This window comes from Coffea eugenioides, chromosome 2 (assembly GCF_003713205.1).
Source record: "Coffea eugenioides isolate CCC68of chromosome 2, Ceug_1.0, whole genome shotgun sequence".
NCBI classification, from domain to species: Eukaryota; Viridiplantae; Streptophyta; class Magnoliopsida; order Gentianales; family Rubiaceae; genus Coffea; species Coffea eugenioides.
In genome coordinates this window covers 22355173-22494383 of record NC_040036.1, presented here as the reverse complement: position 1 = coordinate 22494383, position 139211 = coordinate 22355173, and the positions used below count along the sequence as shown (strand labels likewise).

The window sequence follows — 139211 nt, the reverse complement described above, 5'->3', positions numbered from 1 at the left end:
TGATGAAATACAATTCTTTTTTTGTGGACAAGTATGTGAAAAATGCAGACTGAAGGTAGAAAACTGAACATGCAAAGCAGCAGACTAGCTGAGTTCCCTGAGAGTATGGTGCTTCAGCACCAAGCTTACCTTTTCTTTCAGATCTGATAATAACTCAGTAGTGTCAACAGCAGGTGACTCCTCTGATGCTTTGACTTGGAGCAGAGTTGACCTCGATTCTGTTTTTGTCCATCATGAGGAACATCAATAACAGTTGAGAATTTATAGTACAACATTCATGAGGGAAAGCAATAATAGCCATCAGCTCGTCCAGTTTCTAACTGAAATAGCGAGTATATGAGTTGTTTCTACCTATATGTAAGTTTGATAGGAAGTCTTCATCTTGAGGAAACAAATATGGTTCATAAATTTTCCTTTCACAATTGAGAGTCCAAATAATCCTCGTCTCGACATTGCATTTTTGACAGTCAAGTTTTAATATCCTGCTGACTGATAGACAAAGAATCATCGGCAATCTCCAACAGTCAGCATACCAGGACTGAATGTAAGTGTGTTTGTCTTCTTGTTGAAGAGACATTTTTCCTTGTTAACTAGTTTAATGGTAAAAATAGTCATATCAACCTCTAGCTTTCTAATTCTCCCTATAATTTTTTTTAATATTCCCATAAATTTGTACAAAGTGAGGAACCAAGGAAGTCATAACTTAGTATGATGACCATTAATGCAAACAAGTATATTAGATCATAGCTCAGGATTGACATATTAAAATGACTTTAATTTGCTCTTGGATAAAGTCATCATAAAAGGCTTCTCTAGGTATAGTCCCAGCACTTTGGAATTCAATTACCAGCAACTCGTTAGCTTATATCTGCATGTTACCGCTCCAAAGAAGATCATCCAAGTATGGATACATACTCGAAATCACACAATCACGCCTTCCTCAAACTAAAAAGCCTTCTTTATGTATCATCCAAGCATGTTAAGACACATTACCAATAGATTTCCAGTTACCAAGCAATTGTTATTGGAGCTAATGCATCAAGAAATGATTGGAACCTCGAATAGCTGAAAATCACGAAATTTCATCATGACCAGAACCATTGGACACTGACTGTGCTAAATGCGGTTAAAAGACAGTTGATTCTTGAGAGGTTTAAGACCAAGTATGTACAGAAGTGCACAAGGTGTAAATATTTGAGATAAGAATGGCTTTCACGAAGGGCAACTCCTAGATCTACATCAGATTCAAACAAATATACTAGTTGGTAGAGGATCATAATCTCAGAAGATCACATTTTTAGCCAAAGGCAAACCAATAAGGCTTCCTGTTATCAAGTCACATTTTAAGCTTGAAGCTAGCAATGAAGCTACCTCAATTAAGTCATTTTACACATATAGGGTCACCCCTGCATATTTAGAGACTACTTGTGCATTTTGAACCACAGCAATACCAGCTGAGGAGGATTCAGTAGTTGGGAATTCCAGCAAGTATTGCTCCTGTAAGGCTGCGGCTGCGAATGGAGTCTTTGTCCTAGAATGAATTTCAAGACTTGATTATCTAGACAGCCATCTACGAGTTTTTGCCGTTGGCGATGCTTCGTTTAATCCAATTTTGATATCCAAGTACAACATAAAAGGGTAAGGAGTAAGGAGAATCAAAATCAAAAGCTGGGAATCAATTCACAACTGATCTTTTTTTTCTTTTTTTTTTTTTTACCAGTCCGTTATTTGGATCTAAGCTACAGAAAACACCAGATACAAGTCTCCAATTATTCAAACTAGCAGCATCCCATCTCACAAACATAATAGCCAAGAAAGTTAATCAACAAGAGAGTTCAACCAATTCCACAGCATCTGATCAAATACATAAGAAGTGATTTTGATAAAAGCCCTTTTCAATAACAGAAGAATAATACGCACCTGAAAGTTTCTTGAATGAGGTGGAAAAAGCTGTGGAAGTGGACAAGCGTGGGGGTAAATACGGGAAAGCAGAGCAGCTAGTGGTCCAGCGGACCGGGAATCTTGAAGTTAAGACGGCTGTGGCCGCCATGGAAGTGGAGGCTGCTGCTGCTGCTGCCATTTGGCTGCCCAGAAAATAACCAGCCCCTCTTTCTTTTATCTCTCTGGTCTGTACTTCTAGCAGGAAGAATCCTCCTCAATTGAGAGAGAGTCTTTTTTCTTTCTTTCTTTCTTTCTTTCTAGCAAAAAGGTCGTATTTTGTTTTCGTGTTGCTCAAAAGTCTCTCTATCCACAATATTTTCCCTTCCTCTCAAGTCAAGAGAGTCTGATATCATTGGGCGCCACGTGGTGCAATTGAGATTCCCGATTGGTTCATTCCCTATCTTCATAATCCCAGCATTTGGTCTTCTTATTTTCGTACGTTTTCTATTTTCTTTGTTATTGGTTGGAGGAAAAGAGATGTCTTAGTAAATCAGACCGGATTCATGGGTCGGCTTGGTTAGACCGGCCTGTCACAAGAAACGATCAGCAGCCTGCGTTGAGTAATGTCCGGTTTAAATCGGTTTGTGCAATTTTTAAAATTTATCTTGTGCCATAAACACATACAATATGGGTATAAAGTCAAAATTGTCAACTCATATAACTAATTACTAAAATTGTATTAATTTACACTAAATATATTAAGATACAAATTACAACTTATAATGCCCCTAACCCTAAAAGAAAGTACTCAGATACCTCTCTTTTTTGGGGTAGAACACGAAATCTTCCTTATAGGCAAAAGGTCTATGCAAAATTCTAAACAATCAAAGCAAGTAAGTATACACAATCTCCGAGAAATTCAAGATAAAGGATTTACATCTATTATGAAGAAAAGAACAACTATATCTCATCTATATTCTTTTTAATTTAAGTCATTTAATCTGCATCATTATTCTTGCTCTGACAAATGTATAAACAAGTCCAAATCAACTTATTTGCAAAATCAAATCGAGCTCAGCTTATTTAATAAAATAGCATAATTTTGTATTTAAACTCAACCCGTTTAGTTAAACAATGAGTTGAACTCAAACGTATATGAGTTGAATTTGCAAACAATTCAATTTGTTTAGTGGCCCTATGCCCTGTGGTAGACAAAGCACTTGTGATGACGAGCTTATGAAAAATGAAGGGCTTTCTCTGTTTCAGGACCTTTGTGATCTCAATACTTTTTATTGAGTTCTCAATACTTTTGGTTAAGGTTGGACAAAAATGGCCTCTGATTCCGACTAAACAGTTTAAAATGGCTAGAAAATTTTAAACTATACACTTTTAATTGTTCAAGAGCCAGTCGGGAACAGAAAATAAATCAGGGGTCAAAGTTTGGACAACAATGATAGTTTATGAGCCTTTACTCTTTCAAATTGGTTTAGTCGGATTATGCACTTTTTTCATAGCAATCCCTAGGAGTTAACCGTTTATTTATTTCACATCTAACCCTCTACAAGAAAAGCAATTTGGATTTTTAGACCATAGCTTGGAAAATTGTACAAGGCCGAAATACATATAGTGCTGGTTTTTATAGTCTACAGTACATTTGTTATCACCTAATAACATTGCACCATGCCATGCCCATCTCCAACCGGGTATTTTATTACTCTTGTCGTCATCGCTCCATTTAACAATTGGCACATGTAAAGGCGAATTGTACAGATTTAAAATTCATAGGAGGGTGCAACAAGTTTTAGGAAATTTGTAGATAGGACATGGATTATTTCTAGCAAAGTAAAATAACTAATAAATTTATTGCCAAATAACTAAAATACCCTAGTATAATATATATGTACCTTAATAAATAAAACATATGCACTTTTACGAAAATACGTATAGATTCGAATAAAAAAAATAAAAATAAGTAGAGATTCAAATGTAAACTTGTCAGTTGATATGTGCACATATTCAAATAGGAATACGCACATATATATGATGAGCATAGGCATATGCACACCAATGAATGTAATGAATATAGATGTAAATTTTGGTGGATTAGATGTACATACCAATGTGCAGATTTGAACTAATATACGTGCCCCCCATGCATATGTTCAAGCCACTGGCCATTTGGTCTGGTGGTCATCCCCTTCTTTGGGGATGCTGGAGGTCAGGGATTCAACCCCTGCCTCCCACAACTTGCCATTCTACGTGGCTGGTCTTTGTTCCCGTGGGGTAGCTCGAACGGTCCGCTCCCCCTCCTTAGGGTATAGCGACCTTCCTAGTTAGTCCCGCTGTTAATGTGTTCGATGTGGAGTGGGGCCTCCTCTCCCGAGCCGCAAAAAAATGCAGATGTTCACATATACGCATACAAATGTGTGAACATTAACCTATGCCTCAAATAATGAATAATGAATCTTCCTACTGTCATTTCACAAATTTTCCCTATAATTTTACAAGCATGAAGAAACAAAAATATTCAACCTCAGAAATGTAGAAGTAAGTATATTGATGTGTAAAAGAATCAATTTTAATCAACTATATGTGAGCTCGACTAGAGTACGTCGGGATAGGTGACTAAACTATTTATAACTCGTAGTATTAAGTAAAACTAGTAGATTTATTTATTGAACTACGTACAAAGAAACAAAATCTGCAGGCAGGCACGTACAATACGTTGAAAACCAAATTGCTGTACATCTCTTGTCCATCCACTGTTGCTCCGGCAAAAAATGAATCGAAGAAACAAATAAAGGGAATTCAGCCTTGGGCGTTCATGCATGCAGAGGAAAAACTTGATTGGAAGGAAGAATCTTGATCCTCCTTTTGGTTTTGTCCGAAATGAGTTGACTCAGCTCAGTGGATTTTGGTTTTCAACCAAGTGACGAAACCTTCCAGGTGTATGTACATTTTAGATTAGATGGTGGGTCTCAATCGAGACGGCTGGCAAAATATATATATATGTATATGTATATGTATATATTAGATGAGAAAATTTACACCAAAGAGAAGGGAGTAAAAAAGCAGCTGCAGACAGACACTAATTTAAAGTCCATATGGAAGATCTCATCTAGAGTATATATGGGGTGTATATATAGCTGTCATCACTAAATAGCTATTAGAAATTACTCCTTTTGATGATCATCATTTTTTATTCCCGCAAAGATACAAACATGTAGAATTGCATATATGTGGTTCATCATGTGATTCTTTCTTTCTTTTTTTCCTTCTCGAGGAATACTGGTCAATTGCTATGCTAGAACAGTAGTATATATTATGCTTGTCCAAACCAAACAGGATCCACACAGTAAAAGAGCTTATACATCACTATATATTTCTGGTATATAGTATTTGTAAAGGAGTAGTTCTTGAAGTATCCTAGTAGAGAGTGGAAATTAAAAGACGTGTGTATATATTATGGAAAACATAACCATTTAAATTGGTAGTTGTTACCATAAAAACTAGTAGTACCAATTAAATACATACTGATTTATGCCCCGCGCGGCTAGTTCGAGTCCGAGTGGTTCCGTAGTCTGGTAGTTATCAGCAAATCTCGTAATTGACCCCGTGTGCTATCTCGCTATGTATTCTTGAGACAAGACTCTACATAGTTTTAAGAGATTAGTCTTGAACGAAAGGCCGGAAAACCCTTAAAGTGAAAAGAAAAATTAAATACATGCTGATTTATCAAAGCGTATATACGCCTGTTACTCTGAGCACAAAAGGTAAAAGCCAAAGTGAATAACTGCGGAATATGCAGATTGCACAATACCTACTACTTATCTTCTTCTTACTTGTGAGGTACAAGTACAACTGCATCCCACAAGGCTTTTCTGTGAGTTTGGCGGCTGACCGCCTCGATAAAGATCGCTCTTAAGTGTGCTAAAAAAATAAGTAAATAAATAAAGAAAAAAAAGGTCTCATATCTTTAAATTAAAAGAGACATGGTGACTTATGACCTTTTTTCTTTTTTTTTAAAAAAAAAAAAATTTATTTTGGTTCCCTCCTGTCCTGTAGGTAAAGAGACGTGACTTGCAAATATTATTAATTCCCTGCTGTTGTGGCGAGAATGAAGTGGGCTAATTAATTTAGTGTAAACTATAAACAAACCGACCCACACCCATAAAAAAACCCAAAATCCCATTCCCATGCAACGCATTATGCCGAAAAGAAAAACGCCAAAAAGGAACTCTTCAATCCACCAGCCAGCCACCAGCTGCCCCTAAACTGAGCAATTTATGCGCATTTTGGAGCGCACGGCTCGGTCATCCCCCGGCCAGTTCATGTTTATCCCCCAACCTTAAAAAGTTAGCACCTCGTTGGCACCGTCTGTCCTCTTACCTAATTTTTCCTATTACATCTGTGTTACACAAACGTACATATGAGTGAGTGTGTATATACGCACAGCTTCTAATAGTCCAACTAATCCAACCAACAGCATTTTGATTAAACAATTTAGTTAACGCCATCAAACAACTCAAAAGGGTCCCCTTTTTTTCCTCTTTTGAGGTGCTGCCACATTTGAGTTTTCATCAGATTGCACCCCACCCCAACTCTTCCTACACTAAGAAGAAGAAGAATGCAACCACCACCACCACCCAATAGTCCCTCTAATCATCAAAGATTTCATTCATCAGTATTTCTATAGCCAGCTTCCACTTTCAATCATACATCTCATATCCATCTTCGTTTCATGCAATGCCAAGGGGATCGAGATGGACACTTTCTTAACCACCAGTGTTTGAAACATTCCCAGCTGTTAATGTTGATCCCTTTCTCATCTTTTGTTATCTCGTATACTAGTGTGTTACTAAATTTTCCGACCATCCTCTTTAACACCTGCTTCAGGCGCGTAACGCCTTGCCCTGACCAGCCTTTGGCATTGCGAATATATCAAGAAAGGAATTCTGATGAGATCATGAGAAGGCTACAGCGTTAATCATATTGATGTTTGTGAGTTTTTCCACTCTTTTCAGCCTGTTTTTCAGTGATTTCTTGGAAGACTTCACGTGAATTCTAGATGATCTATGGCATGAAGCGGCCATCCCGCGGGTGATGTTTGATGGGGTCTAAGAAAATTTGGCACCTCATCTGGGTGATGTGTTACATGTTATTGCTGCCCTATGTTCAAGGGCAGAGTAGCCTCAACCGTGATTCTTTAGATTCTTTTGTTCATGATTATGCATTGAAGGCGATGAGAAGGATGCGTACAGGTATTCTGTATAATATTTCTCTACCTGCAAATTACTCTGGTATACAAGTTTCTGTTGTTCGTCTCAGAACCGCGAGGTTATGGCTAAGAGGAGCCAATTTCAGTTTCTTTGACATCCCACCTAGGACATTGCCGCACCCCTTTTCCAGGAGACTACTAATTGTCTATCAAAACCTTGGGAATTTGTCAGGTTTCTATTATAGTGTCCCAAATCATACATTTGTCACTCCTGTCATTGGCTTATTAGCTTATGATACAAATACCAGCAGAATGGTTAAGTTTAACATCACCAGGGATCCTATTTTGGTCCATTTTCCTCTGGTCTCAGGGGTAGGTGATACGAATATAACCGCAATGAAATGTGTCAGATTTGGCACCAATGGGGAAGTGGAGTTTAGCAATTTGACCATGGCAAATAAGTGTATTGCAATGGGTCAAGGCCATTTCTCCATTGTCATTCCATCTCAGCCACTGCAGCCACCAGTGCCGTCACCATCAAACAAGAGCAAAGAAAGGGACTGGAAATGGTGGGTTATAGGATTTGGAGTAGGAATTGGTGGATTGATTTTGTTGGTTATGTCTGTGATTCTTTTGTACAAATTGATTAGGAAGAAGAGAATCGCAAAGATGGAAAGACAGTCGGAAAAAAGTGAGGTTTTAGGTACAATTTGGGTTGGACCAAGTAGAATGCCTTCAGCTACGGGTATCAGAACCCAACCAGTCATTGAGAATAGCTATGTACCATGAAAGATTTTCTTGTATCATTTTGTCCCTTTTTTTTTTGGTCAATTTTCTCACTGGTTTCATCATGTCATTTTTTAGAAGTGGATGTTCATTTGTTGATAGAATTCATCAGGGGTGGATATATGTTCTTGCTCAAATTCTAGTTCAGAAGTTTGTTTCAGCATCATTGTTAAGCATGACTTCGCCCTTAGTCGGGATCATAATATAATAGACATTGCGGCCGTTGTCAAGGATTGGGGTTAGAGTCCACCTTTACATACTTTGTTTAAGAGAAATAAAGCATGATTGTCTTGTTAAATCAATGATGATACCTAATTGACTAGAAAACTTAAGCAGCCAATGGGGCGTCACAGCTTATTGGCTTGTACTGATAATTGTCTCATCAATTTTCATGTCTTCATCCATCGGCCAATATGGTAGTTACGCCATTGCTTTCTCTAAGAAAAGATACAAAGACAACATGAATAAATATGAGAAGATTCCCAGCTCAAACTATCAACTGAAGTATGATCATTGATCATAGCTTATTTCACCACATAAACAAGCTGCAGTCCTTTTCATTGATGTAAAAGAATGTAGATAATATCATATATGTGCATTGAAGCTTTTGATAGAAAGTAACTCATCTAAGTAATCTCCATAAGAGACAATCTAATCACCCAGGCTGGAAATGATTGCTTCAATCATGAACATTAAAGTCATCTCGTCAAAACGTTTGCCTTATGCAGTTGTGCATTTTCATGGGGTGTGGACGGCATTGGCCTCTTGTAAGCAAATAATTAGTTGTATGCTAATGGCTAATGGGAAATATCTTCTAACATATGCTGCTTCCTTCATTAGGAAATTGAACTGCTCAAGGCCAAATAGATCAACTTTTCATGCCTAATGTACTGATTAGAAGACATGCAAGTCTTTTATGTCATAAGCAAACATATCGGCTCATAGACCTAATTACACTTTCAAGATTCAAGTTATTTTACAGGTGTCATTTCTGTAGATGCTATGTGGCTGGGATTTTCCAGCATAGCTCTCTCTCTATCAAGATCTTGAGAGAGAAAAACCTTTAAGAGAATCTAGTTGATGCACATTATTGTCCTCCTGTATTAACCTTTCACTATTTACACTTTACAGTATGTTGTTCTACTTGTGCAACTAGAAAACTGACCTGGCCCCCTCCAGATCAGGGCCATCATGCAATCTTAGACAATGCGAATGAGTCAGTGTTCTTTAAGTCCTTTTGACACGAGTTGAGCACTCAATCTGATGTGCTTTACATTTACGAGGACAAGGGTTAACAAAAGTCTATCATGGCAATGATCTCAAGTCAATTAAATATCTTTTTAATAAAGGTTGCAATTGGGGGTGAGGTAGTGGAAGTGATGAAGAAATCTGCTTAATAATGCAGTTGTATCAACCACAGAATTTCAAATCATAAAGCTTGATCAGTATTCTGTTCTCAGAATAAGGATTGGATTGTTTATTCTTCGTTGCGTTTGAGTACAAGAGGCACTGATCAACCTATAGGCTGAATATCGCAGAACTTGTGGAGTGGAAAAGGAGGATCAGAGTAAGAACCATTTAAAATTGCATGAGCAGTGAGCTTGTTTGCAGCTTCTGTTGCATGGATTCCATCCCAGCTGACATAATTTTGTGGATCGCTACATGCAGTAGCAGTAACGTTGTGTCCATTGATCAGTTTGTTGTTTCCACAGTAAACTTGTTGGTTAAAGTTTTGAGCACCTCCCCCATATCCACAACATGCTTTCGTGCCATACTTTAGTCCTGAAAGTAAATGAACCATAAAGGAAATTAAGCAGAACCTTGGATCATTTGCATTTGATGCATGACCACAATGCTTAAATTCGATCAAGTTTATATACCGTGAGATTTGGGGTGCTGAAAGAGCTCTAGCAGTACTGCATGAGTATCCACATACACGACAGATGCTTTTGGAAGATCTTTCCTAATATTTGTCAGTGCTTCCTTTAGCATATTGTTGTAGTCCACAACAGCATTGTTGTAAGAAATCAAGCATCCAAATTCATCAACATCAGTACTGTTGTGAGGAAGCTCCACTAGAAGTGCTGGATAGCACCCTACAGGAGCAAGGTTCAGAACTAAAAATGTTCGCCCCCCTAAGGAATAAAGATCCTGGAAGTTCGATAAAGCAAGGGGGTTAAATATCAACCCAACTAGTGTGAATAATGACTAAATAACCTGCCTAAACATCCATGGGAGGAAAAATGTACCGACTACCTTTTCCTTGATGAAATTCTTAAGGTAACCCCACAACAGCAATGGTACTTTTTATGCAAATTCCACGGACTTAAAACGTTGCTACTTATGAGATGCTTAAAATGCATGCAATTACCTTGATTGTATAAGCAATCTGGGAAACCACCTGAGGCAGAAATTGTTTTACTCCGCTTATACCAAGAGATACCAAATTAGAGGTGAAGTCGTTCTGGCCAATATAGAACGTATAAAGAGATTTTCCAAATATGCTAGGTGCAGGAAGTTTGGCTCCTGTAACAAGCCAGATTCAAGTGAGGAGAAACTAGAAAATCAGTAGTGTTGATAATTTTACAGTACTTAACAACGTTAACTAACGTTGATATCATCTCCTCCAATTCAGCTGAGGCAGTTCAACAAGGACATTGCAATAAACACCCGTATAATACTCCAAAGAACAATACATAAGAACTCTATCCCATTACTCCCTGGCATTTACCTTTGGCGTGAGTCCTGTGATGTTTTTCAACTTCAACCTTAAATTGCTTCATTTGATTGAGCTGAATGGCCAGAGAAAAGGGGCTGATTCCTGTAACAAACAAGGAAGTATTTGGCAGGAGCACTGTGGATGCCAATGTCGCAAAGTTGGCACCATGTCTGAAATCAGATCCTATTGATTGCAGATATGGGCTCAGAAATGGCTGGCCTAATGCTTGTGCTGTATGTCAATTGTCCAAGCAATAAGAATACAGCATTGGTTAATTATGATTAAATCTCCTAGCTATTGATACAAGAGGTTAAACATAATTTTTTGGAAAGAACGAAAATATGCATACTTAAAATCTCACATTACTTCTTAGGATATTATCTAGAAATTAACATCTATGGACAATGTTGACTGAAATTTTTGAAATCTCTTACAGCCATGATTTCCAAAAACAGCTCATTGGCTGCAGAAATCAGTTCAATATCTCCTTTAGTCCAAAGAAGTTTAAGGCAACAGTAATGAAACCCCAGAAGTCAGCGGGTATGATGACAAGATAGCACAAAAGTGGGGCGACCCAAGATTTTTGTGGGGGGTGAGAACTGAGAACTGAGCCTTTACAGTTTGAGTAATTCAAGTCATGCCAAAATCCGAAAGAAAAATGCGCTGCATGAGATTCAGGATAAGAAATTAGATACGTCGTTATAGACTCTCAGAATAGTACACTAATGATTAAACCCCATCTCTTTCCAGCTACAGCTTTGGCCTTTTTGTCCGACTCTGTAATAGATCGACCGACACCACTAAATTATGAACAAAGAGCTTACAAGTACTGTTCTTTTCTGTTCTATACATCTGAAACTAAATAATTTCACACGTCCTCTGAAGATAAAAATTCCTTCCAGAATTCTGTTATCAGCTTGCTGAATATTTTGGAGCCATATACTTGCATCTTTCTCCAGACAACTACTTTACTAACATGAATGGTCGGTGGCACTAGGAAGAAGAGGAAAGAGTGAGTAAATCACAAAGGAGGAGGAGGAGGAAGAAGAAGAACTTCAGGAAAGCTTAAACTGTACGGATATATCACGGAGATGCAGCAGTACATTATTACCAAGAACCAATTACAACCATCAAGCACTATTAAAGCTCAAGTATTAAGCTTATCCCACAACCTGCATGCTTGCATTGCGAAATTATGGTGAATTCCAGAGCAGGGAGAGAATCAAAAGCAGTTGAAAAGTAAGTAAATTACCCAGGAAATCAATAATGAGCCTGCCATCAGTAGCCCGACCAACTGGTCTCTTGAAGTAAGTCATTCCGAAAGGGGGACTCTGAGCTGGAAAGGCAGCCCAAAAACCTCCAGTGTCAGAGTTTGAATCTCCAAAATTGAAGATAGCCTTAAAAGCACATTTTGCCTCTGCACTTCTTGCTGATATTGCCATCAAAATTAGCCAAACCAGCAAGATTTGCCTGAGAATGGAACCAACTCTGGATGGCTGGAGACTCATTTTTGTCTTCTTTAATGTTGTTTCCTCAGAATCTATTGTGCGACTCAAGACAGGAGTATGGAGCAAACATACTTTACCTTTTTATAAACTACTAGTAGTACTTGCGTTACTGAGAAAATCCCTGGAGTAAAATAACGGATGACGTTTGAAAATTCCCTTTTGTGGTTCAAGTGGAACAGGACATACGTCAATATCATTGGTTCTGTTGTACTCTCCGTTCAGCAATGCTGATTGTATATTCGGTAATGAGAGATAAGTTTCCTATTTGTTATCCCAATGCACTGTATGGCGACAAATATGAAGAATGTTCTTCTTGAAGTAAGTTAGTTAACATAAATATTGTGGGACCCTTTAAAGTTTAATCTTCCATGAATTATTGTTATGCCGGAGAGCAGAAAAGTTCTGGTGTTTGAAACTTTATAGAAATTCAGAATAGAAGTCTGGGAAAGACTTTGTATGTAATTAAAATGAATCGAGAAAATGACTTTAAAGAGTTTTAAGGTTCCCCTGATGCTGATGTAAGGTATTCTTTTACCAACAGCTGGGAGCTTCGTTTTTTGTTTGTATCAGCCAAAATGAGCGAACACACTCCCCAGACATGTTAATGGTAAATAGAATGAACTCCAAAGGTTATGCCATTTCATGCAATGGAAAGATATCTACTGCTGAACTTCATTCACGAGCCAAAAATAGTACACAGTGCAGTTATCTCTCCTCTTTTTTCCCCAGTGCTGTTAAATTTTACCACGTACGTTACTTTAGAGTGACAGAGCGTCTCCTAGAGCCAAAAAGCTTGATTAGGCAGTTGAAATGGAACAGTAATGAACAAAGGATGCACCATCTCCTTTGTTTTTCACTAGATCAAGATTAAAGTTCTTCGTGTTTATTTGTTTCCCAAGTAGTGCAGACCCAATGGTTGAGCGTCTTGCCGTGAAAAATTTCTCCGGTGAGACTTTCCATGACTACAAATGCTCTTGAACTTTCTCATCAAAATTGAAGCCCACAAGATGCGTTTTACAGATTCAGAGGTGGATAAGCTTGCATATTATGGAACGAAACCATTTGAGTGGGTCCTAAGTTCTTGCTTTCATGTTGGTACTTCTTTAGTCATGAAATGGTGCTGCAATAGCAAGCCAGCTATAGCAACTCCAAGCTGAGAGTTACTTTATTGAATGCTGATGAGCGTAGAGCTGGTTGAGCACACGATCTCCTGAACCGCTTGAGACACAAGTTGATTTTTCTAAGTTGGAGGTAATGTCACTGTTGTCAAACTAGGCAACTAAATTGTAGATTTTGTTTAGCACAACAATCAGGTTCAGGGGAATTATAATATATCGTTGCAAAAACTTGAAATGACTATATCTGTTCCGAAATTACAACTGCTTCAACTTCTGTTTATTAAAAGTTAATAATAGTCTGAAAACAGTGTATCAAAATTTTCTCAATACTCAACCAATAGGGTGGATATCGCAGAATTGATGAAGAGAAAAAGGAGGATCAAAATGAGATCCATTCAGAATTGAATGTACAAGGAGCTTATTTGCAGCTTCCGTGTTATGTATTCCGTCCCAGCTTACATAGTTTTGGGGATCATTGACTTGCTCTCCATTAATTTCCTTGCTGTACCCACATAAAACCTGAGGGCTGGCATTGTAGTCACCTCCGCCAGTTCCACAGCAGGCTTTGGTCCCATACTGCAGACCTGGACCAAGATGAACCAAAGAAAACATCAGAAATTTATTTAATTTCGTGGCGCAGACAATAAGGAGAGCCAAATTTACCATGGGATTTGGGGTGCTGGAAGAGCTCTAGTAGTACTGGATAAGTGTCAACGTACACGACATTGGCATTTTCGAGATCTTGTCTTGTTTGGCGCAGTGCTTCCTTTAGCATGTTATTGTATTCTTGTGCTGCATTGTTATAGGAAATCATGCATCCAAAAGGATCAATATCAGAACCGCCATGAGGGAGCTCCACCAGAAACATTGGGTAACACCCTATTGGTGCAAGATTAAGCACGAAGAAGTAGCGTCCTCGGTCCTCCTAGTGCATAAAGTTCCTGGGAATTCCATGAAGCGAGAGAAAACAAGTTAACATTGCTGAGAAGAGGAGTGAAAATTACGGATTAGATGGTTTTGGGGTTATTTTTCAAAAAATTTAATGCAGTGGGGTATGTTAAAAACAACTACTCTAAGTCATGGATGCTCCATATGATTTGAAGGTTTTACAACCTTAATGCTGCATGAAATTTGGGAAACCACCTATTGTTGGGCATATACTGCATCACTCCTGCTATACCACCAGAAGGTAAGTTGGAGGTGAAATCATTCTGGCCAATGTAGAATGTGTAAAGCGATAGATTTTCCAATTATGTCAGGTTGTGGAAGATTGGTCGATCCTGAAAAAAGAAAAAAAAAATCCGAACTTTCAGGATTATTCCCCATACAATTGCATTCAAGAATGTAGATAGTTAAGCACTTTCTTTTTTCTGTTTTCCCCCCTTGTATGATGTATCAGGGAGATAGTTAAGGACTTGAAAACTAGTAAGTCCTACTTGCAACTATATACTTTACCAGAAGAGTGAGTGAAGTTCATCTACTTTAGACTTCAATTGCTTCATTTGATTTAGCTGAATGTTGAGCGAAAATGGACTAGTCCCACTAACAAACAAGGAAGTAGTTGGCTGCAGTACGGTGGAAGCCGATGTAGCAAAGTTGACACCATGTTTGTAATCGGATCCGATTGACTGAAGATAAGGGCTCAAAAATGGCAAGCTCAAAGCCTGAGCTGCATGACCGAGAAATAAAAGCATAGCCAGTAACTAAGAATTGGAATTCAAAAAGATCAATTAGGAGCTGAAATTAGTAGTGAAGCTTGCCAAGAAAATCTATGTAATGCCTTCCATCAGAAGGCCGACCAACTGGTCTCTTAAAGTAGGTCATGCCACTGGGAGAAGGTTGTGAGGGAAAAGCAGCATAAAAGCCGCCTGTATCCGAGCTAGAATCCCCAAAGTTGAAGATTGCCTCAAAGAAACATTTGCCATCACTTTTTGGGATGAGCAATGCCAATGCCAATGCCATTGACGCCACCCAAATCAACAAAATTTTTCGAGATGTAGCCGAATTCGTGGCCATAGTACTGTGCTTGTGATTGGACTGCTAAAACATAACAGAGCTGGCCATAGGTTTACAAGCTGCATTGGTTTGGGAATAGCAGGATGTTATTTATAGTAGATGGGAAAGCAAGAACCTAGCTAGCTTGCATGAATGAACCGAACCAACTTTGGATAAGCATCAAATATGGGGGAAAAGAAAGCAGCCCTCTAATGTTTGGCGCAATCTGATCATACGTTCATTTCAACGAATGTTTACCCTTTCTGCATCTTTTCCTCTGATTGACTACTGCTACCATTGTATTGGGAGTCAACTGAACGGTAATAAGAATGAAGGAGAAGGAAAAAAAAAACTCTCTTTAACGTGGTACTAGGTCCAATTTCAAACCATTTCCAGATTAACTCAAAGTCATGAACATCCAACGCCGGCACAATCAAGAAAAGAGAGAGGCTAACTGTAACACATATTCAAGCACATAAACACTGACTCAATTCAACACTAGTGATATTATTATCAGGTTTCCAATTTTAATGCCCTTTTCAAGTCAAAACAAATTCCATCAATATTAATTCTTGACAGACATGAAAAGCGGAGCTTGTCATGTTAACAAAATTCACTATAACATAATTTGAGCAGTCACACAATACATCAAGATAGTTCACCAGTAGAGGAGCCTAAAGGCATTAAAATTTTAATTTTAATGGTGCTGAGTTTGAGGGGTCTAGTTTCGTGTTTCAACTAGTTGATTAGTAATGGGGCTGAAATTGATATTTCTACCAGTTAATTAGTGGTCGTTGTAATATGTAAAATGGAGTTTTTATCAAATTATACTTTCTCTCTCCGTACCACTTAACCCATGTCTACTCGTAAGCCTCGAGAATCAGATGGGAACCTCATGAATATGTGACTGGTGTTCTTATCATTTGAGATTATTTTAGATAAATAGAAGGTATTGGGTTCACGACTTTCTACTTACAAAAATATATTTTTTTTTATTTTGGGTTAAAAACAAAAAAACTCCCTGTGATAAACCTAATACACAGAAAAGTCCCCAATGGTTTCAAAATATACAACACGACCCCTCATGCTTTGAACTAAATTGTAAAGATGACGGAATCCGTTAAACTTAACGGAAAGGGTAAAAAACAAAAAAGCCCCCTGTGATAAACCTAATACACAGAAAAGCCCCCCATGGTTTCAAAATATACAACACGACCCCTCATGCTTTGAACTAAATTGTAAAGGTGACGGAATCCGTTAAACTTAACGGAAATGGTCAAAATGACCAAAATACCCTGATATAATTCAACAAAAAAATAGCTCAAAAAATCATTTATTTTATTTTCTAAGTAGAGAGAATTGAGGGTTAAGGGGTAGAATAGGTATATTTGATAAAAATTAGGTATAAAAATTTTTTTTTAGGTTCCAATAAGTCATTTCCGTTAAGTTTAACGGATTCCGTCACCTTTACAATTTAGTTCAAAGTATGAGGGGTCGTGTTGTATATTTTGAAACCATGGGGGGCTTTTCTGTGTATTAGTTTATCACAGGGGGCTTTTTTGTTTTTAACCCTAACGGAAATGACATATTGGAACCTAAAAAAAAAATTTTATACCTAATTTTTATCAAATATACCTATTCTACCCCTTAACTCTCAATTCTCTCTACTTAGAAAATAAAATAAATGATTTTTTGAGCTGTTTTTTTGTTGAATTATATCAGGGTATTTTGGTCATTTTGACCATTTCCGTTAAGTTTAACGGATTCCGTCACCTTTACAATTTAGTTCAAAGCATGAGGGGTCGTGTTGTATATTTTGAAACCATGGGGGGCTTTTCTGTGTATTAGGTTTATCACAGGGAGCTTTTTTGTTTTTTACCCTTTTATTTTAGAGCTGGTAGATAACGGTTTTTTTTAAAATTTGTCTGTTTGAGGCTATAAAGCCAAAATTACAAAGAAATAACACAACATGAGTCAATCCCATACAATTTGAGGATAGTAAAACCCGAATTTCATCAGGAGGATCCGATAATAACTTGAGTCCGGGTGACATGCTCAAACTCATCCTGGCTAATGGCAACAACATCCGCGCAGGTAAATTCGTAGTGGTCTTTCCTCTGCAATCGTTGATGGTCTCTTTTGAGTGGGCTAAGCTACAGTCCATGTACTTTTTTGTCTATTAGACCAAATATCTTTTCGGCATCTTTAATAGGCCTCCGAAATTAATTCGACTACATTTCGAAGGTAACTGGGCTTTCACCCAAATAGGGTGAGAGCATGGCCATGATGCAGGCGGACCAAGAGTTCAAACGTGTTGTACTACACTGATCCATTAATGGGTAATGACGTGAGTCTCCACGTAAGGATTGAACATCCATGACGTAATCCTCATCATCGGCGTGAAACGGTTAGCATTTAGCAGTAACAACAATTTCACTATCAACATGTTCACATAGTGAGTGAGTGAGCTGGCTTGCCGAAAGATATTCCGATTTTGGAGAGATATTTAGTACCAAGCTTGACGTTTGAACTCATCATAAACACGTACCTATCACACTCTCAACTCATCGGATATGATGAAACCGATGTTTTAAGCTCTTAGATGATAATAGTTTTAAAAATTACTCCATCCATCCCGAAATATTTGTCACACTTCCAAGGATGGCAATGGTTAAGATAAAATCGGATACATGCGGGTACTCGATCGGTCCCTCAAATTCTCAAACTCTCCATTTTTATCATTTTAAAATTTAATGTAAGAGTTAATTAATGTGATGTGTTGATTTTATATGATGTATATATTAATTTTAGTTTGATAATAGTTAATACATTTTTATAAAATATTCAAATTAGCCGATAGAGGACATTCAATGAATAATCCAAACTTGAAATTAAGAGGATTTAGTAATGAAAGTTAAAATCCATAAGTTATCCGATAGCGTTTGGTAAAAGACTTAAATATGCGAATTAAGGTTTGGTAAGAGAGATTTTTTAAGGTACCCCAATTTCAATTTTTTAAGAATAATGGATTGATAGTGATGTTAGTGGATTTGTTTTCAAAATCATCCACAAATTTTTAAATTTCAAAATTGAATTTAGTATGAAATATGGATATAAGTGGGGATAATATTGAAAAAAGGAATTAAAAATAAATTTGACTTTAGCAAGATAACAAATATTTTAGAACATTCCAAAATAAAAAGTATGACATTTTCAATGTGATAGAGGGAGTATAATATAAAACACTATTATCATTAAAAAATACAAATTGAAGCAATGATTCATGAAAGGCATATTTCCCCCTTATGTTTTTTAATCAAATGTTAATTCTAAAAATATTTGTAACAATCTTTTGTTTCACTAAAAGTATTATGCTTTTTAATGTGGGGTGTCTTCAATATGTTTGTTATCTTAACAAAATCAAAATTACATTTGATCTCTTGTTTTAAATTGGGTTAAATGCATTAAAACTCCATAAGCTTTTAGGCGAATTGCACTTTACCCCCTAAATTTCTTTATAGCCATTTCACTTCCTGTTTTATATTTTTAGGGCAAAAATGTCCTTCCAATATTGATTATTCTTTTAGTACTTTTTCCCCTTTTTTCTTTCTGGTTAACGTTGTCCCTTTCTCCATTTTTTTATATTTTCTCTTCTATCACGTGACTATTTTTTTTTTTTGCTTTATTATTATTATTTGAATATTATTTTAAATTTATTTGAACTTATTCCTTTTTATGTTTAACTTTTAGTATTAGTAAAAACAAAAATTATATGTTAGTTATGTGAAATCACAATTCAATAGTAAAAGTGACTAATAACAAGATCAAAATAAAACTAAGAAAAATATTAATGGCACTCCCTTATTTGTTAATGGCACTTTTCTTGAATTTTTTTTACTCATACTAGAGAATAAAATGTTTGCATTTTTCTTGAATTTTTTTTACTCATACTAGAGAATAAAATGTTTGCATTTTTATTTTAATTATTATTTTTCAAAAATAATTATGCAAAATTAAATGAAGGATAGAAGTACTTTTGTTTAATTCGTACAATCAAAAATTCTAAATGATTTTTTTTAACAATAAGGGAGTTCCATTAACATTTCCTAACAATTAGTAAAAATAAAGATAAATAAAAAATGTAGTTGTTTTATTTATTAGGTATTCAATTTTGAATATTAAAAATTATGTACTCTAGTTTGTTGATATTTGTTTAGGTAATTAAGTTGCCATATTATATATATTTTTTATATTAAAAAGGGATATAGGATTTTCTAATGTCATATAGTTTGTCAATAAATAGTGGCATGAGAAAGGGTAAAAAATATGTATAAAAAAAGAAAGTAGAAAAGAAAAAAATATTGAGTAAAAAAAATATAGCAAGGGTACTTTTGTTCAAAAAATAAAAAATATATAAAATGCATATTAAAGAAGTTAGGGGGTAAGGTGCAATAGGAGGCATAGTTCACTAGGGTTTAGTGCATTTAACACTTTAAATATCATTCACACTTTTACATATGTTTCATGCTATATTCAAATTTAAAATTTTAATTTTAGAGGGAAAGTCTATCACAAAAAAATTAATATCACAATCAAGCTAATATTATTAAAAAATTTAAAAGCTCAAAATGTAGCAAAAAAATTTGAGACAGAGGGAATAACACAAGCGATGCGTCAAATATGTTGATATACAAGGAAAAGCAAACAATGGAGCTCTTAAAGCCTATTTGGATTCCATATTTTGAGGAGTTTTCGAAGAAAAAATTACTGTAATATTTTTAAGACGTGATACATATAAGATAAAAAATAATTATAAAACATTTAAGAAACAAAACTCTCTTAAAAGTGGCAACTTGAACAAGCCTTAACCATTGCCAAAATTATAGAATTACTGGTATAAATGAGTCGCGAACTCACTCGATCAAGACTCAAGTTGACTGAGTTCAAACTTGAGTTCGAATAATTTGATTTATTCGACGAGTCAAACTCAAGTTTAATATATAAAGTTCAAAAATTTATTGATCTCAATTGAGTTTTACATACACACACATATATAATTTTTTACTTATTAGTATAAAATGCCTATTTATTCTTGGTTCAAAATTATATAAAATATAAATTTATATTTACTAAATTCAATTAGATTCGATTAAATTCAGTTGAATTTAAATTAAGTTCGATTGAGTTCGACAAACACAAGATTAAGTAACGCAAAACAAAGTTGAGTTCTCTTCGATTCGATTGCACCATAATTGGTCAGCGATTGCGGCGGATTGTAACATTTGAAAAAATAAAATATCTAATTGCTTCAAACGAACCTGAAATTTCACGCCATTTGAGAATAATAAATCGGATGAATCGGCAAACGGAAATGAAATTCTAGGCCACTGTCCACTGTCCGCTGTCCACGCTAAACCGTTGTCATTTGTCAAAGATCGGATCCAAACATTTGCTTACGGTCCACGTCAACGTGGGCCCACACCATGCTTTCCTTAAGTAAACCCATGTGCCTTCAAGACACGTCAACCTGTCGGAACGATCCAAAAAAAAAAAGGTACCACGTCAGACCGCTTCGATTTACATGTCGCTTTCTCCATCAACCGCGAAACACGCATCTCCGTCCATCACGAGCCCCTCCTCCGACGGCCACGATTGGCCTGACGTGGTACACCCACCCTGACGTCACGCCTCCTTCGCCACTGAGCTTACCTGTCTCGTGCATTAATCTAATGAATATCGTACGGAAGGCTTAACCAATAATAGACAAGCACGTGGAGGAGCCCACGTGGAGCTAGTGATGACACGTGGGCCACCCCCTTCCTTGCCTCCTCCTCTCTATCCTATCTAGAAGGTCGTGAGTCGTGACCTCGTGAGCTGGCCTGCGCATTACTGGGATGCGGCGAGGGGCCCACCTCATCACAACCGTTGCGCACGGGACACGTCAGTCGTCTGACCACCCTTTAGTCGTCGGACCACCATTTCACCGACATAGCAAAAAGCTTTGTGCGTCCACTATTTTGAGTTTCTTCTTTTTTTAAAAAAAAATTTTGATAAATTTGACTTAGATCACCACCGGTCAAGACAAACTATTCGGAGATATCAATAGGCTTTGTTTAGATTGCATTTTTCTAAATTTTTTATAAAAAAATTACTGTAACAATTTGATATATATGAAGTAAAAATATAATTGAAAAATGCATTCACGAAAAACGTATTAACTTTTTCTTTGAAAAAATTGCTTTCCAAAGAAAGCCATACTTATTTAATAATCCAATTCAACACATATTTAATAATTTAATTCAACAGTAAAATTTAATGGATTTAGATTTTTAATATGTTCATATGCTGGATTCAGATCATAATATGTTCATATGCATTTGATAACAAAAAATAGAACATTTAAATTAATTAAATCGTACTAAATTAATAAGCGATAAGTTATTCACCCATTTTTTAATGTAATATATATTTAAATGTATCAGATTTAATACTTAACAATTTAATAAATTAATAAATTCAAGAATCATAATTTACATTTCAAATTTCAGGTTTATGAAATGTACCCTAAGTTTGATTTCTTCCAACAAATGATTTGCTAACGCAACTTTTACATAGAAGTCCTATACAACATACTTTTTATTAGGAAAGTAAATTAATCTAATCTTATTAATTAAACAAATTATAATAAAAGGTGACTCGAACTTATTATCTAGCTTTCTCTAGAGGAGTTAGTCACCACATAAATTGTGGGGTGAAAGTTCAATGATTCAAACCTTATTTCTCATCAATGTGCTACTATATATGTGGCTTTTTTTAAATCCACACGGGTGCATGATGCATTTGTCTGGTTTGATGGTAATTCAGTCTCCGTCGATTCTTTCGGCTCAGTTGGATCGAGTAGGAGTAGGAATAGGTTAGACTAAATATGCGGTTATAAAAAAAAAACTTATTATCACCTGAGCAAACTAATGTTTGGATTGTAACTTTTTAAAATTTTTGTAAAAAATATACTCCCTTCGTCCCACTTTGATAGTCCTGTATTCCTTTTTCGTCTGTCCCAAATTATAGTCTACTTTTCAATTGAAGTTGTATTTTAATTTTCCTAAAATACCCTTATTCAATGTAATTTGTTGTTATTATAAACTTACCCTATTTAATGAGAGTTTATTCTTTTTTTACCATCAATTCAAGTTCCTATAAAGTTGTACTCTAATTAATGTGAGGATATTTTAGGAAAATAACTACCTAAATTGATTATTCCAACAAAATTAACTATTTTTTCTTAAACTGTGTGAAAAAAGAATCAGAACTATCAATGTGGGACGGAGGGAGTATTATAATGATTTGATATATTTATATTAAAAAAATTAAAAATTATGTTTATCGAAAACGTACAAAAAATAAATTTGTTTGGATGAAAAATGGCTTTGCAAACAAGGCCACATGACCAAAGATGCTTTTCGGACGTGGTTGGCTTGGCAGAGATACATGCCTGGGTGGCGTGGGTGGAGTGTGGCCGTGGGATTGAACCTCCGTCCGCGGTTGGATTCAGAAAGAGGAGATGGTGGGGTGCCTGGTGGATTTGTTGAGTGTGTTAATCTACAGGGTTATGGGATCCCTGCGTTTACACGTGGTCCTCTGCTGACATGAGTGGTAAAGAATTTGGGCAGTGATATACTTACAGAAACACGACAATCAACGGTGGTGATTTAACCTGGCTAGGCTGAGAGTCCTAGTCAAATCGGTATGTGTCTGGCACGGAGTGCTCTCTGCGTTGGAATAAGTGGTATCTTCAAATTACCTTAATTACCCTCCTCGGTCCCAGACTACCAGTCAGACTGGGACTGAGGTATCTCAGCAATCATGGGGTAGATATCTGTTTCAGTTTGTTTTCGAGATTGAATGAGTTAATATATAAAAAAAAAAAAAGAAGAAAGATTGGATGGGTTAATTGTAGAATGCCACTTCTAGTTCTACACAAGATTAACCCAAGATGGATTAATCCTTTCCTAGCGTATCCATTGATCGGTTTGGATAAATATCACTTCATTTGAATTTGAATTTCAACCTGTATCTAGATCGACCGATATATATATTGTTAATACATAAAAGATTTATTTATTAAATATTGTAATATTTTTATATGTCTATTTGAATTGCTATTTTCTAAAATTTTTTTTTTTAAAAAAAATATACTATAATGATTTAATATATGTGAAATAAAAAATAAGTATTAAAAAATATGTTCACACAAAATATAAAATTTTTTGAGAAAAAATCACAATCCAAACAACGCCTTAATATGTATGTTCATGTTGACTTATATACAACCTTAATATTTTTATGCAGTTTCTGCATCTATGGTAATGTTTTGACAATTGTCGTGGTCCAAAGTCCGTTGTCCGCGGAATCATTTGGAACAAGTGTAAGACCAGGTTGTCATAGCCATATGACCAATGACATTTTTTATGAAATCAAAATTCAAGGGACCAACATCGAACGAAGGTTGATATTTTGCTCCAAATGCTCTTCCAGCGCAACATTGACAAGGTTAAGGAAGAGTACGGCTCGGATTGATTTATAATTAGAGATGGTTCAAACTGATAAATGGTTAAGTTCAACTATTCAACTCAAGTGCCTAAATGTTGGATTGTCTTTAACGGGTCCGAGTTGTACACAAACGTAGAGACCACACCTATCCAACAATTAGAAGTTCTAAATTCAGATTCTCAAGCCATCGAAACACCGGTTGATTTTTTCCACAGAAAAAAGAAAGGAAAGAAAAAAGGGACATAAGATCAAGCCCCGGATGTACCGTAGCCCCGCGAAGAGACAAAGAGAAGCCCACCAATTGTCACCTGCAGGACCGATTTCCATTGGCCCGTCAAAAGAATTCTTAACAAGGGCATAATTGACTTTATGTTTGAATCGTTAGAAAAAAGATACTACTGAAATGACGAGGGGGAAAGGTCTTCCTACCAAACAGACCTCAAAAGGGCAAAAACTCGTTGGTGACTCATGACTGACTGGCCCACGCCGGATCTGAAAGGCCCTATCCAATCCAATTAATTTTCATTACTTTATCATTAATTAATTATTCCCTCTCCGGGGCAAAATATAGTGCTCCCAAGAAAAACTGACCACGTCAGCCATATGACTGGTGGCATTAGTTGGCCTGCATGACCTCCTATACTAGGACGCGTAGATCGATTCTTTAGGAGACACGTGTACGGCTAAGGTGACGTTGGAATAAATATACTGGCCTACACGACTATCCATGCGCCAGCTCACCAACCCAGCTTTTGCTCTTTCTCCCTAATCCGTATGTTCAAAACAACCGTAATGTAATGGTTATCGTATAATCATCGTAGATGTATACCAGCCCATGTTAGCATCTAGGGCCAAAAAATTAAAAAATTAAAAAAATTAACTGCCTGCATCACTTTTGACTATTAAATAATTTTTTATCTCAAATTAATCACTCTAACGAAATAATGTCTTGATCTACGAAATAAGCAAAACTCGAGTAATATAAGTGTTAAAACGTACGATTAAATTTGCCCACTGTTTTTTCAACTTGAATTCGCTTATTTCTTCTTTCAAAGATCATCCCAAATTATGAAAAGCTTTCTTTGAATTTTGCTCTTAATCTACGAAATAACTAGAACTTGTGCAATACAAGTGCCAAAATGTAAGGATAAATTCGTTGACTACCTTTTCCATAAGATGATCCCAAACTTTCTTTATGCGAACCTTCTTATTTCATTTCTCAATAATCATCCCAAATGTTAAAACATTTTTGCCAACAAAAAATTAGGACTCAATTTGGAGCCCTAATTAGCGTAGGTAGAGAATTGAGTAAAGATTATGAACTTCTATTAATTATAGTTTAACTTAAGTTTTTTCCCCTTTTTTCCATCTCATGCTTTTCTACTTTCTTTTCACCCACAACTATCAGGTCCAAGAGGGGTATAAGAGTCCTCTACTATCCATTGGGGCACCCCTAGTAGTTAGTTTTACTCGAGTTAAGATATCTTAACTATAACCATGAGTTTTTTTTTTTTAACTCATGAAGCTAGAGTTAGAAAACTAACAAAAAAAATCAACATTTTGTTTAGAAAAATGTTATTTATACTATCATTTTTGTTAATCACATTCTCACTAGCATTTTTATTATATAATTTTCATATATTAAACTATGTAATAAAATAAATGATATGAGTGCGATTAAAAAATATGGAGTGCAAATAATATTTGCTTTTATTTATAGAATATATTTTTTTATACACTGTTAGTATATACTTTTTTTATGCTAACAAGTTTCGATCATGCCATACAATATGAATTTAAATTTAAAAATTAAATAATATACATGTGTCATATATCTATAACTACTACGGTAAAAAATCACTATACGTGCATAAAAAATTAATCCTTGTTTATAATGCATTTAATTAACAGTCGATGACTAACATCAAACAAAATCGAATCAGATTGGGTAACTTTTTTTTTTTTAAATAATGCTCACATCTAATTATACGTATCCGTATACGAGAACAGGTCATTTACGAATTTACACGTGTAGAGTGACGTGGAACGCTGCCTTGGCGCCCCATTCTCCCTGCCTCTCTCTTTCCTCCTTCCTTTGTGATTTTCTCTCCCTTTTATTAACTTTCTCTCTCTGCAGACTCATACTCCTAATTTTGCTTTCATTCCCTTGGCCATGTCATGTCTGCTTTCTTTTGAGAGTGAGAAAATGCGGGAGTTTTAAAGCTAGCGTCAAAATTTCGACGTTGATAAATATATTTTTAAAATTATTCGTCTTCTTCCGACGAGTTGTTTACCGTTTCCTCAGTTTAAGGTGCGTGCAAATTATGAAGTTTTTTTTTTCCCCCTTGTTTGGCTTTTACATTTATGGAGAGTTTTTTGTTCTTCCGGAAGCATGATTGCTAGATTTTCATTTGCCTCTTGATCTTTCCGAATTGTCCAATTTTATGTGCTTTGGATAATAAATTTCATATGTTCCTTCATGTAATCTACGTAAGTTTGAATTCTTTAAAGTTTTTTGTCTGTTTTTCTGTAATGCGATTTATTCTGGTTTTAGTTTAATGGTTGCTAATTTGTGGAGAGTGGTAGAAGAAGTGGGCGAGAGGAAGACCAGGATTGAGTTGAAACTTGGAAGAGCTCGTTCCTTAATGATTCAAAAAAGAAAAAAAAAAAAAGAAAGAGGGCCGGAAGTTGCTGGACTGTATGAATTTTGAAAATTTCGTAGAAAGTTATAAGTTACAGTGAAGTGAAACTTAGATAATTGCAGTTTATTTTTCTTTTCCCTGTTGAAGAAATGAAAAGTTAGAAATGTTTATGGGGTTAATTTTGTAATTATATAGTGGGTTGTACTGGATCAACTACTCAACTTGATCGTTTTGTTTTTTGGCTGGGAGCCGGTAGTTAGTAAATGTCCAACGATCACCCTGGCCTTCTCTTTCCTGAGCTTCACCTTGGTTTCTAGTAGGTGGGTTGTTTTGGCGTAATTATTTACTATACAGTGTTATTATTAGCTTTAGTTGAGCTGTCATCTTTGCTTTATGGGTGGGTTGAAGGTAATGGGTTTCTGTTTAAACATATTTAGATATAAACCCTTTAACTTTTGGATTTTTTCCTCCTTGATTTGATTTTTTTCTTTTTTTGTTTTCAGCTTTGGAAATGTTTGTTCACATATTCCAACCACTAGGGGAAATTGGGGTTGAAAAAGGGTTTTTGGGGGAGGGGGTGTTGGGCTGGTTTTGGGGGGATTATACTGGTGTGTGCTGAACTTTTCATGCGCATGACCTAGAAAGGCTTCATTGACAAGAGGATGATGACATAATTGACGAATTGATAAAAAGTTTGGATTAATCTTTCCTACACTGTATGTGATTCTAATTTTTCTAGGCATTAGGAGGTTTAGATAAATGACACACAATCTTCATTCAAGCTTAAAATTCTCCTCTTGCACATTAGGCAGACATTCAAGGTTGCTCATGTAAAATAGTCTACAAAGATTAATCTCAAAAATTGTTTGATGGTGCTAGTTTGCTTGTTGTTATTGACTGTAGGGTCCTTGATAAAGCCAAACCAATGTAACCTAACTGCAGGAGAAGAGTTGTTCAGAATTTGCTAATGATACTGGATTTACTGTTAGGCTAGGAAAAGAATACGGAACAAATGAATCGAAATAACTTGTTGCCCACTGGCCAATTTTAGAAATCTGGTTTCATTCTTCTATCTTTACAGATGGAATCTTTCGAGTTACAAGTTATAAAACCCCATGAGTTATAATTTCCAACAAATCTCCTATTGGACTCAAGTGTCTCATGACTCATTCATGGCAAATTATTGGAATTTTACTAAAATTGGGTCCTAGTCCCACAATATTGATCCTTGTGGAGTGTTAGTATAAAAGTCGGGAAGCTAATAAGGAATCCTGATATGACATTTTAAGAAAGGATGGGCAGAAATCCAAGTATTGTCGGTGTTGATGGCTAGTGTTTAGCTGATTTCTTAGTCAGGTAACCTGAAGGACTTCATCTGTTGGTTTGAGTGGGATATTGATTAGGATCTTAAAGTAGGATTGATGATGATTAGGTTAATTCTTGTAAGTTTCTAATGGTAGCATACTTGGGTTTGTTGTGGGGACTGTAATTTTTTTGCATTGCCTCGTGGTGAATTCTGTTCTTGGGAAATCAAACTTTTAATACTTGTTCCAGAAGATTATTTCTTGAATTTTCTTCCTACTTTATCTTTGTTTACCACATGGCATGTCAGCTTCGCTTTGTTACTGCAGGTTTTTACTTTGCCAGTCAAGGCCTGGTGTTATGCAGCTAATTCTCTAAGGTGCTGAGTACGTGATTTTGGAACAAACTTCTAGCTTTTTTGTTTGAGTTGTTAAGGAGTTTTGGTGTTTAGCCATGGGAAATAGTGATGAGGCGAAGTCATCCAAACCTGAGAAATCTTCTTCACCAGCACCAGTATGTCTGTTTAATATGATATATTTTTACATTGTGATTTAGAAGTATCTTGCTGGAATAGCTGAGGGTGATATTCAGGGAACAAAAAGATGAATCATTATTTGCTAGTCTTGCCATGACAAGAAACTTTGTTTAATTTGTGCAAGTGTTCACTGGAAGTTAATTTTGATTTCTGTGTTTCAATTTGACAGGACCAGGCAAATGTTCATGTATATCCTGATTGGGCTGCAATGCAGGTTCTTTTTTGGTTATTAATTTTTTTTGGGCATTTACTTTCTATATCTGTCTCTGTAAATAAGTTAACAAAGGTTTGTTGAACTTGTTTTGTTCAAAAAGTTGCTTGTGGTGATTCTGGCTTCTGTTTTCGTTAGGCATACTATGGTCCTCGAGTTGCTGTACCACCATATTTTAATTCAGCTGTTGCATCTGGTCACCCCCCTCATCCTTACATGTGGGGTCCAGCACAGGTATTGTAATTATCCTTTTTGCTTCCGATCATGAATTCCTCTTGAAGTCAGTTTGTCCTCACATAATCTCTGTTTTGGATTAGAATATCACCTTGTATGAATTTTTACTGGATACAAGATCCTTAGACTTCACACTTACGAATACCTATTGATGCAAGCCATCTACTGTTCCAGCCTATGATGTCACCTTATGGGACACCATATGCCGCAATCTACCCTCATGGAGGAGTTTATGCTCATCCTGGAGTTCCTTTAGTAAGTCCTCATTCCTTGTATTATTCATTAAGACTTACGGCTGTGAATGTGTAGATGCGGAATATGCTGCAGTTAGGTCTGACTTACTGTTTCTGAAAGATTATAGTGCCCTTAATCACCTAGGTCTTCTCTTTGGCACTCATTTGGCCTTAGTAGTCATGAGTTGTGTTTAGAATAATATTATACTTCCTTTGTTACTACTGGCCTGCAATGTCACTCTCATGTTCAGAAAATCTCTTAATGAACTGAAATTAGTTAGATGATAGGTGTCGTTTTATGACAAGTTCATCATTTTTGTTCTTTGCATTTTATTTATAGGGTTCACATGCTAATGGTCTTGGGGTTCTGCCATCTCCTACTGTGACTGAAGCAACGGTAATCTAGTTAATTGATCATTATTAATTTTGCAATTTAAGCACCTTAGCCGTTAAGCAAGCTGGATTCGATTTGTTTGTGATGATTTAGGCTGCTGTTCCTTTGAGCTTGGATGCACATGTCAAGTCATCAGCAAATACAGACAAAGGTTTTACGAATAAGTTGAAAGGGTTTGATGGGCTTGCAATGTCAATAGGTAATGGCAGCAGTGACCGGGCTGGAGCAGGATCAGACCATGGGATTTCACAAAGGTTTGTTGACTAACACATCATGATAGTGTGCTAAATTCATCAAACTAGCACTAATGTGAGATTAAGGTGGTATATTTAGCTTCTGATTCTTCCTTTGAATGCTGTAAACTTGTGTCCTGACACAGTGAGGATACTGAAGGGTCAAGTGATGGTAGTAATGGGAACACAACAAAGGTGAGGACTTCCAACAGAATTGTAGTTGGTAATGTATAACTTGGTCATATTATTCTCATTCTGAGGAATAATATATACCGTGCTTTTTCTTATTGTGCTGTAGGTGGGTCAAAATAATAAGAAAAGAAGCCGCGAAGGAACTCCTAGCGACGGTAACCTTTGTCATTTACCTTTCACTGTTTGACCACGTATAGCCTGATCCAAAGTTTCTGAATCATTATTTCTCCGTAAAAAGCCACTGCTTTGCTTCGTGATTTTGTATGTCATGAATTTGAGGCAAAACTCACTTTTTTTTTCCTGTTTCATTGCTTGGTTTTGCATCGTCCGACTTACAGCAGCTGGGGAAGGTAAGAATCTGACCCCAAAGAGTCCGATTCGTACAGGAGAAGTGAATGGGACTTCTGCCAAAGTGATGGGCATGACCGTTGCTACAGCTAATGAAGCTGAAAAGGTCACGGGAAGTGTACTTTCTCCGAATATGACTTCGACTCTTGAACTTAGAAACCCTTCTGGTGGAAATATGAAGACAAGTCCTGTTAGTGAAGCCTGGCTGCAGGTATTGCCTTGTGTTCCATTCTTTATCTTTCCTCTCGTACAGAGCTGTTAAATGGAATGAGCAGCTCGAAAGCTCGATTGAGCTCGACTCGATAAGGCTCGAGCTTGGCTCGTTAATTGTGGTAAACGAGTCGAGCTCGAGCTCGAGATATGCTCGTTTAATTAACAAGCCGAGTAAGCTCGACTCGTTTGTTATCCAACTAGCTCGATTAGGCTCGATAAGGAAGGGGATATATGTCATTTCATAATTCAAAAGTATAAAAATTGAAAGTTATAGATTTTTATTGGGGTTAATTTGCACGAGCTTGAGCTCGAGCTCGTGCAAGCTCGGCTCGTCTGTGATGAACGAGTCGAGCTCGAGCCACATGTCCCATTTGGCGAGCCAAGTCCGAACACATTTCAAAGCTCGTCCGTCTAGTCGAGCAAGCTCGAGCCTGGCTCAAGTTAAGCTTGAGTCGAGCTCGGCAGCCAAATACTCGGTTCGACTCGGATCGATTAACAGCTCTACTCTCGTATGTATGAACTGAATGTTAAAAGTGTATCAACACAGCATCTATGCTTTTGAGATGTTAGTTATTCACAACTAAATGTTTGTCTGCATTTGTCTTATGATGCTACACCTTTTTGGTAAAAAACCTGTAGTGACCCAGTCATTGGTTGCCTTTTTGTGCTTTCATTTGGTTGGGACTCGTCATCACCTTTATTGCTTGCATGTTGTGTTTTCCGTGTTCAGAATGAGCGAGAGCTGAAGAGGGAAAGGAGGAAACAGTCAAATCGAGAATCTGCTAGGAGATCAAGATTGAGGAAACAGGTAAGCATGAGTACTCTGTTCTTGGTTTGATTGACCTTATAGAAGTACTTCCCTGTTAATATCTATCGCTTGCCATTTATCTGATTCATTTTGCCTGGCCTTTTCATATTCAGGCTGAGACTGAAGAACTAGCTAAAAAAGTTCAATCACTGACTGCCGAGAACCTAAGTTTGAAGTCTGAAATGCACAAATTAACTGAAAGCTCTGAACGGCTGAAGCTTGAAAATGCTACTATGATGGTATGACCTTCTTCCCTGTAATTTGATGTCTTATTTATTATTGGTGATTTCTTGACGGATTGTCTTGCTGAAGCAAAACATTGAATTAAATTTGTCAGGAGAAACTGAAAAACACACAACTGGGGCAGACTGGAAATTTGAGTTTAAGCAAGTTTGATGAAATGCGAGTACAGCCAGTTGGCACGGCAAATCTACTCGCCAGGGTAAACAACTCTGGTTCTGTTGACAGAAATGACGAGGAGGGTGAGGTGTTCGAGAATACAAAATCCGGGGCAAAGCTTCGCCAGCTGCTTGATGCAAACCCCCGCACAGATGCCGTGGCAGCTGGCTGAGTAGACTGTGTTCGTGGCTGTTGCCTGGATTTTATAACAAAGTAGATGGTGTGATTTTGGCATAATTACAAGTCCAAGATTACGACTGACATTAGAAAGAAGAAAAATAGTTGCACAGGATATTAAGAAATATTCTAGTCTAAATTTTTAATCGAGCTATTGACAGCATTGAGATGTATTTTTGAGTTCAGAATGCTGGGATGGCCGCCGTGACTGGTACTGGTAGTTGATTGTAAATTGAAGAATCTCAGAAAAAGCTTGGTTGGGCATGTAATATTAGATTTAGCTTTAACTTAATTCTGTAGCTTAAGCATTATTAAAAAAAAAAGAAGTTAATTATGTGCTCCCGGATATCGATTAATGGATGTGTCTCCCTGCTAACGTGATAATTCTGTCTGCGGCGCAACCGTGCAAATTGCAGCAGGGTAAACGACTTGAATGGGCAAAGAGGAAGCGTCTCGCGAGGTTGAATGAGAGGAACTAGCTGCCAGAGTTTGGCTGCCGTTACAACTTTCTTTGGATTGCAATTTTTCTTCAAAAAATTATTATGGTGGAATCCAAGTTGCATCATTTCGCCGGCAGCTGTCCGGTGAATCTCTAGACCTGGTCATTGCTGGATGTAATCTCGGTCCCATATTTGCAAGATGATCTGCAATGTTGGTCCCTTTGCCTCTAGAGAAGTTGACGACAAAGGAATTGCTGTTCTTCTGTATCTGCTTTCCTCCCCAAGCCAAGAGTGTTAAATTTATGCAACCCTCCCTTCATCAAATCGTAATGTAACAAACTGTCCCCATCTCCACAAATTATGAGTTGGGCGGTTAGTCATCGTGAGATTCTCAGTAATTGATACAGGAATTGGTTATTTTGGGACAACAGTCGGGCGAAGCCCAGTCCTAAGATGTCATGTAGATGTCAAGACTGACGGCCCATCAAGAATATATTATCATTTGCTTTCATTATTGGTGTAATGAAAAAACTGGATTGGATCAAGATGAGAGGCCCAAAAATCATCAACTACGACCGCACGTTCTACAAGTCTATCGTACAATGGAAAAAATTTTGGTTTTCCCCTTAAGAATCGACTGTTAGAACTCTGAACTGGGATTTAGGCACCACTAATTGCCTTCTGTAATTTCCATGGAGTATATATAGTCGATAGAAATTGATGATAAAAAAAAAAAGCACTTCCTTTTTTTTTTTCAGAGGGAAGGGGGGGGTGGTGTGCTTGGACAGAGATAATTTCAATAACCAAAAGGGAAAAGTTTGATAAGAATATGGTTGATCAATATAAAAGAATTGTTTTTTTTTTTGGTTGGTAAAATAAAAGTTTGGTCGGGTTTAATTTCGATCACCGCCATGAGTTGAAACATACCCCTGGAACCATAGATTGTGTACTAGAATTCCTACAAATCGCTTACAACCACAGTTCTTATATCAACAACGCGATTTATATAAAAATTTTATAAGAAAAAAATCTGTCTTTACCAACTGAACCGGCTTATGTTAGCACAAAAGAAATATATGCGGCTAGGTAGCCAATCTTCTTTGCAAGGGAGAGAAACGATTAGGAAGCTTTACTTTAGTCGCCCTCAGTAACAAGTTTTGATTTTTATTAGAAAGAGGCCTTGAGCAACAACTTTTAAGTTATACTAACAAAGCACAATTAGGATGAAAGCTTGTACTGATCGATGCTCCACAAAGCAGTGACACAAAATTCGATTTAGAGAAAATCTTGTGGAGGATTATCTCAGTAAACTGACGCAACTTTCAGGAATAAATATTTCGCATGTTCAACATGAATGGTCACAGTTTTGCAAATATTACAATAAATACAATGACAGGATTACAGGCAGAATTTCACTGTTTTTTTTTTTTTTTTCTAACCTTGTAAGTAGGGACATTAGTCTGGTAATTAGTATGAAGTTTTGACTTCACGCGCGAGCGAGCCCACAAGTACTACGATGACAAAACTGCCTGTCCGGGGTTAGTGAGGTCTCTTTAGGTCTTAGTAGCAGCTGCCCTGCTTAAGGTAGTTATCCCACATCGAGTGTTGGGGGGGGGGTTTGGGTTAGTTTATAAGTCTGTTGAGGAACCTCAAGAGTTGCCGGCTTTTGTGACTCCCTCGAGGTTTAGGTTTGTAAAATGATCAAAAGTCATCCTGGCTTTGGTAAAAAAGAAAGAGGCGGAGTGGTGGGTTTGGAATCGGTCTGAATAATGAATGGTCTTAGGATTCTGGTCAAGTCGGCGAGTCACTAGAAGTTTGTTTATGTTTCATTGTCACGTGATTCCATTCCTATCCACCATTCTTTATTTCTTGGTCGCTTGTCAATTCTCCCACCCATTGCTCGTGTCCCCAACTTTTCTCCACAAACACGATGCATTCTCTCTATTTACCGTCAATTAATACTATGAAACCTCTCTCTCCATATTTTTTAATTCAAGTTTTACGTTTACTTTTTGTACATATAAAATACATCTAAATTTCTGTGTAAAAATTTTTCACACTCTGTGAATATAAAAAGATTAATCCGAATATATATACATGTGTGTGTGCGCGGATCCAACTTATCTTTTAGTATATCACGTTTTGCTGTTTTTGTTAATTGAACTAACGACATACTTTCTTTTATATCTTGTTTAGTTTGCACTTGAAATTGAGTTTTGGATCCAAAGGCTCCATGTGCACATAAAGTTGAGAATACCCAAAATTTATTTCATCTTAACATATGGCCAAAAGACTAGCTCTCCAATTCTATTGCCCTGGTGTAATTTCAAAAATGGAAGAAGAGTGTCGAAAAAAAAAGAAAAAATTGAGCGTTGAAAAAAAAAAAGAAAAAATTTACTATAAGTCCCTAATGAAGATTATTATTATTAGGTCATACATGCATAGGGATGTAATCGAGCCGAGTCAAGCTCGAGTAGTGCTATACTCGAGCTCGACTCGACTCATATATCCCTATGCTCGAACTCGGCTCGAGCTCGATCGAGTCAAAAAAATTGATACTCGAAACTTGACTCGATGTACTCGCTCTAAGCTCGAAACTCGACTCGATAAGGCTCGACCCTTAGTCAAGCCTTATCAAGCCGAGTCTAATCAAGTTTTTTGACTCGACTCGACCAAAAAACTGAGGCATTTTTTTAGACATTTTTTCTTTTTAGGTATTTTATAATTATGTTATTACTTTTTTACCCTTATAAAATTTTATTATAAAAAAGAGTATATTGTAAATTCCGTATAACCTATACCCATAATAGTCATTTTATAATTATAATACATATATATTATTTAAATTATAAATATATTATTTAAATAGCCCGACTCGACAAGCTACTCGACAAGTCTCGAGCCAAAAATTTGAGACTCGAAACTCGACTCGAACGCCAATCGAGCTACTCAAAACTCGACCGAGTTCGAGCCAAGCCGTTGACCAAGCTACTCTCGAGTAGCTCGACTCGCGTACATCCCAGTATGAATATGAATACGAAGATTCATAGAGCCTTGACTAGCGTTAGAGGAATTTTTTATTTATTTATTGTCATTAATATCCATGCATGCATGGAACAGGTCGACAAGTTGGTTAAATGCTTAGTATCATTCACGCTCCTCTGGGTATTATTAATGGCACACTACCTCACAGTCATAGCTGGATATGTCAGAAACAATTCCAATGAATCATCTCAAAAAATAAAAACCAGCAGCAAATTTAATTTATTTTCCTCCCTTCCGAGAAGACGACCTCAAACAAATTGTTTTGGCAATCGAAATTCTTCTTAGCTTTTTGTCTTGTCAAAAAAAAAAAAGAAAAAAGGCTGATGGCTAATTAGCTAATCAGAAAGTGAGACAAACACCAAAACCTGAGATTTAATGTTCACAAATTCAAAATTTGAAACTCACCGAAAAGGAACCCCACGTCCATTGCAATAGTAAAGAAACCAGAAATTTTCGGCCAATTTTTGGTTACTAGTAGTGAGTGAACTTATTGCTGGTATATATTTAAATAGCAAAATAAAAAAGGGTCCATTTTTTATAATACTATGATAATCATTATTGTTTGATTCTTATTATCACACTGTAGTAGATTATTTGGGAAGTTTTTTTTTGAAATACGTACACACTTTTTGTGATGTAATTTATGTGAAATAAAAAATATGGTTAGAAAAATAAAAAGGTGATTGAAAAAATTACTGTTTTATAATTCAATCAAAAACCTTTTTATTTTTTGCTGAACAATGCCCTGTTGATTTTTTGCTCTCCTGCCCACCATCTTACAATTCTTAATTTCTTAAAACTAATTTCATTTTTTTTTCTAAAAAGAGGGAGCCTATTTTTGTTTTTAAGAAACCAAAAAAATGCAGACAGCACACCCATGTCGTAATCAGAAAAAGGATTAAGGATTGCAATCTTTTATTTAAAAATTTTTACTTTTTTTTTATCAACACAATTTTCAATTAATTTTTTTTATCTCACATATATCGATAATTTATTACAGTATATTTCTGTATAAAAAATTTCAAAAAAAAATCAAGAATAATACATTAAGCTATATTTTTCTATAAAATTTTCCAAAAAAATAAATAAATAATCCAAACGGGTACGAAGTTCGAAGTGCCGCATGAATCTGCTGATAAAACTGCCATTTTCCAAATCTTGACCGTTGGTGCGACAAGGTTGTTCATGAACGAACGTATCTCCTCGTTCTTCCCCATCATCTCTCTCTCTCTCTTTCTGACGAGCCAGGATTAATTACACCTAGTCCCATCTACCTAAAGGCTTCTGGTTCTGGACTCTGGAGTAGTAAATTACTACTAGAAAGAACCATAATACGTTGCCGTATTTAATTGATTCCTGAGCGTACACCATCACACGTTCATGTTTCCTGCCTGCTACAAGCCCCATCCCCAGGCAGAGGTGGTGGGTTCAATTCTCTGTTTTATTTGTCTGCATTTCTATTCCTAATAGCTACAGTTAGTTATATCTAATTAAAAATGCATAATGCACTTTCATCTCCCGACACCTTTACGGCCGCCATGGATCGTCTAAAGTCAAGTTTTTCCTCTTCTTAAATTATTATTATCTTGCTTCTTGTATTTAACTGAATCTCATTATTGCTTCCCTTTCTGGGCTTGTTTGAACTATACATTTTCTCCTCTTACAGTCACCCTTGAGCTGGTAGTATTTCTCTCCAAAAGTTAGATCAAGTTACAGTACTATTTTCTCTTGCCGCGTATAATTTACCGCAATATACGGAGTGCTAGTTATTGAATTAGCATTATTGCTTGGGGTTGGTTGAGTCCCTTAATCTTGTGTCGGAGATTCGTTTCCTGAAAAGGGCTTAGAGCTTTTTTTGAGCATTTGACTAATGCTTTAGAGTGTAGTCAAAGGCTTCTTTTACTACTACTACTACTGCTACTAATAGTATTTGTTGTCTTTTTCTTGCTTATAATTGTCACAGTTCTCTCGGGGGATGATGCGTTGGAGTGAATCTGGGGAAAAAAAATGTTGAAGCATTGCTAGGTGGTTGCCACATGTGACATTCTCTGGGATCCTCTTTTGGTGGGTTCAGAGATTGGGATTTACTCTTCACTCATTAACGTCCTAGGGGGTGTCTAGCTCTGCGGTAGGCTTTTGGATCTGAGGGGTGTCTTTGGCAGAGCTATATACTATGAGTTCTGGCCCTTTTGAATTATTTCGCAAGGAAGAAGGTGAATGTAGTTGAAGTTGTCGGCTGGTGCTAGTGACCTGTTGTCTTTGTTATCTGGTTTGCAAAGTTTTCGCGCTTTAGTGGAGTTCAATTTTGGAAAACTGGGACATATAAAAGAGCGTGGGCTGTTTTTTTGAGCATAGGCAAGAAAGACATATTGGGTTTTAGGCTTTGAAATGGGGCATGCGGCAGTTTGGGATCCCAGAGCTGCAATTGAGATCACGAAGGATTGGAATGGGGTTGATCAGATAGTGCTTCGGAACCCTCAAGGCGCCTCTGCTCGGGTTAGATCCCTGTGGTTGCTTGCTTGCTTTGATTGAGTTTGTTAAACTGGTTAACTCTTCTGATGAATTGCCTATGCAACAGTTCAAACTTTTAGGGAGATGTGAGAAGTCTTGTTAATTTTTGTACTGATAATCCAGGTTAGTTTGCATGGAGGACAGGTTACTTCGTGGCGCAATGACCGAGGTGAAGAACTCTTATTTACTAGCAGTAAGGTGGGTAATCATAGATTTATTCTTCAATCCTATGCATAGTTGAGTTTCTTGCACATTATTACCCAATTTTGCTAGTCCTTCCTTGGAAACATCTTCGATGTGCCATTCGATTTATGGAAGTTAGCTTGAAAGAAGCTCGTGGTACTTACTGCTTCTGATGTAATGTAGGCTATTTTTAAGCCTCCAAAAGCAATGCGTGGAGGAATTCCTATTTGTTTCCCCCAGGTATATTCTGTTTTATGCTAACCATTTGATTGATCACTAGCACTTTGTGTTTCCCCTTTATGTGGTTGTTTTCTTATGGTGGCACAGTTTGGAAATTGTGGATCGCTTGAGCAACATGGCTTCGCAAGGAACAAAGTTTGGACCATTGATGATAACCCTCCACCTTTTCATCCAAATGATACATATGGCAAATCATTCGTTGACTTGCTACTGAAATCATCAGAAGATGATCTGAAGTGCTGGCCTCACAGGTTTGATTTTTTCAACTTGAGAGACTTTTAGTCTTTGTCCTGTATATGGTCTAGTTTAGCTCCAGAAGAAAGTTAGTTCGTGGATTTTAAGCAACTCCTTTTGTTGCGTAGTCCGGTTTCCAACATGTTGCCATGTTTTTATTGAATGGTATTCGCTTACACTTTTTTCTTGGGTATACTCTCACAATATGTAAACAATGCACTTCGCTCAGCCAAATTTTATGTTTCTTCTGTAATCATCACTTTTGTGATAGATTGATATGCTTCTGATGATTTGGATGGGCAGCCAAACTTTGACTTTCTCAGTGTCCAAGATCTTTAAATTTGGCACGATACAGAGAGTTTCAATTTGATGAATTTTTCCCAGCAGTTTTTACTGAATGGTACCTCATCATTGTGGCACACATATAACGGGGAAACTTCTGAAATTAAGTCTTTGGGCATTTGGATTTTATACATAAGCAGCAACTGTCTTTGTAAGCTTTATACTTGGTGTTTTAAAATGATTCTTTATCTGACAGCTCATGAAGTCATGAAACATTATTTTTTAACTGGTTTGTGATGAACAAGTTTGTCATAAAAATGTAGGTGGTTGTTGATTAAGGCATTGCCTTAAATATGTAGAAGTTCATATGTGCATTTACTTACATACTATAAAGTGCTTTTAGGAAACAGACTATGAAGTTATGTGGCATGCATCTAAATCTGCTAGTCTATACACTGTCAGTGCATTAAAGATTTAGCCATATCTAAATGCCAAAATAGTCTACAGGTGTTACTTTTTACAACTAGACTTGCAGTGTTTGATTCTTATGGAATACTCTCGATGGAAACATTTGGACTACGACAATAATTTCTTCTCCTGCAGCCGTGCTCTTATGTCCGTCATAGTTCTTTGTTTTCTAAAGACTAGGAATTGTTATCCTTGCAGAGTAACATTTGATGTTGCTAATGCAAGGTTTTCTTTTATCTACAGTTTTGAGTTTCGTCTTCGGGTATCACTTTCATCTGATGGTAATTTGTCCTTGCTATCACGCATTAGAAACGTCAATGGGAAACCATACAGCTTCTCATTTGCGTACCATACATATTTTTCTGTCTCTGACATAAGGTACGCAATTTTATCTCTTTCTTGTGCTAGAATTTATGCTCAATTTTTTAGTTATTTCCTAAATCAAGTACAATTATTTTGCTATATTAAAATTTTATACATTTTAGAACAAGTCACTTGATAAATCCGATTCTTTCTTGCATTTCCTTATAAAAAGTTTCAAATTGATTCTTTTCCACAGTGAAGTAAGGATAGAAGGATTGGAAACACTGGACTATCTAGACAACCTTTGCCAAAGAGAACGCTTTACAGAGCAAGGAGATGCAATAACTTTTGAATCTGAGGTGAAGTTTCTTGAGCATATTGGTTGGATTTCCTGTATATTTGTCAAAAGAAAAAATGAGGGCAGAACTCTGGCATGACTACTGGATGCTATAATTGTTATAGTTTCAGTATTTCACTTGGTCTAGTGTTTTAGTTTTCTTTCATTTTTGTCCTGAGATACTTGCATAAAAGATAGGCTTAGTTTCCTAGTTAGGCTGGTAGTTTTTTTTGGTTGAGCAAAGAAAGAACTTGGATTAAATGTCAAGTGGCTTAAATCAAATTGTGGGAGCAGGTTTTCGCTATTTTTTGTCGACCCCTCTCTTGTACATGTCAATTTGCATGCCTCTTCAGTTATTATGGAAGAACTGTAATAGATCTGAAAAAATGTTGCAATTAAAGGACTTTTTCAAGTCTCCTGTATGCTTATTAGATAAATGATCATGCCCTTGTACTGAGCTGAATCCCAGGCACTTGTGTTGCAGGTGGATCGCATCTATCTTAGTTCACCTAACTGCATCGCGATACTTGATCATGAAAGAAAGCGAACATACGTGATAAGAAAGGAGGGGTTACCAGATATGGGTCAGTTTCTTTCCTGAAAATATGCTTTGATTAAACATGGAAAGATGTGAACCTTGTTTACTGCTTCCTCTTTTATGGAGGATTAGAAAAAGTCTTGTTACTTAGAGATGGTTAATGCTGGTATCGGGTCCTTAAAATTTATTTGTCTTTTCTACTTTTCAGTGGTGTGGAATCCATGGGAAAAGAAATCCAAAGCAATGATGGATTTGGGTGATGAGGAGTACAAACAGATGCTTTGCGTTGATGCGGCAGCTGTAGAGAAACCCATCACTCTGAAGCCAGGAGAGGAATGGACAGGACGTCTAGAACTTGCAGTTGTGCCATCAAGCTTTTGCAGCGATGATTAAATTTCTATGGAAGGTGTTTTTGAAGTTTGGAGAGAGAGTAATCAAAGCATTGGCCTATAAGTTTTTTATTGGGCTAAATGTTTTTTTTTTCTTTTTTGGGGTCCTGATTATTGAGCTAGACTGAAATGTTACTTGGTGTAATGCTGTATATCCCTGTTAGGATCATTAAAACTGCTCCCATGAGCCTAGCATGGCCAATAGTTTTTAAAAATGGCTGCTCTTTACATTATTTGATTTTTGAGAAATCTAGTTAAGAGATATCAGGTTCCTTCTTGATGTCGATGCCTTTCTTTTAACTATTGCCTCAACATGCACCTTCAAGCTTTCGAAGGTCTCTCTTAACAGATTTTGCTTCTGTATATATTTATTTATTTTTTTCATATACACCTTCATACCTTCAAAGTGAGAAGATGGAGATTATTATGCAGAATCCAACGAATAATTGATACTCAGAACAGATTCTTGTCCAAGGAAAAAGAAGTGCTGCTTTTTATCATGTTAGTGGTTATCACTAAGTAAGCTGCCACAAAAATTAATGCAAGGGAACATGGTGGCCGCCTGCGTAATTTATTGAACATTGCTGCAGAGCAAACTTATTTTGATATCTGACATAGAGGAGGGTCTAGTTCTCAAGAAAAGCAGCAATATATTTGAACTTAGAAAAGAAATTCACAACATCAATAAACCCCTAAAAAAAAAAAAAAGAAGAAAAACCTAAAGTAGATAACAAAAGCAAGCCATGAAAAAATGTTTGGACCATAAGGTCATGGCTAACGTACATGCATATCAAACTATTTCTAATGCAGTTAATGCTCGAACACTTTGGACAGTTTCTCTTGGACGCAGAGTAACTGAGAATCCTGCCCACGCCATGCCATGTACAAAAAGATCAAAGAGAAGTCAAGCCAGCGCTAGATTGGGAGCTGATTCCTATATTTTGGAGGAAGAAAAAGCATTGTGAATCCTAAATAGTGACAACTTCCATCCAATAAGCTGTGTCAATAGATTCACAACAATGGGCAGAATCTCATTGTTAGGGGCTGAGCTCCATTGCTATACCTGCACAAGTCCAGTAACAAGTGATGGATCTTCATAGTCCTGCGATTTACACTTTTAAAAGTTTAATTTAGTCTATTCGGGAACTCTAAATAATGAGATCACAGTTGAAGGTCCTTACTAGTGAACTATACACCCCTGCGGAACTCTAATTGCTTAGTGTTTTCAAGTAATATCTGAAAACAAAGGCACTATCAATTCCTGATAAAGCCACTCAACAAAGATGCTCGTAAATATGGCAAGAAAGCAGCAACAACAAATTCATAAAGGTGATTTCTCTTACTTCGCGAATGTAGTTTGCCACTGCTTTGCAGCCTTCTATAGCAAGTTGCATGACAGTTTCAAATGTATCCAGTGGTAATTTAGCATCCATCTATGTCAAAGAAACACTATTTGTGAATGGTCCAGGTTATAGCAGAAGAAGCTATTGCTTGGCTTAACTTTTATTATTTTACACACATGCATTTGTTTCCCTGTGTAGGAATAACTACAATTGATAAAGAAGAATGAAAGCAAAAAAAGTTGGAAAGAACCTGAAGAAGGGTCACTTTGTCCAACTTTGGTAGAATTCCAACTGTGACATCAGGGCCTCCAGCACTATCTTCAACATAGCTGAGATCTGTTGATAGAAAAATCATTTAATAAGCAAACAAAGACTGAGCATGAATAAGTATTCAGACTTCATTAGTGATGTTTACCAAGAAGAGGAGTAGTATTAAGGTATCCGGCAGCGCAGGAAGTAACAAGATCACGCATTGGAATTCCAGCATCAGCAAGTGCCAAAGTTGCAGCATTTATACAAGCCGACCTTGTTCCTGAACAATGCTATGCATCAGCATCTGTATGATACTGTAAGATGGAAAAACTATAACTCTAGAAGGATCTGGGGCTAAGCCCTGGAGCACAGAAGCACAACAGCACCAAAGAGTTTAAATACATGATGTCGCAATGTATGCCCAACTGGATTTACCATACCTCCATCAGCCTGAAGAACTTGGACAAAAATATCAATCTGCAGACCACATACATGGTTTCAGAAAAATATAATAAAATGACACCTTCTCATTTAGAAATACATTTTATGAGTTGTAGAACCTGAGAACGTGGCATTAGATGTGTCAATATGCAAGCTTCCATAGTTTGCCGAATAACCAGTGATATCTCCGTGGATCTCCTGCATGCCACGCAACACAAATTATAAAAACAACAGTTCATTGTCATTCTTGGTTAATTAGAAATAGCAAGTGTCATAATCTATTTTTTCTCATTCCAATGTCTGTAACAATTCTCCATTTGTGAAGAATACAAAACTTTACAGCTTGCTATCCAAAATGCTCTCAGGGTTTCTCAAATTCCAACTTTTAGTACAATACAGAGCTCACTAACGTGTCATCCAAGAACTCACAGATTTGCACAATCAAGTTTTTGGGTGTTGTTCCTTTCTTCAGAAATGAAAGAGTCAATAGAACACATTACATGGTTTGACAAAAGCACATATCTTGATGAAAATATAGAAGGCGGTGCATATATGAGACTAACTCAAATTTTGTACAATAAAACCAAATACAAAAAGTTACAAAACGGATAAAACTGGGGGGTTTGGACAAATTGCAAAAAACTGAAGAACATTACCTATCATGCTTTGGTTTCCTCATGCGATCACCAGTGCTGAAATTAGCCATGCTATACTCACAGCGCACCTAAACAAAAAGACTAGAATATAAAATTTTGAGAAAAACCATGCATGCCTTACCAATTAAGAAGTCATGATGGAAGATAATTTACCACTGCTTGATCATTTATTTGTTGGCTTTTATTTTGGACCTACAAAACGAGAAGCAGAATTTGAATTGTGTAGAAAAATTCTATCTTCCCAAGGGGAAAAAAAAAGAGTAATACTGCTTAACATCACAAACAGCTTTAAGGTTTAAAAAGTGTCTTTGCACATGAATTAGTTTAATGTGTCAAACCAGAACCTCAAAATGGAGATTAGAGATACTCAGACTACACTCAGGAAGTTAAAAAAAAGAAGGCGTATACTCTTAAAACTTGAGGCACGAAGTAGGCAAAGAAACTTCTGCATGAACTACCACAAGGGGTTATCACTGTGAGACTCTTAAGCTCGTTGTTCGCTCAAGTAAAGATCAGGTTGCATGGATTCTAAAAAGACTTTCTGAAATACGTGCCTACATACGAAAAACTAAACTCCGATATTAGGTTGTTATAATCATAGTTTCATACATGTATCAGCAAACTTGAATGTTCAACAAAAACTCATAATTAGTATATGCACTCAAGGTTATATGCCTTGAAGAAGAGAAATCAGATCAGCATACTCATAGTGTCATACATGTATCAGCATACTTGAAGAGGAGAAATCAGATCAGTAATTGCATTGCACATCTTGAATGTTCAAAAAAAACTCTCTATTGTAAAGCTGCAACCACAGTAACTCTAGCAATTTACTTTATCAGAAACCAAAACACAACTCCAACAAAACAAACCTCGGAAATAAGCAATAGTTAGTATATGCAGTCAAGGATATATGCCTCTACAGTAACTTCACATAACTTTTTAGACAACTTCTAAAGCCCATTTGTAGTAAAATAATTACAGACCAGCCACAAACTTAATTAAAAAAAAAAAGCACACATAAAACTAAAATTAGGGGAAAAAAACACGGGGTTGAAGAGGGTAATATATACCTCTCTGGGACCGTATATAGCAGCAATAACTTTAGTATTTCCCATCTCAAAAACAGCAGAGCTGCAAGCACAGCAAGTATTAGACAAAACCAACTTTCTTTTGGGTCCAAAAAAGTCCTAAAAAATGCTTGATTGAGAGGGACTTTAGCCATTGTTCCATATGCAAACTTCAAATAATAGTCTCTACACAAATTCATAGGCTAAGGCACTGATGGTCCGGAAAAAAAGCAGAGCTGCATCGATTTATAGAACTAATCAGATGAAACCCACCAGTTTTCCAGGCCAAAAAAGTTGTAAAAAAACAAGCTTTCTTTAGAACAACCATTGGCGTTTTCCATGTATTACACTCCACGTCTCATCTACACATACTCACACACTCTTTCCCGCTGAGAGCAAAAAACAAAAAGAAATAAACTTTTTGAGTACCCATCAGCTCTGGCAACCACCCCTATTTCCGCACGCAGCTGCCTCATCTGATATTGGAACAAAACGCAATCGAATTAAATAGCAAATTAACAAAGAGAAGCCTTGGAATGAAAATACGAAGGGAAGGGAAGCCAAGAAAAGAAAAGGGAGAATAGAAGTGGGAAGAACCGAAACCTCTAATGGACGGCGACCATCTAAGCGAAGACCTTCGGGGTTCACGTACTCCATCTCCGTTAATTAAACTTCCAAAGAAGTGGAGGGAAGGGAAAGGGATTCACTCTGTAAATTTTACTAAAATACACGTACTGCCTCTTTCTTTTGTGAGATGTATTTTAGGGGTCATGTTACGAGTTAAAAATGGACCTTGAAAATTTGGGTGATAAGACCAGCCCAAAATCTGTTGCTCCAGCCCGGCTCACTACCTCTTTGTAGCAATCCAAATTTCAAAGGGTACAGTATGATCCATCTCAAATCTATCCCCTTCCAGATACTATACCTCTTTAGAGTTTAAATGATGCTTTTTTTTTTAAGTGAAAAGTTTTGACGTTAGGACTTTACTTGCAATCCTTTCTACTTTATTACTTAATCCATTCCAACTCTTCCAAAAAAACGGTGCTTGTATACGGTTTTGAAGGCATAAAAGCTACAATTGTTATTTTTTTTTTCTCTGGGTATTTTTGCCATTGCCAATTGAACTATGCATAGTCAAGTAATCCGAGTATTGCTCCCTTTGTATTGTTTCATGAATATTCTTTCTCTCCTTTTTCCTTGTTTAGCAGCTCATTATCTGGGTTAAAACCTCTTCGTCTTTTGTGGTTGTTTAATTAGTAAGCCCCTTCAATTGTGGTGGCTAACTGATGCCAGTTCCTTTTATAAATCCCGTGAAAAGAGTCTTATTAGTACATAGCGACATTGCCTTGCCTTTCTACTACTAAGAAGGCTTTAAAGCTTGCTACTGTACGTGACTTGTCACTTTAACTGATTTTCTCTAAATTTATATGAATGCACAGTGCATTCAATTGGTTCGATAGTGGTTCAGTCCCTGTCAATTCTCCAATAGACCCAGTTGGCCTCTCTCCTTTAAAATAGATTAGAGTAGAAGTAGGTGTAGAGTAGATAAGTGACAACTGACAAAAAAAAAAAAAAATTACTTAGAAGTTTTCAAATCCAAATGTTTAACCAGCTTAATGGTTTGTGTGGCCGAGTCAAAAGAGTGGTAAAAACTCCTTTCGAAGCAGATCAATAACTCTTTTGAGAAATTTCGGATTACATGAATTACGTCTTGTATCTAGCATTCCCAAATACTAAAGCAACCCGTGCTCCACTTAGAGGTTCGACTGATTCACGGACTGGATGAGATAGAATGACTCATCGTTAGATTATTAATTTTAGGATGAGTCGTCCTAAAATTAATAATCCAGGTTATCTAGTATTTTATTGGTTTTAGGTTGGATAGGTTCTAGGTTAAAGTTCAATTAAATAATGAACCAAATTATGGCCAAGTTAAAGTTATATTGAATAAAATTCAATCTATTTAAGAGTTTTAAAGGAGCTAAACTCAAATACTGAAGCAACCAACCAGTGCTCCACTAAGGACTAAGGAGTAAATCTAAGTTGAAATCCCCTGGCAAATGGTCAGCAAATTAGAACCGCGCGTGAATCCGCAGTTAAATTTCTGCCACTAATCACAACACCCCTTGCTGTCCTCCTCCCCAAGTCTTTTAAACAAACACCCCTCCCAAAATTAACCATTCCCTCCGCCACCACACCACCTTCGCCAATCCCCTCCTCCCCTCCCCTTTCTCCATTTTTCCTCCTCCCCCCTTCCCCAGCTTCCCTTTCCTTCCTAAACCACCACCTTCACCTTCACCATCACCTCATACTAATTTCTTATCCATCTAATTTTTATCATTCATTACCTAAGTATTTACCTCAGAAATCTTTAATTGATCCATCGGGCTCATAATTTGGTAATCAACCAAATTTTGAGACAACCTTAATATATCCTCCAAGGTACATATCCAACATACTCACTAATTATATGCATCATCTTAGCAATGTTAAGATTCCTGTTCATCCAATCTTGCATGCATAACGTCAGGCACCGATCATTCTTGACGAAAATCCGCCTAAAACCTCAATTTCTCCAATCTTAGAAACGTACTACCTTTGGGAAAGAGAGAGAGAGAGAGCCAGGAGGCTGGGGGTTCTTGATTTGAATACCAGCCCTCTTCTTTTTCATTGCTATCCTTCATATGTGTTGCAATTGTTTTCATGGATTGCCATAGTTTGACGTGCCGATGAAACATTTAATAGAAGTTTCCTTTGCATACTGGTATATTTGGCAGGAATGACTCAAACACCACCTCTGGCAAAACCACCTGGATACAGAGAGCCAGGCCTCCCAGTTCAGAAGCCACCAGAACCCTTGGGAAAAGGAAACCTTCCACCTTCATTTTACACAGAGGAGGAGAAGCGCAGGGGTTGTTGTTTCAGATGCTGCTGCTGCCTCTTCATCTTCATTATCCTCCTCACTCTCTTCTTCATCTCATTTGGGGGATTTCTCTACCTTTGGTACGAGCCCAGAGCCCCCCTTTTCTCCCTGAAATCTTTCCAGGTCAACGAATTCAACATCACCAGCACCGCTGATGGCCCAACACTCCATTCAAAAATGTCTGCCAGCTTGGAGTTCAAGAACGCAAATACGAACATCAGGATGGTGTATGACAGGATAGCCCTGTCCTGGTACAGTGATGACATTGCTTCAGGGGAGCTTGGTCAAGACACAGTGCCAGGGTTCGTTCAAGAGCCAAATAATGTGAGGGTTGCCAAGTTTTCCATGAAGGGGAATCTGCCTCTGGATGGTTCAAGTGTGAAGAAGGTTACGGATAGAATCAGGGCCAAGAGCTTAATGACTCATGTGGAGGTCAGAACTGGGATTGGGATGGTTTTAAGCGGACTGAAAATTGGCACCGTTGAGGTCAAACTAGCATGCGAAGCCTCCAGTTTGAAGCACATTCAGGAAGGTGCCATGCCCAAATGCAAGGTTTTTGTATTCCGCCTGTAAGTACAAGCTTCCCAAAGTTCTCACAGTTTTTGCGGTCTTGATCAAGGTAGATTTGTTTCATACTACAAGTACAAGGCATTTAAGAACTGACATAGCATCGTAACAAACCAAACAAAACTCTTGACTTCTGTGGAAAATTTGAGTCCTAATAACACGAATTCAAAGCCCTTTAAAATGTGTAATTGATGGATGTTTGTGAACTTTCGACCACAATTTAGAGCAAAGAAGCCACGGGAGTGTGCACGTCTTGCGTTACTCGGGAGGATGCACCTTTCATGGTCCATTTTCCCTGCCAACGCATGACAATTTGTTTGCATGGCTTCTTTCTTGGAAATATACTGGTTGATGTGATGTCCTTACTATTTAATTTGGGTACTTTAAGAGAATGATTGTCACAGGTTAATAATACCTACAGTCATCCACTAATCATTCTGGTTGAGGCACACACAGCTAGCAAAGTCAAAATAGATGATTTGTAGACTTCTTTTTTCTTTTAAATATTAGTACTAACAAGGATTAGTCCAAATTTGTTTTGCTTCTTGACAGGATTAATATATACTAACTTGAACTTGATCATGGACCTCATCATGTGATCTCAAGATGCCGGAAATTTGTCGAAAGCCAAGTTGACTTACTGATGATGGCCACACCCTTATTGCCAATCTTCACATACAGCCTGGTGTTATGGTTGAAGCACATTGCATTGCATTGATCCTATGCTTCTCACACTTGAACCCATATGTTACTACTACTAGTTATTACAAGTACCTAGTTTTGCTTGGCATGGGCCGGGTATCACCCTTGGAAATTATCCAGTGTTGGCTTCTTAATTAAATAGTGATATTCCATAGGCTTTAGTGTTCACCTCTGCTGTATGGAAAATCATATTAAGTACTTCTTATAACTACTGCAGACTGATCATTTGGCTGTTTGGCATTGGTCTAGTGAAGAAACTACCTACGTATGGTAAATTATTTGTTATTGGGTTCCTTAGATTTTGGACAAGAGACTGCAGATTGTTATCACTTCTTTTCTCCCTCTGAAGGAAGGAAAAGGGAATTAGGTTGAGATATGACGATAAGCAGGGTGAGCTAAACTGAAAAACCAACTTTCCAGCTTATGATAGCTGTTACTATTTCTTCCTCAGCTGACATCCATGGAAAAGGACTCTTTAAGATGAAGAAGGAAATTGCTACCTCGTCAAGCTACGTATGTGCCGGCTTCCTTAATTTTTATGAAATAATAATGATCTGGAGACCTCTGCTGGCGACATTGATCATGCTTTGTACTTGCGGCTTCCACAGAATGCCACAAACCCTTGGATGGATTTGTGTTCTTGAGAATCAACCGACTTCTGCCAAACGCCAAATTAAGACCTACAAGAGATTATTTCTTATGCACTCCAGTCATAGCTTTATTTGCTAGTAGGGGTATTGAGAATTTGAGATCCTCTCTATGGTGCACTTAGCTCTATTGTGCACTGGTTTCTGAAGACGGTGTCGGTGTCGGTGCGGGCTGGATTTTCAATCCCATTCATGCTTCTAAATCGAAATTTTAATAATCTTTGGCATAAAAATGTTAAGAACTTAGAAAATGAAGAATTTCTTAAGAAATTCACTTATAAAAAGCGACTCTAAGAATACGATATAACTAAATAATAGATAAAAATAAAGGAAGTCCTAAAGGAAAAATGCTAGTTTTCATGCTTAAGCTTTGGGCCATAAACACATTTTGTTTTCAAACTTTACTGGCACAACACATGTAATATTTGAACTATCAATTTTTGACTAATTTCATCCTCAAACGGAAAATTAACCAATTCGCACGAAGTTGGGAAGAAAGGTATTAGCGTTGGGAAAGTAAAGATAGCCATTTTTATTTTGTTGATTTTAAATCGTGCAAGCTTTTTATGTAACAAGTTCATGCCCATTACATGCACAATTTTCATTCAAATTGATTAATATTTCATTTGAGAATGAAATTGATAAAAATTTAATAGTTCGTATACTAAATGCATTTCGTCAAAAAGTTTGATAACGAAACTATCCATGGTCCAAAGTTTTGGAATTGATTTTCCCAAGTCCTAACCATCACTACATGCAATGCAAGCAGTGAAGCACCACCGTATTGACTTTAACACTCCATAGCAGTGATTGTAGTGCTAGAAATTTGAACCCCAACAAAAAAAAGATTGGAATACTCGAAAGATGGACTATGCTATTTTAGCTAGTGCTACAAAAAAAAAAAAAAAAAAAAAAAACCACTCGTGGATTGCAATAGTTTTTTATGAGAGCCATACTTTTCTTAAACATTCGTTCACTTTAGTCTTGTTAATGTGACCTTTTGTTCATTTCAGAAACGCCTCAATATATTTCGCCGGTGACAAATGGAAGAATTAGAGGTGAAAATTTGAGTGTTATATGGATGGAGAGATATAAACATCACGGGTGTAATTGCTATTTGGATAAAATGCAAAAAAGTTTCCTGTGATAAATCTAATACACAGAAAAGTTCCCATGTAGTTTCAAAATATACAACACGACACCCCGTACTTTGAACTAAATTGTAAAGGTGACGGAATCCGTTAAACTTAACGGAAATGACTTATTGGAACCTAAAAAAAATTTTTTATACATAATTTTTAACAAATATACCTATTTTACCCCTTAACCCTCAATTCTCTCTATCTAAAGAATAAAACAAATGATTTTTTTGAGCTATCTTTTGCTTAATTATATCATGGCATTTTGGTCATTTCCTTCATTTCCTTTAAGTTTAACGGATTCCGTCACCTTTACAATTTAGTTCAAAGTACGGGGTGTCATGTTGTATATTTTGAAACCATGATGAGTTTTTCTGTATATTAGATTTATTACAGGTGTCTTTTTTGTTTTTTACCCTTGCTATTTGGACATATATACATAGAGTGTCTGACTACCAAAAATTCTTTTCAAGAAGATCGTATAAGGAAGAAAATATTGGGGTCCAAATACAAATAAGAATAGTTCTCATAAATGGCTCTTACACCAGACCATTTGGAAATGTGTTGATAGAAGAAGAAATCAGCGCTCATTTGCAAGGTAACAGAACAGAGAGAGAGGGGAAAAGAAAAAGGAAAGAGAAAAGGGGTTGGGGGGTTGGAATTTGGAAATACACATAACGTGTGTGAATCCGAAATCCCGGGTGGGTCGGGGCCCCACGGCACAAAGGAATCCCATCCCACCAGTCAGAGCTGCCCAGCTGGATCCGAATTCGCTCCCACGTCGTATCAAATAAAGCTCATCCATCAGTTTTTCCTTCATCTGAGAAAACAAAAGAGAATAACAAAATAAAATTCAAAATAAGAAAGTCAGAAGTCTGCTGGCACTAATATTCACAACCTTGAGAGTCAAAATCGGCAGCTTGGACAAGGTACGAGTAATTTATCTCTGCACTCATATCCCATCTCCAAATCACAATCACAATCAGGTTTGTTAAAGCTCAGAGTTGTAAAGAACCCTTATTATAGTAGTATATTTGTTTGTTTGTGGGTGTTTGGATTTGTTATATTTTGCAACTTCTCTGCTTTTGTTTTCCGCCTTTTATGCATCTGTCAGATCTGCAGGACTGGTGGGTGGGGTTGAATCCGTAGGATGGCTTCAAAAAGAATCTTGAAAGAGCTGAAGGATCTCCAGAAAGATCCTCCTACGTCTTGTAGCGCCGGTATCTCTATCACCCCTTTTTGATCTTTCTAGATGTGTTGTGGCAGGATGTGTTGGTACGTTACAAGTTTCCACTTTCATTGCATGTTTTGTATGTCTGATATTTGGGTCGACTTGCTTTTGTTGTTTGACATTGTGGTATGTGAAGGAAATTCTGTGCTTCTTGTCTGTTAGTTTTGTGTAAAAATGGGATCGTTTATGTGTTTCCCTTTTTCTCCCGAAGGAATAGCAATTTGAATTTGACGCTGAATCTAATTGCAGATGAACATACATGAACTACATGTATGGATCAGGTTGTAAACTTTGAGGCTTTTGGATTTCGTGTATGGTTATTAGTCTTTGCATGAAGTTGTTGTTACCGGGGAAGATGGAGGTCAATTATTTGTTGGACATATTGGTTTTACGAATGGAAACTTAAATGGAGTGGTAGAAAATAAAGTCGATGAACAGTAAGTGTTCTAGTTTTTGCTTGTACTGCTAAATCTTTTGCTTTATGGTTTTTCAGATTGTTTTCACGAGAGCACATGTTCATTACCCTATTCATAATTAAAATGCGTAGGATGACCTTTTAAGACCTTTCTTCAAAACTATTCTAGAACAAATTGTCTTTAGATGCCAAAACTATGCCAATAGCGGGGCAAACTTGTGCTATGTGGATGCTCTTGGTATAAGCTGGTTACTTTGTGGTAGCATTGAAATCTTGTTAAAATTTGTTCTCGAAATGTGCAAATGTTGCATGTTGAAATCTTGCTCAAAATTGTTCTTCAATTTTGTACTTCCCTCGATCTTTTCACATTATTAGAACAAAAGGTGTTAAAACCCACAAACCAACAGTAAGGCATACTTACAAGGACTGTACTTGCTTAATCACTATCGATTGAAGTGGTTGTGATGTTTGCAAATTAGCAAGATATACAACCAATATGCACTATCATTTTTCAGAGCCAAAAGAACATCACTGCTGGTGATTGATGTAATTGCTTTGACACCCGATAGATAAACAACTATCCTTTAGGTCTTGATGATGTACCAATATTTTTATATCGTGGATTGTGGCTGGATACTCTAAAACACCTCAGGCAACAGATAAGCACATATAGTTGTTCCTTCTTTCCTTTGCTATGAGCTGCAAGAAGCAAAGTGTTATAACTTTTGTTAAGTAAAAACATAAGTTCTCTCTCTCCCTCCATACCTCCCTTCTTCCTCCTTTCTTGTTGGATGCCCTAGTGTAGAGATTACAAGGTAACATTTGAGGAATACTATGGCTAAGTTGTTTCCATAAATTGATATAACCAGACTTGTTCTTTGTGTGTTTCCATTTGATATTTGGGAACTTACAGGGCCAAGATATGGAACAAGGTCATTGTGTTTGAATATGAGGGTTTGCACTGTTTGTTTGGTTTCTTTTCTCTGTGGTTAATGGGCACTTTAGTGCCATTTTAAGTCACTAAACACATATTAGTTACTGGTTTTCATTGTGGGATGTGAAAGCATCTGGTTCTGTGTACTTTTGATAGTGCAAGGAGCAATATAACTTCAAAATTTTTCATTGAGTAGACGTATTGGTATTTTATGTGATGAGTCGGTAATTTTAGAAATCTGTGTTCAGGTAATCTGAAAGTATATCTGTAAGACATAATCATATAGGATTGGTTCAATTACATCTTACATGGTTAAAATGAATTTTAAAGTTGATTTTGTCAATGTGATTGATATTACTGATATTTGAAAAGTGGTTTAGTTAGTCTTATGTCATTTTAACCGAAGATTGCTAACCTTCTTGCTTAGTCTGTTACTGTATTTTTTTTTTCAAAGAAACTTTTAGGCTGTAAGTTAATTCCATTCTTGGTTGAACTATAAAGTGATATTTTATATCTTGGTGCAGTAAATGGTATATGATTGAGCACTTCAAATTATAGGCATCAGAGATTTTATTTTCTATGCATTCCATGGCCGAATGCTTTCCACATCCTGGTCTTTACATCCTTGTCCTGGAGAACGCGATGGTCTGTTTTTTGCTTGAAAACTCTTTCAAGAGAAGAGGATTAACATGTGTTTTCCGCTTGTGTATTGTAAATTTACAGGTCCTGTTGCTGAGGACATGTTTCACTGGCAAGCTACAATAATGGGCCCTCCTGATAGTCCTTATGCAGGGGGAGTATTTTTGGTCACTATTCACTTTCCTCCTGATTATCCATTCAAGCCTCCCAAGGTATGTCCATGCTTCTGATAGTTTTAGGAGCTGTTGATTGTAACTCATGGATTTTGCCGTTTACTGAACAGCCATATTTCATTTTTAGCTTCTTTATTTTGTTTGTTTTGAGTATTTGTTGTAGTTGCATAAGTATGTGGTGTCATCTTTTGGCAATAATTGCTGCCTACAGCCAAGCACATTTAAATGAATCTTGACTTATTGTACAATTAAATTTGTTCGGAGTTTACTAGCTAAGAAGCCAAGGATGTCTTTGTTTCAGGAAACTGCTTCTGTATGTTTTAATGGATTACATCTTTAATATCACTGGGACTGAGTTTTGGTGTTCAACAAATTCTGAAATTCAGCACATTTATATATTGTCAGTATGCAGTAAGGTGGTTGGGTTTCAGTATGTAGACCAGGATGAGAAAAACTGGTCTGTGGGATTTTCTGCAACTGCCTTTTGTACATGCTATGAGAAAGGATAAGCGTGCAATGCACCTTACTGGTGACATTCTTTTTTGAGATGGAACATCTAAAACATATGCAACTATTTGCTGCATACTGTTCATATATCATAACTCTGCAGCTATCTAGAATTTTGGATATGCAAAAATTTTTTTCAGTGCTGATTCTGTAAATGTTATATGGCAGAAAACATTTTGTATGTGCTCTGTGATGATTAGGAGTACTACAATTTCTATAGGTTTCAACTTGATAAGCAAAATTGAACTTGTTTTCATCAAGTTTTACTTCTATTATTGCAGGTCGCATTCAGGACAAAAGTTTTTCATCCAAACATAAATAGCAATGGTAGTATATGCCTTGATATCCTGAAGGAGCAATGGAGCCCTGCCTTGACTATATCTAAGGTTAAAAATTTCCCCCTCCCAAGTTTCAGGTCTTAATTGGGTTCAAATATATAATGAGTCTCATTTGCTAAGGTTTTCTAAATGCCAATGGATTCTTCATGAGGATGACCGATTCTTGGATGAGACAGGTTAAAATGCCATTTTCTTCCACTCTCGTCAAATATCCTAGATATATGAGTGATATGGACATGTAATATGTTCATTACTAAAAGCCAATGGACTCTTCATGAGGATGACCGATTCTCGGATGAGACAGGTTAAAATGCCATTATCTTCCACTGTCGTCAAATATCCTAGATATACGAGTGATATGGACATCTAATTTTTTTTCATTACTTAGTAATTTGTTCATTACTAAGTTCATTTTGCTGACATCAAATAGGCTCATCTGTGTAGGCGGACTTTGATTTGAGCTGAGTTTCTTAATTTAAGCATTTGATTCTGTTAAATCAACTCTGCCATTGTTCTGTTGGGCAACTATAGCAAGTTGTCTGGCACTAAGTTGTAAAATGGATCTTTCAATATTGTTTACACCGCACTGATAAAACCCCCTTAGCTCCTAGCATTAAGGGTAGACAATGCATTTATCTGGCTGTATTGCTGTTTCCATGATATGTAATTTGTCTGAAGAAGGGAAGGATTCTTGTGTAACTCTGCAGGTGTTGCTCTCAATTTGTTCACTTCTAACGGATCCGAACCCAGATGACCCTCTGGTGCCCGAGATTGCTCACATGTACAAGACAGACAGGGCCAAATATGAGGCAACTGCAAGAAGCTGGACCCAGAAGTATGCCATGGGCTAGTTTGATAAAGGGTGGTGGCACCAACCACCTTTGTATCAATGTAAAAACGCATTCCGTCTGTTTCTCATGTACCTCTCTGATGAACAAATGTAGAATACAACTAAAACATTTCCTCCATCTCGAATTCCTCATAGGAAACTTCAATCGTGTTTGTCAACCTGTTTTGTTGCTGCTCTTGAAATCTGCATCCTAGTAAAGACCTTTGGTCATTTGCAAATCTGCTGAGGGCTCAAAACGACTTCAAGCACTTTATCCCCATCTTGCTTCAAACACTTGATAAGATGAAGGGCCTGTTTGGAACCTGAGTTTTTTGGGAGTTTGTCTAAAACTTTACTGTAGTACACTGTAGAAGTTTTTGAAAAAATTTGTGTAAAATTTTTTGTAAGGTGAAAATTTTTTGTGTAGAAGTTTTTAAGAGGAAAAACTTTTTTTTTTCTTTTTCTCTTTCTCTTTTTCTTTTTCTTTCTTTTCTTTTTCTTTTCTTTCTTCTCTTCTTCTTCTTCTTCCTTCCCTTCCCCCTTCCCCGTTACCAGCCCCCCTCCCCGCAGCAACGCAGCACCCCCTACCCCTCCCCCTCTCCCTCCCTCTGCCGTCACCCTCCCTCTCCCCTTCCCCCTCCCTTCCTTTCCCCTTCCCCTTCTTTCCCCTGCCACTCCTCTTCTCCCTCTCCCGCCACCCCCCTCTGCTCTCCACCCCTTTTCCTCCACTCTCCTTGCCACCCGCCACCCATATTCCTCCCCTCTCCCCCGCCCGTCACCTCTTCTCCTCCCCTCTCCGCCGCAGCCCCTCTTCTCCCTCTGCCCCGCCAACCCCCTCTGCCCGTCACCTCCTTTTTCTCCTCCCCTCATCTATCCCCGTCACCCTCAGCAGCCTCGTCGCCCTCGCGCGAACAGATCGCAGCTCCCCTCCCCTCCATTTTTGCGATCTGGTCATGGGACCAGATCTGGTCGCGGGAGGGGGAGGGTTGCGGGGGACACACAAAAAAAAAAGAGGAAGGCAGTCAAATTGGGTAAAGGAGGAGGATGGCAGGGAGAGGGAGAAAGGCAAAAAAAAAAAAGAAAAGAAAATGGCGCCGGAGATGGTGGTGGTCGGCGACGGAGGTGGTGGACTGGGTTGGGATGGTTGAGGAAGAAGAAAGCCAAAGGGAAGGGAATTTTTTTTATGTGTGTTTTGTGTATTGGGTTGGGATGGTGGAGGAATTTGTGTGTGTTTTGTGTATTTTGAAGTGTGTAGGTAAAAAATTTTGAGAAGTTTTTTGGGTTCCTGTAGCAAAAGTTGTTAAAAAACTTGTAGGTAAAAAACTTGCCCAAAAAACTAGCTTCCAAACAGGGCCGAAGTTTGGTTGAAAAGTGCCTCACGCGAAGATTGGCAATTTTTTGGAGCTCCAAATCTTAGAAAGATTCCCTTAAGAAATGGAAAATGAATTTTTTGGTAAATGGTTGCTTGCGGATAAAATTGTCTATGTTAGGAATGTGTTTGAAAGTGTTGACCTATGGTAAAAATTAATAAAAGGCCTGCCAAAAGATAAGATGAATCTTTTTTATTTTTATTTTTTTGGGGGGTAGATTTTAAAGGCTTCACAAAGGGAAAGACTGAAGAGAAGAGTTTAAAAATCGGACTATGAGATTTCTCATTGAGTTAATAAATATCTCGAATAATTGAGCTGATGTACACTAGTTCGTACAATCTTTTCACAAATTTGCTTTATTAGAATCGGTTTTCTACTCATTATTATGTTGTTCTAGTTACCTACTAATATTCAACTTTTGAACCTGTGTGGATTGCTATTTTATAGAGTTTTTATAGAAAAATATGCTGCACCGATTTGATATATGTAAGATAAAAATGTGTCTGCAACATAAGTTCATGACAAATGTAAAAGCTTTTTTGGAAAAAAATGACAGTTTTAATACAAATAGAAGTAATTTTGTTTTTTGGAACATAATAAATCTCATTTGGATTGCTATTTTAAATTCCATTTAGATTGCTATTTTCTTTTTTTTTTTGTAGAAAAATTACTGTGTTGATTTGATGTATTTGAAATAAAAATATAATTACGAAAAACGTAAAAACTTTTTTTCTGAAAAAAAAAAAAACTTCAATCTAAACGGAGACAAATGGACAAATGGTCCCTCGGTGTTGGGAAGCAATGTACTGAATTAATTTTCCATTGCTTGAAGCCCAAGCTTTTGACTGAACGGATTGTTGGCCTCAGTAAATGCGCACTCCAGCTCCCCCGCCATTTTACATATTAACACATTATTAATTTTTCAGCCAGCCTTCTTCTGATATCTGACTTCACTTCTGAAGCGTGTTGTTGATGGCATGGCTGATCAGTTGACTTGTTTATCTGGTCTGTTTTCTCGAGTCCAGAATCAGTAGTGGATCTGTTTATTCACCTGGATCCAAAAAAAAAAAAAAGGAAAGAAAGAGAGAATTGTATTATGCCATTTGAAAAAAAAAAAAAAAAAAAAAACTTGGTGATTGGGCTACATGGAAAGAAGAGCAGAGACGGCAGAAGAAATCTTTTATGGGAATCGGGTAATTGGAATAGATACATGCTTGGTTGACAAGCAAAAGTAATCGGTACTACATTATTCAATTAATTAAATTGACATTTAAAACTCAACATAACGAATTTGTTTGGATAAGAGTTTATTTAAGATAATTACTGTAATACTTTTTATGATATGATGTATGTGAGATAAAAAGACGATTGAAAAGATAAAAAAATAATTAAAATTTATGAAATAAATTATTTTACTTCAAATCTTCTTAAACCAAACACACCAGCTAACGTATTCTATACACTTGTGAAATTTAGAAGCTATTATATTATATTGTCTTAGACGGTCAAATAACTTTTTTTTGGCCTTAAATGCCCTTGACCAAGTAATTCTACCAACTCCATCCCTAACTAAAACGTACATTTTTCTTTGAATCGATTCAAGTATCTGAAAAAGCATTTCTTGGTATCATCACGACTATTATATGTTTGCTTACAGATAATGAAAGAAGTTAACAAATTTACTATTGGATTCCCTTTCTCAACACATTATTCAATTTTAAGTAGTTCGTACAGAACCTAGGCCTCCAATCATATTGTGTACACGTCATAACTGATATTTTAAGACTAGCTCTCCATTAAACAAACATTATTATGTACTATCATTGTATATATTCCTAGACTTCCACATTATGAAAAAAAAAAAAAAAAAATTTCATAGTGTTCCAAAATTTTCACAGCTTCTAGAGTTTTTGCTACTTGCAATTTGTGAGTTAATTTATTGATTGTATTACTCTCACCATCATTATGATGATGTGTTCCATATGACATATCTAACTTATAATCAGTCGTCACTTTGCTGTCCTATGCCTCCTCGTTCCAACAAGATGGCAGAAAATCAATTATTAGAACCAGCACCCTTAGAAATTACGTAATATTATATATATATATATATATATATTAACTTTTCAAAAATCAGTTTCAACTTTTAATAACTTTGTATCCCTTACAAATTCAAATTAGTAAATTTTGGTACCAACATAAGAGCTCGTTTGGATTGCAAATATTTTGTAGAAAAATATACTGTAGTGATATGATATATGTGAATAAAAAAGTGATTGGGAAATATGTCAAAGAAATTTTTCTACGTAAAATCGCAATCCAAATAAGGCCTAATATTTTGACCACTTTTTAGCTTGAAATCACCATATGATCCATATGCAATCTTTTTTTTTTCTTTTTGTATAAAAAGGCCATATTCAACTTTTTTAGTGGCAAAAATAAATGTGAATTTGGTCTAATTCTAGTTTTTTTATGAGAAAAAATAATATGGTTTGGGTCAATTTCTATTTTTTAATGGTAAAAATAAATATGAATCGAATAATTTGTTTAATTGCAAATGTGATTTAGCCTTTTAACCCTAAAATTGACTACGCGTAAATCACATGATGGATTCACGATAAAAAGTGATTAAAAATCTAAGTTGAAACTAAAGTTATCGACTTAAATTTATAAAAGATGACGTAAATTACTATTTTAAAAATAAATGATGAACAAAATTTATACAGTGAAATGTGAGTGATTCTTCCTTAAAATATTTCACAATAAAGATGATGGTGATGAGCATGCATGCGTCCTGATTGATTACTATCAGTACTAGTAGATGGATGTTATCATGATACATGGCGCAATTCAACACTAGAGGACGGGCCATTTTGGGGGCAGGCAGGAGGATTCACGTGGTGAGAAACAGTAAAAATGTGGCTGTCATTTTTTTTTTTTTTTTGCCTTTTTTTTTTGTTCTCTCCGATGCTCTGACCTATGTTTTCCCTTTGCTTGAAGCCCAAGCATTTTGACGCACACTACAAAAGTACAACCTGGATGATGATGATGATGATGATGATGATGATGATGTCAATCCAGTAGTATATTAATTGGATTCCACCAGTCTTGTTGGAAAATGGATTTTAAAAAAAACCGATTCCACGGCGGCAAATTTCTATTAATGTGATAATTATTACCTTTCACTAATCAAGAGTTTTAGATACACTTTGCAAAGGATAAATTTATCAATTAAAGAAAAAAAAAAAAGGGCTGTGGCATTATCACTATTCACTAGCCATTTTTGTATCATCATGTCTTATATTTAAATTTCTGACCTTTATTTTTTCTTCCGTTTTATGGATAATTAATAAATGTTTTAAAGTGTGGGATTGGCATTTAGGTATTGATGATACGTGGGATTATGATTTTGCGTTCTCCTTTGCGATTCAGTTAAACGTTCAGGCACATTAATTTATTTAGAGCTAATTTTAACCACAATAGAGCTTGGCGTGCAAGAATCAAATCTTCAGCAAACTTCCATGTAAAGTTAATAACAATTATGAATGAATGAATGAATGAATGAATGAAATGGTGGCGCAATCAGAATAATAACCAATCCTTTTTTACTACTATTCGTTTTCCATTTTTTTTTTTTGTGATTTATCCGTTCTCTCAGTTAGTTGAAACCTAATAGACACACGACATAATAAAAAAATTTTCATGGATGCGGTATGCAAGAAATTGAGAAGTTATTATGTCAAGTAGTCAACCGATATAACGTTATCAGAGGCAACAATTAATTGGAGACCGGTTTTAATAGTTGAATTAGTTATCAATAGTAGAAAATAATTACTCCTTTTGTCCCACTTTGTTAGCCTTTTTGTTTAAATTTTTTTTTTAAAAAAATGTAAGTGGAAGGGTTCAAACTAGAATTTTCTTTTACACTTCCTCCTCCCAAACCACATGATATGACCATCCTTTCCCCATCTTAGGCTTGTTTTCCTTTTTGGTCCGTTCCAAATTATAGTTCATTTTTCAATTAAAAAATATAGTTAACTCGTAACTTCTCTAAAATGTGCTTATTTAATGTAGATTATTATTGAGTATAGCCTAATTTATTTAATATAAAGTTAATTAGTCATACTCCATCTAATATAAGCGTAATTTAGGAAGATAGTAAATTAGATTTATTCTTCCAACAAAATTAAACCTTTTTAAAAATTGTGTGAGAAAAAAAAAACTAAACCTATTAAAATGGCATGGAGGGAGTATGTATGGACTAATGCTTTAGACAAATCTCAGACGTACAATTATGATTGACAATTTAATCGAGCATGCATGTTATGGAAGTATCAATTATGAGTTTGAAAATCAAATAGCGTATCACTATATTAAAGCTGAAAAAAAAAAGAATATTTTCCCAACAAGAGATAAGAGGAGTGAAATTTAAAAAATGGAAAAGGGAAAGAAAGATTTGAATTCAAAACCTCTAAATCTAGTAACAGTTCAGTATTTATCTGACGGGGACCATTCAGATTTCATGCCAAACATTCAAATTATTGATTCAAATTTTTTTAAAAAAAGGATATTCAAATTGATCGTCTGTTAAACACTACTATCTAACGATGCTGAAATGGTAAATTTAGAGTTACAAGAAAAGAAATTCCATCAGCAAGTTCACATGAGATGCCTTGCGTTACTTAAGCCTGCTAAACCAACAATTCCTCGAAAAGGTTACGCAGTCATGCTTGAAATGAAATAATCCATGGTGTAAAGCTAAAAAGAAGAGCTCTAAAGATTGAAAAGGACACAAAATAAAACAAACGATTTTCGAAACTCAATTTCGTCAAAATACTAATTGAGAATAGATTAGCTTGACTTAATTTAGAACCGGAGAGTGGGGCCGGCCAATTGGCCGTATTTTTTATCTCTAAATCAAGGCCGTTTACCGGGTCCACTGTGGCCACCTGTAAAAGTATAAGTCGTCGAAATCGGGATGCGGCGAGTCGCTGGGGAGAACCTCTCAACTCCTTCGTTTAGTCGGTGCCTACAATTTCTACAACTACGTTGGCTCATCAACTCCTTCCTTTAGCCTATTACCACGTAAACAAACAAATTATTAGCAAACAAAACACTACTAATCCATCCCATGAAAATAGCAGCAGCAGCAACTGCAAAGAGAATAAAAGTCCCATAATAACTCAAATTAAACAGAAACCTTAATTCACGAAGAAAATCTTAACCCAAAAAGTAAGAAAATCTAAATAAATAAAATAAAATGTTAATTGACCTGAACCCCCCCCCCCCCCCCTCCCCCAACCCCAGGAATCAAGAATAAGAATAGGGATGTTCTATACAAAACCCCCACCTCCTCAGTCCTCAGTCTTCAGTTGAGAGTCTTTATATACGACTCTGATTCTCTGAATCTTTCTCTCTCTTTAAAACTCTCTCTTCTAATCGCCACTCACTTTTGCCACAAACCATTCAATTCCACACTCTTTTGCCATTTTTTTTTCTTCTTTCTCTTTTCTCAATCAATTCTACACTTACTAGTCGTTGAGTTTCTTCTTTTATTTTGTTCTTTTGAATCCTCCTATTGAATTCCTATTGAATTCTTCGATTCCATCATCGGTTACAAATTCTTCAAGAATGGATACTGACAAATTATCTCGACCCTTGAGAAAAACAGTTCACCGAAAAATACTAGATAACACCGCCATAAACATGCCTCGCGTTGTCAGAATACAGTTCACCGATTGCGATGCCACCGACTCCTCCGGCGACGACGACGACGATGGCCGCCTCGTGTCGCCCGTTTTCCGGCCTCCCCGAATCAAGAAGCTGCTTAGCGAGATCGTTATTGAAAAGAAAAAATATTCATGCCCCCGCAAGGCTACTTTCGTCGACGAGGTCAAGAATGCCGTGAAGGACGACCTGATGAAGACCAAAGCGACGCCGAAGAAGAAAAAGAGGCCGCTCTCCAATTTTATTAATCCCAACTGCTGTACTGGTAGTAATAGCACTGCCGGTGAAGCTGTGGGAAATGTTAAAAAGTACCGCGGCGTGCGGCAGCGGCCGTGGGGGAAATGGGCCGCGGAGATTCGGGACCCGGCGAGGAAGGCTAGAATTTGGTTGGGGACATATGATACTGCTGAGGAAGCTGCTATGGTTTACGATAGAGCCGCGATTCAAATACGCGGGCCCGATGCTTTGACGAATTTTATAAAGCCGCCGGAGCCGGAGAGACCGGATTATACTACTACTGAGGAGGAATTAGCGGAGGTGCATGCCACGTCGGTTTCCGGATATGATTCTGGGAAGGAGTCGGAGAACAACAACCTCTGCTCTCCGACCTCTGTTCTGAGGTTTAAGGACAAGCACCAACCGCCGCAACAGAATGATCAGTTCAAAGAAAGCAGCTCTACGACAAGAAGAATTACTGCTGCTAGTGCTAGTGCTAGTGCTACCAAGTGGGCAGGTGACTGGAGACCGGTTGAGCCGGTGGGTGCGGAAAGCGAGGGGATTAGTAACTCTCTGGATGATGATGATTCTTTGTTATTAGATCAGTGTTTACTGAATGAGTTTTTCAACTTGAAGTCTCCGTCACCGTTGATCTACAACGAAATTATCGGGCACGATGACGGTGTTTTGGAATTGGAAGAAGGGAACTTTGATGATATGCCTCTGGATTTTGGTTTCGGGGATGATTTTGGGACTTCTTGCGGTGCATGGGACGTGAATGATTTCTTGGAAGATCATCAATTGTTATTAGTGTGATTTAAAGCTGGAATTGATTTTCCAAGGGAATATTCCCTCCTATATGATCCTCAATCTTGGATAACTTTAGAAATTTGGTAAAATCCCATGCTAATGATCTGGTTGGTCTAGCTAGTGCTACTTTTTAGTAGCAGTGCGTGCGTCTTTTTTAGGTGTGTAAATTAAATTCAAGGTGATGTTGAGTAGCATATATAGCTTAGGATGATGTCTCCAAAGTTTTGGGTAATTTAAATGTGGAGATGGGGTTGGACGAACCATATTTGGTACCTCAATAAATAAATTATTGTCACCGTAGTAGCAACAAGGATTTCTTGATGGTATATTTGTTGATTTTACTCCGCAGTTTTCCTTGAAACAAAGATTCTTCGACGTTTGATTTCCAGCCTAATTGCTGCTTGATGAATGAAATGATTGAAATGAACGGTCTTTTTTGCTTAATTCGCATGTTGATCATCAAGACAAGAACGTTACTACATCAGACTTGCAGTTGGCATTCGCGGATACCACTAGAATGAATGGAAACGGTTGAAGAATCAAGTTGTTTCATTAAATTTGTTAAGAATATTAGCAGTTGGAAGAATCAAGATTCGTTAAATTTGGTCAAAAGTGGATTGCAGTCGAACGTAGATTGAAACAATTCGGGGTCCTAATGCCATCTGCCAGTTGCTAATGGGGTAAAAGGCTGCTGCAGTAGGAGACTCTAAATGGAAATGGGGCAGCATGACCGTCCCTGAACGGATGTCGGATAATGGCCATGATCTGGCCTCAAAAATTTGTGCAGCTGAGATCACAAGTTATAACTCGATTTTTACGCCATGTGTGGGACCCATAAAAATTTGCTCTAAAGTTACGCGATATGCAAAAAAAAATTACGCGATGTACAAAAAAAGTTACGCGTAGTTGAAAATGGGCAAAACCGTCCGTGCCCCTTGTTCACTCTAAATGGACAAACAAATAAGATTGTCGTGTTGATGTGATGTTTGTGAGATAAAGGTGAATTGAGAAATGTATTTATGATGCAAGTGAATTTTTTTTTTGGAAAAATTTGCTGTGTTTTCCTTCCTATTCATTTCATAGATTAGCATTTGTGAAACTTGACGCTCCCTTCTGCTCCTAAAAAATTACTACTAATTTAGTATTTGAAAAATTTTAACCACTGAGTTTTGACTCGGGAGTCGCCAAAAAGGGACTAAATCCCTCTTTGAATTGTAAGTTGAAATTCAAACCCCACCTACAGTGAAAAAATTCAAAGGAGATGTCAGAGCACTCCTTTGATCTAGTTAGATTTACACAGCCTCTTTAGGTTTCACCCCTTTAGATAGGTTATAGAAATGTTATCGTTGCCGTAAAAAAAAAAAAAAAAAATTATCATTTTAAACTTTTTTTTTTTTAATGTTACTAAACTCAGAGTTTGTCTGCCTGGAGGGAAATATCTTCACGAGTTCAGGTTATCAGCTACATTTGAAGATTAAGAAAACAATAGTAGTGGTATTATATTATAGCTAGTTGGGAGTGACTGCATATGAATGCAGAAGTGAAGGATGTTGTTACCTTACTGATGAATTAAGGCACATTCCCCAGCCAAAACTTTTCTGAATTAATTGCAAAGATGGAAGTTCAACTTGATTACAGCAGGGGCAAAGTAGATAATCCTTCCTTTGGACAAGGTTAATCAACTAATTACGAATTCAAGTTGCTGATTGGCTTGACCAAGATGGCAAAAAGGATATGAATCCTTGGGCGGCGGCCTGTTGCATTTTGGACATTTCTTGAAAACACATTGTAGAGCCACTGGCCATTTGGTCCAGTGGTCATCACCATTAAAGGTGATGCTGGAGGTCAGGGGTTCAATCCCTGCCTCCCACAAATTTGCCACAATCTGTGGCGGTCTTAATTGACTTTCATCGATGGAGTCTGTACTCACATCGAACCCCGACAAAAAAAAAATGAAAACACATTGTAGGTCCTACAAATATGATGTTGAAGGACTGATAGTAGCAGTAATTCCAACTGGCTACAGCCAGCCTGTATTCATCAGTTGAATCTTCACCCGCATTCTTGGATCTTCACAGGGCTCTGGACATAGGGAAGAGAGGAGAAGAGAAGCAGAAAAGGACCACCTTGGTAACGTTGCCTTTGTTCATATAGATATAGTAGCGTCTGTCATTAGGATAGGTCCAGCAGAGGAAGTGCTAATGGGAGGGGAATACAGAGTGCTACTGCCTTTAACACGTCTTCCAATTTACTGGTAGTGCTACACTCATCAAGGAGAACAACGTCTGCCACTGCCAGCTGCATTTCAGATTTTGTACATTGGCAGTTGGTTGGCCTGTTTGACTTCCCGGAGACTCTAAAGGTCAAAACAAACAGGGCTGTCGTTGTTTTCCATGTTCGTTCAAATTCATCATCATCCTACAAAGAATCGGTTACTGACTTTAGATTTTGCAGCTTTGATTAATCGTGGGTACCTTTTTTTTTTTTTTTTTTTTTCCTTCAAATTTTTCTGGGAAAGTCACAATCCAAACAAGGATGCAACTAAATACGTTGATCTCAGTTAAAACATCAGTATAATGCTACCCCGCAACAGGCTAACTAATTATGCATCTTCAACCAAACCCTGCAATGGATTCCTATCATGTAAAAATGTTGGGCCGACCTCAAGTTCATTTGGTTGTTACAGCTAGTGACACAGCAATTATCTTGTAGGCATCGTAAAGAAGCAGATCGTGACGGGACGTTTCCAAGAACTTATTTCAACAGTGAGAATGAATACCCGAATGTCCTCGACATTCTTTTCTCTGCTTCAAAAATTTAAGAAAACACACAGAGTGAATTGAAACACAGGTCCCCCTGCAAAATTGCAAGTTTGGAAGCTTCATTGTGTACGGCAAGTACCCCCGTTCTGTTATACTGAACAATGAGAAGTAAAGGGCTTGCAAGAGACACTTTTTTTGTCGGTCTCTGTCGGCTTCATTTTCTTCTCCTGTCTTCTGCTTTCGACCTTTCTTGCAGCTGAAAGCGCAGAAAATCAATGTGGGGCAGAGCCAATTCTTTAAGTCAAGAAAGAATTAATTCTGGATTAAAATATACGTTATATTTTCTTCACGTCATGGTCCAAATTACGACTCAATTTGTTGATGTGCCGCCAGAAAAATTTGGAAAAGCGTTTTGCAACTTGCAAGGCATGGTCCCTTCAGCTGATCCTGGTTAAGAGCTTCTTGACCCAACTTGATATGATAATGGGCACTAATCCAGTAAGTAACGTGGTATGTCAAAAAATTCAACTACAAAATTATTTCTTTGTTGTCTGAATTTCCCTGTAATACTTTCAAATATCCTAATCATTTTGCTAAAAAGTTCGACAGTAATTTAACCATATTTCAAGGTATGGTTCGATTCGTATATGTCCCATAATGAACTTTTTCCTTTGCGGGGTCTATCTAGATAAAGAAACATGACAGGAGAAACTCGTCAACAAGTTTTCTATCATCCATCATGGGAAACTGGTGTTTGATAGAACTGATTCATGCGCCGAGAGAGAAGAAAAGTGAAAAAAAAATGAGAATGAAAGAAAGAAAAAGAATGATGATGCATGAAAGATTTAAAGATGAGATGAAAAAAAAGATCCATACCTCTATTCTATTCTATTATCGAAACTATCCCAGCAAAGATACCAACTTTTTGACCTCCTAATAGGTAGTATTATTATGCTATCTCGGGGGATGCATTACATTAGCGTCATTTTCCTTTTGTGGTCTGATTGAACTAGGAGTGTAAACGAGTTAAGCCGAGTCGAGTTTTGATCTAATTAAATCGAGTTTTAACATAATTTTATGAAACTTGAACTCGAACTCCTGCTCGAAATGTTAAGCTCGAGTTAAAAAAAATAAAACAATAATTATATATTTTTTAAAAAATAAATAAAATAATAATTTTTCTTAATAAATAATAAAATATTAGGGATATATAAATAATTTTACTTTTAAATTAAATATATATATATATAATCGAGTTCGAACCGTCTTGCGAGCTAATGAATTTAGTATTTTTGAACTCGAGTTCAAGTTTAAGTTCGACTTAATCAGCTCGAATTCGATGTTAACCGAACTCGAGTCGAATTCGGATTCGAGCTACTCATAATCGGCTCGCGAGCAGTTCGATTCGTTTGCAACTCCAGATTGAACATCCTGAAGAGGAGGTGTAATGATCTTTTTCTGGATTCTTCATTTTTTAAGCGCATGATGTGGCAAATTAAGGCCACTGTCTCGAAGGGCTTTACTTTAATTTTGTGTGGATTGCTCGTCTTTGCTTCTTCCAGAAACATCAGGAACAGAAACAAGTAGGACCAAAGTGGTCCACTTTCAATTACCAATTAACCAGCTTTTATCTTATGGCACGGTATTCTATAGTGATGGAGCAAATGCTTTCCGATAAATTGTAAGCTGATCAGAGGAGCAGGGTCCAGATGAATGCATGCTTGCTCCATTATGTTCTGATACGTCTCAATTTTTTTTTTTCAAATTATTTAGCCTGATATATAATCACGACTTGCAGAATAGAACATGGTATTTATTTATTAAGGCATTCCACGACCAAAGATCTCTAGTAATGAACTGAGGTATTTCGTGCTCTCTTTGTTTGTGCGCAAGATCACTACATTTAAGTACTTCAGGTATTGTTTTTATTGATTTTTGGCTGGATTGGATGATTATTTGAGGAAAGACTACTAATTACTACTAGCATTTGCTTTTGTACTGGGAGAAAAGCAACAGAAACAGTAATACGTGTGAAAGGAACATTAAAAGTCAAGTGATTGTATAAGTATATAGCCAGAAATTTTGATAAACTTTATAGGACTAGTAGTGCCCGTGAATATATTTTTTCAGGATATAAATTTTTGTGCAAAACTTTGATTATTGGCATAATATAAACTAAGAAACTATATAACGAACAAAATTAAACAATTGGTAACTGTACAAAATGTTTATTGTATACAAAGCAATTAAAAGTTTATTGTGCATTTTACAGTTATAATAATTCTGAAGATGAAATTAAGCAATTGGTAGTTATAGAAAACATTTATTATATTTAAAACAATTAAAAGTTTATTGAACTCTGAAGATGGAAGATTATTATATCTGAATTAAGTTATTACATAGTTTACTTGGATTGTGACGGTAAGAAGAGGAAATTTTCTATGCTATGTCAAACCAGTGTATACAATTAATAAAACCTAAGCGAAATACACACTAAAACATTATGGTTCCGACTTCAAGCATACGGATATGGGGCGGTCTACTGCTTTTGCTCCATACCATATATGATGATGAGTAACTTACGGCCTTAAGTCTCCGAGAGCTAAGCCACTGGAGAAGTGTGTAGATATGGTTCCCATATCATATACGGTGGACGCCATTTTGCTGTTATCTACCATAGATGGTGCGTGTGATGGAAAAGTAGGACCGTGGGGCATTAACAGCTAAGCCTTTTCTAGTTCCAAACAAAACTTCCCTCCAAAGCAAGACCACAGACACAACAAAGAAAAGGGGAGAGAAGTATGAGAATAAATACCAAATCCAGAAAAAGGAGGCTGGGGCAGGCCTACCTTACATTCCTACCGTTATCAATCTTTCTGGTCGACGAAGAAGTAGAAGGTGCTAAAATGTTCTGACAAAGAAGTAGAAGGTGGAGCATTTATAAATGAGTATTTAAAGTGGACGAGTACTATAATGGAGACACACATGAGTAAGAGGAATAGATGATGGGAGAACTGTGCGGCATTGTTTTAGTGTGATTACGGAACTGAATAAAAGCCTGAGAGAACATGGGATTTACACGTCAGAATCCATTATGAATGTGTCAGTTTCTGTAAACATTTGTTTCGAGCATGGTCTTTGTCGTGGGATCGCGGAGGCCACTGTAGAGGAGAGGAGAAGACTGATTGCTGTTAGGGACTCTCTCTCCATAGTACATACGTATATATGTTTTGCAAGGCACTCTCTAACTCTAGAAAGCAAGTATGATACGTCTGATTGGGGGAGCATTTTTGTTTGCTTCTTTGTGATCATTCTATTTCATAACACTTGTGATTGATTTAAGTTTGACGGCCGCTGATACTTAGATCGATTGTTATTGGCGCAGACACTAGAGTCCGGGAAGCAGCAGCAGCAGCGTGAAAATGCAGCTTTTGCCCGCTTAGAGGCAAGCAGATTGCTCCTCGTTGAAAGAGTTAGCCCCAGTACCCTGGACATGGTAGAAAAGTTGATGTGCTTGAAGAGTTGAATTCATGGTTTGCAGATAAAGAAACACCATTCACCTGGAAATATTTCAAAGAGAGAAATGGATAAGGTACAGAAACTGCAGCAAATAATAATGTAACCTCTGGTTCTGTTATTCAGTACTGCATTAGTAATCTATTCGACCCCTGGAATTGGTTTCAAGTTGCACGGATAGCCATAAAACTGGTCGTTCTATCCACTGCAATTTCTTCTTCAAATTGATTTGTACAGGGCTAGGCAGAGTTATTCTAGGGATCTGGAAGAAAAATTCTTTTGCCCAAGGATAGAAAGATTGCAGGTAAGCTGGATTTTTTCTTGAAAGATGATTCTACTAGTAGCCATATTGACATCTTAAATGGAAGGGGTTAATCATGATAGGTGTAATGGTCAATTTGGTAAAGATTCGATGAATATGACCTGCATAGTTATTGGTATAAGGTTGTCCAATGCTGTGAGAATTCAAAATTCCAAAAAAGAAATCAAAACGATGTGAGATGTGAACGGCCGAACGCATGAAAGACCAAAACTTGAACCCGAACACTCATTGGGGGATTATTGACAGCAGTACAGGACGGCAATGTAAAATATCACAAAGCTCATGCAGGATTTGATGGCTTATGAACTTGTTAGAAGTACGTATCATAGAGAAATCAAGTTTAGTACCAGAAAATTGAGCAAACACGTAAATGAAAATAGGTTTTGTAAGCTTAATTTGGGCCTTAGTCCCACAAATTGGGGATGTAGCTCAAATGGTAGAGCGCTCGCTTTGCATGCGAGAGGCACGGGGTTCGATCCCCCGCATCTCCAAATTAGATTTTGCTTTTCCATTTATCCACTATAATGTAGGCAATACTACGAGGCATTTGATTTTGACATGAATCAGCCAACATGTCTTTTCTTAAATAGGAAAAAAGTGCCTTTTTATCATTTTATGCTAAACCAACATGTTTAGCATTTTATGATTCCTCCCTCCCTCTAAAATCTAAATAACAAAAAGATCACTTTGTATTCAAGAGCAAACACGTAAATGAAAATAGGTTTTGTAAGCTTAATTTGGGCCTTAGTCCCACAAATTGGGGATGTAGCTCAAATGGTAGAGCGCTCGCTTTGCATGCGAGAGGCACGGGGTTCGATCCCCCGCATCTCCAAATTAGATTTTGCTTTTCCATTTATCCACTATAATGTAGGCAATACTACGAGGCATTTGATTTTGACATGAATCAGCCAACATGTCTTTTCTTAAATAGGAAAAAAGTGCCTTTTTATCATTTTATGCTAAACCAACATGTTTAGCATTTTATGATTCCTCCCTCCCTCTAAAATCTAAATAACAAAAAGATCACTTTGTATTCAAAATTTTCTCTCTCTCTCTCTCTCTACCATTTGGCCTACATATCATATTGTTTAGTATTTTATGATCCCTCCCTCTACACTCTAAACGGTTTGATGAAAATATTAGATTAACTTTTTTTTTTTTTGGGTCAAATCTAGATGCACAATAATACTTCTACAAGAGAGGGATTCAATTTAATATATATATATATATATATTTATATATATATATATACATATATATTTTGCACTTTGCCTTTGGATTTGCTCATGTAGCAAATTATTTACATTGTTAAATATGCGATATGTGCTCAAAAAGATGATTTCAACTTAAAAGAAGGATTTTGTATGTTACGTCTCAATATACTCTTATGAAATTGTTTACATTATCTAGACGTAACTCTTTGTTTAAATTGACTTTCGAAAAGTCAAAGATCTTAAGTTTTAATCCTCTATTCCCTCCCTGCTTCTTAAATTCCATTACTAGAATTTGAGAAGAAGAAAAAAAGGGGTATGTCAAACTTGAAAGCTTGCATACAAGTATTCCAAAAACCTTTGGACTGGCACAGCAATTTTCCATTTCAAACTTCTATGTTCTATCACAAAAGAAAATCAAGAAAACCAATAGTCTGTTGTACGTACGTGGGCAGTGACATAAACCTCCCGAGCGAGATTACGCCGTACATACCTATTGAACTGACACAGACAGCTGGACACGTGTCCATCTCAGACACCCTCCTGTTGTTTGGCGGCGTTCTTGCCCGCGCCACGAACGAGTCCCGTGTTTCTTCGGTCTTCACCCCTTCTTCCCTTCCCCTTTTCCATGCAAAATTATTTAAACCCCTTCCTCACTCATCTATTTAGACATGCTAACAAAATCAAGAATCCAATCAATTGATACGAAATAAACTGAACCCAGAAGACGGAAACATCCCAAAAACAATTCTTTGTTTAGCTTTTAACAAAGAGCTAAATCTTTTAAGTATCAAAATTGGAGACTAATGGTTGTGGTGGGTTCATCGTCGTCAACCTCATCAAGTGCGTCGAGGCAGGGCTTGCCGTCGTTGTCAAGAGTTGCAGCGACGGCGTCGAAAACGAGGAGCGGTGGTGAATTAGATAATATGTCAAAAGAAGACCAAATTCAACATAGTGCCAAGGCAATTTCGGATTTTGATTTGAGTTTCAAAGAGAGGGCGGTCTCTGCTGCTGGAGCTGCCTTCCTCTCCGCTATCATTGTTAATCCTCTAGATGTTGTCAAGGTAACGGACTCCCTCCTTGCCTCCTCCACCGGGTCTTTGATTTTCCAGTTTAACATTAAATTGTTCCAGTCCCTTGTTCCCTTAGTTGCGAAAAAAAAGGGGGTTCTTGCCTTGTTTTCAGGCTTTAGAAAGGCATATTTTTTCAATCAAATTTTTGAACCTCGGTGACTTTTGGAGACTATCCATTTGCCCTTTTTTTTGTATTTCCTTTGGATTATCACTTTTAAAGGTGCTTATGCTGGTTATTCATCAGTATATGAATGAGCTGCATTGTTTGTCGAATAAAGCTTTGTCCTCCTGTATAGTCATATTTAAATATTCGTTGGATGCAAAAAGAATTCTGCTTTCCTAAGCAATTATTTTTTCTGTTATCTTGTTCTTTCTATCGTTCGCTGTTTTCAGCCTCTTTTCTTTGCTTGTCTTCGTTGAGATTCTTGCCGTTTGCTTCATTGATTGGGTTGTTTTACTCTTCAAATGTCCGACTTCGGTTTTCTAGTATTGCCAATTAACAGATTACTGTTACCTTGTTTTGATCCTAGAAACTCTGACTGGGACCTTTTCTAACTTCCTGTTGACTTCAAAGTCACTCTCTCTTTTTTTTTTTCTACATTTTTTTGACCATATTGCCAATGGATAAGTTTTTGAATGCTCTTTATGACTTCAATTGACAGACTAGGTTGCAAGCTCAGGCTGCTGGTGTACCGTACCATGATAACCTTTGGAATCCATCACGCTTTGAAACTCATGGTGTAAGTATACTTGCAATTTATGTATATTTCTTTTAGTGATGATTGTAGAAAACGTGGAGATCCTTTCATAGCCCGTTGGACATTAGACTTGCAGAAATGTGTTATTTCATCCTTCTCGTTTTCTGCTTCCTTTCCCTTAGTCTGTTTGTCTGCTGCCTAAAAATGTCTTGTTACATAAAATAGTATGTGCTTGACACGGTGGCTTTCTGTCTGATTTAAATATATTGGTGCTAAGACCTTTTGAGGAAACATCAGGATGATCATTACAAGGCCAAGGAGATGAAAAGCTTTAATCTTCCCATTCATGGAAAGACCATCATCTTGCTTTTCCCTTCATGTCTAGAACTGCATTGCTATGTTGACTCTGCTAACAAAATGAGTTTAATTGTTGCCTCTTTCAGCTTTCTCTTCTCTCGTGATCCATTAGTTGTACATAGTTTTGGTGGTTTTATGATTTACAATTGTACTTGCTTCCTGTTATTGGAAATTTTGAGTGATTTTTTGCCCTGAATTGTGGTTAGATGCTGCCAGATATAAAGCACAATCCATCATCTACTGATGCAGTTTTTCATGCTGTACCAACTTGCTCTTCAGAAGGTTCACGGTATAAAGGAACATTAGATGTCCTCTACAGAGTTGTACGTCAGGTAAGTAGATTGTGTTACAATATAGTATAGACTTGTTGCCCTCTTCTGAGGGTGAAAGTTACGAATTTATATGTTGCATGTGTATTTTGTCATGTTGACATGCATGGGAAGTTCTCTGCATTTTAGCTTAGAGAGTATAGGCCGACAAAATGATCATAAGTTGGAAATCTTTTATTTGATTGATAAATGAACAAGAAGTTTTTACATTATGGTTTGATATGGAGGAATGATATTATGAAGTTCTCTATAATAAGTAGCAACTATAGGGTTAGAAGAAATATGGTGCTTTCCACCTCGTTTTGCTGATGGATTTTGATCAACAGTTCTCAGCCTTCTCATAAAGCAATATATGTTTATCTTTTTATGTATTCTGATGGATAAACAGGTAATAGATTCGCTTTAACCTGATGTTTGTAGCAAAGATTGTAGATTTGCTATGTCTTGAAGCTTAGTCTATGATCTTGTACCACCTAAGTGGTTTCCCGAAAAACGAGCTTGGTTCCATAAATTCTATCAAAAAATCCTCTTCCATTTTCTGCTGATCGGATCATTATACTTGATCATTGTGATTTCCTTATCTCGTGTTTGTCTCATTTGTTTGCAGGAAGGATTCACTAGGTTGTGGAGAGGCACAAACGCAAGTTTAGCATTAGCAGTCCCTTCTGTAAGTTCATTAACTGCAGTGATTATTTGCTTGTAATGTAAAAATTTTCTACTGAAGTTATATGGTTCAACAGAATACTATATACTCAGGATCTTAGTTAACTAAGAGCACTCTTCTACAGGTTGGAATATATATGCCCCTTTATGACATTTTCCGTAACTTTATGGAAGAACAAGCTGCAGAGAAAGCTCCAATTGTGATGCCATATGTCCCGTTAGTTGCAGGATCCTTGGCGCGGACAGTAGCTTGCATCACTTGTTACCCTGTTGATCTAGCTAGAACGCGAATGCAGGTGCTTTCGTTCATACCAATACTACATGTGACAATTTGCAGATTCTTGTGTAATATCTTTGCTTTCAACCACTGGGACATCTGAGCTCTCTCTGAGAAAGAGTCCATTTAGTGATTCTAATATGAGACAAAGAACTTAATTGCTGTTTTTTGATGCATGGCATAATTGCCATGAAAGAATGAGGGTTTCGAATAACTGAAATGTAGAGAGGTTGGCTTACTTGAAGAATTATGTCTTTCAAGTTATGCTTTGTCTATTATGATTAGTTTCAAAGTCTTCTGCGTAAAGAATTTTTGCTTGTTTGTGTAATGTTTGTTAAGACCATGTGTCCATTTTATTCCTTCTGGATTTGATTCTTCAGAAATCTTCTCTGGTCGTAGGCATTTAGAGACCATCAGCCTGGTTCGAAGCCACCAGGAGTATTGAAGACATTAGTTGGGGTCATTTCTCCAGTCAAGAGCACAAACAACCATCAGACTTGTATGTATGCTCATAAATCATTGTTGAGTTCTCATGTGGTGAATATTCCATGATGTCGTGTGAGATAATTTTTCATTTTAGTGAATGCAGTTTTCTATTGGTATTAGGTATATGTTTTGAATGTTTATCGAATTAAGTGTGTGCTTATATCACCAGTTATCTTCACAACAAGGGAGATTGCTTCTAATACATTGCATGAACTCTATAAGTAATTGGAGATCATCCGTAGCTTCCTAAGCATGATCACACTGCTCTTTTCTTGACATGGGATATTTTCCATCGACCATGCTAGTTGGTAATGTTCTAACACTGTTGGTCTGCTTTTTGATCTGTCTGCTTTCTGTGACCTAGAACTTATTGAAGTCTATTCTCCTCCATTTGATGATAGAGTTGCTCTGTATAGCCCTAGGGACACAATTCAGTTTGAAAGTGGGCAATCTTGCTGTGTCTATCACAGTCTCGAAAAAGTTCACCACCTAGCAACAGGGATATGAAATGTGATAGCTTTACCTAAGTTTGATAACATGGAGGTTATCCATGTTTTAACTATTTAGAAATGCATGTATTACTATAGTCCCACTAGATGAGATTTTATTTACGTTGGCATGCTTAAGATTATCGAACAAGAGATCTTCCTCGACTTTTAAGGATTGCATTTGAGAAATATTAAGTGTATTTAACTATTTCTAGACTTGACATATGCTTTTCATTTGAAATTGTGGTAAGAGTTTTAGAAATTCAAGTATTTAGGTTTTGGTAATTTTCTACTGTTTTGTCATGCTTCTGCGTATGTTTATAGTTTTATTCAATATCTTGTTATAAAATGGTTAGCTAACATTGTTGAGGGTCTTAGTGCTGTTATTTAATTGTCTCATTAAGAATTTGACTTAGATAGGTACTATCTGTTGTTTTACAGTTCAGTGGAAGGCATGGGTTAATAGTGTCCAAATTTCCCCTATTTTTTTTCCTGACAGTTCCAGAATTTTGCTAGAAGTAGTATGCATGATTTAATTGATTTTTCTCTAGTCTTTACTGATTTTGGTTTGAATTTCAAATTGTACTCCTGATGTTTGCACATTCTGGGGACCTGTGTTTATGCAGTTCAAACTTACCGTATCTTGTGGACTGGACTTGGAGCACAGCTTGTTCGTGATGTTCCTTTCTCTGCAATTTGCTGGTCAACACTTGAGCCAGTAAGCACTTATTCTCTTTGTTATCTGTAGAATATGTTTTAGGTTTAGTTGCAAGTTGATATTATAAGACTTTTGCCTCAAATGGTGCAGGCTAGAAGAAGAATTTTGGGCCTGATGGGTGACAAGACAAGTGTAGGTGGAGTCCTTGGGGCAAACTTCTGTGCTGGGTTTACTGCAGGAAGTCTTGCAGCTGCTTTTACATGTCCTTTAGATGTTGCAAGGACCTGGCGGCAGATAGAGGTTGTTTCTTCTGTCTAAAGTCTTGCAGGATTAGCATTTTGGTTGACTTGAAAATAATCACGAAAGAATTGGTTTAGTGAATTGGATCCGGTGAGTGTGCAGTACATAATGCTAATTGAACAATGGGATGTTCCCGTTGGTAAGGGGTAGTATCCTCTCAAATTGGTTAGGCATTGATTTTGATGCATGAAATCCTGCTGAAGGAAAAAGTTAATAGCTAGCTAACTTGAATTTGGTGTTTTCTTGGATTTTGGGCTAGTCAGTGGTTCCTGGATCTTGTTAATTGTGGCTAAGCTCAATGATATTTATACTACTATGCTTTCCAAATCCTTTTCATATGGTTCAGAAGCCAATATTTGATTGATCTCTTTGTATTGATACTTGATGATATTTTCCATCTTTTGGTTGATTATGAAAGGGTTTATTGTTCATCTCTGCTGTATAACACTCATATCTGTAAAACTTGCTTCGAGGTCACTTGCTGATTAGACAGCTTAATGATACTAGTGCATCCGTTCTTCCTAGTTTACAATTGTTGGTCTAACGTGTTTTTGCACATAATTTCCAGAAAGATCCTGTACGAGCATTGAGGATGACCACAAGACAAACATTGCTTGAGATATGGAGGTATAACTTGCAGGTTCTGTTTCTTCTTAGGCTTGCATATTCGGATGACATGTATAAATGGTTAAACACAGAAATTTGGTAAAATGATTAAAGAGGGTTCAGACTGGGATTTATTCTTTTAGTCTGGATTTCATCATCTTCTCTTTGACTTGCACAGGAAAAGCCAGCAAATTTGGGGTTAGTATTAGTAGCATGACTTTGGAGCGGTGTCTTAAGTAGATTAGTATGCAGTGTGTTCAGGGTTTATAATTCAAATGTTTGCTATAGTCCCTTGGTCTATATCACGAATCTGACCTAGATACCTGTTTGTATTCTTAATATGAAGCCTGTAAAATAGGCTCATTCAATCATTCATTCATTTTAAAAAAGAGGCTCATTCAATGTGAATTGTGAAAATGACAGATCATTACTGAACCGAAATGCATTTCGTGTTTAGGACAAAAATGCTGTCCTCCGATTTCGCTATAAATGAGAGCTCTGAACACTTAGATTGATAGATGATGTTTTTGTTCCCCCCTTCTTCCCGTTTCAAATGGTTTTTGGAATATTTATTGCGCTTTGTAGGAAATGAGTTCTGTTTTTCGATTGTTTTCTGAGTTATACTGGTCCATAATGCCAACTAAATGTCTCCAGGCCTGAATTTGTAAAATCTCATGTCTAAGAATTTGTTTCTACAGGCTCTATTTTTGTTCTCAGCAACCGACTTTAAGAATGAGAAACTAGCATTGTTATCTTATCTAAATTTTTTGGTGTATATGTTTCAGAATTTTTTTTTTTTTTTTTTTATCAATATAATCCTTGGTTCTTGTCCTTTTTGGCCTATTCTAACTCACCCTGACTTTGTAACAGGGATGGAGGGATAAAGGGACTTTTTACAGGAGTTGGTCCTCGAGTGGCCCGGGCAGGCCCTTCAGTGGGGATTGTTGTTTCATTTTATGAAGTTGTCAAATACGCTTTGGAGCAGAGACATTTGACACAGTGAAGGAGAAGTTTCAGCATCTTACTCGATTTCTGACTCTTACCATATCTTTTGAAGATCCTTTTCATCTAATGGGTTGGTGAACAAGATGGCAGCATTGGCTTAATTGGCAAGGATCCAGGGGTGTCCGGGAAGGTGCATCTTTGATGGAAAACAATAAAACTGCATGGTGATTTTCCGCTCTGTTTTGGCATGGGAAGACTGTTGCTCCTAATTGTTTGAGGGACGTAGTGGTTGTACTGCAACACCGGAATTTAGCAAACTGCACTTACATCTCTAGCTTTGAGATGATTTGAACCCAGCGACATGCTGGGAATAAATGATCATTTTCTGGTATACTATTTGACGATTGGCCAGGCTGAACACTTTCACGGTTCACATAGGAAAAAAAAAAAACACTAGAGAGCGAAAGGAATCTCAGGGTTTTCAATCGACTGTACACGGTCTTCAACGGGAATTCTTTGGGGACGCCGAACAGTAGTTTGCTGAACATGTTCGTGCCAGAAGAAAGCGATCGAGTATCTATTCTTGTAGACTTTTACAGCAAAAGACAAACAGGATGGGGACTGTTTATGGTTCCTACAGCTCGTGAGAAAAGTTCTGCAATGTTTTCATGTCTTTTTGCATCAAAATTTAGGTGGAGACCGGGGAGATAGGTGGTTGGTGATCATCCATAGAGCGGGAAACCATCTCCCAGGAATTCTTGCATGATCACTGCCTCTAGTCCAATAGGTGTCACATTAAAATTGATGAGATTGCTATCCTACCTCCTGAGGGTTCATTTTTTCATATTTATACAGAAATGCAATGCTCTGGTCCCAGAATAAAGCCCCCATCTTGACAAAGAACAACGGCAATTAATACAATAGTATGATATGTTTCGGTGTTTTGAGTATCTATAACCATAAAGGAAAATAACAACCTATACTTTGTGTAAAATTATATATTCGTAGAGAGTATGGAGAATGAAACATGAAAATGCGGAAACACATAAAATTATCATCGACAATTCAATTCAATTCAATTCAGCGGAGGAGTTTCTTTACAACAAGCCAACAAATGGTTTTGAATCTTCGCAATAACGAAAGAGAAAAATGAAAGGGAGAACGAAAAAGCAAACTGGAATCGATCAATGCGTTTATGAGTAAGAAGACGTTGTTGCATCCATGGTGTGGATTAGATAGGCAAGTGCTAAAGCCAGAGCCATCAGCAAATACCCAATCCCTTGGTCAATTGACGTCCCTAAAGCCAAAAAATGCCAAAGAAAAATGTAATGAGAAAAAAAGCCAAAGAAAAGGGAAGGATAAGGCGAAAAAAAAATGAAAAAGGAGATGTAGACATACCATCACTGGCAGGAGCAGGAGCAGGAGCAGGAGCTGGAGCTGGAGCTGGAGCTTGTGCTTGACAAGGAGGAAGAAGGCCGATGCTCATCACAATACCAATGAGAGTCACAACTCCCATGAAACCTCTAGACACAGTCATTGCAATACGTGAAAAAAATATATATGATGAATGTGGAGGGGAGGGGGTTTCTAATCTTTTGTGGGGTGTGGAATGTGGCTATGGAACTTTGGATTCTACAAAATGAAGTGGTTTTTTGGAGGAGTGATTGTTACGAGATATGTGAATAAAAAAAGACGTATATGAACTGAGGCTGCCCGAAAAGGCCCAGCGCCCATGTGCCGCCTCTCTTATCATGTTCTCCGGCCAGACTGGACCAAGGCCTTCTCTCCGCTTTCCACTTTGCACTTGTTTAATTCATGTCGTTTTACAATCTCGTAAATTATTTAATTCTTGTCATTTTACAAGCGTGGAAATTACAACAGCTAATGACAACCCATCCAAATGGGGATTTTCTAATATCTTTTAACTTCGCCCACCACATCTAATGATTCTATTTACGTCGTTACATGACATTTTGAAAATTGAAATGAAAAAAATTGAATTGAATAGTCTGTTACACGCGATCATTGACTCGTTTGAATTACTATCTTCTGAAGTTTTTTTTTTTATAGAATAATATACTCTAACGATTTAATATCTGTGAGATAAAGAAGTGATTCGAAAGTATATTTACGGAAAAGTTAATTTTTTTTCTTTTAAAAAATGACAGTCCAAAATCTATTGTAGCTTCCTGATCCCAAAAAAAAAAAAATAATTCACGACCTCTTCATTTATTATATTTAATAAAAGAAAAGAAGTCTCAGGCTCTCATTTATTATATTCACAACCTATGATCTAATTCTATTCCTCCAAAAGGATCCAGTGTGATCCTAGTTTTCAAAACCTTGACTGCAACAAGGGTTGGGCAGAGGAGCCAGCAGGTACAAATCTAAAATGTTTTTGGACTTGCTAATGGGCGATCATGTCCTGTTCATTAAACTTTTGTGCAGTTGCAGAAAGAGATATAATTCAAGTTAAACGAGTATACCTTTACTCTCTTTTGGGTATAAAGCCCGAGAACTTTTTTTTTTTTTTTAGGTAGGAGGTTTTAAATCACGACTTTTTACTTTACAATTCCTCCCACCTTATCACTCAATCCAACCCTTTTCCATAAAACCCGAGAACTTAATAAATAAAATTAAACGTGGTTACAAAATACAAATAAAACTGCCCCTCATAGTCATGTACTCATGTATGGTGTATGTCCCCATCAAATACAGAACACATTTATTACTCAATCAGCAGGGCAACTTCGTACCATAAATTACAATAGGGTCCCAAGTGCCGATGTTGGCCAAATGGTGTGTGCTCATTTTCGGCTTACGGCAGACCCGTTAAAGCAGTCCAGCTCAATTTCCAGAAGGGCTAAACATGTCCGCCAAGTGAGAAGGAAGCAGAACAATCAAAAATTACTCTCAAGGTTTAGGGGCAGCAAAGCTTCCCACTTTTTATAACATTACAAAACCAGAAGAGTAATACTAACACATGATTTCTTGGAAGTGCAAAGTCTTAACTTTCTTGATCGCAAAGATTATCCCAAATTCGCTAAGCAATCTGTTCTTCTTTTTTTTTTTTTTTGTTTCTCTCCAATTCCCGTTTAGGAACTTGACATTCGACCGAGCGTCTACTTAACATAAATAGAAACACAATAAGGAATTTTGTCAGTTTCATCTATTGGGCTAATTGGGGTTTTCTATAGTCATTTGAATATCTCTACTACTTTTCCTTCGGAGTGAGGAGGATGGATCTAATTGTTGGATGGAATCATGGCGCTGGAAATTTGGTTTGATTTCTTGATTATTTCCTGTGCAAATAAAAAGATAAGCAAGGAAAAGGGTAGAGTTCCCCCCCCATTCTCTTGTTTCCTTTTGTTCAATTATGCACATCAATTAGCCATTGATAGCTTATGCTCTTAAAAGCAAATAATTATGCACTCGGAAAAGGTACCTTCAATCTTTAGCCCTTCTATTCTAAACTCCTTCATTTTAGGTGGATATATAAGAGTAAATATTACGGTTTAAATTCAGGTAATCATTCCCCCGCCTGGTTCACTTACAAGTTCTGATCAATTTGGACATGGTATTGATTTCCATAATCGAGGACCTCGCCCCTTTCTCTTGTTTGGCGTGTTTCTAAACTTTGTTGGCTTTTCAAGAAGCCAAAATTTACAAATCCTTCTTCCAATTTGCCAAACCAAAAAATAACGAATACTGCTTAAAAGAAACTCGCAGCTTGCACATATCTCCCATTAGCCACTACTCATTTTCAAATCCTCTCATGCACATGGTCAAAATCCATTCTACTACAAACGGCCCAGAAATAAATAACTTTGAAGCAGTAACTATAAACAAGTCCAGCAATCTCAGTTGAGTTTGTAAGCAGTACATTGAACAGGGTTTCATATCAAAAGTGCAAAGTTCTATTTCTGCCGCCACATTTGACAACCACAATAGATAACAGATCACTATAGATGATAGTGCATAATATTTATAGGGGTAGATTTTGCAGATGAAGAAAGTTCAATCAATGAGCCCACAGGAAAGCTCCCATGGCAAACTTTCTTTTCTGGTTAACATCTCCAGTTGCCGGAAGCCCATATTCTGCAAGAAGGCAATTGAGCTTCCACTCAGGCATGGTCTCATACTCGGCCTTGGTGTACCTGGGATAGTGCAATGGCATTTGAAAGCCGCATCTCTCTATGGTACCATGCTGCCCTCCCACGGTTGATCCTGCACCGGCACCTCCGCCTATATTATTGTTTGGGCCGGTTGCCCTTGAAATTGAGTGCTCCATTTCTTGAAATCAACTACTCAGAAGAGAAGTTAATTTTTTTTTTTTTTTTAATGATTGGGTAGCTTTTTTTTAGTCTATGTAGCAAGTGTTAGACACGAGTGACCCTATTTATAGTTGACTTTAGGGGAGACGTTGATTGACAGAAAATGGACTGTTGTGGAATTAACTAGCCGGCATTGTTGAGATAATTTTCTCTTCCATGACAAGACAACAGCCAAGCCAACAGGTCCGTTCTACTTTCTTCCACGTACTATTTGCCAAACCCCAGACCTTTGTTCTGTTTCTCCTACCCTCAAAGCAGGAGGATGGACAAATCCACATGAGAAAGTTTCTTTTGGAGAGGTCAGGTAGGTGCGAAATGAAGGTCATATGATTCTTGATAACCCTTCAATTATCATCTCAAGTTTGCTGCAAAAAATGTTATACACTTTACATGGATGAAAAATTACATGACCGTAGCCCTCATGTGATTTTTTTTTTCAAGTTCATTACAACTATTTGTACAAATCGATGAGCCAGATACTCTTATATTTCACCATTGCCGTAGTAGATTATTTCTCACCTGAATATATTATACCACAATTCGGCAGACACCCTTCTGAGTTCCTATAAATAACTTGGGCCTTACAACTTCACTACGATAAGAGGAGGTAACCGAGATGCTAACAAAATTCCACTTGTGTCCTTCGCTAACAACAATAAAAGCTTCACTTCTTCTCTTTTATCTATTCATGCTGCATTGCCATTGATGTTTGTCTCTCTTGAATTCAAGAACATATAGAGTTTCTTACATGAACGGCAGAGCATTCCGCCATGCATTATTAATTCATACAGTTTGAAGGTTTATAGCTGAATATGGCAAGGATACAGTAGAAATGAGGGCCACATGCCATTCTTTTTTTTTTTTTTTTTTTTTTTGTCGACGGAGTGGGTGTCCGGGTCAAGTCCTTAAAGGCGGCCCGACTAATCCCACTTCGGCCCGGTCCAGCCACATGCCACTTCGACGGAGGGCCACATGCCATTCAATGCACCAACAAGTAGATGTTCCTTCGCATGCCATCATCCACATATTTGCTTAATGGGGCAGCAAACGCTTGACAATTAATAGATCTCAGCATTGAATGTAAACATAAATATGAACTTGCATTATTGCATCCAAAAATATCTGGTGGTTACAAAAGAATGAAAGATCCTGACAGAAATTGCAGGCCACAAATGGTAAAGCAATTGCTCAGGGACAGGAAGGACTGCAAACCACAGAATGATGTTTCTGACCATGCACAACCAAGTTGATATAACCCATATGTCTTCTTTATGTGATGTTCTTCCCATTGTACTAATTACTGAAAATTAATCAAAACAGCAGTTCAACTTACAGGAACACAAATGGCAATTTATTTCTTGTCCCCCACCTTGCCCTCTTGAGCTGTAGCTCAGGTATTTCATGAAGCAAATGTCGTATAATTTGCTAAACAAAACATACTATAACTTAGCTATGTTGAAACTATGAACCACATGCGAAGCAAACGATATGATTGTTAAAAGACATTCCATAGGGGCTGCAATTCCATTTTCTTTGGCCAGCTTTACTGTTACTTGTATGCCAGACTTACAGGGTGGAAGAATCAGGTGATTGCTTTGAGTTCAGAGGGAAGTAAACTAGACTTATATATCTCACAAGGAAATTTGGAGTCTTGTATCTCGGAGTATATTTTCCACTAATTAAAGAGACCGTTAGATTGTATTCTATTTGCTTTAACCATACCACAGAGAGAGAGAGAGAGAGAGGAAGAACGTCCCAGTTTCTCTTGCATGAATATGGTGGTCATTATCTGGTAATGATGAACTGTAATAAATTTGGAAAAGAAATTAAAACTTTTCTGCCAACAAAATTCCAAATTCCATACAACTAGAAATAGTTTTCTAACCTCATTTCTGATACTTTCCTGTGTTGGTCCTATACTTCACACAGTGTTAGCACATCTACAGCTTGGAACAAGTGAAAACAGCTTTCCAATGCATTTTACTAAAAGCTAAACATACCAAAAAAATGTTGCCTCGAAGCACATAATACATCAGGAATCTGTTCTTCGATCTACAGAGACTTCAACTAAGTTTTCAGGAGTTGCTTTTGCTGTCAAAGGCAAATCCACAAGCATGCTTGCAGGAGCAAAATACATGTGCAGTGACAGCATACAGATGATAATACCTAAAAACAGCTGCATAAAGACAAGAAGGAAAAATCAATATATCAAAAACTTGTAAGCCAGTATTAAGGCAAAAGGATAGAGGACGAAGAAAAAAAGAAAAATGGGGGGAAAAAAATATTCTGTCATCCTTCAGAAGCATCAAAGATCATCACAAGCAATTGAAAATCTTGTGAAGACATAGGTCAAGAGGGAAGCAGGAACAGTACAGAAAGCAACTGGATAGAAGATCTACTTTTACAGCATAAACTGTGGGCAGTGGAAATTTAAAAATAAATCTATGTCAAACTTTAACTTCAAAACAGTAGAATAGATGTCTTGTGACAGTAAAAGAAATGACAGAGCTATACTAAGCCAAAAACCATACCTGTAGCGTTGGCTTAAAAGTGAAGAGAAAGATAGATAGTACCATTGTTAGTAGCATTGCCATTGAAGTGGAGTATACCTTCAAGGAAAAGGGAAAAGACAAAAAAAAAAAAATCTCAATTTGTTGATTTTATTTTATATGGGAAACAAAGATGTCACCAGAACAAGAAAATAATTATCAGGTATCTACATCAAACTTATACAAAATATTGGCCCTGCTAGAATAAAGTCTCTCAAATAAGTAGAAAAATGTAGCAGAAAGAAAAACATATAAACCTTTACAATATTGTCCGCATACTTCATCAACCATGATACTAAAAGCCCAGTGGACCCCAAATTTAACACCACCAACCATGTTGTGATACTATATCCATTCAAAAGCCGTTGCCACCATGGTCCTTTCTCAAAGCCACCTCTAAAATCGTCCAAAACAAGACGTGCCATGTTGAATATCGCGCCAAACCTTGAAAAAAGAATGCTCTGAATCAATTAATTAGCGTAAAAAGAAAAATCTTTTACAAGCATCTAGTCTCAATGCAAATGTGATGCAGTGCTATTGACAGGTCAATTGTCATCAAACTGAATTGCATAATCAAAAACTGGTCACTCTCTTGTAATATCAGAAGTTTACACATGCTCTTTCTTCTCACAGACAAGATATTTATGTTGTGCAAAGAAATTCAGTGAGTAAACTCCTTGAAAGAATGTAAACTTAGTTTCAGCCTCAAGCAGAGCTTGAAGTTTTTTTTTTTTGGTAAGTTAGAAGAGCTTGAAGTATGTGTGGCAGTAGTCATAAACTTTTTCAAATCTTTTAAAGCCCAAACACTTTTCCAGTGATTTGATTTCATAGTGTACAATTGACCTTTTCTATGAATGTCTCCAATTATTGATGCATATTCAATATGGTATACAAATATTATTTGTCATGTTGCATCTTCCTTTATGAGGAAATGGAGTTAACATACAGAGAAGAGTAACATAACACCTTTGCCAAAGGTCATAAAAAGCTTAACAAATGTTACTGCAACAAGTGCTTAGTTTGCATAAGCATTTGTCTGATTGAAGGGAAACTCACGTATATAACTGGACGTTTTGCCAGTATAAGCTGTCATTGTTCTTCTTCATCAAGAATTCTGTGTAAACACCAGCCAAAGCTGAAAGACAAGCAGATAATATGCCCAACATGTAACCCTGAATTGGAAAGGAAAAGAGCGAGTCACAGGAAGCCTCTCCGCATCCTTTCACCTATATCAACATAAGAAGAGATAATATTAGCTTGTAAGATTAGGCCTTATCTGCAAAAGGATATAATTTCCCTCTGTTCATTTGGATATCAAAACATTTAGAAATCTGTTTAGAGGAACTGGCATAAAAAGTTTAACAGAGGAAAAAGAAAACTCAGCCAAAATCATTTTTCAAATAAATTAGATTAACCCATTTTAACATTTAAATATATTGGAGATCATGTAGATTTTATCACCTAACTAAGTTATATCAAACAACAAATATAGAGAACAAGCTATATCAACAGATCAACTCTTTGGGGGTCCCAATGTACCGCTGATCTGCAGTCGATCAAAATCGTCTAACTGTACAATCAGAATCCTATAAATGCACCATTTTCCTAGACATAATATCTAAATCTGTATACATTAGTGTATTGATTGAAGTGCAGAAGTATAACTTCTCAAAAAAGAAAAAACTACCGTTAGAAGTTGTCAATCACAAAAACAACATTGCATAACAGAAAGTAAAGTTTTGAAGCTGGAAAACCTACACTGACAGGGAAGCCTGAGATGACTAAAATTGGTCAAATACCAGAAGAAACAAGTCATTTCGTGATAGCGTCATGATGAAAATAGTTGAATATAAAAAAAGCTAAAAGCACACAAGTAGCACCTGGCTTGTGGTTGTTCCAACAGCCAATAACACAATTGCCATCCACTGCAAATTAGACAGCTTCTTCTTCAAAAACAGCCTAGAACATGACAAAGAAATATCTCCTAATTTGTACAAATCATGATCAACTGTAGAAAGTAATAAACAACACCTCAATGAGTGGAAGGAATAAATGTGGTGCTATTTCACCTGAACAAAATTCCCGTTGTAACAATCTTTAAGTTGCCCATAATTTGATACGTGGACGTGTCAACATAAGTCAATGTTGCAAACTGTACATTGTTATGGATTAGGTAGATGATTGACGGAATTGGATACAAACGAACACTTCTCCATTCTGTAGTCATTTTTGGAGGAGGCACTCCTTGGCACTCTCTCCATAGAAGAAAACTAGACACGAGAAGCTGCATTAAATAGACGCATATAAATAGTGAAACCCTCATCCAATTGACCCCGAATTTAAAGATACAATGATTTTTTTTTTTTTGCGCTGAAGAAAATCAATTTCTAAATCGACGAGGATCCCATTGGCAAAGGTGGCTCAGTATAAGACATATTCAGACAATAGAATGCCATAAAACCTAAATTCACAAATTAGAAACTCGCATGGACCAAAAGGGGCAAAGTAGTTCCTTCCTTTTCATACAAGGATGGTGCAAGCTAAAACTTTGGCACTTCCATTTCTTTTGGAAAAATAGCTCTTCTTTAATCCCGAATCCTTTTCTATCAAACACGGGCATTTTTTTTCTTCGACCAACCCATTTAATTTCCCGTTCGAAAGATTTCAGATGCTACTATTAACGTATCAATGTTAAGATACAGATCTTTGGACAATATTAGTAGAAGGAATATACCTTGAAAACTTCAGCAAGAAAAGGGACAGTTGCATAGTCATATTTGTATTTCCCATTACTCTGAGACAATGTTGTTAAAATCCCCTGCCATAGGTATAATATTCAGATAAAAGTACGAAAACCCCGCAAATATATTACTCTAATTCTTCAAGAATTGCCCGCACTGGCAGCTAAAAAAAAAAAAAAAAAAAGAGCTCGAGAAAAAGCATATAACTTCAAAGGAGAGCGAAGTGGTATGATTAACTAAAGAGGTAAAAAGCAAGCAGAGAGATGGGTTACCTGAGAGCTGGTGAGAACGGTGAGGAGAGAAGCGACGACGTACCACTTCATTTTAGTCCTTCGCCGTCAGTTTGGCAGAGACGATCTGCAAAACTGAGCTCTTTACTCGGCTAACGATCGATCTTGGAAATGTTTTATGATTTTTCCCTTTCATTTTATGGTATTTTCAGAAGTACCCCCTCCCTGTTTCTTTACGCGGGAGAAAAGTTTATGATTGCGCCCTTTCATTTATTGCGATTTCCAGAAGTATCCCAATTCTTTTTTCACCTCCGGATTCACCCCATTACAATTTGAGTCTATCAACAGGTGCCTAATCTTATTAAGATGTACTTTAGGTTTTAGATTTTTTAAACGAAAGATTAACTAGATATAAGCAAGTGAGGGTAATAATTATTAGTGTGTATATATACATGATAAATTGGATGAAATTTAGACGTTCCATATTTAAGTATTTTAGGTATCCGTTAGAAAAATTCAACACTATTACACTTGATGCTTGTGCTTTGATTTTTTTTTTTTTACCCTCCCATCCCTTCCACACCATCTCTAGTGACACGATTATATGATTATACTTGACACTAGTATTTTGACTTGTTTTAATCCTCCCAACTCTTTCGTACACTTAACTGTTAGACACGGAATTCAAACCTTGAACCTATCAAGGAGAGGACATTAAGAACCTCCTTGACCACTAAGGCTAACCGCAATAGTTAACACTTGTGCTTTGATTATATAAACAAAATGAGTAATCTTTAAAATAGAGGCACTAAACAAATGGTAATGATAGGAGACAAATACTAATAATTAAGAATAGCAAATACATCTAGTAGCATTAAGAAGAAGAAAAACTATTAATCTAGAAAAGATTAAAACAAGCTGATGTATGAGATTGCAAAAAATCCCAAGCTGATAAATTTCATTTGTGATGTAGAGTTCATTTATCGCTATGTATTTATTGAAGTTGTTAAAATAAAAGTAATTTCTTAAAGAAATATGAGTAAAAGTTAAAATTACATGTTTGCCTTATAAACTAAAGGCATCTAGAAATGTGCTCTATAAGAAATAAAATTTTGGTTAAAAATGCACCATAATACCCTGTGATTGAGTAATAGCTTGTCTCCTGTGGTGTTATGCACCAAATTGCTAAAGCGCAAGGGGTTATGGTGTATTTTTTTACCGTAATCCCCCTATGGCCGTGGTTCAGTGATACCTTTTTTTGCTTCTCAATTTTATCGTTAAATTTTGAAATTGATTGGCATTTTTTATTGTTCGGGAAGGATAAACTAAAAGTCTAAAACTGTAAACTTTTCAGTTTGGCTTTTAAACTTTTCCTTACTTATGTTTCAACGGACTTGATGGTATTTTAGGTAGAGAAGGTGAAAAAGTACTAAACCCATTTGTGAAAGAACCACACATTAAATTTAGTGGCGTAACCTTTAAAACACGAGGAGTCTTGTCGTCCATCTTGTACCATTTTTTTTAAAATGGCCAATTTCGTCTCTAAATTTTTTTACCGTGTCAATTTAGTCCATATATAATTTTTTAGCGGTTCCAATCGAGGAACACTGCGGCGGTGCCACCATATAAATTCAATCAAGTCACTAATTGAACAACTAAACAGGGGTATTTCGGGTAGTTCACTGTTAGAATAGTAACAAAAGAAGTAAAATCTTTGAAGGACCCAATTGTAAACCAACAGTTGGGTGCTGAGATTTATGTCGGCAAGATTCCAATCGAGTTTTGAGAATATTGGGGTTTTATTGAAGAAGCTCCACTGGATTTCAGTTTCCTCTGCTGTTCTGTTACTGACCATCACCGCTCAGAAATCCCTTTCCTCTACAAACCAGCAGAGCTCTTCTCTTCTTTACAATTGGGTCCTTCGAGGATTTTACTTCTTTTGTTACTATCCTAACAGTGAACTACTCGAAATACCCTGCTTAGTTGTTCAATTAGTGACTTGATTGAATTTATATAGTGGCGCCGCCACAGCGTTTCTCAATTGGAACCGCTAAATAAGTTTAGGAATCAAATTGGCCAAAAAAATTATACATGGCCTAAATTGACACGGTAAAAAAGTTTAGGAACGAAAATGGCTATTTTCCCTTTTTTTTTTAACCCAAAGCACAAAGGAATACTAAGGAGGTTCGGAAAGCACAATGGAGTTTTGTGTTACTAAATCATAGGAGAATACAGTGCATTTTATTCAAAATCTTTCGGTAACAAATTTCTCTCTATAAATCCTAAAAGCACGACGCATAATGGAAGAGAGAAAATCAGCTTATTTAAGCAAAAAAAGTTAAGTGTCAATTGATAAGCGAGGTGGGGGTCAAGGTTTCAAACCTTGTCTCTTACTAATTGTCACAAGAAGTGGCTCCTCTAAAAAATTCATACGGATGTGTAATGTATTCGTTTGATCCGGTGGTGATTCAGCCTCCATTAGCCTCTAAAAGTCCAGTTGGACCTCCCTCTAAATAGATTAAAATAGAGTGGAATATAGATAAAGCAACGATAAAAAAAAAATGATAAGCGAGGACATCCATAGACTATAAGTTAGAAAATTGTTTGATACATTTGAATCTTTAAAATGGTTTGCATGGTTGAAAGTAACAAGTCAATTACCAATTGTATCAAAGCTCATCCATAACCTCCAATTAATCTCCACACCCCCCAAACCCCCCCCCCCCCGGGGCGGGGTATAGACTGTAGAGCTTGTCTTGGGGCAAAATGGTAGTGCACAAAAGTACTTACACTAAATTATAAGAACACTGTTGTGTTTTAAGAATTCAAAGCTCGCATATTATTTATTTGAGGCCTGCACCAAGTTTTAGTAGAATGACGACACCCTCAGTCAAACGTGCAACCACGAAACTCGCACAAGAATATTGGCATGATCGAACTGCCAAAATGAAAAGCTTGGATTCTAACGGCCAGAATGGAGGTTGCCAAGTGTTGGGATATCAAAGCAATCCAGCATTTTCCAAAAGAAAGAAAAATCCAGACAATGGAAAGAAGAGAATAACCTGCAATTCTGCCTTTATGTATATTACCTTTCTGCTGACCATAGGCTTATTCAAGAGGACCCTATTTTCATTCTCGTGCAATCGCTGTTGGAAAGACTCTTAATGCCAAATTTGATTCTTCTTACAAGCCCAATTGCCAACTTCAGGGATTTTGCAAGAACTTAATTAGTAGTAGTCATTTTCTGCATCCTGCTCTCAGCTTTCCGTTTTCTTGATTGTCCTGGAAGGATTTCTGTACAACAGGACAGATTTTTGTTTCTTTCATAGTTCTTGCCCAGGTTTCAGCCGGCAATCAGCATCTAGTCGCATAGAGACCCATCATCGCCCGATAATCAATCAAGGGTTTGCTTTCTGATCTTTCTTGGGGTTGGCAAGGAGCCCTCAGGAGAGGTTTACCATCTCCAAATACCCCAGTTCATCTGCTGGTGAGTTGTACTTTTCATCGCAATCATCTCGTTAATTACAGGCATGTCATTAGAAATTGATGTAGTCGCATAATCATTTCACACAGGGCATCCAATATGTAATGATTGAATAAGGACCAATGCTGATACCCGGCCAAATTCTGTTAGATTAGTTGCTGCAACTTGTAAAAGCTAGTTAGGAACGGTTCAATAACTAACGCTGGCTGAAGTTCTATTAATAGCCAAAATGATCTGCGAAAATAAGCAGCTTGTGAATTGTTGTAACTGCTGGTTCTCCCTCAATTCAATTCTCTTCTGGTTCTCTCTGTTCTTTCTTTTCTTTCCCTGTCTAACTCTTTCCTTATTCTCTACTTTCTGTTCTTCTCTGTTCTGATCATTACACAGTATCAGACACCTGTAAGAGTTGACGACGATGGAGCAATTCCGGCAGATTGGAGAGGTGATTGGAAGTCTCAAGGCATTGATGGTCTTTCAGGATGACATACAAATTAATCAGCGACAGTGTTGCTTGCTGGTTGACATGATGAATCGTGCTTATAAAACAATTGCCAAGGAGATGCAACAGAACCTGAGATTTGAAGAGAAGAGTACGAAATGGAAGGTGCTTGAAAGTCCCTTAAGAGAGCTCCTCAGGATAATTAGGGAAGGAGAAATTTACATCCGGCAGTGCCTAGAAACGAAGGACTGGTGGGTTAAAGCTATAAGGCTTTATCAGAATTCAGACTGTGTTGAGTTCCATATACATAACCTGCTCTGCTGCATCCCCATTGTTATTGAAGCAATTGAAATTGCTGGAGAAATGTCAGGATGGGATCAAGACGAGATACAAAAGAAGAGACTTCTTTACTCGTTGAAGTATCGAAAAGACTGTAAAGATCCCCGAATCTTTCAGTGGAAGTTTGGTAATGAATATCTAGTTAGCCAAGATTTCTGCAATAGGTTACATTCAGTGTGGGATGAGGATAGATGGGTTCTGTTGAGAAAACTCCAAGAGATACAAATTTCTGGTTCAGTAAGTTCAACAAAGCAGGAGCAGCGACTCGCTGATCTTCTTCTGAAGAACTTAAGTGTGTCAGGACCAGTTGAAGAGAAGCTCCTGCCTTCCTCCACCTTAGTGAGCTCTAAGGATTACCAGGTCAGGCGGCGGTTAGGAAGTGGAAGCCAGTACAAGGAGATTCAATGGTTGGGTGAAAGCTTTGCTCTGAGACACTTTTTTGGGGACATTGAACCAATGTTTCCAGCAATCTCTCAAGAATTAGCTCTTACTCATCCTAATATTATGCATATCTTTTGTGCATTTACTGATGAGGAAAGAAAGGAATGCTTCTTAGTTATGGAACTCATGAACAGAGATCTTTCCAGTCATATAAAAGAAATTTGTGGACCAAGGAAGCGAATTCCATTTTCTCTTCCTGTTGCAGTTGACCTTATGCTTCAGATTGCAAGAGGAATGGAATATCTCCACTCAAAAAAAATCTATCACGGAGATTTGAATCCTTCAAACATTCTTGTAAAATCCAGAAACATCAATACAGATGGTTACTTGCATGCAAAAGTTCGCACATTTGGACTTCTCTCCTCTGTCAGCCTCCCTCAGAAATCCAATTCCAATCAGAATGGGCAGCTTCCAGTCATCTGGTACGCTCCAGAGGTGCTAGCAGATCAAGAACAATCAGGCAATGCTGATAACTCCAAGTACACGGAGAAGGCAGATGTGTATAGTTTTGGGATGATTTGCTTTGAGCTTTTAACAGGGAAAGTCCCTTTTGAAGATGGCCATCTCCAAGGAGATAAAATGAGCAGAAACATTAGAGCAGGGGAAAGACCACTATTCCCATTTCACTCGCCAAAATATTTGACGAATTTGACAAAAAAGTGCTGGCACGATGACCCAAACCAACGTCCAAGTTTTGCATCCATCTGCAGAATTCTCCGGTACATAAAGAGATTCTTGTTGATGAACCCTGATCATAGCCAGCCAGAAACCCCAGTGCCACTCGTGGATTACAGTGAAATTGAGACAGTGATCTTGAGGAGCTTTCCTTCTTGGGCAGAATCCAATATGTTGCCCATATCAGAGATTCCCTTTCAGATGTTTGTATACAGGGTAGCAGAGAAGGAAAAATCAAATACAAGCCAGAGAGAAAATTCTGAATCAGGAAGTGATGCTTCAGCATGTGGGGATGAAAGTGCAACTGTGGATGATCCATTACCATCACCCTCTGAAAGGAGGTCTTGTGCCTCTCCAGAAACTATGAACAGGAGAATGCTATCGTCCAAAAAATCAGCAGATGTCAAACCCATTAAACAGCCAGGTTATCTCTTCACTCTGTCTATTTGATGCATGATTATCAAGCAGCAAGCATCTGTGGAGAAAAAAAAGACAGAATATGTTCAAAGCTGTGCTCACAAACTACAACAATAAAGGTCATAATTTTAAACTCATCCATTAAAACTTGGAAAATAAGTATTTTGCTTCTTAAGTAAGGACCCTAGCATTACAGATTCAGAAACTGAGAATTTACTTTTATTAGGATAAACAAATCACTGGAGGTATTTGAAGCGCTTAGGTTTGTGCTTCTGCATAACATCAGAGAATTAGCTTTCCTATGAATACACCCATAATGATCCCTAGGGGAAAAGCAAATGGGAAACTGTAACCCCATCAGATAACTTATCTCAGCATATCATCATGACTTATAACTCTTAAGAACCTATAGAAACCTAAAAATTTCAAACCTGGTATCAACAAACTTAATTCTGTATTCCAGTAACTCAATGTAAACATGAAAGCAAGTAATAGAACTTGCCCGACTAGAGAATACACAAAAGAATGTGCCTGGTTGCTCTTAAAAACACGAAATAAAGAAAAGATACACTTAAGCCAGACTTAATTACTTCATCGTAAACTTGTATAGATAATCTCTACCCAAATATCTGGGATATGCAGATTCAGTCTTAAGTCTTAAAGTTTAGACACATATCACATACATCTTAAGATTTTAAAATGGACACAACTATTACACAAATGACATACAAGCATCGTCAAATGATCGGTGTGAAACTTTTAAGTGCCATCACGGTACTTCATAAACCAGAATGCTGTAATGAAACAAAGGCAGCAATTTGATCCTTTGCCCTAGGAATGACGAAATACTGTATTGTGTGCGTTTTCTATAAGCCTGATGTTTAAGTACTGAAGTATACAATATTCTCTATACACCACCTATTACATTCACTACCTCAAAATACAAACGGATCGAGTAGTGAATGTTTCTTCTTTTAGACAAAGTTGATCCAGACAAACGGGTATCAACATGAAAGAGGTTCCAATAACAGAACAACATGGTGAACTAACATTATCTCTGAAATGTGTTATATACAGGGACACCAAAGGGTCGAGTAAGGCCCCCTCCTATGTCTTCTTGTGGACGGACTATGAGGATGAATTCAGAAAGCCAGTTAATGGTAATGAGTCCAAGACGGAGAGCATCTGGTCACGTATCAGATTCAGAGCTCTCATAGCCCTTTGTACGAGAGTATACAAATTAACCAGAAATATGCCCCGAAAGCAAACCAAATGGAAGTGGCATGCACATCCACTCGCAGTTTCTGGGCAGAGTGGAGAATCTAGGGATAGTGCACAAAGTCATGGTTTCTATTACTCACAGTTTGCTGGTATTAGAGACTTAGAGTGAAGTGATTAAATAGAAATCTAAAAAATTGCCAAATGCAAAGACAATGTTGCTATGCACCGTCAGACCCGGAGACCGTAGAGGCTCCTACAAGACCTCAGTTGTGAAGCTAGAAGTTCTTTGTTTTAGCCAAATTTTTTGAAGATCAGTGTGACTATACTAAGTTCCTCATGTGAGGTACTCCAAGATAAAAATGTGATGGAAGTCATCTTTTTGGTGTTTGCTCTAGCAGGATTCTGAAGTCTTGTTTTCCCCTGGATTTCTGGTGGTTTCATTCCTGATATGTATCTCTTTGTGGGGATTTGCCGGATCAACAAGATTATGTGTAAATGCCCTCGAGATGTGTTCATCAGAACCAAACAATCACAATCTAAAGTTAAGGCACCATTGATGAGATATTAATGTTACTTTACGTAGAGACCTTTGAAGATTGAACTTGAAAGAACTGCTCCAAGCAAGTTGAACTGCTGTCAGCTTCATTTTATCACTGCACAAAGGCCATGGTATCACACTTCAATAACTGCAAAGCAGAAATTTAGGATTAGCCCAGCAAGAAAAAATAAAAAAGTTATTATATCTCACATACACTTTATGCAAATATCAAAGGATAAAATGTACATGAGCAAATGGAACTCAGCCAATAGCTCCTCCCAACAGATTAGAGGAAAAAGCCCGGATACTCAGTGGATGCTACACAAATTTCTTGGAGTAACAGGTCAAAAATTTTCTTACAGATAATAGTACATGATTTTCATTAAACAAAAACATTCTTATATAGAAAAGTCAGTTGCAAATTTACCTTGTCCGAGCTTATTTTGATAAGGAGCATATCTCACATCTCTTCACCAATCTTCAGAGAATATGAAATGGGGATTCTATAAATGCTCAAGCTTTACAAGCAGTTCACCTTTTACCTGAAGCAATGTGTAACATTTACCATTTGTCTTATCATTGGCAGTCATCTTGTTTAATTTTGAGCAACAATGGAAAAGTGCCTTTAAGTGGACCTGAACGAGTATGCAAACAGCTTCAACAATACAAGTCCTGAAACTTTAAGCGGAGCTAACCATGAAGAACTCATGTGAACTGCTAAAGGTGAGTGCCAGTTCCAAAATAGCAGCAATTTGCCGAGAATCATGTGATCAGAAAACTGTGATTCAAATGTTCATGGTAGAATGGAGCTTTCTCAGACCATTTGCAATAGCTTTATACTACCACTTGAGTTTGCAGCAACAACTATGTTAGATTTTCTTCTAAAGCAAACACTTGAAACAAACTGCCCATTGCTCTCATCAAGTTCATGACCAGATATAGGATCAAAGGACCCAAACTTATGAGAAGCAATCGGCATTGGCAGAGATCTGTAATACGCAAAAACCTGAAAGAACAATATGTCCTTAAGATGAAAGATAAAAGTCCAGGGAAGCAATAGAATACTGATAAAACTCTTTACTTATATTCCACCCTGACCTAATGCATAATATAACTGCACCAAAGAATTGAAGATGGAACGATTTACATCTAATGCGGAACCAGAGAATCCATTACTTTTGAATTGTTGGGCAATCAAAGCCACTAAGATGCCTCACACCCATGCAAGGTGCTTACAGAACAGTTTACCTCTCGAAGGCCAAGGCAGTATGAGATAAGACGTGATATGGAAACTATACCCAAAACTTCAGATGCTGCACTAAATATGTTAGGAAGATCTGTTTTTCCTTCCAACCCCAGCCCCTGTTCCCATAATCTCTTTTTCTTCATTTGGCAGCTCTAGATATGCAAGTCATCACATATTAGAGAGAAAGAAAGATATGCAGGTATATAACATCCATATTCAACCGAGTCTCTAGAAACTAAATCAAGTAGTATATTTTTGAAGTAGATTTTACCGAGATACAAGGTGTTTACCTCATTAGTTTCAGAACCACATGCTATATATCCATCTAAAACAGATAAACCAACAAAATTCTGAAAAATCAGAGGATAATAGTCAGGATAAACATAGAGGACATACACCTCAAGCACATTCTATATGAAGACTGAAAAGCTGACCTTCTCATTAGTATGTCCACTAAAGGTCAAGCTGCAAGCATTCGAAATAGAACCCTCAATGGTAGTGTTCTTGAGGTCCCAAAGCTTCAAGGTGTTATCCGTGGATGCAGAAACAAGAGTTTCTGAATCCATGAACTTCACATAGCTAACTGCCTTTCCATGGCCAGCTAATGCACACCAAGGAATTCTTGTGTGTCGAAGATCATAACAGTAGATCTTGTAATCAGCAGAACCAAAAGCCAAAATATATGACGAGCAAGTAGAGAATTGAACACAGCAAACATTGGCAGGATTCCATATTGTTCCAATAGAGTTTCTCTGTGAAGGCAAATTCAAAATTGCTGCCCTTTAACAAATCATGTCTGAATAAAAAAAAGTCTACGGATTATGGTAGTATCTAATTCCAGAACTATTGTATATAAGGTCAAAAAATGATTGAATCACATTATAATTGTCAAGCTTTAGGATTTTGGATGAACAAAAAATGAATAATTGGATTTTGTTTTCTTCTCTAGCAGCAGGTATTTTGACCACATGAAGAGAACATGCAATACAGTTAATTACAACTGCTCATTGACACAACTCCCACATTAGATCCATATCAGCTAGTGACCATGCATAATGCTACCTAGAAAGAATGAATCTCATACCACCAAAAGAGACAGTTAACCGACTTATGCGCATTGCATTTGATAGTCTTCTCCACATAAATAAGCAGGGATGGCCATGCATAATGTTTGTTCAATGCTCATGTAATAAACAACTGATCTACAATGAAGCTTATTGGATTTGTATTCTTCCTGTAAAATCAAGAATTGCATATCCATCAGCTATATAAGTTTACTCAGAATTCTAGGTCACCATCTTTAAATTTCTAAACCAATGCAAGCTCTTAAAAGCATAACAAACTTCTATTTTTGACCACTATGTGAAGAAAATTGTGTGCCAAATCTGTTAATTGGTATGAGAAATCATACGTCATTGATGCTCCACAATTTCACAGAACAATCATCACTTCCACTGGCAAACTTTGCTGGATCCACACAAGAAAAGTCAACAGACCAAGCCCTCTTCTGGTGCTCAATGTATTGAGCAAAGCATTGACCATTGCTTGCATCCCAGATCTGCGCTTGAGTCAAAACAACCAAAATTCAAGAAAGAGTGTCTTGTCCAGTACTAGATTGCAGAACCATGTTTAGTGAATGGTACCATAATTAAGATAAAACTTGCAAAAAGGAGAGAAAGAAATGGACAATCCTCTAACAGTAATGCTCAGTAAAAAGGTAGCCAACCTCTAGGACCAGAAAAATGCAGCTTAGAAAAATAATTTACAGCAATAAACAACCTAGCAAGAGCATAAAACATCATTTAAGTGAAGGTTTGATGAGGATTAAGTCAAGTTCAAACAAAAGGATTCATATAATTGCATGCAATCCAGACAAAACCAGAACGAAAAATCATAAGACAAACAGGCAGAGACTGATAATGGATTAGCTTGCCTTGTTTTCGTACTTATTCTTAGACATGCTCAATAATATGTGGAAAGCACACACCTGCACTATACCATCATAATCTGTAGAAGCCAAAAAGTGCTGGATATATTGGTTCCAGCAAACACAACTAAGCTTAGATCTGTTTGACATCTCAACCATAGGATACTGAATGTCAACAGGGTCATCCAGAAGTGAACCAAACTCAAAGATTTTGATTTTCTTTGAGACCCCTGCAGCAGCAATATACTCCTCATCCCGATCAAAACTCAAAGAGCAAATGACATTTGCAGAGTTTAGAAAATCAGCGTTCCACTTTGTTCCACACACTTGAAAGGTACTATAGCGAGCAAATCTACAAATGCCTTCAAAGAAGACTCCAACTCGATCAATCAGTTTTTCTTCCATGTTTGGGTCTTTATTTGCATCTTGAGCCTCAAACCACTTCTCACGAATACTCAATAAGGCCTTGTCTGCTCTTTCCAAGGAAGAATTCTCTGTGATTTGGGCCTGAGATTTCAGAGAGAAATAAGCATTTTCCAGCTGGCTGATGTTTTTCATCAAATTTAACTTTTCTTCAATCATACTTCTTGATGAGAATATTCTTGGAAGAATTTCAATATCATCCCTATCTTTAGAAACAAGACTTGACCTTGAAGCACTTAAACGTTGGTCCATCCAATCTGAGTAAAATTCTTGTTCATGTCTGCTTCCAATTTTTCTGATATCTGTTTCTAAGCATTTTATACTCTCCAGTAAACTTGAAACATGATTCTGCCTTTGTTCCTTAAGCGAATCTAGAAAATGAAGTAAGAGCTCTGATTCTACATCCTCTTCTTTCTCCATCATTGATGGTGCATTATCTCCCACAAGGACATCCTCGGAACTATAAATTGATTCAGATTGCAGGATTTCCCTTTCAAAGAACAAATTGATTTCTGAATATGCTGAATTATAACTTTAAGTAGAATTGCAAATTCACGTAATTACATATCTTTCTTATTTTTTATGGAAAAGGAGGCATAGATTGCTACTTAACAAATAGAAAGCAAAGAGTAAATGAAGCTCTTGTACTTAATATTCACAGACTTGCTCTTGCATGCCAGGCACACCAGGAGGCTCCTTTTATTTGATCTTTGACATTAGCCTGGCAATGAAGCAACCTGACATTGCCCTAAAGCCTGCCCTTAGGATATTTTAACATATCTGAGCTTATATTCATCCAACTAAAAATGTTACATGAGTTGTAACAAGAAGTTAATACTACTTTTAGCTTGTGAAAGTATTCTTGCTGAGAAGCGTCTTCAGGACTAAGTCAACTCCAATTAAGTAAGTATCCAGTGGACTGTTTATTTATATTTATATTTATATTTTTGATGTGTGTGTGTGTGTGTGTGAAAGCTTTTGGATAAGTAAAGACAAATTTTGCATGAATTTTGCTTCCTCCAGAACAGATTTATCACAGTGAAAAAGCATCTGGCATATAATTAGTGCAGTAGAGGCAGACAACAGAAAAAGACTGTTTGTCCTATACCAACCTAAGGCAAGTGTAGACAATGTTGGAAAGAAAATTTATGCTTTCATACAGCCAATTCTGAAGCAGTTATTATATGTGTGGACATATATCCTACTTATTCTATGGATAGGGAAAGACAATAATCCAAAGAAGAAAAACAAGGAGGCAGCAGCCATACTGACAGATTATCAGGGATACACCCAGTTTATGGTGCGACTTATCACTATCGCCTTTTGCATGTAAATTTGATTGAATGAGAAATCTGAACTGCCATAGCTACCAAGGTACTACCGTCTAGTTAGGCCATGAGATTCATGAATGTTGCTCTTAGCATCTTGATAAAAACACCCATGACTAAGACCAAGGTTACAAATTTTTAGTAAAATTACGACAAAGGGAAGTTAGATGATATTATTAGTCTTCCAACAGCTCAACTAGTTTATTGCTGGCTGTCTTGTCATATGTGTCACTTCAACACTACTTTTCTCCTATTTTTGTCTTTCTTTTGTCTCATTTATAAAGTTTACAATTCAGCAAGAAACTAAGGAGTGAAGTAGTAACAGTATAGTACCTTGTTGTCGGACGGCACGAAGGTTCAGGATGAAGCAGCCAAAAGCAAAAACCAGCTTCCTTTGGATTTTCAGAAAGAAAATTTGCAGGTAGAATTCGGTCTCGCAAATCCAACATGGCTGCGAAATGCAACTCCGGTGATGCGAATTGGCAAAGTAACTGAAAAAAGGAACTGATGTCAGTGCAGAATCAGGATATTAATATCAGTTAATGAATCATAAATATAAATTGCAATCTTCATATGTGTATTATATATCTATACAATTTTCTATCTGAGAAGGTAAAAGAGCAAACATCCTTGCATACCCTAACAGCAAATGTGCAGAAAAAGTGAAATGAAAGGAAACTCAGTGCTAACAAGATCCACCAGAGCACTGAAGGCCAAGGGCTGCTATTGCAAGTATCAGTCTGGACAAGTGCAATTACCTATTTGAGCATTACTAAGGCGAACATGTGCATCTAATGTAAACCAGTAGAAAGAACTTCTAAGCAGCATATTAATACCCCATATCACATTCCCATGTTGGACTACTATTACATTGCTGCTGATCGGTCTTCAACCAAAAAGAATTGCAAAGGATATTTGCTAGTCATGAAACTTTCCCAAGGCCAACAGATAATAGCCTAAGGTTCTTGGGTAAAAACCATTTAAACGGGAATATTATAATATACTTTGCTGGAAGGTATGACAAGAAATCGCTCCACAAATGTACTCAAGGACTTAATTCTCAAATACTCCTCTAAAACTATTCAGCAAACCCAACAAGATAATCCGTAGCAGGAACAAAGAAAAAAAAAAGATATGCTTAATATGTTTAAATCTCCATGAGACTCAGGAAATAATGTTTTCCTTTTGTTATGAAAAGCCATACACAGAAGTGAGGAACTTCAGGTCGTATATGTGACCTAAAGTTTGTATCATCCTCCAAAATACAGCTGTCATCAAACCAGGAAATGAAGTTGTACTTGCCAAACTCATGATTTCCAGCGTCATTTACCAAAAGCAAACAACCCAGATATTCAGATTTATCTTAGTTTTCAAAAGTTCTACTGGAAATAAAGCTTGTAAATTTTGACCGTCAATAGTTTAGGTAAAATCAAGTACAAAATCAACCAAAAGGTATCAAGAAAAGGAATGGAAACTTGAAGGATAATTGAGTAAGATTACAAAGGAGGGTATTGGAAAGCAAAATATTTCAAGATATTTCCAACCTCAAATAGGAGAATGCCTAGATTGTAAATATTTGATGACAATAGGCCACTGCTATGAAGCTCCTCTGGACAAGCATACCACTTCTTTTCCATTTGAACCACCTCAGGTTCCAATTCAGACTTGGGCCCAATAGTTTCGTTAACTGTGCAATAGGCAGAAAAAATTTGAGATTCATGTCTCATTGATTCCATGTCCTTGCCAAGCTTTTGCTTCTTTACAAGCATTTCTCTCTGGTCATAGGCATCCTGCTCCAATGGCTTTTTCTTAGTCATAGCTTGGTTCACCATGGTCATCAATCCTATTGGAACTGATGAACCAGTGTACTTAATGCTATCAGGTGAGGCAAAAATGAATTTGGATGGCCTCAAGTCTAGTAGTCCAATTCCTTCACAGTGTGCTAAATCCACTAACTCCACAATCAGTTTAAATAAGCGCAGCCTCTCAACTTTCTTCATCTCAGAAGCCCCAGAACTTAGCCAATCTCTCAAAGTGATCTTACCATGAGATGCTACAGGTCCTACCAGATACTTATCAGGCAACGGAGGCAGACTTTGAGAAGCCTTTGTGTCCGCCAACACGCCAGAATTATGGGCGCTAAGAGTAATCAATTGTTTTTCATATTGCGTCATGGCTGCAGAATGAGGTCTGTAATGAACTTCAGGTTCTGTACATTCAACAGCCTTATCCTCGCGAGATTGTTTCCTGAAGAAATTAGTAAAGCTAGAAGATTGTAATACTTTTGAACGATCATCCCCACCAGGCTGTTGATTGCTTTGAGTGTGCGAGCGACAATTATCTGCAGAACGAGTGGAAACTCCACCTAGGACTTTATTCTTCTGTTTTGTCATCAAAGGTTTAAGCTCCTTAATACCCACAGACTCCATTTCCTTCTTCTCCTTCGAACTTAATGATATTCCACCCTGCTTCTCGGAAACTGATGCTCCAGAAAAATTCCTACTCCTTATCCCCCCTGCCAATCGAAAAAAATTTTGCCACATATCCTTCTGCCTATGATTGATTGCCTCACAATCATTTGTGCTGCTAACCGAAGCCAAGATGGAAGTCTTAAAATCTCTCTTCGTAGATTCTTCAACTGCGTTCCCTTTCCCCACATCAGTTACAGAATAAGCCTTTGTACGGGGGACATGTTGATTTCCCAGAGCCATCACATATCTGTTTGACAAACCCTTTTGCAATTGATCTCCGTCGGAGTTGGTGGAGCTTCCTAGCAAGTCAGAAACGGTAGATACACGCAATCCTGACGATTCTGATCTAGTGCTGCAGCCCTCTTGCTCTTTATCAAGTTCTGGCTCTTTACTCTTATGTTCAACGGTAGATTTATCCTCAACATGCTCCATTTTTCGTTCTCAATTAAGCTCATCAATCAAGCAACTATCCCATTCTATACGAGACAATATCATAACTCAAAAGTCGAGATCCAAAAAAAAATAAAGAAAAAACTTGTAACAAACTATGGATAATCATACCTTGAAGAAATGACGATAAACAGAAAATCCCAGTTCAAAAGAGCTTAATTTGAAGAAATGAGCGTCCCAACTTCAACAATCACATATTAAAATTAAAAAATCAAACAAAGTCCCCAACTTTCCACGGTACTGAAAAGGGATCAGACAAGCTCAGAGCAAGTTCGGAAAGAACCGAATGAATCTAAACCCCTAAAACTCCAGATAAAGAATAGAGCTTGCCTGAAATGTGAGAAACTATCTTCATCATAGCATTAAAAAAAAATTTGGCTCCCATCAAGGCAAGGGCCGACAATAACAGTTGCGCTGCGGAGCAGACAGCTGTAAGCCTTACAGGATTTCCGTCCGGTTTCCCCATACCCCGTTTTATAATTAGTACAGTATAAAACATGGACTGGATGGTGGATACTGGCGTGAGTGAATTAAAATAACGCCTTTTTCTTTTCGCGAATACCTAAATTAGAGATACCGCCCTTTTTTGTTTTAAAAAAATTTGCGGTAAGCTCTCCAGATTAATTGCAGTAACGTTTTTTGTCAATTGGAATTTGGGTCACATATTGCCCCCGTTGAGCTTTCAGGTCAGTCACGATTTCCCATCCTCAACCTTAAAATTATCCATTTGAAAATCTTAATTCTATCAAACAAAAATGAGTGTAATAATAACACTCATTGCCTTGTTGCTGAAATTATTTATAGTTTACTGTTATTTTTCTTAAAAAAAATGGAAATTTGATTTAATCTCTATCTTTCTCCTTTAAGTTTAAGGATAAAGCATATTAGCCCTTTTCAACCATTTTGGTTAAGTATTTGATATTTGATTAATTTGACAAACAAAAAATGTATTCTAACAGTTTACATAAACCAAAACAAAAAAAAAACTATTTTTAAAAAAATAAAAATTTTAATATCACCTTTTTTCTCAATTTTTTGCTAATTGCATTTATTGTTATTACTGTATTATTCATCTTTATTGTTTGATTTAAATTCTAATAAATTGAACGAAATGCATAAAAGTCCAATAGCAAAATTTAAAGATAATAAACTAAATGTAAACCCTTTTTAGCTTTGATGAATTTGATATTTTTGTATAGTATATTCTATAGAGAAAATGTATCTTTTAGCAATAGAAGGAAATAATAGTAAGTTATAGATAATTTTATAAATAAAAAGGCAATAATATTATTACACTCTTTTTTTTTGTTTTGCATTTCTAACTTTAACTAGTTTTCATGGGAGTGAAGTATATAGCATATTTTAAGGTTGAAGATGGTGAAGTATAACTACCTCCAAAATTCAGGGGATGTTGTGAAGTGGGCCTCCATCTTGAAAGATGAGTACAGCGCCTTACTTTGATAAATAAAAAGGCTGCACATGTTGTTGGATGTCAAGGCAACGCAAATTGGAGCAAAAGGACGGCATCACGTGATATTCAACGGTGGCTGTATCTCCAAAGCAAAACAACCGACTAAAGTTCCTACATATATGTACTAGTAGTAGGAAGAGATGAATAGAAAAAAAAAGAAGCAATTCTACTAATTCCAATTCCATTTCTCTTTCTTTCTTTCTTCGTTTTCATTCTTTACTTTTTGTTCGTTAAAGTTCCAAATATAATACATATTAGACTAGTTTCATAATACGTTATCAGCACGAGCCTCTGCCAAAATTCTACCGGTATAAATTGCTTTGCCAAAGCCCTGTCAGCGTCAATTCCTGAGGACAATTCGTAAGCGCATTTTGGGGTAATATTCCTTGCCTTTATTTCATTTTATTTTTTTATTATGGCCAACCTTACAAAGCAGGAATTTGTATCACTCAATATTTCTGGCAAAAATTATCTATCCTGGGCAATGGACGTGGAAATGCATCTGGAGTCCATGGGTCTTGGTCAAACCATTGTCAAAGGCAATAACGCTACAAGCCAAGATCGAGCCAAGGCCATGATATTCCTACGTCATCATCTTGACGAGGGTTTAAAAACGGAATATCTAACGGACAAAAATCCACTTGACCTTTGGACCGATTTAAAAGAAAGGTTCGACCACCTGAAGTTGGTCGTACTACCAAAGGCAAGGTATGATTGGCTCCACCTACGCCTACAAGATTTTAAAACTGTAGCTGAATGTAATTCAGCTATGTTCCGGATCACTTCCCAATTAAAATTATGTGGGGAAAGTGTGACCGATGAGGATATGTTGGAAAAAAACATTTTCCACCTTCCATGTCTCGAATGTGCTCCTGCAGCAGCAATATCGAGAAAAAGGGTTTAGAAAATATTATGAACTCATTACATGCCTTTTATTAGCGGAGCGAAATAATGAGCTATTACTAAAAAATCATGAGTCCTGACCAATTGGTACTAGTCCATTCCCCGAAGTGAATGTGACCCAAGCCTCAACTTCCGGTCGTGGTCGTGGAAGAGGTCGTGGTCGCGGACGTAGCCGTGGCGGTGGTCGTGGACGTGACCGTGGTAGATTTGTGCCTTATCATTATAATGATTATAATCATGATAAAAGGCCAAATTACCCCCAGAAGCGGGAACGAGACAATAATATGGAGCAAGGCGAGCAAAAGAAACAATATGAAGATAAATGCTTTCGATGTGGCATGGAAGGCCATTGGTCCTGTACCTACCGTACGGCCAAGCACCTCGTCGACTTATATCAAGCATCCCTGAAAAGAAAAAAAGGTGTCGAGACCAATGTTATCGAGCAAAATAATATTTTTGATGATGTTATAAATGCCGATATAACGCATCTAGATGTAGCCGATTTTCTTGAGCATCCTGACGGTGCCAAGTGATCAACGGCCCAATGTTTAAATTTTTGTTATTTTGTTTTTATGTAATTTTCTTTATCAGTTGTGTAATTTACGACCTTTATTATCATTTGTATTTTATTTTGTTAATAGTTGTATTTTATTAATGTTTATTTTCTTTACTTTCTTCCTGAAGAAGACATCGCTTTTCTTCTTAACGAAGAAATTACCTTTCTTCCTGAAGTAGAAATTGATGTCAAATATTTGGGATTAACTAATATCGATGATAATATTTGTCTCATTGATAGTGCAACTACGCACACCATATTAAAACATAAAAGGTATTTTTTCCATCTGAATATGGGAGAAATAAATGTCAATACGATATGTGGTAGTGCCAAATTGATTGAAGGTTCCGGAAGAGCCACTACATATCTTCCTGAAGGAACTAAAATAATGATACCAAATGCACTACTCTCTACCAAGTCTCGAAGAAATTTGTTAAGTTTTAAAGATATTCGCCAAAATAGATATCATCTCGAGAAAATTAATGAGACAAATGCAGAATATTTACTGATCACAAATACCATTTCTGGCAAGAAATGTGTATTAGAAAAACTGCCTTATCTTTCATCTGGATTATATTATACAAAAATAAGTGCAGCTGAAATAAATCATCTAGAGGACCAGAAGTCCCCTAATCCCAATAACTTTATAATTTGGCATGATCGCCTTCAACATCCTGGCAGTATAATGATGAGGCGAATAATCGAGAATTCGCATGGCCATTCATTAAAAAGACAAAAAGTATTAAATTCTAATGAATTCTCATGTGTTGCCTGCTCACAAGGAAAATTAATTGTTAGACCATCACCAGCCAAAGTAGGAACTGAATCCCCTACTTTTCTAGAACGAATTCAGGGTGATATATGTGGGCCTGTAGATCCACCATGTGGACTATTTCGCTATTTTATGGTGCTAATTGATGCATCAACTAGATGGTCACATGTATGTTTATTATCCACTCACAACTTAGCGTTTGCGAGATTACTTGCTCAAATAATAAAGTTGCGAGCACAATTTCCTAATTATCCAATCAAGAAAATTCGTCTAGACAATGCTGGTGAATATTCCTCACATGCATTTGATGATTATTGCATGTCGATTGGTATAACAGTTGAACATCCTGTAGCCCATGTTCATACACAAAAAGGTCTAACTGAATCATTTATTAAAAGGTTATAATTAATTTCTCGACCATTATTAATGAAAGCTAAACTCCCAGTATCGGCATGGGGGCATGCTATATTACATGCAGCAACACTTGTGAGAATCAGGCCGACTAGTTATCATAATTATTCGCCCATGCAATTCGCTTTTGGTCATGAACCCAATATTTCTCACTTGCGCATATTTGGGTGTGCGATCTATGTTCCTATTGCACCGCCCAAACGCACCAAAATGGGCCCCCAACGAAGGTTAGGTATATATGTTGGATATGAATCACCTTCGATAATTCATTATCTTGAGCCATTAACAGGTGATTTATTTACTGCTAGATTTGCAGATTGTCATTTTGATGAATCGCATTTTCCGACATTATGGGGAGATAAAAATCAATCGAAAAAGGAAATCACTTGAAAAATATCCTTAGATTTCCTTGATCATCGTACCAAACAATGTGAATTGGAAGTTCAAAGAATTATACATTTGCAACAAATTGCAAATCAATTACCAGATGCATTTAGTAATGCCAGTAGAGTTACTAGATCATACATTGCTGCAGCAAATACCCCGATAAAACTGGATATCCCAAAAGGACAAATTAAAAGTGCTAGCGAATCTAATACACGCCTGAAGTGTGACAGGCCTCTCGGTTCCAAAGATAAAAATTCTCGGAAGAAAAGGGGAATAAATGATAAAATCGAGGATTTGCAAATTATTCAAGCACCTCAAACAACTGATAGTGACAAAACTCAATTTTCTAAAGAAATTGCTCTTGAAGAGCCCGCTCCTGAAGAAGTGATCGAAAATTCAATAAATTTTGTCACTACAAGAAAAGGTTGGAATCGAAAAGATATAATCATTGACAATGCATTCGCATATAATATAGCACTTGATATTATAGAAGAAAATGATGATCATGAACCCCGTTCAATTAACGAGTGTCGGCGAAGAAATGACTAGCCCAAGTGGAAGGATGCGATTCAAGCTGAATTAGACTCACTGACAAAAAGAAAAGTTTTTGGACCTGTAGTCCAAACACCAGAAAATGTACAACCGGTGGGATACAAATGGTTCTTTGTAAGGAAAAGAAATGAGAAAAATGAAATTGTCAGATATAAGGCAAGACTTGTAGCCCAAGGTTTTTCACAAAGACCAGGGATTGATTATGATGAAACATATTCTCCGATAATGGATGGAATCATGTTTAGATATCTGGAAAGCCTAGCAGTGCATGAAAATCTTGATATGCGTCTAATGGACGTTGTCACTGCATATTTATATGGCACATTAGAAAACGATATCTATATGAAAATCCCTAAAAGATTTAACATGCCTGAAGCATATAAATCAAAGTTGAGAGAGACTTATTCCATTAAATTACAAAGGTATTTGTATGGGTTTAAACAATCTGGATGTATGTGATATAATCATCTTAGTGAATGCCTGATCAAAGAAGGTTATACTAATGACCCTATATGTCCATGTGTTTTTATAAAGAAAAATGGATCAAATTTTGTAATTATTGCTGTATATGTTGATGATTTCAATTTGATTGGAACCCCTGAGCAACTTCAAGAGGCAATTGAATATTTGAAGAAAAAATTTGAGATCAAAGATTTTGGAAAAACCAAGTTTTGCCTTGGTTTACAAATTGAACATTTAGAGAATGGGATTTTTGTACACCAAACCACTTATACCCAGAAGGTATTAAAGCAGTTTTATATGGATAAAACACATCCATTGAGTACCCCAATGATCGTCAGATCACTTGATCCTGCTAAGGATCCGTTTAGACCAAAGGAGACAGATGAAGAGATACTTGGTCCAGAAGTACCATATCTTAGTGCCATTGGTGCGCTAATATATCTCGCTAATTGTACAAGGCCAGATATATCATTTGCCGTAAATTTATTAGCAAGGTTTAGTTCTTCTCCTACTCGACGACATTGGAATGGTATTAAACATATTTTTCGTTATTTCCACGGGACAATTGATCTTGGCCTATATTATTCGAAGGCATCTCGACATGAATTGCTCGGATATGCTGATGCTGGGTATCTATCAGATCCACACAAACTGGCTATATATTTACATGTAGTGGTACAGCCGTTTCATGGAGATCTACCAAACAGACGCTAACTGCCACTTCGTCAAATCATGCTGAAGTATTAGCAATTCATGAGGCAAGTCGAGAGAGCGTTTGGCTCAAATCTTTGTCACACTATATTCAGAAGAATTGTGGCCTATTGTCTAAGATAGAGAATCCTCCGATGATATTGTATGAAGACAATACAGCTTGTATAGCCCAATTGAAGGGAGGATATATCAAAGAAAATAAGACGAAACATATTTCACCAAAATTCTTCTTCACTCATGATTTGCAAAAGAATGGTGAAATTGATGTACAACAAATCAGATCAGATCATAATCTGGCAGATTTATTTACCAAGCCATTGCCGACTGCAACATTTGAAAAATTAGTGAGAAATATCGGAATGCGTCGGCTCAAAGATCTCAATTGATATTTGAATCAGGGGAGCAATCAATACACAAGAATAGTGTACTCTTTTTCCTTCACTAGAATTTTTTTTCCACAGGATTTTTTTTTTCTCTAATAAGGTTTTAACGAGGTATATTCTTCGTGTACTTGAAATCCAAAGGGAGAGTGTTGTGAAGTGGGCCTCCATCTTGAAAGATGAGTACGGCGCCTCACTTTGATAAATGAACTCACTTTGATAAATAGAAAGGCTGCACATGTTGTTGGATGTCAAGGCAATGCAGATTGGAGCAAAAGGACGGCATCACGTGATATTCAATGGTGGCTGCATCTCCAAAGCAAAACAACCGACTAAAGTTCCTATATATATGTACTAGTAGTAGGAAGAGATGAATAGAAAAAAAGAAGCAATTCTACTAATTCCAGTTCCATTTCTCTTTCTTTCTTTCTTCGTTTTCATTCTTTACTTTTTGTTCGTTAAAGTTCCAAATATAATACATATTAGACTAGTTTCATAATAGGGGAGCAATTGTTATGAACCCTTAAATTTTTGTTTCTCTAATGCCATGGGTTTGTTTGGATTCCTATTATTTGTACATTACTTAAAAAGATTTTAAAAGTTTTCCTAAACTTTATCTAAAATTATCCTAAAGAACCCTACAGTAACAAATTTTGCTAAAAAAATACTCTAAAATGAGTCACTATGTTGCAGTTAATTTATGAATGAAGATCCAACTGTATGTTACCCCCATTTTAAAGATAAATAAGAATTTAGACACTATATTTTCTAGTAAGTAACAATTCACACAACAAGAAGTGTACAAAGCAATTCAAGTTTGTTTTAGTTATTATAAAATTACCATATTGTAAAAATAATTTTTTCCCTGTAAGCCGGGTAAATTTATGAATAAGAGATAGGGACAGTTGCTCCCAGGAAGTTAAGGGACGATTGCTATGTATGTATATTACGATGATGTGCAGAATGTGAACAGATACAATATATATATATATATATATATGTATATGTATATGTATGTATATATACAACTATAGTTACAAAGCACTAGTTAGGTTAATTTCACAAAAAGAAAAGAAAACAAATATCACTGCAAAAGAAATTAAAAATAGAGGGAAGTTACGGGAGAAGGAACTAGTTAACTTGGGTTATGTATTTATAGTTATTTAAGCAATTTTTATCGTGCAGGAGGAATGTGTTGGATGGCTCAGCCCTTAGCAGAAGGAGTGTAAGTGAGAGATCTTGAATTTGAATCCTTCCATTTATACTAAAAGGAAGTAATTTTTCTTACACTAAAAAAACAAAAAGAGCAATTTCTATCGCAAGGATAGATGTAGAACATATCAAAAGTAGTACACCAAATATGAAGTAGTGAATAATGGTTGGAAAATTAATGTTGATATATTGGCTTTTCAAAAAATAAAAAAAGGAAGAAAATAATTTAAAAGACAAAAGAGGAAAAAGGCACAAAAGCCTTTTAGTTGGTATAAATTGAACTAGAACCAGAAAAAAAAAAAAAAACTTAATTCATGCACAACAACAATTTGATTAACAGACAGTGTCCCTAATCTTAGTTTGGCTCCATAAACGTGTCATCATCCATCAATACCAAAATCCCACAGCTGAATAAACCGTCAAAACCGCTGCTATTCGGCTCGTCTCCGTCCCAATTTAGCCACTTCTAACTTCCAACGCATCTTCACAAGATGGAGGAGTTATTGTGCAAACCTGATAATTCACGTCCCAAAAGAATGGTGGTCATATACATATAGATAATCAAATACTACTAGCAATCCAAGGTTTTCTTTTTCCTGAAATAAATTTCGGAATTGATTCGAATATTTTTTTGAGGGAAAGAAAATAGAATATCAACCACGTAACGTTTCATTCTAATAGAGTTACTTGGACTTCTGTTGCTTCCAACAGGGGAAAAGAAGAAGAAGGAAAAAAAAAAAGGGCTACATTAAATTTGGAAATACCATTTTTTTCCTTTTCAAAGTCTGTTTCGGAGATGATAGGCCACAAATTATCTTGATTAATGGCATGTGGCAAATAGGGCTCTTCTTGGTCGACTTCCATTAGAGATTTCCCTGCCGTCCGTGGTATTAAAACACAGCCTCGCATTTCCGTGACAGGAAAGAGATGGCAGAAGAATCTGGCATGACTGCAGGAGGAGGAGATAGAGATAGAGATAGAGATGTGGAGGAACTGCAAGAAGAAGAAAAGGACGAAGATAACATTATTGGTATGATCAACAGCAGAATCAGTTTGGATACAAGTACGAGCGGCGTTAACCCTTCATCCCCCCTCTGGGAATTGAATCTTCTCATCCTCCTTTCCTTCCTTTCTTTATCTCCCGAAGAATGTTTAGATTTAGAAAATTTTGATGAAAACACCCACAAAGATTCAAGACCGAGGCACCCCCTCTCACCAAGTTTACAGATAATTAGAAAGCGACAGATGTGCGAGTTCAGAGCTCCTCCTGAACGGCAATCTGCGAGGTTTCAGACCAGGGCAAGAGATTGCAGGTAAAGCCTAATGAGCCTCTTCTCTCAATCTCAACTCTTAAAAAATATATAGAAGAAAATTTTTGATCTTTTTTCTTCTTTATTGTACAGGCACTTCAGACAAGTGTGAAAATACACCCCAACAGCGCCCATGTCCCGCACCTTCGGGAGCCCGCATGCAAAGCACCAGCTTTGCTTTTTCAAAGGAGGAGTAGTGCTCTGTGTAATTTCGTTGTTTACCTGCTAGTTTTGTGGTTGATGGCCCATACCAATTACCAACAACACCTTTTTTGCTTTGACGGAAATAATAATACGCTGTTCTTATTATTATTATTAATTTTCTTCGCTATGCATGAAGGACAATACTTCTTCTCCAAGTAGACTGGAATGCAACAAGTTTCTCTCTTCCATCTACTTAATGGCCTTTTCAATGATTAATTGCATCGAAGAGGCCACAAATGACCCCGAACGGTGACTTTGACCACTCAAGGCTTGCATTTGTTCCGTCTATCTAATGGGATGATGCAGAAAGATACCCACTGCATTCGAGCACTCTAGCGCCGCAAGACCTACATGTTCAGTGACTCTTTTTTTTTTTTTTTCATCTTAATCTTCCAATTTGAGAGAATATGCATAGCTTTCGCATTCTATCAACGGATAATCTCTTAAAAACTGAAATGAGCCACCAAAAATAAAATTCGTGATGAAAAGTCGGACGCACAATAAATCTGATGGGTTCTGCTTTATCAGGGACACAACCAAGGCAGTTATTGCAATATTCGTCAGCCATATCATTATTGACACATCATCTGAATGGCAACTGCTACATGCTAAAGCACTTGGAAGGGCAAAACATATAGACATGGCTAAACAGAGAAGCAACATATAGACAGACTAGAGCAGGTCTCTAAATTCTCTCAGGGATGGAGAGGCCATAACCATGTTGCGATTGCTCTTCTCCTTGTCTATAAAAATTTCACATGCAACCCAAAAAAAAAAAAATATGCAAGGCTCTCTTGTCAGTCTGATATCCTGATCTCAACGCCAAGTAAGTCCTTCACTTGCTCGTACGTCACAAATGCAATAGCTATTGACGGGACGACCTGAATAATTAACAATGAAGTTGATCAAACATATCATCCGACTTTTCATGGTATATATAATGAATGAGTCAACTTATAAAGATGGCAATGTGACGTTAAAAAGACTAAAATGACTTCTTAGACAGTCAACCAAGTAAAATCTGAGTTCTCAGGTAGTGCATTCAAGAAAGTTTTCTGTCAACTGGGAAACAAAACACATCCATCGGCAGCTTAACAACATCATCAGCCAAATGCAAGTAACCATACCCCGTGTAGAAATGAAGTTAACTATTACTTCGAGCAGATATCTACGATTCTACTGCTCAATAGAAGAAGCACATTAAGCAAACTAACTCCATTCCATCCATATTTAGATTTCTAGAGTAAGCCTGCCTAACATCTTATGAAATATTATTGGAATGGGATTTATTTCACTTCCACACAATCTTTTGCAAGAAAGCTTCATTTGGCCAAATCGGAAAAATGAGTATCTGTTGTCGAAATTGTAAATAACTTTAATCTCTCCATCCATGCTAGGATGCTACTCAAAATCATCCCATCAGAAAATAGCATGTAAGATGGATGGTATCAGACAGAGTAGTATATACTCTGTGTGTGCGTGTGTAGACATAAGTATGTAGATTTATACACATACACAATCAATCAGATTTAACAGAAGCCAGGTAAATTAGAACCTCAAAATGCAAAATGTGAGGACGAAGAAATAGAGACAAAAGCAAGGAAAATTGCTACTAGGGTTCAGAAACCAACCTTGACTGAGTTGGGGACCAGACCCTTGTACAAGGCTTTGAAGCCCTCGTGCCTCACAGTTTTCCTGAAGGCATCAATCATGCCGGTATACTCAAGTGGAGCTTTGCTCCTTCCATCACCAGTGACAACAGAAGCGGCATCTTTCCATCCCACCATCTGCATTCTTCTTCGCATAACATCAAAAGGGTAAGCAACAGTTTGACCAACAGTCCCAGCTGCAGCCCCACATGCAAGTCTTGTTATAACACCTAATTCCGAGTCTTCAACAAGCCCAAAAGGTTTAGCCTTAACCAACCAATCCTTTAATGATTCATACACAGCAAAGTTGAGACCCACATATGGAATCTGCATAAACGACATTGTTCATATGAGTTCCACAGAAAAGACGATAGGGAACAAGATTATCATGCAAGTCTTGAGCATCAAATCAGTAGTCTAATCAGCAACGATTAACTCAGGAAAGAAAAGTACACACTATGCAAACCATAACCAAGATATAGCTGTCCACTTCAACATTTCAAAGTATGAAATACCTCTAAAGACTAGGAAATTTTATAACTTTCCAGAAGAATTATCCCAAAAAAAATTATGTGATTAATTAGAGTAAGGCACAAAGCCCAGCTCCAAGCATGCAACAGCTTAGAAAAATAGAATATTTCCTTCCTTCATCCATCCTGCCCCACATTAGTTCTACAGATGGAGAAAGAGGCAAAATTCAAATGCAGCATCATAGCACCCAATTACTCCGAAAGGAAATTGAGTACAGAACATTAGACGAAGAACATCATGATGCATAAATACAACAGTTTCTTCTCCCACAATAGACGAATGTCGGAGTACAAGTTCTACAATATACAGAATCAGTTGCAATACATTGGAAATTGTCTAAGCCGCACCATTACCTAAAAAGGGAAACAGACTTTTCAATTTTACGCTACTGTTAATCTCCAGTGAGAACTACTTGCAACAATAAGTATCTTGTGATCGCTGATGAAGTATGAACAGTACTAAAATCTCCAGAATTCAAAAGAAACAAAGCAAAGCATAAACCTCTGCTAAATGCACTTCTTTACGGTTAACTGGAAGGGAAAGATAAAGTAAGTCACACAAAAAGCAGAACTTACAACTCCAATAACAGAAGGAAGCCAGCCCTTGTACAAAGCCCGGGGGCCTTCCTCTCGGAGAACAGTGGCTAAAGCATGAAACATTCCCCTGTACTGATAGGGAGACTTCTCAGTCTGCAAACAAGCAAAGGATATGATGTTATGGAAGTGCTAACAGGTAATCGTAACATGGAGACTATTAATGACTAAAACTGCTAAAAAAAGATATGAGGTCATAGCCACCTCTTGGCCAACTGCTAACAGGTAAGAAGCTTCATAAGTAATCACATTTGTAGGATAGACTTGAAAAGTTACCTGTACGGTCAATCTTCCTCGTACCATGTCCATTGGATATGTCGCAGACATGGCAATTATTCCAGCACAAGCTCCCGCTCCAAGCCGCAATAGAGGAGTGAGTTCAGCATCCTCTGCGAAAAAAGGTTAAAGATTCAAAATGAACTCCATACTTGTTGCCATAGAACTGCCAACATTCTGTGACAGAATGGCATGAAAATCAACAAATTTTAAAAGAATCCACATCAGTTAATATCACAAAAGAATCTCAAGTTGCCTGACATAACTGGTGAGTGAAAATAATTTGCTGTTGTGAAAGCAGCATACCTGTGCAGACACGGTCATATAAAAAATGAGGAAGATGAACATAAAATCTTGACAATCACAATAAGACTGGAGCCAGAACCTAAAGAACTACCAGAAGTTTTGCTTCTAAAGAACAGAAGTACATTCAGATCTCATAATCAACTCAAACCTACAGAACTACGTGCAATGAGTAAAAGCACAAATGGGACAAACTGAACCGAGCAATAAAAGCATCCATTGCTTTGGATATTAAACCATTGTCATGTTCAATGATGATCAACTCAGAAATAATAATTAGGTAATACACAAAAAGATATGTCCCCTCAACAATGTCATGGTAGAAAGGAAGAATGAACATACCATTTCCAGTTTTCTCTCGATATAGCCACAGTATACCCCTGTTCCAATGATAAAAAGGAAATGTCAACAAAGGGAACACATACAATAAAACCACCAGAAACTGAACGAACTCAAATTAACAAAAGGGAAAAAAAAATCTGGCTGCTAGCCAAATGGAAGTATTTATTTTAGCATATTAAAGTGCTACCAGAATCTCGAGGTCTCCAACAGGTCAACATACAGAAAATCCAAAAGATCAATGACCAACAGCACCTCATGAATCATCATGTACTAAAAATATCTTTGTTAGTGGAACTACATCACTGAAAACAACATACTTGGAAGCTTGCTCATAGCTAAAGAACTTTACTGCAGAATTTGGGACAATGCGAGCACAATTGGTCCCATTGCCTTTGAACAATCCCCTAAAACCCTCAGTTCTCCAAATATATTTCAAGCCTTGAACTGTACCACTGTACTTTATGTTATGTGGATTTTGAACCTGCAATTGTTTACATGCAGCTAATGTAATCTGTGATAAATTTTTGTAGACTACACAACTTAATCAAAATTGTTCTCGAAAATCAAATGGGGGTCCTTGAAATGATGTGCATGAAGTGTGACAAAAGTTTATTCTTTATAACATATCAAGATAGGAACTTTATACACAACACAAACATAAAATAGCATCAAGGAAAAGCAAACTAACCTGAAGTAAAATTTTCAGCCGTTCCAATGGGGCTACAGCAGTACGTGATCTGCAGTGGACCAAAAACAACTTCATGAGATGATACAATAGCATTAATTGAAGCACTTTTTGTTGGTAAATTTATTCTACAAGAGGTCAGACATGAAACAGGAAAGAAACAAGCTGCAAAGAATCTATATGCTGAACAGCTGAGCCAATCACAACTGACTACCTACATAGCAAGGTGTCTACTGAGTTAACCATCTTTAGTAGGTAGTAATGCTCAAATAAGGCAAAGAATGGGGGAAAAGTCGATAAAAGTTTCAACCGTGCCTCGTCTAGAACAGTCACTGATCCTAAAACGGACCCTAAGGCTTGCCCTTAGCGAATGCACAGTTAAGCAAAGATGGATCTCTAGACATCTCCATACGATCATTGATTTCAAAGAAATTAAATGATAAATTAAAAATAAACTTGTTTATATTAGACGTACTTTTTCCAACTCTCCCTTTGTATTTTTCCCAAAGCACCTTTCTCCTAGTTATCAATCCTTATATAAAACTGCCAAATCCTAAAGGATAAAAACTTTCAACTGAACTTATTTCCTCCATAAAGTTTCAGAAATATTGGTGCCAAGCTCCCAGAAAAATTGTTATTCGCTCAGTAGTAGTACAACATACCAATAAAAATAAGCACGGACAAGTCAAACAAATCATATGCACATGAAATCAATCTGTATCATGGGGAAAAAACAGTGAGCTAGTGGCTAGTGGGCTTGTGAATTTCTTAGTGCTCTCAGTATTAATAAATCAAATATAAGAAAACACTTACACACCACCAGCGACACCACCGGCGACAAGAGACTTGCAGATACTGAGAACAGCGTGGCTAGTGGGCTTAATTTCTTCTCTGGCAAGCTTGGCTTCTTCAGCAAAATTCACAATCTTCGAGACTGCCGATTCACTCGACTTCACATCCTCCGAAGCCATAGAATACCTACAATCCGATAACCTACTTCCTCTGCAAATAATTTATTAAATAAAATTACTCGCCGGAACCCTAGACCGACGACGATCGGATCTTTGAACGTCTTAAAAGGCAAACATTTTCGGTGTTCGGCGGCGGCTGCTAATGAATATGGCGGAGAAAGGTGAAAATTGAAATGCGGCAGCGTAGGGGTGCTAATGCCAGTGGGAGCGCGTGGCGGCGGGGATCAAAGTGACGACTCCTACTACAGTCCTACTTAACCAGCTCTGCCTGCCACTCATTTTGCCCTTTTTGGGTAATTGCACTATACCCCATAAACTATTATCGAATTACTATTTTATTCCCCTCAACTTATTTTTCGTTAATCACTTCTCGATTTATTTACTGTTTTAATTATTTTTGTTATTCCTTTTTCTTCTTCTTTTTTCTATTTCTTTTCAATATTGCTTTTGCTCTTCGTCTCTTCTCAAATGCTACTAACAACTTCGTTCCTATTTGTACGACCAAAATTATTTTTTTTTCTAATGTGTTAAGTCAATCTTTTTATTTTATGTTGTACGTCCGCGATAGCAATAAGCAAATTAGAATTTATCTACATTATGAACAGGCTAATTGGCAGTTTATCTACATTATGAACATATTAATTATAAACTAATAGATTTCTTTTTATTTAATATTAAAAATTTATTTTAAATATACAAGTAATAGCAAAGGGAATGAAGCAGTTAGTAACATGTGAAAAAACCAAAAAAAGGAAAAAGCAATTAGAGGGATAATTTCGCACGAAAAAATAACAATAAGTGGTCAAAATATCTAAAATAAAAATTCGTGGGTTAAAGTGCAATTTGAGGTATAGATGGGAGGCATCTTAGTGTGCATTTATTGGTTTGTTTTAAATAAGTGGTGGTTGGTTTTGCGGGGTTTGGGGGTTGGGATTGCAAATATGTGTGGCTGGCGCTAGTGGGCTCCTCGCTCGCTGGAAGTTGGGAAAAAGTGAGCTACTCTACAGTCTCTTCGGTGCTCATAATCGGACGCGTGGGAAGGCGAGGTTCTGTAAAGGGAAATTTCGTCTGGTGTCATTGGACTAAAATTTTTAAGTGCAGTCGAAGTCGAAGTCATTATTAGAAATTAAAGATTGAATGCGATTATTTAGGCCATGCTTGGGTTGCTTGTTTTCGTCGGAAAATATTATCGTTTTTCGTGATCACATTTTCCTATTATCTTTTTTCCTCACATATATCAAATCGCTACAGTAATTTTTCCATGAAAAATGACGGAAAATGCAATCCAAACACAACCTTACATTCTTTAAGAGGGAAATTTGGAAATAATATACTTTTTCATATACTTTTTTTTTTAGTGCCTACCAGAATGAACGTTTAAGTCTCTAATCTCTGGATTAGTGGAGAAGTATGTAGAACCTTTCAACGGAAGAATTTGGCTGTAGGATCGAATGCGTTAGAAACAATGCACTATGATGCTCTCTTGTGATTTAATTAGCTAGATCTTTGAGCCAATTGATGCATGGTATTTGAGGTTGCAAAAGCAACTATTTTAGGCTCTGCGAATTATTAAGAGAATGGTGAACTGAAGGGTATGTTCTTTATTATGGTTACTGCATACGTACGTTTGGTTGCAAGCTCTTAGAAAAAAAAAGAAGGAAAAAAGGCGAAATATCCTCAAAAAAAAAGGCCCATCTAAATAGTTTTTTCAAGAAAACTCCGTCTCATGAGGTTTTCGAAATTCAATTTTTCACTAGAAACGGTATTTTCGATTCAATTAATTAAGTCATATAATGATTCACGCGTCTGATCGAAAAAAAATACATTCCTTCCCCTATGTGAAAAACCAAAAAGAAGAGCCCAAAAAAGGAAAAAAAAAAAAAGAAATAGAACATTACAAGGATATATTTCCATTTGATTTCCAATTGTTTCAGTTGTTACAAGCACTTCAAAATTCAAACAATTGTTACACTTCCCGTGTGATATTGCAGGAGTGATGCAACCTAAAAACAAAAAATCCCACCAAGAAATAGGTATGTGTATTTTCCCATGAATGATAAAGTAATTTTTTTTTTTTTTTTTTTGGGAGAGGTCTTCCATACTTCCATTGTTGGAATATGACATTTCCGGCCCATGCATGCTAATTGTCCCACTAATACGTAGGCCTGTCAACGGGTCGGGTCTAGACCCGGATCCGGATCGGATCCGTGAAATTATTGCGGGTATGGGTAGGGATTTAATTCCGTTTCCCGGATCCGGATCCGGATCCGTTTTGTCAAACAAAAAACGGGTCGGATACGGAATATAGTATTCCGACTATTAAATACTTATTAAATACTTCTCTTAATTGAATATTTAGTAAAAGCACTTATTAAATATTTAATGATGTTTTATTTAATAATGTGTAATTTTGAATTTTTGAAACGTATTTATGCCTTTATTCAACTGGTAATTCATGATAATATGGTCAAATTTTATGTTTTATCTTTTAAAATATGAAAGTTATTCTAAAAACATTCAATTTTGATCTCATACTCAAAATCTCAAGTGCTCTTTAGCTAAATATACAGCATGATAAATACGGCTTAATGGTGTGTTCGGATAACAAATTATTTGAAATTTTTTATATTATATCAAAAGCACGTTTTCGTGTCATTTATTTAATATTTTTAACCACCTTCTTCGTTTCGATTACAGAGCATTTTTTCAAATAATTTTCAATCTAATGTTTTCAAGGCCCCCATCAAATTTATTGGGCGACAACGGAAAAAACTAATGACCATTTTTTGATATGCAACTTCTGAAACTAATAAACATATAAAGGGCAAGCCTTATATGATTTCTTTTTTCCCCCTTTTCAATTTGCAGGCCATATATGTTCGTAATTTTAGAACAGGAAAACATTAAAATTGGAAGTAGAAGAAGGGCGGATAATTTTATGCGTTCTGTTATTAGGTCATATGCCAGAGCCATGCCATAATTCTCGGCCACTTCTGGAGAGAATTACGAGAAGATTGCACGTATTGATATGGGCAGCCTGTTTAGTGTAAATCCGCCTTTGTCCATTATTTGGGTTTGTGCAGGCCTACATTTTGTTGTGTTCGGTGAAGGTTCCAAGATCTTAACAAGGTCTGGGCCTCGGCGCCTATCTATTTTATACGCCCAAGGACTCGTACCCAATAGCTGCGAACCCCACGGAGTGCTTCGATAGTAGATTATTTTGGATAATTTTTGTTTAAAAATAATGCAGCACTTTTTTGATATGATATATCATGTATGTGCGATAAAAATATAGTTAAAAAAATATGTTAAGCGAATAAAATTGTACAAATAATTCACTAAATTATTCAAGATGACAATATCAAACAAGGCAAACGCCTCCGTCTAACCAAAAAAAGAAAAAATGGGAAAACCACCAGTACATTGATGGAAAATTAATAGAAACAAAACTACAATCTTTTAAACCAATGTGATTTTAGAGCAGTAGCAAGAATTTCGGACATTGAAAGTAACTGAATTTATCGCACATCAATCGTTGAAGGAACATGGTGTTTCGTTATAAACGTGAAAGAAAGTCTCAAACTTTGATGTAACTCTTGAGTTAGGAAGATCCAATTGTACCTAACATCGGGCTTGGTTGAACTCATTTGGTTAACCCATGAAAACCAAAACCCATCACTTATTCCTACGAAGATCCAATAGTACCCAACACGGGGCTTGGTCCAACTTGTTTGGCTAGCCCATGACAAGTAAAGCCCATCAGTTATCACCAGTCAAAGTTTGACTAGAGGAATAGGTAGTAAACCGTCACTAGTCAAAGTTTGACTAGAGGAAATTAGGTAAACCGTCATTTTCAGTTGATGAATCATCAGCTGCGAGGAGTAATAGCAGCAGTCGCGAGTTTCATTTTGAACAAAGAGAGAGTGAGCCGCCATACTTGGTGCAGAACGAAGAGAGGGAAAGCGGGAGTTGAAGAGAAGGAAGAGAGGGAGTTTTGCAACTTGATCGGATGGAGAGTTTTGACTGTATTAGGTCTAATAATTTTTCTCAATTTGGATTTTTTACATTAAATATATTTTCCTATTACTGTTTGATATAGTTGCTTCGTGGCGTGGTTTTAGGAAAGGAGTAATTTATGCTAAACTAACTTTGATATTATGTGCTTACGTCAAAGATATGCTTAATGAAATTAAAATTCAAAGATGTGTTTGAAGGAATCATATATAATACCTTAAACAATTTGAACGACTTTCAAGAGCAACGTTAGACTCTGTTTGATAATTTAATTTAGCAGTTAAACTTAATGGAATCATATCTTAACATATTCAGAGTGTTTGATAACCAAAAATTGAAATCTGAATTAATTAAGTGTCACTGAATTTCTAGACAAAATTTGTTCCCAAAATTAAGTGATAAACTATTCATTTATCACTGAATGTGATATGCAGTCAAATATATTATATTTAATACTTAACAATTCAATAATTTAATGGATTCAAACTTTAGATTTCAGATTTCAAATTTCAATTTTCAGATTTCAATTTTATCAAACGCAACCTTAGAATGGAATGAAGTTTTATCATCATGTAGGGATCATTATTTTTATCAAACAATATTGTAGCATGTGATTAAGGATTTGTTCCACGGTACAGCGATCTAGTACATGATATCATTACTGGATAACATCTTGCGTCAGTTGTGGTATGGCATATAATTCAGGGTCTGTTTTGTCGGTGCCTAATTAGAAGCACATTTTATATAGAAGTTAAACAGTTAAATTGGGAAAAAAAAAAGTTGCAATCAGTAGTAATTAAAGTCGGAACATTGCAACAAAGATAGCAAGTAATTAGAGAGACCCACCGTAAAATGTTCGGAACTATTGATTTTGCAACCGTTCTGGTCCCATATTCTGTCCATGGTCCCTGGTGGGTCGGGTGCTGGGCTGCGCTCAACCTTCAGGCTGCTAAATGTCTCCAGACGGATAATCTGGTCGTTATCGATTGACAAAGACTCTCTCATAATTTCACTTCTAATTGACTTTGTCAATTCAAGTCTCTAGCTCGCATCATGGGACAGCTTTTAAGAATTTTTGACAGAACATAAAAATTTGTTTTCATGAGAAGGCTCCATACATCTACCATCCTCTTCTGCTGTTGCATCGTCCGGATGCGACATTAAAGCTCCCTCTCGTCACCATGCTATCTTTCTCTGGATTATGAGGCCCCAGCTCCAAGCATTTTACTCGTGAGAAAATGAATCAAGGATAGTTTTTTTATGAGCATATTTGGTCAATTATCAAGAATTTTTGCGTAGTGCACAAGTTAACAGAGAGTTACCTCTTGATTCAAGTAATGTAACCCAACTCTTTCATCATCACTGTTTTGTTTGGACTTTGGATTCGGTTTTGACAAGGCTTTGCAATGATACAGACGGGATCGTCCCCATCCAATCGCCCAAACCACTGAAACATAGAGGCGACGTGCCATGGCCCATGGGTTTTCACCAGGAAGCGAAATATAAAACCCAAATGTTGATGGATAGGACAAAATCTGATCAAGGGGTTTGGAAAGAGGACATTCAACGCAATTCCATTCTAATATTATATTGATTCCGTGGGATATCTTACTAGATTTTTTTTTTCTTTGCGTAATCTAAGACAAATAATTTTTTGTGTGTGTAATCTAAGATAAATAAGTTTTTTTTTTTTAAAATCAATCGTCAATTTCTACACGATTTTAACCTATCTAAACTACTGCGACGCATTACTGCACATCAATTGTATTTTACCGTGGGTGAAAAAATTTGAACCTTCGACCTACAGTCAGATCCGCCCGCACCTTATATTTCACACGGTGGCCAAGTACTTGTTAGCAAATTCAGTTGCTTTGCTAATAAATTTCTACCGGCAGCATATGTTTTGACTAATTTGTTTTTTCTGACATGAGCTTTTGATTAGCTTTACTACTTGTTAAGTATGGAAGGAATCTCTTGATTCACTAGTCATAGTCGATTAATGTAGTAGTAATAATAAACCAAGGGCAGGATCCTCCCTCTTCCTTTCCTTCTTCGTGGCCTTTCTTAAGCCCACTCTTTGCATTTCCTTCTCTGGGAAAATGTTTTTTTGTCCTTAATGTTTTCAACCATAAATTCTAAACTTTTATTCATAGATACTTTGCACCAATTAATTACTACCATATTGCACGTAGAACATTAATGATGCGATCCATCCATCCTTCTTAATGACTGAAAGCGTACGCTTAACAAGAAGGAAACTGAAAATTGGCATTGCACGTTGTATTTCCATTCAACGTATCAATTGTTGGGGTGGACATGAGACATGCCAATAATGGCACAATGCAAAGTGGCCAAATAATCGTCGTGTTCTTTAACAGGTAATCTGAATATAAAAGACCAAATTTAGCACCAAACCAGACAATTCTCAACGACGTCAGGAGTTCAATCATTCTTCTCCTTTGGTTTTTGTGTACCTCCACTTCCATAGCAATTTCGGCGGCCGTAATTTGGCGTTCCCCTTACCGGCCAGACTTCTTCTTCTTCTTCTTCTTCTTCTTAGTGCCTTTATATATTTTTTTTAAAGGACTTCTTAGTGCCTACTAGCACTCAAATATGGACCCAACCATACATGATACAACTACCATTACAGAAAATGCCAATTGTTTTTGGATTGCCGAAAAGAGTTGAAAACGGCTTGGCGATAGTGACGATGGATTTGCAAGGCCTGAAAAATTCCTTCTCAGTGGGATAGGTTGACGACTGTTTTGGTGGAAGACCCACCTAATTACCCAGTTACGACTCCGTCGGAAAAAAACATGCCGCCAATTGTTGCCAAGGGCCACATGCACTCACACCCACACACTTAATCCACCACCCCGTTTGATTCTGACATGTCGATTTTGTGCGAGAAATAGAAAGCGGTTAATTCCAGAAACCTCCCTCAGGCTGTTTCATTGATTTCCTTCAAATTACACTGACCTTCTTTGAAGTTAATTATCTTGTAACATGTAGGAGAGAGAAGATAACATGATTGTATCATTGCCTCTCATCTACTATGTCAGTTAATTAATTTGATACGAACTCACATGAAAAGCTAAAATTTGCTATTTATCATTAAGGATCAAATCATATATAGCATCAAAAAATAGTATATCATTTTATATTTTTCATTTAATACATGATTCAAATTATTCTTTTCACTTACATACCTATTCTCAAACATGATAGAAAACAAATAATCCAAAAATTTGCAACCAAAACAATATAGAGAACAAACTTTAACTTCATAAATATTCTTCTCAATATATTAAGGTTAGTTGTTGAAATTTTTATGGTATTAAAGTTCATTCCTTGTAATATTTTCGTTGCAGATTTTTTTCGATTATTTGTTATTGATCATGTTTGACAATGGATTCGTAATTAAAAAGAGTAATTTGGATCTTACATTAAGTGAAATATATAGAATGGTATACTATTTTTGATGTCATATGTTATTTAATCTCTGATGATGATAAGCAGCAAATTCTAGTGTTTTCTTTAACATTTGGACTGGTATTAGATTAATTAAACAATTTAGTAGATGAGGGGCAATGATGGAATCATATTATCTTCTCTCTCCTTATATCATTTTTTAATTGTTGGTTGGATTTAAACGCTACAAGATAATAAATCTCAAGGAAGGTTAATGTGATTTTCAAAACTTGAAGAGAAATCAGTGAAATAGTCAGAAACCTCCAATCAAAGATTGATATTGCTGGGGACACTAGATACTTGGTTGAAGATAGACTGTTCCAACTTCCATTCAAAGAAATTTTGCCATTGAAACCGAATTTTTGATCTTACACATTTAATGCATATTGCAACAGCTGCACCACTAAATGAGCACATGATACAAATATATACAGGTCTGAAAATCGACTGTATAACTTTGAATAAGCAGTGAAAGAAAATTATCATATTATGTAAAATTTTACTCACTGACGCTGGACATAGCAATCTTATCTGGTTTGTGGGCGGGCAGGCTCATCTCCGGATCGATCGATGGACATGAGGAACCCTCAAAGATTCTTAAAAGAAACTTCATCCTAGCTTTTTAGTCTAAAACACCCTCAACGATTTGCAAGGAAGCTAATTTTACCATGAATATGAATTATGAGGTCTCAATTTTTTTTTATATATTTTTTTTAAGGTCTAAAAGGTTGATGCTTTGTTTATAAGCATTCCAGCGGGGATTCTAATGGAAGATATTTTAAGGGATACGACGTTGCTTTTTTCTAGATACGTAAAGGCATGTAAAAACAGGACAAAGTTACTTTATATCTTTGTCCAAAACACACGTAATTACGTCAACAAGAGAGGTAATTGAGTCATATTTTTTCCAGAAAATTTCACTGATCACCAGTCCCCGAGAAGCAAATCAAGCTTTTTCCCCATATGCATGGGGGGCAAAGTGCTACCTGCAGGTACTCGATGGTTGGCTGGAAAACATGGCACGAGGGCTAAATATGTGATGTATGTGCAAATTCAAGATGATAAGACGGGTAAATGTTAAAAAAAGACACATCCCATGAAAAAGACAGGAGGGTGTTTTAAAAGTTTGCAGACATTTATGATTATTGCAATGATCATTCAGTAATCAGTAGCTGGCTACTCCTGCTCTGTAGGATGCCACCATTTTTTCTTAACGACGACAATTTAGTAGTTTAATGCTACTTGCATAGCTGCTTTTTCACAATGTGCATCACATGTTGCAAGCAAGGGAGTGGCCATCACAAGGCCACCGCCCAACTGTATCAACACCCCCAAGCAGCAGCATCAGATCAGATTGTCATCTGGTACAATTCGGACAGTGCAAATTATCGGCGCCGTTTAATTTTTCCGCTCCCCATAATTTTTTTGATGCTTACGATCACTATCATGTTCTCCCACCCCTCCCCCACCTCTTTTTTGCTTTCCTTCAACCCTTCAGATTTTGGAGCATTAAGAGCGAGTTGTTGTCTTCAATCTTCATCGCTATCAGAGTCTTCGAGTCATGCTTGGCCACTGGCCACGGAAAAGAAAAAGAACTAATGGTGCCCTTCTTATGCCAATCAAAATGACAAATTGTTAACAACGTGAGAGGAAAATCAAATTTCAGACTGAAAAATGTCCCGTGTGCTCAAACTGTAGGCAGAAAGCACATATGCATTTGACTTTTGATGGTCCAGAAAAGGATTTTGGGTATCTAAAAACTACTACAATTTGTTGGTTTTGATTTTTGATGTAATGCATGTTATTATCAAGCACTGAATATTGCTGGCGCAGGAGAAAGGGTGGTTAATGCATCCGGAGATAGCCAAAACAACAACAATAATAATACTGCCAATAATAATAACAAGAAGAAGTGAATTAGAACACATACATCTTACTTGCACTAACTGGATATTTGTTTTCTCCATTGCTTGTATACATTCTATTTCTCTTCCAATTGAGAGCTGAATCCTGATCGTGACATATCTGCGATACATTTCGATCATTACACTGACCATTTCGGCCATTTTTGCTCTCAAAAGTTTGAATTGGTTGTGGTGGAGTAAGGTTCCAGCTATTAGTGGGGCAATAATAATCATTTGAATCAACAGCATATGACTGAGTTTTAATTATTTGGTTACAAAGAAAATTAGTTCATCAGTAAGAAATTTTTTTCCCCTAATCTTTATAGGAGGTAATGTGAGATTAAAGCAAATTTTTACAAGATTGAGGGTGCGAAAAGGTGAAAAAAATTTAAAATTTGTTAGTCCAATTTTCTTAATTGTTGAAATTTGTGACTGCAAATTTAAAAAAAAAAAAACTCATTTTTAAGGTTTATCTATTTTTCTGCAAGTATGTACTGATGAATCTACAAATAACATATTTGGTCAACCTTGATTTCATAAAATTTTTAGCTGTTGAATTAGAGTCATGTTTAGAACGAAATTCATTGAGTGTGTTTAACCATACTCTCTCTTAATTGTGTGACTCCTAAAAGTCAACTTTTTGAGGAAAGATTTGACTCGATCGCAGTTATGAGCTACGGCATGTCCTAGGAGTATAACTTATAAGGTTCTTATAGATCACCGACGCAGCAAATCATGTCGGCAGCGGATTGCATTCTCTCTTTGGTATCTATCATAACTTTCTATCTATGCAAATCAGTTGCAGATGCTGCTGCTGCTTGATTATAACCTGTTCCCCCGGCCCCCATTCTCAAGCAGAAATTTTATAGATTCTCGACTGTAAAGTGTAAACTGCACATGCACCAATACACAACAACGTGAGGCTGTTCCGGGCATAGCTCCTCAGGCCCCTAATATTGAATTTGGTTATGGAATTAAATGAAACCACATTTGAGGGGTGGACTTTGGTTGGGAGGGTGGGACTTTGGCGGGGGTTCGAATTCTCCTTGTCCAGGAAGTCAACAAAATTACTAGACCGCAGCCCGCAAACGTGGAAGGTATCGAGCCAGGGAAACAAGACAGCTAAGCCGATTCACACTGGTGCTCGGTGCTACAACAGCCTTTGTTTGACAATGTGTAGATGATTGAATGGGACACGGATACCAACATGGTTGGTACCAAATTCCTGTGGTTCAGTTGTTCTTTTTTGTTTTTTTTTTCTTTCTCTTTTGGCTCTCTCAGACTGATGTGAAGTTAGGCTTGTTGATTTGAGCTCTGAATCAATGTCAAATCCACCTCGTTTGAGCATTCAAGAACTCAAGACAAAATACGTATTTTTCATAATTTACAACTGCCCTCCTGGAATTTCTTACAATTACAAGGGCATCCCCTTTCTTTTTAGTTTTTTCCCTAGAATTATATGAATCTCTTTCAGTTGCGGGTATAAACCGCTAGCTGTTGCTTACAATGCGAAACTGATCTTATCCGCAAGTACAATTAGACGGGGTCAAATGATAAGGTTTGGTATTCAAGTGCCGAAAGTCTTTCTTTCTTAATAATATACAGTATGAATGAGAAACAGGATGAAGGTCACTGTAATTTAGGCAACAGTTGAGTGTGATCGTGAAGATTGGAGCTAATTATGCTTTGTCTATATCCCGGTGTGGGGTTTCTTATGAAGTCATCAGAGAACTGCAACGCTTCGTACTTGATTTTTTGTGGGTTAATTAATGATTGGTAGTTGTTAATTACTTTGAACCTCCAAGTAATGCCAAACAAGCAAGGCAGGCTGAAAATGACACTAACTACATAAAAATGCTTTATTTTTCCAACTGGATAGTTTTTTAATGATATAGGTTCATTGATTTTGGACACGTAACGTCAACAGCGCACCCAGAAATTATAATTTATTAGCATATAAAATGGAAACGTAAGAAGTTAATAATACGAGTTTTAGTTCTATTTGCCCATTCCACTGCAGCTTCTAAATAGTGCTCTCAATCTAGAAACCCAAGCGGATCTATTCCAAATTCCAGCCGTTGTTTGAAGTTCTTTTAATTTTGCCCTTTCTACGTGACAAGGAATTTGACGAATATGAGCTCCTTTCACCTTCATGCATTGAATGAGCGTGGATTCCGCTGTCTATTCTGTTGTTGAAACATCAATTTCCAAATTTAATTAATAATGGATTGGCCAATTTGACCAGCAATAGTACTAAATAATAGTGATCAACCGGCCAGTTAAGTGTTGGCTGCGTATTAGTCCGCAATATTTCGAGTCTCAGTCACTGGTATACATGACAATAATGTCATCCATTTTGAAACCTAAAATTGATTACTCCTTTTAACTTTCGATCTTAATGAGAAGTGGGACTTATAATGTTGAGTTCTGTAACATTTAGTCTTAATGACGTTGTGCTTAACTCCTGTATTCATCCGTTTTCTTACAAATTGCACAATTGACTGACTGGCTACTGATGGTTGATTTTTTTTTTTTTTGTCGCAACGATAACAGTTGTATAATTTATTCTAATCTAGTTTAAGAGAATAGAACGAAATCCGTCGAAAGAAGCCACCGGGAGCCACAATATGTTGATTACTGATTGTCTTTTGTTGCTATTTCTCGGGTTAAGGGAAGGCGTCGCTTCCTTTGATACAAATTCAACGTCCATTTTAGCTTAGGATATGTGGCAGCCGCCCTACATGTTGCACTGTTCCTTTTGTCTTCATTATTTGTCGTACATTTTATTTCCATTTCGTTTCATGATTCCCTGGACTCTCTGTTACCCAATGCCACCAGCATACAAAAGACTACTACATGATTTGAGCTTGTTTGTTTGCTTTTGCCCTTTTCAAAGTTTTTCATGATTTGAGTTCAATGAAGGAGGACTAAAAATGATACATCACAAGAATGTGATCCATATGATTGCCGAAAGTCACTAAATTCCTCTTTGAACTGTAGATCGAGAGTTCGAACCCACTTGCAATGAAAAAAATGTAAAGGAGGCATCAGAATACCCTTTTCGTTTAATCGGATTTTTATACCTACTAACCTTTTATATACAGTCTTTTTAGCCTCCCCTCCCTGTAAATTATGATAGATTAGATTATAAAAATATTATCATTGTCGTAAAAAAAAATAGTCGCCAAAAGAATAAGCACATTATCGTATCAAAATGCATTTTTATGCACTAAAGCAACGCAGACACATACTTACCAAGAAATGCTACTGTTTCTAGTCCTTGTGAATTTTTGACTTGCAAATATTTACACGTCGTGCTCACGTGTGCATTTATAGGGTCGGTTGAATTTGATTTAGATGTATTAATGAGTGTTCAGTAGTTAATCAACAGCGAAAAAATCTTTAAAAATAACAAATCGAGTTTTAAAATGTCTGATAATGAATTAGAAGCATTCAGAAAAAGATTAACAGTTTTAGGTATATTAATGAAAGCCTAATATTACCCAGAGAGAGAGAGCGCAAAAGAAAAGAACCAAAAATCTGGGGAAGTCGGAGAGCCATAGTGCAATGCAACCCATGACTGAAGGGCTCCTCTGGGTATTCCAAAGCCATGGAGTTGTTTTACACGCGTATACCCGCTACTTTTGGCAAGTTTCTGGGCGAGCCAAAAGTTGATCTATATGGGTGGATCCTGATTCCTGACTCGTTGAAATTTGCGTTGATATGATTTCTTTAGCAATCGATTAATCTTTTCAAGACATCTCGAATCAATACCTTGAATATTTTCTGGCTTTACTCTTTTAATTTGTCTTCCTTCGAAAAAAAAAATATATTAATTCGTCTACACTACAGTAGTCTATGAACCAGGATGATGTCTGGACCCGTCGTGGAATACGCTCTACGAGTTTGGAAAAAGGATCCGGGAGGCTTTTCAGAAACAATCCTCCCAAACGAGAGCTACCATTCTTTTTAAAAGAAAAATTTGGATGGGTTCGATTTCAATCATCGTCACAATTGAGAATATGTTTCAAAATGATGGGTCTACTATAACGAATGTCCATCAATATAGTTTTGGTATCAACAGTGAAATTTAAGAACATGAGAAAAAATGTATAATTAATTTGTAATAAATTATAATCCGTTTGAAAATTGTTACATTACTGAGGGTTGGTTATGTTCTTGTTCCTTCCCTTAACGTTGAGGGTTTTTTCTTTTATCTTTCAAGTATTGAGGTCTTTGAGTTATGATCCCGCGTGCCTAATTAACATATAAATAAAAGCATTAATATAGTTCAGTTACATTATTCATTTATATCAATTAATATTTTGTTCTTTCTAGGTACATTATTCATTTATATCACATTTTCATTTTAAACTTGATCTTGGAAGTTGGCTCTATTTTGTATTGTTAATCTCCTTCACATAATAAATTAATATAATAGTTAATCATAAAAACTCTCCCTAAGATATAGTCATTTTTTTTACTTTATCCCTAATATTATTAACTTTATTTCCTAAACCATTAGTCAACTCTAACCGTGTGTAGTGGTAATATCAAAAAAATATTTATATTTCTAAGAGTTAACTACAATAAATCCTCTTAACATGTAGCTTGTTTTACGTTTTATTCCTCGATATCATTTTTTCTCAATTTGTTTGCTTGTTACTAAAATCGTCAGTGAACTCCAATATTCAATAACACATAGGACAAATAATATCTAAAAAATTAATATTCCGTACATAATAATAAAAAATAATACTTTTATAGGCACGGTCCTAGTTAAATTTCATTCCATAATCACACAATTTTTTGGATTGAGGAGAATATCTTACTAATTTGACATAATAATGAAAAAACACAAAAATTGTTATTAAAAAATTAAAATAAGAAATATATTTAAATTTAAAAAATGGCCGAGATATAGTCAGTTTCTCTTTGCGAATGTGCATATGACTAAAATTTTCTTTTAATAGCTAGATATTTCTTTGTATGGGAGTATTCTTCTTTTTTTGTTGTAATACTAGAAAAATAGAGAAACATGATTGATTTGAATTTCAAAATTTCTACGTTCTTTTAATATACGACACTTTATTTGGATTGCTGAATTTTTCTAGAAAAGAAAAAATCTTCATTGCATCATAAAACATTTTTCTAATAATCTTTTTATTCTTTCAACCATCATTTTGTCTCACAAAAATCAAATTGTAAAAAGTGCTATTATTCAAAAAAATTTTGTCAAATAATCTTCAATCCAAACAAACCCAATCTATAGAGCTTTAATAATATTTTTATAGTTTAATTTTGGGCTAATAATTTTTCCCTTTATCACGTGAAATGAGCAGGATATTTTCCTCTATCTAAAAAACTTGTAATTATAGGGACAAAATTTAACAATATCCATATCCATAAATATATAATAATTTTGATTATTATGTTAGAGATATTTATTTTTAAAAATATTATTTGTCTTGATTGGTACAAAAAAAAATTGGAGTTGACTAATAGTTTTGGTGACAAATAAATAAATTAAAAAAATATATATTAAAGGATAAAGTACAAAATGTGCTATACCTTAAGGAAATTTACTATAATTAACCCATAGGGATCTTGAAGATTTGAAATGAATGGAAGTTTTCTTTTATGCTTTAAAAAAAAAAAAAACCCTTAGGGATCTTTTTGACATTTCAATGGTACGCAACGTTAGAATTGACAAACAGCGTAAGGCGTAAAGTTTTAAAAAAAAAAAACATTAAAAGGGTAAGTGCAAAACTGGTTAAATCTCAGAGGAAATTTTTCAATTGACCCTCAATATAATAAAGTATGCAAGTTTTGACGCATCTAGATTTGAGGCATCTCTATGTGTTTGAGTAGCTTTAACCATCAAACTGAGTGCACAACCCGTATAAAGAATACTGGCAAAAATTTGAGTAGATCTGGTGTACGGCTCAACTTGTAGACATGCGATTATTAAATGGCCACGTCACTCCCGGTCTCGGTTTCTTCATTCCTATTTCTGAAAGCAGGTCGGAAAAGTTGTAACGTGGGGCATTTCAATTTAGGAGGAAAAAAACAACTACTGGTGTGATGGTCCCCACATTTGGGGACGGATGTGGGACAGAAGATCCGTTGCGGTTTGAGAGGCAGCCAAGATTCCGTGAGCCAAAGGGCAGGGGTGTGTACGCGCGGATGTATACCCGGGTTGTGGGTGTGTGGAATTGCGCAACGGATCTTCTGTCCCACACCCTGTGCTACTATCTGTCGCACTTTTTATTATATTGCTATTTCTCCTTCATAAACATCATGTTTAATTCTTTTTTGTTTCCTTAAGATCCAATAACTATTAATTGAGTAATACACAAAATTTAACAAACTCAAAAAAATCAAAATGCATAAAAAATGAGATTTTTTATGAAATTTCTGCTGTATTTTTTAATTTTCTATTATATATTACTTTTTTGAAACTGTTGTATTTATTTTTTACTTAATTAATAGTTATTGAATCTTAAGGAAACAAAAAAGAATTAAAACATGATATTTATGTAAGAGAAATATCAATATAATAAAAAATGAGACAGAGAGTGGCACAGGACGTGGGACAGAAGATCTGTTGCGCTCGCGCTCTCAAACTCTCTCCGTAATCCGTACCCAGTCTATGATATTTTTTCTCGCGTATCCCACTCTCTCTATCTGTCTTCCTATGTTTCTGATTACACTACACTACTATATTAAAAAAAACTGCAACGCCTGAAAAGTGTGAGCCGGAGGTTCCGCTGAAGCTTCGGAACCAACAAAAAGACGAAAAGAAAAGAAAAAAAAAAAAAGGGTAGGAGGAAAGAAATAGAGAGTGGAGAGTGGAGTTATCAATCAAACAGGTAGCAGCAGGCTTATACCAAAAATTATCAGCGACCATCCGACCACCCTAACCCAGGTGACCACCAAAAGCAACAGAAAAGCCAAAGCAAAACCGAGAAAAGGATAAAAGAAAGTGAAGATGATCCAAAAAAAAAAAAGGCCAATTCATTTTGTCTCATTCTCCACTAGTTTCTTCTCATCTTAGTCAGCCTCCTCAATTTCCTAATTGCTATTTTTTTTTTGGTTGCCTGCCACGGTATCCAGGGCTTTGCTATTTTTTAGGATTATTCGTAAGATCCTAATTGCTATTTGCTAATGCGCTGCTCCCTTTTGTCCCAGTATTATTAGAGTCATTTTCTGAAAATTCAACTTTTTTAATAAAAACATGATAATCATTATATTTGGATGAAATGACACTGATAGATGCTTTTCTCAATGATAAAATTGAAAAGCATGTATTAAATTTAAAATCGAAACTCTTACTTTAAGAAAGTAAAAATATAACAATAACAATTATTTTATGGCATTAATAAAGTGAAAATACGACAATAACAAATATACAAAAGAGGGCGAGTGCTACTTTTGCTGCCATTTGACCCTAAAACCCAATCAACCAGCGCCAGGTCCAGCCCTAGCAACCAATTAGCGTTTTTCAATTCAAATCTCTTTCCTCTTCTCATTCTCCTCCCTCCTAATTCTCACCCCTGCCCCTCTCTGTTACTAATTTTCATTTCGACCTTTGCAAGAGCCGACCAACCCCCATCTTTCATTTCACGCTCAGTAAGCAGTAACCGGGGGTGAATTGAATCGTATATATATATTATAAGGGACTGAGGAGACTTCCAAGTTCCAAGTGCCATCCCTCTTCCTCCTTTTCATTTGTTTCCTTCGCGCACACACACAGAGATAGATGAAGTAAACCAGCGGTCCAACACTACAGGAGCAGGAGCAGTAGTAGTCAGACACTGATTACTGAGTCTACTCGCTAGCTGATTGCCGCCTGAATAGTTGAATCCTCCTCGTTGACTCGCTCCTCCACCTCATCTGTTCGGGAGGATATCCACCGTCTGTCTCAGCCGCCTTTACCTTGTAAGGCTCGCCTCACCTCGCCACTTCCAACGCTTTCTTTCTTTGATTCTCTCTTTCGGACTCACTCCATCTCCAGAGTCCAGAGTCAACTCCAGGGATTCAGGGGAAAGGAGGAGGTCCCCACCTCTTTAATGTTTAATCCCTCTCCCCCAACTGCCAACCCCGGCGAGGGCCATCCTATGCACACCTTAAACCCCTTTCTCTCTATCTCTGATCACTGGGCTCAAACAATGACGTCCACTGATTGATTGATGATTCATTCATTCATTCCCTCTGTCATCGCTCTATGCTTTCTATCTATGCATGTCATCAAACGCCCACTTCATTTCTGGACTTTAACCTTTTGTTTTGTTCCCTCCCTTCTTTGGTTGTTGGTTACCACTTTTCCAAGAATTTATCTCTTCTGTCTTAAAGTCTCTCGAGAGATCTTATTAAGTTTTTCATTTTTCCATCTTTAATCTTTTGTTCAGCTTTTGGAATTGAATTTTTCTTTTCTGCTTTTGTGGTTACTATATATGGACCTTTCTGCAGAAAGTTTTGGAGTTGGTACGATTCTCGTGTCCTTCCCCTACCCCTTTTTTCTTCCTTTCCTGCTACATACAATACATACAGAGCTAGTTTTATACTATATACTACTACTATACTAGACTAGAATACTAGATTACTTTATGAATTTATCAAGCTAAAACTTCCCTCAAAACTTTTGGAAATTCATTCAGCTTTAACTAAATCGTGTACTTTCTCTCATTTATTCTCGTGCATTAAAACTGTCCTAAAAGGTTCATGAATCTGCTGATTCATCCGATTCTAATAATACTACAAGCCTTGTATGTATCTGGGATTTCTCTTTCTTGCTTTATGTTCCCCCTCTGATGTTTCCTTCTCTGTTTTAGTACAGCAGTATTTAAGAATTTCCTTTCTCTTTTTTTTTAGCTCTTCTTGGGGGAGGGGTTTTTCTTTTTTCTTTTTCTTTTTGCCCTTGTTTTATTGATTACTGGTAGCTTCGTTGACTTGCGTCAAAGAAGAACACCTTTCCGTCCACAGAATGGGGACAGAGGTGGCTATAAGTTTAGTTTCCAGGATTCATTAAGCATTATGGGCTTCTCTGAACTTTCTCCATTTCATATTTGCTTTCTTTATGAACTTTGACCTCAACAGATTTTTTTTTTTAACAATTTAATAGGTTGATACTTATCTTTTTTTTTCTGTCAAATCATTTCTATTGCATAGAAGCATCATTAAATTGTGTCACTATCTTATTGGTTAGCCCTGTCATTAAAGTGGCTTGCTTTAGTAATTGGATTCAAACCTTATCGTAAATTTTAAATCGTTTTAACAGCTCCTAGAAGGAATATGGGGATGCTGGAGGAGATGCCTCTTTCTTTGGATCCAGAAGATGTCATAGCTGAATTTGAGGCAATGACTAGAGATGCTGGGAGGGTTCAGATAGAAACACTGAAGAAAATTCTTGAAGAAAATGGTCGAACAGAGTATTTGCAGAGATGGGGTCTCGATGGAAGAACTGATCCTGAGAGTTACAAATCTTGCGTTCCTCTTGTCACTCATGAGGATTTGGAGCCTTACATCAATAGGATTGTTGATGGTGATGATTCTTCAATTCTTACCGGAAACCCAATAACAACCATCTCCTTAAGGTAAATCAATTTTCAGTTTCATCATTCATGGGGAAAATGGAAACAATATATATACACGCACACACATGTACCGTTTATGGCAGCTTTGGATAACTGGAATTTTATTGCAGCTCCGGTACTACTCGTGGGATGCCCAAGTTTGTCCCTTTCAATGATGAACTGATGGAATCCACCATGCAGATATACAAAACTTCCTATTCCTTTAGGAACAGGCAAGTGCTTCACTTCCTTGCGAGCAGAAAATTTGATTGGTTTTTCTGGTTTTCCTTACATGGCTTTCCGTATCCACATTGACTTGTCGTGTGGTAGTCCTTGTTTAAATTATGTATGACCGAAGTGATAGCGATGGAAGAAAATAACATAATTATCCTTGCAGGGAATTCCCAATTGGCAATGGGAAATGTTTGCAGCTCATCTATGGTAGCAGGCAGTTTAAAACGAAAGGAGGTTTGGCAGCAGGGACTGCCACCACTAATGTATACCGCAACCCATTGTTCAAGAGAACGATGAAGGCTATGCAGAGCCCATGTTGCAGCCCTGAAGAAGTGATTTTTGGTCCGGATTTCCACCAATCATTATACTGCCATCTGTTATGTGGACTCATCCAGCGTGAAGAAGTTCAAGTAATTTCCTCTACATTTGCTCACAGCATTGTTCATGCGTTCCGAACATTCGAGCAGGACTGGGAGGAGTTGTGTACTGATATCAGGGAAGGAGTGTTAAGCAGCCGAATTTCTGTCCCATCAGTTAGAACGGCAATGTCAAAATTGCTCAAGCCAAATCCTGAGTTGGCTGATTTAATCTATAACAAGTGTCAGGGATTGAGCAATTGGTACGGATTGATCCCAGAGCTATTTCCCAAGACCAGGTACATATATGGGATAATGACAGGTTCCATGGAGCCGTATTTGAAAAAATTGAGGCATTATGCAGGAGAGCTACCATTGCTAAGTGCAGATTATGGGTCTTCTGAAGGATGGATTGGAGTGAACGTCAATCCAAAATTGCCCCCTGAGATGGCCACTTTTGCTGTTCTTCCAAATATTGGTTATTTTGAGTTTTTTCCTCTGAGGCAAAGTCTCGATGGCCTAGAAGCCAAGCCTGTTGGTCTCGCTGAAGTTAAAGCTGGTGAAGAGTATGAAGTTATCGTTACAAGTTTTGCAGGTACAAAATTTGTCTTTTTTATGAATCTATTTCTGTTAACGCCCTGTATGTTTTTTTTTTTTTTGGGGCTGTGGCTATAGGAAGAACCTCGTCTCTATTATTACATGCTAAACAGAAGACTAAACCAGCTGCACAACCCATAAGTGGCTAGAATTTTTTTAGATTACGGTACTAATGACACTGCTTGCAAAGATCTTTTTTTTTTTGGTTTTGGGGGGGTCTCTGTTCCCATTAGGTGTTACAGACTTGTAGGAGGTGGCATCTGTTTAAAAACTCGCCGTTCAGACCATGCATGTGCCCCATCGTGTCCAGTAATATATGAAGGTCATCAGATCTCGTGCCTTACCATTGACATCGTACATTGCTTGTTTTGTGTGCCTGCCACTATTTTAATCTTCTTTACAGATAACGTTGTTTACTTGTCTAAGCAATTAGTAGTGATTGTCTTTGACATCATGGATGCCATTCATGTGATTGAAGACAGCATAGCAACAACCCCATAAAGTGACTAGGAAAAAAGAAAGATATTTTTCTTCTCATTCAACCCTGTAATGTGCCTTTTTATTTGTCCGGCAGAATCTTTTTTTCTACGAATACCAACTCATCATATCACTTCACTTGGATGGAACTTAGGAAAGATGGACTTCTTAAACTGTGGTATAAAAGATCAGACAGATAACATGCGTCACGTCACACAAATGATTTGACTAAAATTGTTGAAACAGAGTGTAAAAATGAAGTGCAAAAACCTTCAATCACGCACCATAAACCACGATTTCCAGTTACTTTGGCATTATTGGTTTTACACTTTTTCCCAGTGTGGTGTGGGATGTAATTGAGAA

The 139211-nt window shown here is 36.8% G+C and overlaps 17 protein-coding genes, 2 non-coding genes and 1 pseudogene across 30 annotated transcripts in view; 12 read left to right on the top strand and 8 right to left on the bottom strand.

Moving 5' to 3' along the window:
• The window catches only part of LOC113763906 (protein CURVATURE THYLAKOID 1A, chloroplastic), a 3326-nt gene extending 1105 nt beyond the window's left edge, over nucleotides 1-2221 (bottom strand). Inside the window, exons 1-2 of the mRNA XM_027307902.1 lie at nucleotides 1921-2221; nucleotides 130-218 (exon numbers count right to left, since the gene is read on the bottom strand). Coding sequence (XP_027163703.1) covers nucleotides 130-218; nucleotides 1921-2080 — 249 coding nt within the window. The 5' untranslated portion in view covers nucleotides 2081-2221. The remainder of the gene's footprint in view (nucleotides 1-129; nucleotides 219-1920) is intronic.
• Nucleotides 2222-7027: 4806 nt separating this feature from the next.
• LOC113759255 lies at nucleotides 7028-8311 on the top strand. Its single transcript, XM_027301822.1, has one exon. The coding sequence runs from the start codon at nucleotides 7028-7030 to the stop codon at nucleotides 7886-7888; it is 861 nt and encodes a 286-aa protein (XP_027157623.1). The 3' UTR covers nucleotides 7889-8311.
• An 898-nt stretch (nucleotides 8312-9209) lies between these two features.
• On the bottom strand, nucleotides 9210-12227 carry LOC113761764 (GDSL esterase/lipase At4g01130-like). The gene is made up of 5 exons (XM_027304885.1): nucleotides 11857-12227; nucleotides 10617-10835; nucleotides 10257-10411; nucleotides 9766-10036; nucleotides 9210-9667 (listed from the first exon to the last, which is right to left on the bottom strand). The coding sequence occupies exons 1-5, from the start codon at nucleotides 12110-12112 to the stop codon at nucleotides 9399-9401; spliced, it is 1170 nt and encodes a 389-aa protein (XP_027160686.1). The 5' UTR covers nucleotides 12113-12227; the 3' UTR covers nucleotides 9210-9398.
• Nucleotides 12228-13560: 1333 nt separating this feature from the next.
• LOC113759254 lies at nucleotides 13561-15192 on the bottom strand (annotated as a pseudogene).
• Nucleotides 15193-25921: 10729 nt separating this feature from the next.
• LOC113763506 (common plant regulatory factor 1-like) lies at nucleotides 25922-31988 on the top strand. Of its 2 annotated transcripts, none has more exons than XM_027307337.1 (13): nucleotides 25922-26086; nucleotides 28049-28232; nucleotides 28424-28468; nucleotides 28604-28699; nucleotides 28874-28954; nucleotides 29273-29329; nucleotides 29420-29580; nucleotides 29706-29754; nucleotides 29858-29906; nucleotides 30093-30310; nucleotides 31043-31120; nucleotides 31234-31359; nucleotides 31458-31988. In XM_027307337.1, exons 2-13 carry the CDS (start codon nucleotides 28173-28175, stop codon nucleotides 31689-31691), a joined length of 1254 nt encoding a protein of 417 aa, XP_027163138.1. In that variant the 5' UTR covers nucleotides 25922-26086; nucleotides 28049-28172; the 3' UTR covers nucleotides 31692-31988. The 2 variants fall into 2 exon arrangements, with proteins under 2 accessions (XP_027163138.1, XP_027163137.1); XM_027307336.1 differs by having other exon boundaries at nucleotides 30090-30310.
• Nucleotides 31989-36384: 4396 nt separating this feature from the next.
• On the top strand, nucleotides 36385-40946 carry LOC113759005 (putative glucose-6-phosphate 1-epimerase). 4 transcript variants are annotated; one of them, XM_027301650.1, is made up of 9 exons: nucleotides 36385-36600; nucleotides 37145-37677; nucleotides 37816-37890; nucleotides 38059-38115; nucleotides 38203-38366; nucleotides 39343-39477; nucleotides 39659-39761; nucleotides 40224-40323; nucleotides 40486-40946. In XM_027301650.1, the coding sequence occupies exons 2-9, from the start codon at nucleotides 37570-37572 to the stop codon at nucleotides 40668-40670; spliced, it is 927 nt and encodes a 308-aa protein (XP_027157451.1). In that variant the 5' UTR covers nucleotides 36385-36600; nucleotides 37145-37569; the 3' UTR covers nucleotides 40671-40946. The 4 variants fall into 4 exon arrangements, with proteins under 4 accessions (XP_027157451.1, XP_027157444.1, XP_027157455.1 ...); XM_027301643.1 differs by having other exon boundaries at nucleotides 36385-36603; XM_027301654.1 differs by lacking the exon at nucleotides 36385-36600 and adding an exon at nucleotides 36712-36733.
• A 350-nt stretch (nucleotides 40947-41296) lies between these two features.
• Nucleotides 41297-45115, bottom strand: LOC113762277 (exosome complex component RRP41 homolog). 3 transcript variants are annotated; one of them, XM_027305660.1, is made up of 12 exons: nucleotides 45032-45115; nucleotides 44858-44904; nucleotides 44432-44492; nucleotides 43512-43550; nucleotides 43359-43426; nucleotides 42822-42900; nucleotides 42702-42738; nucleotides 42425-42541; nucleotides 42260-42345; nucleotides 42010-42099; nucleotides 41848-41902; nucleotides 41297-41780 (listed from the first exon to the last, which is right to left on the bottom strand). In XM_027305660.1, the coding sequence occupies exons 1-11, from the start codon at nucleotides 45083-45085 to the stop codon at nucleotides 41855-41857; spliced, it is 726 nt and encodes a 241-aa protein (XP_027161461.1). In that variant the 5' UTR covers nucleotides 45086-45115; the 3' UTR covers nucleotides 41297-41780; nucleotides 41848-41854. The 3 variants fall into 3 exon arrangements, with proteins under 3 accessions (XP_027161461.1, XP_027161459.1, XP_027161460.1); XM_027305658.1 differs by having other exon boundaries at nucleotides 41297-41768; XM_027305659.1 differs by having other exon boundaries at nucleotides 41297-41729.
• A 2092-nt stretch (nucleotides 45116-47207) lies between these two features.
• LOC113759253 (NDR1/HIN1-like protein 6) lies at nucleotides 47208-47924 on the top strand. Its single transcript, XM_027301821.1, has one exon. It carries the CDS (start codon nucleotides 47208-47210, stop codon nucleotides 47922-47924), a length of 717 nt encoding a protein of 238 aa, XP_027157622.1.
• A 3300-nt stretch (nucleotides 47925-51224) lies between these two features.
• On the top strand, nucleotides 51225-55711 carry LOC113761276 (ubiquitin-conjugating enzyme E2 28). Of its 3 annotated transcripts, none has more exons than XM_027304185.1 (5): nucleotides 51225-51335; nucleotides 51529-51626; nucleotides 53710-53837; nucleotides 54587-54691; nucleotides 55351-55711. In XM_027304185.1, the coding sequence occupies exons 2-5, from the start codon at nucleotides 51557-51559 to the stop codon at nucleotides 55492-55494; spliced, it is 447 nt and encodes a 148-aa protein (XP_027159986.1). In that variant the 5' UTR covers nucleotides 51225-51335; nucleotides 51529-51556; the 3' UTR covers nucleotides 55495-55711. The 3 variants fall into 3 exon arrangements, with proteins under 3 accessions (XP_027159986.1, XP_027159988.1, XP_027159987.1); XM_027304187.1 differs by having other exon boundaries at nucleotides 51246-51335; nucleotides 51521-51626; XM_027304186.1 differs by having other exon boundaries at nucleotides 51282-51392.
• A 6746-nt stretch (nucleotides 55712-62457) lies between these two features.
• LOC113763624 (ethylene-responsive transcription factor CRF5-like) lies at nucleotides 62458-63895 on the top strand. The gene has a single exon (XM_027307496.1). It carries the CDS (start codon nucleotides 62474-62476, stop codon nucleotides 63599-63601), a length of 1128 nt encoding a protein of 375 aa, XP_027163297.1. The 5' UTR covers nucleotides 62458-62473; the 3' UTR covers nucleotides 63602-63895.
• A 6718-nt stretch (nucleotides 63896-70613) lies between these two features.
• TRNAA-UGC lies at nucleotides 70614-70686 on the top strand. Its single transcript has one exon. It is a non-coding gene; the product is annotated as a tRNA-Ala (tRNA).
• Nucleotides 70687-70954: 268 nt separating this feature from the next.
• TRNAA-UGC lies at nucleotides 70955-71027 on the top strand. Its single transcript has one exon. It is a non-coding gene; the product is annotated as a tRNA-Ala (tRNA).
• A 983-nt stretch (nucleotides 71028-72010) lies between these two features.
• On the top strand, nucleotides 72011-78706 carry LOC113760544 (mitochondrial carrier protein MTM1-like). The gene is made up of 10 exons (XM_027303173.1): nucleotides 72011-72470; nucleotides 73142-73219; nucleotides 73741-73866; nucleotides 74471-74530; nucleotides 74652-74822; nucleotides 75203-75302; nucleotides 76404-76495; nucleotides 76586-76735; nucleotides 77304-77362; nucleotides 78212-78706. Exons 1-10 carry the CDS (start codon nucleotides 72213-72215, stop codon nucleotides 78342-78344), a joined length of 1227 nt encoding a protein of 408 aa, XP_027158974.1. The 5' UTR covers nucleotides 72011-72212; the 3' UTR covers nucleotides 78345-78706.
• A 620-nt stretch (nucleotides 78707-79326) lies between these two features.
• On the bottom strand, nucleotides 79327-80014 carry LOC113763371 (arabinogalactan protein 41-like). The gene is made up of 2 exons (XM_027307145.1): nucleotides 79685-80014; nucleotides 79327-79583 (listed from the first exon to the last, which is right to left on the bottom strand). The coding sequence occupies exons 1-2, from the start codon at nucleotides 79821-79823 to the stop codon at nucleotides 79480-79482; spliced, it is 243 nt and encodes an 80-aa protein (XP_027162946.1). The 5' UTR covers nucleotides 79824-80014; the 3' UTR covers nucleotides 79327-79479.
• Nucleotides 80015-84429: 4415 nt separating this feature from the next.
• Nucleotides 84430-88297, bottom strand: LOC113761460 (CMP-sialic acid transporter 1). 2 transcript variants are annotated; one of them, XM_027304456.1, is made up of 8 exons: nucleotides 88183-88297; nucleotides 87904-87987; nucleotides 87239-87453; nucleotides 87050-87128; nucleotides 86226-86395; nucleotides 85427-85613; nucleotides 85152-85229; nucleotides 84430-84796 (listed from the first exon to the last, which is right to left on the bottom strand). In XM_027304456.1, the coding sequence occupies exons 1-8, from the start codon at nucleotides 88231-88233 to the stop codon at nucleotides 84653-84655; spliced, it is 1008 nt and encodes a 335-aa protein (XP_027160257.1). In that variant the 5' UTR covers nucleotides 88234-88297; the 3' UTR covers nucleotides 84430-84652. The 2 variants fall into 2 exon arrangements, with proteins under 2 accessions (XP_027160257.1, XP_027160258.1); XM_027304457.1 differs by having other exon boundaries at nucleotides 87239-87321.
• A 2607-nt stretch (nucleotides 88298-90904) lies between these two features.
• On the top strand, nucleotides 90905-95825 carry LOC113763320 (mitogen-activated protein kinase kinase kinase 7-like). The gene is made up of 3 exons (XM_027307091.1): nucleotides 90905-91627; nucleotides 92012-93942; nucleotides 95013-95825. Exons 2-3 carry the CDS (start codon nucleotides 92040-92042, stop codon nucleotides 95150-95152), a joined length of 2043 nt encoding a protein of 680 aa, XP_027162892.1. The 5' UTR covers nucleotides 90905-91627; nucleotides 92012-92039; the 3' UTR covers nucleotides 95153-95825.
• On the bottom strand, nucleotides 95753-103935 carry LOC113763318 (protein SUPPRESSOR OF PHYA-105 1-like). The gene is made up of 10 exons (XM_027307090.1): nucleotides 103651-103935; nucleotides 102163-103565; nucleotides 100952-101109; nucleotides 98928-99780; nucleotides 98352-98498; nucleotides 97375-97692; nucleotides 97231-97290; nucleotides 96330-96700; nucleotides 96122-96236; nucleotides 95753-95842 (listed from the first exon to the last, which is right to left on the bottom strand). The coding sequence occupies exons 2-8, from the start codon at nucleotides 103519-103521 to the stop codon at nucleotides 96509-96511; spliced, it is 3087 nt and encodes a 1028-aa protein (XP_027162891.1). The 5' UTR covers nucleotides 103522-103565; nucleotides 103651-103935; the 3' UTR covers nucleotides 95753-95842; nucleotides 96122-96236; nucleotides 96330-96508.
• An 8066-nt stretch (nucleotides 103936-112001) lies between these two features.
• LOC113763929 lies at nucleotides 112002-112947 on the top strand. Its single transcript, XM_027307924.1, has 2 exons — nucleotides 112002-112669; nucleotides 112760-112947. Exons 1-2 carry the CDS (start codon nucleotides 112284-112286, stop codon nucleotides 112776-112778), a joined length of 405 nt encoding a protein of 134 aa, XP_027163725.1. The 5' UTR covers nucleotides 112002-112283; the 3' UTR covers nucleotides 112779-112947.
• A 393-nt stretch (nucleotides 112948-113340) lies between these two features.
• On the bottom strand, nucleotides 113341-118454 carry LOC113761359 (mitochondrial adenine nucleotide transporter ADNT1-like). The gene is made up of 8 exons (XM_027304318.1): nucleotides 118063-118454; nucleotides 117253-117301; nucleotides 116882-117045; nucleotides 116565-116602; nucleotides 115920-116032; nucleotides 115626-115739; nucleotides 114502-114846; nucleotides 113341-113751 (listed from the first exon to the last, which is right to left on the bottom strand). The coding sequence occupies exons 1-8, from the start codon at nucleotides 118218-118220 to the stop codon at nucleotides 113668-113670; spliced, it is 1065 nt and encodes a 354-aa protein (XP_027160119.1). The 5' UTR covers nucleotides 118221-118454; the 3' UTR covers nucleotides 113341-113667.
• Nucleotides 118455-135146: 16692 nt separating this feature from the next.
• Nucleotides 135147-139211, top strand: part of LOC113761165 (jasmonic acid-amido synthetase JAR1-like) — a 4837-nt gene continuing 772 nt past the window's right edge. Inside the window, exons 1-4 of one of the 3 annotated variants that reach the window (XM_027304030.1) lie at nucleotides 135147-135550; nucleotides 136890-137205; nucleotides 137316-137417; nucleotides 137582-138369. In XM_027304030.1, the coding sequence (XP_027159831.1) occupies nucleotides 136904-137205; nucleotides 137316-137417; nucleotides 137582-138369 (1192 nt within the window). In that variant the 5' untranslated portion in view covers nucleotides 135147-135550; nucleotides 136890-136903. Of the gene's footprint in view, nucleotides 135551-135601; nucleotides 136097-136678; nucleotides 136734-136889; nucleotides 137206-137315; nucleotides 137418-137581; nucleotides 138370-139211 lie in introns of those variants that run through there. The other 2 variants (XM_027304029.1, XM_027304031.1) reach the window with 2 other exon arrangements.

Bases quoted from the DNA above. Each gene is read 5' to 3' on its own strand.
- LOC113759255 (XM_027301822.1), top strand. From the start codon at position 7,028: ATGTGTTACATGTTATTGCTGCCCTATGTTCAAGGGCAGAGTAGCCTC.
- LOC113763624 (XM_027307496.1), top strand. From the start codon at position 62,474: ATGGATACTGACAAATTATCTCGACCCTTGAGAAAAACAGTTCACCGA.
- LOC113762277 (XM_027305660.1), bottom strand. From the start codon at position 45,085: ATGGAGTACGTGAACCCCGAAGGTCTTCGCTTAGATGGTCGCCGTCCA. The intron at 44,493-44,857 runs GTACTCAAAAAG...CTGTGCTTGCAG, and splicing joins GTGGTTGCCAGAGCTGATGG to CTCTGCTGTTTTTGAGATGG. The intron at 43,427-43,511 runs GTAAATTATCTT...CTTTTTGTTTAG, and splicing joins AAATAAATGATCAAGCAGTG to GTGCGCTGTGAGTATAGCAT.
- LOC113759005 (XM_027301650.1), top strand. From the start codon at position 37,570: ATGGGGCATGCGGCAGTTTGGGATCCCAGAGCTGCAATTGAGATCACG. The intron at 37,678-37,815 runs GTTAGATCCCTG...CTGATAATCCAG, and splicing joins CTCAAGGCGCCTCTGCTCGG to GTTAGTTTGCATGGAGGACA. The intron at 37,891-38,058 runs GTGGGTAATCAT...GATGTAATGTAG, and splicing joins TCTTATTTACTAGCAGTAAG to GCTATTTTTAAGCCTCCAAA.
- LOC113761359 (XM_027304318.1), bottom strand. From the start codon at position 118,220: ATGGCTTCGGAGGATGTGAAGTCGAGTGAATCGGCAGTCTCGAAGATT. The intron at 116,033-116,564 runs GTATGTTCATTC...CTTTTTTCGCAG, and splicing joins TCGAGAGAAAACTGGAAATG to AGGATGCTGAACTCACTCCT. The intron at 114,847-115,625 runs GTAAGTTCTGCT...TCGTTTATGCAG, and splicing joins TTCCTTCTGTTATTGGAGTT to ATTCCATATGTGGGTCTCAA.
- LOC113763320 (XM_027307091.1), top strand. From the start codon at position 92,040: ATGGAGCAATTCCGGCAGATTGGAGAGGTGATTGGAAGTCTCAAGGCA. The intron at 93,943-95,012 runs GTTATCTCTTCA...TGTTATATACAG, and splicing joins CAAACCCATTAAACAGCCAG to GGACACCAAAGGGTCGAGTA.
- LOC113763929 (XM_027307924.1), top strand. From the start codon at position 112,284: ATGGCAGAAGAATCTGGCATGACTGCAGGAGGAGGAGATAGAGATAGA.
- LOC113759253 (XM_027301821.1), top strand. From the start codon at position 47,208: ATGACTCAAACACCACCTCTGGCAAAACCACCTGGATACAGAGAGCCA.
- LOC113760544 (XM_027303173.1), top strand. From the start codon at position 72,213: ATGGTTGTGGTGGGTTCATCGTCGTCAACCTCATCAAGTGCGTCGAGG. The intron at 74,531-74,651 runs GTAAGTTCATTA...ACTCTTCTACAG, and splicing joins TAGCATTAGCAGTCCCTTCT to GTTGGAATATATATGCCCCT. The intron at 75,303-76,403 runs GTATGTATGCTC...GTGTTTATGCAG, and splicing joins CACAAACAACCATCAGACTT to TTCAAACTTACCGTATCTTG.
- LOC113763318 (XM_027307090.1), bottom strand. From the start codon at position 103,521: ATGGAGCATGTTGAGGATAAATCTACCGTTGAACATAAGAGTAAAGAG. The intron at 101,110-102,162 runs GTTGGAAATATC...TCCTTTTTTCAG, and splicing joins TAGGCATTCTCCTATTTGAG to TTACTTTGCCAATTCGCATC. The intron at 97,693-98,351 runs GTATGATTTCTC...TTGCCTTCACAG, and splicing joins AATTGTGGAGCATCAATGAC to AGAAACTCTATTGGAACAAT.
- LOC113761276 (XM_027304185.1), top strand. From the start codon at position 51,557: ATGGCTTCAAAAAGAATCTTGAAAGAGCTGAAGGATCTCCAGAAAGAT. The intron at 53,838-54,586 runs GTATGTCCATGC...CTATTATTGCAG, and splicing joins ATCCATTCAAGCCTCCCAAG to GTCGCATTCAGGACAAAAGT. The intron at 54,692-55,350 runs GTTAAAAATTTC...GTAACTCTGCAG, and splicing joins CTGCCTTGACTATATCTAAG to GTGTTGCTCTCAATTTGTTC.
- LOC113763371 (XM_027307145.1), bottom strand. From the start codon at position 79,823: ATGACTGTGTCTAGAGGTTTCATGGGAGTTGTGACTCTCATTGGTATT. The intron at 79,584-79,684 runs GTATGTCTACAT...TTTTGGCTTTAG, and splicing joins TCCTGCTCCTGCCAGTGATG to GGACGTCAATTGACCAAGGG.
- LOC113763506 (XM_027307336.1), top strand. From the start codon at position 28,173: ATGGGAAATAGTGATGAGGCGAAGTCATCCAAACCTGAGAAATCTTCT. The intron at 29,907-30,089 runs GTAACCTTTGTC...TCCGACTTACAG, and splicing joins CGAAGGAACTCCTAGCGACG to CAGCTGGGGAAGGTAAGAAT. The intron at 31,121-31,233 runs GTAAGCATGAGT...TTTCATATTCAG, and splicing joins GATCAAGATTGAGGAAACAG to GCTGAGACTGAAGAACTAGC.
- LOC113761460 (XM_027304456.1), bottom strand. From the start codon at position 88,233: ATGAAGTGGTACGTCGTCGCTTCTCTCCTCACCGTTCTCACCAGCTCT. The intron at 87,454-87,903 runs GTATATTCCTTC...TATTTAATGCAG, and splicing joins TTCTTGCTGAAGTTTTCAAG to CTTCTCGTGTCTAGTTTTCT. The intron at 87,129-87,238 runs GTGAAATAGCAC...GTCATGTTCTAG, and splicing joins ACAACGGGAATTTTGTTCAG to GCTGTTTTTGAAGAAGAAGC.
- LOC113761764 (XM_027304885.1), bottom strand. From the start codon at position 12,112: ATGAGTCTCCAGCCATCCAGAGTTGGTTCCATTCTCAGGCAAATCTTG. The intron at 10,836-11,856 runs GTAATTTACTTA...ATTGACATACAG, and splicing joins GCTCATTATTGATTTCCTGG to CACAAGCATTAGGCCAGCCA. The intron at 10,037-10,256 runs GTAATTGCATGC...TCGAACTTCCAG, and splicing joins AGATTGCTTATACAATCAAG to GATCTTTATTCCTTAGGGGG.